A 104,039-nucleotide genomic window follows, 5' to 3' on the forward strand; every position below is an offset into this window, starting at 1 on the left:
TTTCCCTGGAGCAACAGAGAATGAGTGGTGACCTGATACATTTGTATAAGATGCTGAGAGGCATTGATTGTGTGGATAGTCAGAGGCTTTTTCCCAGGGCTGGAATGGCTAGCATGAGAGGGCACAGTTTTAAGGTGCTTGGAAGTAGGTACAGAGGAGATGTCAGGGGTAAGATTTTTTATGCAGAGAGTGGTGTGTGTGTGTGGAATGGGCTGCTGGTGGAGGCAGATATGAAAGGAGTCTTTTAAGAGGCTCCTGGACAGGTACATGGAGCTTAGAAAAATAGAGGGTTATGGGTAACCTTAGGTAATTTGCAAGGTAAGGACAGGTTTGGCACAGCTTTGTGGGCCAAAGGGCCTGTATTGTGCTGCAGGTTTTCTATGTTCTATCTATGTTCTGTTCAGGTCAATGGTCCAGAAGCTGATAATTGTATTACTAACTGGAGGACTTACTGAACAGCCATTGTGATCTAAATGCTTGTTAATTCCATGTGATATAATCTTCAATTTATTGCTGACAAGATCTTGATACATAAATTATGCCTGCATGGTGATAAATGAGCACTAGAGGCTAACTGATTATAATTATCAGTCGTAATTTAACATTTTTTTAAACCTTTAAAACCTTATTAAACCTTTTTAGTATTAATAGGCCATGGAGGTTCTAATCTTAAACATGAAAACCTCTGGACCACTTGCAGAGAACAGACTCTCCTAACTCAGATGAAGCTCACTTGACATAAAGAGTTCAAAATCTGTATCAGTATCAGTGTCGTTTTCCAATCCTGGCTCGTGCATTGTGGCCTCTTCGCCTGCCTCCTCCAGACTCCATGTCTCTGGTGGATTTGGAACAGGAAGTCTATTGTCATTTGGCACAGGTCTCACGGCTGAAGAGTGATTGGGGTATTCAATGGATTTCTTGTTTTTAGCAGAGAAACCAGACACACGGGTCAGACAGAAGTAGCAGTCTGTCAGATGATCCTTCAGCTCTCGCCACATCATCGGGACTGCGGATGGTGTTGACTTTCGAGCACCTCTGAGCCAACTCTAAGATTGACAGTGAATGTTGCGCCTCAAATATGAGGAGCCCAGGCTTTGTCTTGGTCGCCAACTTTACACCCAAATAGAGCTCATGGGCTTTCTTAATAAGAGAAGTCCATGCTCTGTCTTTAAGATTTAGGCGTATACTCACCACAAATATAACATAAAGTATCATGGCTGTTGCAACATTGCTGAGACATCTTGCTACCACAAATACTCCTGAAAATACAATTACTTTATTTTAATCAATACATATAATATGCTATAGGTATAGCACATGCACATAATGTGATTGCAAACCATTATACATGTAAACACAATGCACAGAATGGTGTGTGTGAGATGCTTTTATAAAATCTGTCTTGCCATGCAGCATCCGCTCTGCCTGAGCACACACAGGCATGTCTGGACAAGATAGAAAACTTTACATTGTGGGCAACATTTTAATTGACTTGAATCATGAATTGTTCTGAAAAGTTGGTGCATGATAAGGAAATATCCTGATGATTTTCATTACCAGCAGCCCAAAATCCAAAAGTATTAAGGAAACAAAATCTTTATTGTCCAGTGATATTGTTAAATAAATTTTGAAATCTTTTTGCAATACTTCATCAATTCACAATCATTGCTATTAAATTATATCTGGCATACAAGACCATAAGGCATAGGGGCAGAATCAGGCCAATCGGCCCATCAAGTCTGCTCTGTTATTTCATCATGGTATATCTATTATCCTAGATATGTTATCCCTTTCAATCCCATTGTCCTGCTTTTTCCTCATAGTCTTTGACAATTACTAATCAAGAAACTGTCAGCTTCTGCTTCAAGTAATACCCAATGACTTGGCCTCCTCAGTCATATGTGGCCATGAATTCCACAGATTCACCACCCTCTGTCTAAAGAAATTCCTCCTCATCTCTGTTCTACTCTATTCTGAGGCTGTGCCCTCTGATTCAACCACTGACCACTGACTCAATCTGCAAGTTAACCTTTAGGGAATCCTGCATGAGGTCTCCCAAGTCCCTTTGTACCTCGGATTTTTGAATTATCTCCCTATCTGCACTACTTATTACCTCTACCAAAGTTCATGACCATGGATTTCCTTACACTAATGTTGTTATAGCCAGGGGTGGTAATGGGGACAAGCCCCCACTAACTATTAAATGCTCCCAATAGCGTGCAACTCAAATAGCCTCTGACAACCAAGTCCAGCTCCTGACCTTTATGTGTGGCTTTGCTACTAAGCCCAGCAGAACTGCTTCTACTGACAGGAGGAGGATCAAAGGCAGGCTTCTGGTGCTTTAACACCAGTCACTCTGGGTAGATGGGGCTCTTCAGCCATGGTTGGCAGCTCTTCTAAGAGAAAGAAAATTCAGATCTCAGACCTCTGCTGCCTTGGCTTTGGGAGAAAAACCCCGTGAGAAAAATCCAGAGCTGGAGTCCCTAAGGCCACACTGCATTGAGTTCATCTGCAATGCTGCTGGTGTCTGTCGTTCCTTTAGGTTCCTCCGATGCATGGAGAGTTGGGGGGGGGGGGTGGTTCTTGCTTTGCAAATTGCACTGCCTGGCTTGTGTATCTAGACAGCTAGGAAGCTAGGACACACCATCCATGGTCAACCCTGATCAAAGGAGGCCTCATTCCACCAGCTTGATTCCACCTTCCTGACATTGTTTCTGTCTTTATCATCGTTTACTACATTGCTAAGCTTTGTGTCAACTGCAAATATTCTCATTATGCCCTGAACGTCCAACTGAAGAAATTAGACCTGAGGTTATCAGATACTGGGAGAGAAGTCAGTAAAATATACAAGTTAGTGTGTCGTATGTAAGAAATGTTACACTGGTTAGAAAATCACACATTCAACATTAAATTCTTCTTTGTTACTCTCTGTTAATTTTATATCAACATTCAGATTATTCTTTTAATCTTAAGGCTTTAGTTTTGTTATCAAAGGCTTTTTCAAATACTGCTTTTAACAAGTACATTACATTTAATACTGATCGCTATTATTTCATTAATCCTAGGAAGTAAAATAGTAAATCTACACATTCACACAGAAGCAATTGAATCCTTTTCCATGTATGACGATTAAAACTATACACACAGTGATAAGCAAAAAACATTGATTTTAAAAAAAACACAGTAAGTCAGAAGTTGGTTTTCTGAAACAACAAATAACTTTCAAGAACTGGTCAGCTCCAGTTCCCTAACAAATATAGTGATAAAGCAGAAAGAACCAATCAATAACAACCTGCGCAAACTCTTTCATGTACTTTAGGTAAAACGTATCAGCTACATAATTCACATATATTTAAACAAACCACAAGTCCAGATCTTCTGTGCATCCAAAGTGCTAAAATACAGGGGACCGCAGAATTGATCCAGGGTATTAAGTAGCTTGCAATAGTATAAAGGACTCTTCGAGAACAGCAGGCTTTCACCACTCCTGTGAAGTTCAATAGAGGCTTACAACAGTGACCACTGACCCCTGACCATCAAATCCTTACTGACCAACATAAGTATCCCTTGAATGTCACTCGTACTTTTAGACGATCATGTCCTCAACCACTAAACAGACTTTGCAAGTCCTGAGAGACCATTCTGACCTCTCTCCTTATCAATTTTCCTCTTTTGGAGTGGGAGGGTTACACATACTTCAGTAATGGGTAAATGTGCGTGCATGCATGCGTGCGTGCGTGTGTGTGTGTGTGTGTGTGTGCGCAAACGCATTTGTGCGTGTGTGTGTGTGCGCGCGTGCATGCATGCATGTGTGCGTATGCAATGTCATATTTTGTATTTTTTGATCATCTCTAGTGATGTCCATACCCCTGACCTAACTGATCCCCTGGCTTCCATCCCAGCTCCTAGAGCTTCATCTTCTTTGAAATCCCTAGATGTAGTACCTGCCCCCGCTTAGCTGAACTTCCTTAGTCTACTCAGCAATGGTAATAGCATACGACCATAAAATGTAGGAGCAGAATTAGGCCATTTGGGCCTTCAAATCTGTTCCACCATTCAGCATAGCTGATCTGATTTTTCTTTCATCCCCAGTCTCTTGCCTTCTCCCCGTATCCCTGCATGCCCTGACCAATCAAGAATCTATCAACCTCTGCCTTAAATATCCATAGACTTGGCGTCCACAGCTGCTTGTGGTGAAGAATTCACCACTCTCTGGATCAAGGAATGTCTCCTGATCTCTGCTCTAAAATATCGCTCTTCTATTTTGAGATTGTGTCCTCTGTTCTTAGACTCTCCCACCATAGGAAACATCCTCTCCACATCCACTCTATCAAGAGCTTTCACCATTCAATAGGTTTCAATGAAGTCACCCCCTATTCTTCTGAATTCTAGTGATTATAGACACAAACCCATTAGCCACTCTTCAGACGACAAGCCATTCAATCCTAGAATCATGTTTGTGAATCTCCTTTGAATTCTCTCCAGTTTCAGCGTGTCCTTTCTAAGATAAGGTGCCAAAACCTGCTCACAATACTCCAAGTGAGGCCTCACCAATGCTCTATAAAGTCTCAACATTACATCCTTGCATTTATATTCTAAACCTCTTGAAATGAATATTAACATCACATTTGCCTTTCTAACCACAGAGTCAACCTGCAAATTAACCTTTAGGGAATCCTGTATAAGATCTCCCAACTCCCTTTGTGCCTCAGTTTTTGTATTTTCTCTCCATTTAGAAAAGTCACTCTTTTCATTCCTTCAACCAAATTGCATAACCATACACTTCCTGACACTATATTCCATCTGCCAGTTCTTTATCCATTCCCCTAATCTGTCTAAGTACTTCTGTAGCCTCTCTACTTCCTCATTACTACCTGCCCCTCCACCTGTCTTCATATTGTCTGCAAACCTGGCCACAAACATATCAATTCCATCACACAAATCATTGACGTATAACATAAAAAGAATCGGTCCCAACACAGACCCCTGTGGAACTCCAATAGCCAGCCGGAAAAGGTTCTCTATATTCCCCCTCTTTGCCTCCTACCAATCAACCACTGCCTTATCCATGCTGAAGTCTTTCTTGTAATACCATGACCTCACAGGACATTAAACAGCCTCATATGTGACATCTTGGCAAAGACCTTCTAAAGATTCAAGTTTACAACATCAACCAATTTTCCTTTGTCTATCCTGTTTGTTGTTTCTTTAAAGAATTCCAACAGATTCGTGAGGCAAAATTTACCCTTGAGGAAACCATGCTGACTACAACCTATTTTATCATATGCCTCCTAGTACCTGAGATCTCATCCTGAATAATCGACTCCAACTTGTTCTCAAACACTGAGGTCAGACTAACTGGTCCTTAGTTTCTTTTCTTCTGCCTCCTTCCCTTCTTGGAGTGACATTTGCAATTTTCCAGTCTCTCAGAACCATTCCAGAATCTAGTGATTCTTGGAAGATCATTATTAATGCCTCCACAATCTCTTCAGCCTCTTCTTTCAGAACCCTGGGGTGTACACCATCTGGTACTTTCAGACCTTTCAGTTTCCCAAGAACCTTATCTCTAGTTATGGTAACTTTACACACTTCATGACCCTGACACCTGGAATTTCCACCATACTGCTAGTGCCTTCTGCAGTGAAGACTTACTCAGTTTGTCCGCCATTTCCTTGTCCCCCATTACTACCTCTCTAGCATTGTTTTCCAGCATTCTGATAGCCACTCTTGCCTCTCTTTTTCAGTTTATGTATCTGAAGAAACTTTTGGTATCCTCTTTAATATTATTGACTAGCTTACTTTTGTATTGCATCTTTACAGTCTTAATAACTCTTTTGGTTGCTTTCTGTAGGTTTTTAAAAGCTTCCCAATCCTGCAACTTTGACTCATTTTTGCTCTATTATAATCTCTCTCTTTGGCTTTAACTTATCTTATTAGCCGCAGTTCTGCCATCTTTCCTTTAGAATACTTCTTCCTCTTTGGGGTGTATATATCCTGTGCCTTCCATGTTGCTTCCAGAAATTCCAGTCACTGTTGTTCTGATGTCATCCCTGCCAGTGTTCTTTTCCAATCAATTCTAGCCAACTACTTTCTCACGCCTCTGAAATTCCCTTTATTCTGCTGTAATATTGATACATCTGACTTTAGCTTCCCCTTCTCAAATTCCTGGGTGAATTTGATCACTTGCCCCTCAGGATTCTTTTATCTTATCTCTAATCAATTCCAGTTCATTGAATAACACGCAATCCAGAATAGCTGATCCTCAAGTGGGTTCAACCATTAGCTGCTCTAAAAAGCTATCTCATAGGCATTCTAGAAATTCCCCCTCCTGTAATCCAGCACCAACCTAATTTTTCCAGTCTACTTGCATATTGAAATTCCCCATCACTATTGTAATAATGCCCTTTTAATATGCATTTTCTATCCCCCATTGTAATTTGTAGACCACATCCTTACTACTGTTTGGGGGTCTGTATGCTGCTCCCATCAGGGTCTTTTTACCCTTATAGTTCCTTAGCTCTATCCACAAAGATTCAACACCTTCTAACCCTATGTCAGCTCTTTCTAATGATTTGATTTCATGCACCCAAGTGATTTGATACATCCAAAGGAAATAGCTACATGAGTTCAGAAGCAAAAAAATCCTTGGCTCACCAAGGTACCAGCATTGGGACAACAAACAACTCAATGATTGACTGATATATTTAGAATGCTGAACAATTTCAAGAGTAAGACTTTTCACTTTTGTATGAGTGATCAAAGTTATATTAAATCACTCTCTTTTAGAAGTAATACTTGAAAATACAAGCGCTTCCCAGTATATCTTCCCTGAATCAGTAAAATTGGACAGTATGTTAGAATACAGTCTCTAAGGTTATAGTTTCTGAATTGCTTCCAGTTTCTTGTAGCAAGTATAGGAATAGAACAATATATCAGGTGAATGCTCAGCTGGAAGCTGATTTCAATATGATAAGGTATGACCTGTCGAAAACAAACTGGGAGCAGCTATTTGCAGGTACATCTACATGCCTAAGCAAGGACCTGGACCCACTGCAACTTGCCTACCTCCACATTAGGTCTACAGTAGGTGCATTCTCATTGTCTCTCCATTCGGCCTTGGACCACCTGGAGAACAGAAATTTCTTCATCAGTCTGTTTACATCAGCTCAATGTTCAACACCATCATCACCTCAGTACTGATCAACAAGTTTTTTTTTCTAGCAAGATAATGACCCCAAGCATAAAGCCAAAGCTACACAGGAATGGTTTAAAAACAACAAAGATAATGTCCTGGAATGGCCAAGTCAGAGTCCAGACCTCAATCCTATTGTGGATTTGTAGATGGCCTTGAAAAGGAGTGTTCACTCACCATTCCTATGTCCTTGGTGGTGGGGTTCCTTAGTGATGGATGCTGCCTTTTAGAGGCATTATCTTTTCAAGATGCCCTCAATACTGGAGAGGCTAGTGACTATGATGGAGCTAGCAAGCTTCTGCAGATTTTTCTGATCTTGTGCAGTGGCCAGTCCATACTAGATGGTGATGGAACTGGTTAGAATGCTCTCCGCCGTACATCTGTAGAAATTTGATAGAGTCTTTGGTTACAGACCAAATCAGCTCAAACTCCAAATGAAATATGGCTGCTGATGTGCCTTCTCTGGAATTGCACAAATATGTTCCTCAGAGATGTTGACACCTAGGAACTTGAAACTGTTTACCATTTCCACTGCTGATCCTTCAATGAGGACTAGTGTGTGTTCCCTCGACGCCTCCTTCTTGAAGTTCACAATCAATTCCTTGGTCTTACTGATGTTGAGTGCAAGGTTATTGTTATGACACCACTCAACAGGCTGATCTATCTCACTCCAATATGCCTCTTCATCACTATTGAGATTCTGCAAACAATACTTGTGTCACTGGCAAATTTTTTGATGGCATTTGAGCAGTGTCTAGCCACACAGTCATGGGTGTAGAGAGAGCAGGGTAGTAGGCTAAGCAGGCATCCTTGTGGTGTGCCAGTGTTGATCGTCAATGAGGGGGAAATGTTGTTTCCAATCCACACTGATTGTGGTCTCCCAATGAGGAAGATGACGATCCAGTTGCAGAGGGAGGTACAGAGTCCCAAGTTTTGAAACTTGTTGATCAGTATTGAGGTGATGATGGTGTTAAACGTTGAACATCTGCCTGTTATGATGATTCTGTTTTCCTTCTATATCTGCCTGCTCTTTACCACTTGCTGCAGTCTTATTCTTTGTCCCATTCCTTTACCAGATTAGCCTAAATGTCCCTCAAGAGGACCAGCAAACTGATACCTCCACCCTCACCCTGAGAATGTTGAACCCATTCTGAAATGTGAAACTTCTTCAGCCACAGCGAACCAGAAATTGAAAAACCTTTCTCCTGCTCTTAGGTTTCTAATCCTGTCTATAACTACCTTTCCTGAATCCAAATCAGAATCAAGTTTAATAGCAGAATCAGGTTTAATAACACTGGATTATATACGTGCGTGTGTGTGTGTGTGTATACAGTGTCGATAAAAAGTATTTACCTCAACATCACCCTCCCACAGAAGTTTTCATGTTTTCTTGCTTTACCTTTGGCTCCAAAGGTAGTCATAACTGAAGGGCGGTAGTGGGGATGAGCTCCCACTGCTAAACAAATGCTCTTCATGGCGAGCGTCTCAAACAGCCTCTGACAACCAACTTCCGGCCTTCACATGCGGCATAGTTCTCATGCTCGGTGGAGCTGTTCTCACTGACAGGGGAAGGGGCAAAGGTGGGCCACTGACGCCTTAAAACCAGTTGTTCCGGGCAGATGGGGCTTGTTAACCATGGATGGTAGCTCATCTAGGAGAGGAAGAACTCCAATTTCGAACCTCCGCTGCCTTGCGGCTATACCTGCTCACGGGAAAGGCTTTGGGAGTAAACCCTGAGGAAAAATCTGGAGTCGGAGTCCCGAAGGCGGCTGACTACTGTACCCCGCACTGGCACGGCAACTCCTGCGATGCTGCTGCCACCAAACTGTATCGACTTTCGTCGTTCCTTTGGACCCGTCATCAGCTTGGGGTGGGGGGTGGGGGGTCACACTGCATGGGCAACAGATGGATCGCCATATCAACTCTGCCCTGGCTTGCGCCCTGGAGAGGTCACTCCAGCTCCAGTGACTACCAGAGGCGCAGTACCCATGGTCGACCGTAACCGACGGAGGCCACATGCTTTACAACATTAAAACACAATGAATTTAATTTGGCTTTTTTGACACGGATCAACAGAAAAAGACTCTTTAGAATCAAGATGAAAACAGATCTCTACAAAGTGATCTAAATTAATTACAAATATAAAACACAAAATAATTGATAGCATGGATGGTGGAATTCTAGAAGAAATTACCATAGAAAAGGAGGAGCTGTTAGATGTCTTAGCAGGCTGAAGAGTGTATAAACGTCCAGGGCCTAATTTGAATATTTCAATCAGATAACTAAGTGTGTTGGCTAGGGTCTATGATCAATAGGCTTCAGTAACGCACATGCACTCTATTTTAGACAAACTACATCTCACGTATTACCCTTGTGGCCACCCATCAGCACTGAAAATGCTTCACACCAACAGCATCCATGCTTTACTTTTATTTCTCCCAGTTATATTTCTATGAAGTTTCTTGGACATTTTTCTATTCTTAAAAGTGCTATATTTTCTACTTTTAAAGGTGTTTAAATCCTTACTAAAGCAGGGGCAACTATTTGGTTGTTTATTTGTTCAGGAGTATAATGAAGTCACTGGTTTACCCAGGGAGTTGAACTTTCAGAGGAATTTACTTTGAGTTTATTTTAGTATAATGTCATTCAGGTGTGCAAAACAGATATTGTGCAATAAATTGAGCACTGGCACAGCACTCTACACCATGATACCAAAAAACATCTACTGAGCTTCATACAGTAACTTTCCAGTTTAAACAGTATAAATATCTATTCTTATAAACTTATTAAACCTTTACAGAGATAATTCACTCCATAAATTCTGCTGAGACATCCCATAGCTGTACTTTGGATGCAGTCTCGGGCAGGGAAGATTTTATTGCTGGTATTGAACGATGAACGGCAGTTCTGTGAAACAATCAAAGAGATCAGCAGAAACATAAGAGCATAAGACATAGGAGCAGAATTAGGCCACTCGGCCCATTGAGCTTGCTCCACCATTCCATCATGGCTGATTTATTATCCCCCTCTGCCCCATTCTCCTGCTTTTCCCCATATCCTTTGATGTCCTAACTAATCAAAAACCTTGGCTTTAAATATACCCAATGACTTGGCCTCCACGGCTGCATGTGGCAATGAATTCCACAGATCTACCATGCTCTGGCTGAAAAAAGTTTTTCCACATCCATTTCAAAGGGAAATCCTTTCATTCTGAGGCTGCGCTCTCTGGTCCTAGACACCCTCACTATATGTATGTATTGAGAGCAGTCTTCTTTGCTGCCTTATGTCAGGAGAGCAGCGTCAGTGCTGGTGATGTACAAATGTTTGTAAAAAGACTAAATAAATTCATCAAAAAGGCTGGATCCGTCCTTGGCTACAACCCGGACTCTTTTGAGTTGGTGATGGAGAGGAGGTCACTAAACAAACTGTTATCTATTATGGTCAATCAGGCACATCCTCTCCATGACCTACTGAACTCATTCAGTTCCGCTGTCACAAGGATCATTATAGAAAATCTTTCCTACCAAATGAAATAAGCATATTCAACAGTTCATCATGCACTGCTCTTTTGAGGTCTAACTACAGATTTTCAATGATGTTTAGCTCAGGGGACTGTGAGGACCATGGCAAAACCTTCAGCTTGCACCTCTTGAGGTAGTCCATTGTGGGTTTTGAGGTGGGTTCAGGATCATTATCCTGTTGTAGAAGCCATCCTCTTTTCATCTTCAGCTTTTTCACAGACGGTGTGATGTTTGCTTCCAGAATTTGCTGGTATTTAATTGAATTCATTCTTCCCTCTACCAGTGAAATGTTTCCTGTGCCACTGGCTGCAACACAAGCCCAAAGCATGATCGATCCACCCCTGTGCTTAACAGTTCGAGGGGTGTTCTTTTCATGAAATTCTGCACCCTTTTTTCTCCAAACATACCTTTGCTCATTGTTCTACTTTAACTTCATCAGTCCACAGGACTTGTTTCCAAAATGCATCAGGTTTGCTTAAATGTTCCTTTGCAAACTTCTGACGCTGAATTTTGTGGTGAGGACACAGGAAAGGTTTTCTTCTGATGACTCTTCCATGAAGGTCATATTTGTGCAGATGTCGCTGCACAGTAGAACAGTGCCCCACCATTCCAGAGTCTGCTAAATCTTCCTGAAGGTCTTTTGCAGTCAAACAGGGGTTTTGATTTTCTCTTCTAGCAATCCTATGAGCAGTTCTCTCAGAAAGTTTTCTTGGTCTTCCAGACCTCAACTTGACCTCCACTGTTCCTGTTAACTGCCATTTCTTAATTACATTATGAACTGAGGAAAGGGCTACCTGAAAACACTTTGCTATCTTCTTATAGCCTTCTCCTGCTTTGTGGGCATCATTTTGTTTTAATTTTCAGAGTGCTAGGCAGCTGCTTAGAGGAGCCCATGGCTACTGATTGTTGGGACAAGGTTTGAGGAGTCAGGGTATTTATAAAGCTTTGAAATTTGCATCACCTGGCCTTTCCTCATGATGACTGTGAACAAGCCATAGCCCTAACAAGCTAATTAAGGTCTGAGACCTTGGTAAAAGTTATCTGAGAGCTCAAATCTCTTGGGGTGCCCAAACTTCTGCATTGGGCTCCTTTCCTTTTTTTCCACTCTAAAATTGAACAAAACAAAAATAATACACTAATCTTGCTTAAAATGTTGAAAATAATGTTTTATCTTTAACTTTATGGCTTTTGGAGATCAGTTCATCTTCTACTCTCCTAACTATTCACAGTAACAGAAATGTTGACCAGGGGTGCCCAAATTTTTACATCTGTGATCATGGTATGCCACCAGAGCCAGTGCAGTAGAAAATCCAAAGTCCATTGAGCACCTGGATGGCTGGAGAGGGGTGAGGGGAGGGCCCACTGGAGAACCTCAGAACCGTACCACCAGAATGCATAGTACAAGCAGTTGTCAGGTGTGTTTGCCAGAACAGGCTCTTGCTGTACAGCCTGGCAGATCTGGTTCTCAAGATCCCAGACAACTGGAGCAAGGCTCTGAGAGAACAAAATTCATCCCATTTCAGCTGGGTTGAAGTGTCGTGACAGAGCCTCTGCTTTAGTGTTCCTGGAGATGGGTAGGTAGGAGATAGTGAAGTTGAATTGCTTGAAGAGGAGGGCATAGTGAACCTGATGTGGGTATGAGATTCTGGTGGCCAGTCCAGATCAGCAAGGGCTCTGTGTTTCCCGTCAGTCAATGTCATTTTTCCTCCAGGGCCTAATTAAGAGCAAGTAGCTTCCTGTCTCCTGCTCCATAATGACAATGTCCAGAGTTGAACTTACACAAAAAAGCGCAAGAGTGTGTCTTCCCATCTAGTCCTTGCTGGGGAGGATGGCCCCAGTGCCCACATCAGATGCATCCACCTCTACTACAAAAGGTTCAGAAGGTTTCGGATGGCCGAGAATGGGAGCATTGGTGAAGCATCTCCTCAGAACCTCAAAAGGATTGTCCATGGCAGATCCAGTTATCCATGAGCTAGAAGATTTGGTGAAAGAGTTCAGAGGTGTGGTGATTTGGCTGTAGTTCCTGGTGAAACAGAGATTGGAGAAGCCCCAAGAAGCACTGTAGCTGCTTGAGGGAGCACGATCGAGCCATTCAACAATAGAGCCCACTTTCTCAATGTCTATTGTTATGCCTTGGGATGATAGGACATAAACCAGGAAAAAGTGAGTTGGGTGCAGAACTGCCATCTCTCTAACTTGCAGTATAGTTGATTTTTGAGGAGATGCTGAAGAACTGAATGGATGTGATAGATGTGGTCTTGGGGGTCTTTGGAGAAGATGAGAATGTCATTGTGGTAGATGAAAACACACCTGTGTAGCATGTCTCAGGATAGAAAATGGCTGGCCTGTAGCAAACTCCAAAAGGCATCACCAAGTATTCATTGTGGCCAGTGAGTGTTTTGAATGCTGTCTTCCATTCATCCCCCGGCAGATGCAGAGCAAGTTGTATGCACTCCATAAATCCAATTTGGTGAAGATCTAGGCCCACAGTGTGTTTCGAATGTGCTATCCATCAAGGGGACAGGTTAACATTTCTTAATGGATATTTGTCGAGCCCACGGTAGTTTGTGAAGAGACAGAGACCCCCATCTTTCTTTTTGACAAAAAAGAATCCTGACCCAGTTGCGGATGGTTGAATGAAGCCATGCTGTATTGTTTCAGTGATGTAGTCATTCATTACTTGGGTCTCGGGTGGGGAGACAGAGAGCAGATGACCTCAGGCAGGTGTGGTGTCCAGGAGGAGATTGATCACACAGTCATGTGGTCTGCGAGGTGGCAGGGTCCTGGCTTCCCTTTTGCTGAAGGTGATGGCTAAGTCGTGGTATTCCTGTGGGAGATGGTGAGGTCAAGGTTTTCCTTCATCTTCACAGATCTTCGAGGACAAGTTAACTGAGGTTGCAGGCAGGTGGGTCTCCAACTCAGCAGTGAACTGGATGATCGGGCGAAGTGAGAGTCACGCGCAAAGAGCCGAGGGCAACTCAAGATGAAGGGAGTGCTGGATGAGTTGATCAGGAGGAATTAGATGGATTTGTGCTGCTGTCCGAAGCTTGTGTGCACAGGCCGTGTGTGCATGATCTGACCATCCCAGACCCCAAGGAGCATTTGTCAATAGCTATGATGCAGAAGGGGCAAGAGATAGGCTCAATGGGGAAGTCCAAGCTGCACACACAGAGTCCAGTCCAGAAAGCTGCCTGCCACACCGGAATTCACCAGAGCCTCCTGTTGTGAAGAGCTGTCAGGGTGTGGAGGAGAACAGAATGAGTGAGTCAGGCTATGATGCTGGAACAAGTTGGAGCTTACCAGAAAGAAGGCCCTTCATCTCTACCTGGTAGTGCTGTTTCCCAGACACAGTAGGCATTTGATGCGTGAGTGACCGGCTGCTCCACAATGAGGGCAAACATTGTTCCTCCACCCATGCTCACATTCTTGAGGGGTTTAATCAAGCTCTCCCTAAATGCATAGGTTCTGGAGGCGTTGCTGCTGAGGGTCCTGTAGCCTGTAATAGTTCTGTGAATGGAACAGGGGTTCTGCCTGGTGATCTGGAGGGCTGTTTGATAAGATGCTTGTCAATACAGAGAGCCAGGGTGATGAAGTTTGAGGTCAGTGGGTATCTCCTGGGTAGACAGGTCACCTGACAAGCACTCTGAGAACCTATGATGGTAATGGGCCAACAGTACTGCTGCATCCCAGCCGCACTCCACCACAAGAGTCCTAAATTCCATGGTGTCATCCAGAATGAAGCTTGGTGCAAACGATGTATCTGATCTGATCCTCCCTTCCACTTCCCAGATGGTCAAAAACCTGGTGCATCTCAGCGATGAATTCCTCATAATTATTGCAAATGGTGATTTTATTGTCCCATTTAGTGGCTGCCTAGGTCAGAGCTCACCCAGGCAAGAGAGAGAGAGAGAGAGAGATGACAAAGGCAATCTTGGCTCAGTCCATAGAATAGGGAGACGGCTGGAGCCTTAAGCTTAAGATGCACTGGGATAAGAACTTGCAGCATTGGGTTGCAAATCTGTCAAAGCGTTTGGGCACCAGAATCTGGAGCTCCGAGGGAGGAGGTTGACTGGAGCAGGTTGCTGTAACATGACAGAGAGTTGGTTGAGGGTGGGGAGCAGATGGTGAGTAGCTTCCTGCTGCTTCTGAAGCACTTACTTGTATTAGCAGATGACTTCCTTTAGGCGATCAAACTCTGCTGGGTCAATTGTGTGTTCACCATTCTGTCAGGAAATGTAGAGTAGGCTTGACCCAAAGGAAGAGTAGCAGTGATGATTCAGCGATGAATGGTAACTTTCATAACAGCATAGATTGCAAAATATCAAGCCACAAGGGGACACAAAACAAAAGAGAACAGATACAAAGTGCACAGGGAACAAAGTGACTGAAGGTTGAATGGGTGAATGAAGACACTGGATGAGAGATGGGTTTAAATAGGCTGCAGGAGATGCGTTGGGAACAAGTGACAGGTGACCCCTATTGGCTGGGTGGAAACTGGGAGGTGCCTGCCTGTGCAGACCTAACATCCTGTACATGAATGTTTCTGTTTTGCATTATCTGTATCAGTGGCAAAATCTTGTCTCCTTAGAGAACAGATTTGTGATTTTGAACTAAAGATTTTCATGCTCATCTTTTAAGTGCTGGCACAAAACCAATTCAAATCCTACTGGCAAAAGTTGTGTCCTCTGCACATCACAGTGGGATATTCCCCTAATGATTTCTCTTCCAATTGAGTGTCTATTCAAAAGTAATAAATCATGCATGTAGTGTTTCTAAAGGCAATTATAAACTGCTGGTGATCTGAAATAAAAACCCAAATAAAAGATAGAGATGCTCCTCTGGAATAGTTTGAAATGTCTGCTCTATTTCTGTCTCCTCAGATACTGCCTGACCTTTCTGAACTTAATATTCACACTGTTTTTTGGTTTGTACCTCTGATTCAGCACCACTTGGGATGTGTTTAAGATAACTCAACTTGGTTTGTTAGGTTAGAAATGCAGTCTCAGCCAAAGTCCACCAGGCGTGTGATAAAACAGCATTTTCACATGCACTCTATCAAATTTCCAACATTCAGTCCTCCTTGTGTCAAGGAAATTAAACTTCAGAAAGGAAGTATAATGTATGCTTCACGTTTACTTCATGCAGCCAGAAAAAAATTTCTTTTTCAACATTCTGTTGTGCCGTATAAGACCACAGAAGTAGAATTAGGCTATGATCTCATCCAGCATTCACTCATGGCTAATTTATTGTCCCTCTCTCAACCCCATTCTCCTGCCTTCTCCCCATAACCTTTGACGCTCTTCCTAATCATGAATCTATCATCCTCCATTTTAAATATACTCAATGATTTGGCCTCCACAGCTGTCAGAAGTATCGAATCCACAGATTCACCACCCTCTGCCTAATCCTCCTCATCCCTGTTCTAACACAATGCTCCTGTATTCTGAGACTGTGTCCTCTGATCCTAGACTCTCCTACTATTGGATATATGCCATAAACATTGTTGGAGACACAAAATAGAATATTGCACATAAAACATTGAACAGTACAGGTCCTTTGGACAAGAAAGTGTGCCGCCCTTTTAACCTACTCTAATCCTTCCCTCCTCCATAGCCCTCCATTTTTCTATCATTTGTGTGCCTATCTAGGAGTTTCTTAAATGCTCGAATATACCTTCCTCTACCACCACCCTTGCCAGAGTGTTCTACATGGAGTAAAATATGCCCCTCACATGTTTATAAAGTAAGTCGCATGATTTGTGTATGTGCTGGTTTAATTCAATATATTGAATGAAGATGCACCTTCCAATCTGTGATTGTTGTACAGTTTTCTTTATGATTGCCATTTGATTTTATTCTCCATTACAAAAGGCATATTGCTGTAAAATAGAAACAGCTCAATTATTTAACTCTCCATTCTATTTAGTCCTTGCTAGGAACCCCTGATGACTTGATATGTTAAATCACAGACCAGAAATATTCCAACTAATTGTAGCTGGCTTAAGAGATTCAAAGTAGAGTGTAATTGTCATGTTGCCGGATCAGTGAACTCAGAGAATATAGATCTAAATCATGTGACAGCCTTTAAAAAACATTACAAACCAGGAAAAAGGTCACCCCTCAGCCTCCTTCATTCTAGGGAAAACAGTCTGAACCCATCAGTCTTTCCTTACAATTCAAACCCTCTAATCCAGGAAACATTCTTGTGGATTTGTTCTGTACCTTCTCTATCTAAAGCACATCCTTCTATTAGCATAGATTGCAGAACTGCACACAGGTGCAGTGTGTCCAACAATTTGTACAACTGTAACAAGATGTCCCAAATCTCCTGCTCAATTCCATGATCAACCGTACACTTCCTTCACCATCCTGCCTCCATGTGTTGCCACTTTCAGGGAACTATGCACTTGCACCCTTAGATCTCTCTCTTCAGCAATACACTTTGGTTCTATCGTTCACTGTGTACGTTCTGGGATGTGCTGACTTCCCAAAAAATATGACTGAGTTAAATTTCAACTTCCATTCCTTTGCCCAATTACCCACTTGATCAATATGTACAACTTTCTGATTATATAAGATGCACAAAAATGGTGGGAGGAGAATCCCTCAGTGCAAGTTCTTTCTAAAACTGCAAATCATTCAGGTTCACTTTCAGACCTCAGCACCTGGCTTAGAAATTGCAGATTCTAACGTGCATTGATCTATGAATTAAACATTGTCTCTAATTTTCTTAGACAACTTAAGTAAACGCTTCACAGAAAAACAAATACATTTCCAAAATAACCTTTTTTCTCATAGTATTCTATACTATGTGTAAGCCTACAGAAATATTGGGGCTTTCTGAGCTGTTTACTGAAAACTTGTAGTGAAATTTTTTGGTATGATTTCACTTCCATTTGTGAAACTATAGTAAGGCTCATGGTCTTAAAGAAACATAGTCAGAATTCACTGATGTTGAAGCTACCCCTACAGTGACCTTTCACCAGATTATCAAGCACAGTAATTTCCTACTTCTGTAAACAGCACTGGATAATTTGCCTCACACAGAATATAGTTGATTTTGTGCTGGCCACAAATGCAATAAGCAATTCATAGCCCTAGAAATATTCCTTTCAGTAGCTGAATAATTAACTTGCTTCAGAGAAAATCTGAAAGCAAAATTTGTCCAAAACATCGACTGTTTACTATTCTCCACAGATGCTGCCTGTCTGCTGAGCTCCTCCAGCATTTTGTGTGTGGTGCTTTGGATTTCCAGCATCTGTAGATTTTTTCATGGTGCTTGGTACTGTATCTATCCTTTATGCACAAATTCTGTGCTGCATGAAACAGAAAGAATCAGGTAACTGATGTGTGCATAAAGTAATTCGGACTAATTTTAGTTTCATGTCCTAATGTTGCTCCACATTGACACAACTCTGGCATATGAGCTCCTTAGGGATTAGATCATCTCTGGTAGGATACATCAAACATTATTGCAAATTCAGTAATTACACTTGATGTCTTCCGATGACAACAGAGTCTAAAATTTGCCTGTTTAATCAATGCTGCTCAAGTGATCTACTCCTTTCCATTCAGAACACATTTATTCCAAAGTAACAAGCAGCGACAGTGGAGTAACAAAAGGGTCAACTGATAAAGTGCCATAAATGAAATTAACTTTGCAAATACTCCTGAATTGCCTTACTGTAGATAAGAGTACAATAATTCAACTCGGGATTTCTTGGAAGGTTTGTGAAAGGATAAAGGAAAGATAAAGCATAGCATGTGGAATATTCCACTTGATAATGTCATAGAGAGTCATAGAGCACTGCAGCATAGAAACAGCCCCTTTGGCCCATCTAGTCTGTGCCAAACTATTATTCACCAAGTCCCTTCAATTTACAACTCCCATCCATATACTTAACCAAGTTTCTCTTAAATTATGAAACTGAACCCACGTCCACCACTTCCGCTGGAAGCTCGTTCCACATTCTCACCAGAGTGAAGTCCCCCTGGAGGTTAGCTTTAAGTGTTTCACCCTTTACCCTGAACTTCAGAACTCTCGTTGTAGTCTCACGCAACCTAAGTGGAAAAAGCCCGTTTGCATTTACATTACGTGTACCCCCTACAATGCCCCTATCAAATCTCCCCTCTTTCTCCTACTCTTCAGCACAGTGATAACTCTTCACATTAAACTTAGCCATTCACACAATATCTTGGTTGCCTACTGCTACTTGATTTCCTTAGATACACAGGAGAGTATAAATGCTGGAATCTGGATCTATGGTCTCCGTAGGACTATGAGACCAGTAAGATACAGAAGCAGAATGTTGTTACTCAGTCCACTGAGTCTGATCTGCTATTCCACCATCCCTATCAACCCCATACCCTTCCTTAGAAACACAAGAGTGTAGGTGCTGGAATCTTGACACAGAGTCTCCATAAGACTATAAGGCACTGAGTTTTTCTTCTGAACTTCAGCTAGTACAGGCTCAGAACCATCAAATGCTCCTCGTATGTGAACTCTTTCATTTCAGGATTCATTCTCATGAACCTACTTGGCTTCCTAATATACACAAAAGAGTCTATATGCTGGAATCTGGATGCAGGGTCTCCATAAAACTATACCATAAGACACAAAAGAAGAATTTGGCCACTCAACCCACTAAGTCTGCTCCATCATGGCAGATTCATTATCCCACACAAAACCATTCCCCGCCATCTCCCCAAAAACTGACTAACCAAGAGCCTGACAAAATTTGTTTTAAGTATAGTCAATGACTTAGCCTCCACAGCTGTCTGTGGCAATAAATTCCACAGATTCGCCACCTTCTGGCTAAAGAAATCCCACTTCATCTTTATTCTGAGGCTGTGCCCTCTGATACTAGACCTACCCACCATAGAAAATATCCTCTCCACATCCACTCTGTCTAGCCCTTTCAATACTCGATAGGTTTCAATGAGATGCCCCCACCCACCCCAACATAGTTCTAAACTCAGAGCCATCAAACGCTCCTTATTTATGAACCCTTTCATTTCAGGAATCATTCTCATGAACTTCCACTGGAGTGTCTCCAATGTCAAAACATGCTTTCTTAGATAAGGAGCCTAAAACTGCTCACAGTTCTTCAAGTGCAGTCTGACCAATGCCTTATAAAGCATCATATCCTTGCTCTTATATTCTAGTGTTTTTGAAATTAATACTAAAATTGTATTTTCCTTCCTTACCACTGATTCAACTGGCAAGTTATCATTCAAGGAATACGGTACGAGGATTCCCAAGACCCTCTGCACCTCTGAGTTTTGAATTTTCTCCTCATTTATGAAATATTCTACTCCTTTAATCCTTCTACTGAAGCGCAAGACCATAAACTTCCATACATTATATTCCATCTGATAACTCTTTTCCCATTCACCCAATCTGTCCAAGTCCTTCTGTAGACTCCCTGCTTCCTCAACACTACCTGTTCATCCATCTATCTTTATATCATCTGTAAACTGACTACAAAACCATCAATTCGGTCATCCAAGTCGTTGACAAACAAAATGTAAAGAAGTGGTCTGAACACCAACCTCTGCAAAACACCACTCATCACCGCCAGCCAACCAGAAGAAGCCTGCTTTATTCCAACTCTTTGCCTCCTGCCAGTCAGCCAATCTTCTATCCATGCTGGAATCTTCACTGTAATATCATGGGCTCTTACCTTGTTAATCAGTCTCATTTGCAGTACCTTGTCAAAGGCCTTCTTAAAATCCCAGTAAACAACTTCCACTGACTCTCTTTTGTCTATCCTTCCTGTTATTTGCTCGAAGAAACACAACCGATTTGTCAAGAAAGATTTGCCCTTAAGGAAACAATGCTGGCTCTACTTTATAATGTCTACTTTATCATACACCTCCAAGTGCCGCGAAATGTCATCCTTAATAATGGACACCAACACCTTCCCAAACACTTAAGTCAGGCTAACTGGCCTATAAATTCCTTCCTCCTGCCTCCCTCCCTTCTTTCAGCCTCCAGAATCTAGTGGTTTTTAAAAAGATCATTGCTAATGCTTCCACAGTCTCATCAGCCACCTCTTTCACAACCTGGGATGCACCCCATCTGATCCATGTAACTTATTCACTTTCAGACCTTTCAGCTTCCCAAGCAGCTTTTCCCTCGTAATCACTTCTGCCTTGTCACTCTCAAATTTCAGGCATACTGCTACTGTCTTCCACAGTGAAGACTGACAAAAAACACTTACTAAATTTGGCTGTCACTTCTTTGTTCCCCATTATTACCTCTCCAGCATCATTTTCCAGTGGTCCACTAACCACACTCATTTCTATTTTACTCCTTATATATCTGAAAAACTATTATACCCTCTTTGATACATTCGGTTAGCATCTTCAAATTTCATCTTTTCTCTCCTTATGTTTTTTTTCCGTTGCTTTCTGTTGGTTTTTTAAAACTTCCGAATCTTCTATCTTCCCACTATTTTTGCTATCTTATATGCCCTCTCATTTGCTTTCATGCTGTCTTTGACTTCCATTGCAACACATCTTCCCTTTAGAATACTTCTTCATCTTAGGGATGTACTGTATCTATCTTTCCCCTTTCGAATTGTCCACAGAAACTTCAGCCATTGCTGCTCAGCCATCATCCCTGCTAATGTCCCCATCCAATCAACTCTGGCCAGCTCCTCTCTCATGCTTCTCTAATTCCCTTTACTCCTCTGTAATATTGATATATCTGAAGTTACCTTCTCCCTCTCAAAATGCCAGGTGAACTCTATTATATTATGATCACTGTCTCCTAAGGGTTCCTTTACCTTAAACTCTAATCAAATTTGCTTCATTACACAACACCCAATCCAAAATTGCCTTTCCCCAGTGGGTTTAAGCACAAGTTGCTCTAAAAAAAATCTTGTAAACATTCTACAAATTCTCACTCGGGATCCAGCACCAATCTAATTTTCCAAATCTACCTGCTTATTGAAATCCCCTTTGACTGTTGTAATCTTGCCTTTTATTACATGCCTTTTCTATTTCCCATTGAAATTTATATCCCACATCCCGGCTGCTGTTTGGGCCTGTTAGCCTCCTTTTACCCTTTCAGTTTCATAACTTTTCTCACAAGGATGCTACATTTTCTGATCCTATGCCACCTCTTTCTGAGAATTTGATCTCATTTTTTTAACCAACACAGCCACCCCACCCCCCTCTGCCTATCAGCCTTTCTCTACAAAGTGTATCTTTGCATGTTATGCCCCCCAGCTATGATCTTCTTTCTGCCATGTCCCAGTGATGCCCACAACATTCAGCCTGTAACTGAGCCACAGGATCGTCTATCTGATTCAGAACAAACTAAAACATCAGCTACCCCCTGACCGTCACAGATGCTACTTAACCCACTGAGGTGCTTCAGCAGTTTGCTTTTTATACTTGACTCCCTTGCCCATTTTTTTGTACTTTGTGTTCTGGAGCTCTGACAGAAAAGTTAAATAACACCAGCACGCCTGTGGGATTCAGTAATGTAGCAATGTAGTACTGGGCTCCTTGCCAAATCCAACAATCAAAGTGACACAGAAATTTTATCCAGCCTGGTTAGTGCTGACTAGGTGCTGACACCACTCTATTGTGCAGATAGCTTAATGCTATCTGCATTGCAATCAGTTCAGGTTAAACGCACCTCCTGATGCCTCAGCTGTATTAAAGACTATTGAACTTAGCTCTCTCCATTATCCACGATGGCTCGTACTCTCCAAGCTCCTCAAAAGTGTGAGATCTCTTAGCCTCCTGTGCATCTACTTTCCACAACAGCCTACAGACTTTGTTTTTCAAACATAAACTCAGGATCGATGAATCATATTTAAAATCGACTTAATTATTTTCCTAATTAATTACAACTTTACCAGTATCCTATATGTTCCAAATTTGCATGAGCTATTGCATTAAATTTCTTTATTCTGCTAACCTCCCCCATCCCTTTCATGTTCTTTTGCCTCCTTTATATCCTATCTGCGTCCTTCCCTCCATTTCCGGTATCTCCCCAGTTCTTTGTGCCTCAGTCTTTCTCATCCAGAGTTGTCCCTGCACTCGGAAGATGCCCATCCTTCAGTATCTGCTTCACCATCACCCTTTCCAAGCAGGAATGTTTATTGGCCAAGGTAACTGTGGATAGAAACTGCTGCAAGTTCTCAGACAGTCCCAGAACTCCCCATAATTTCCCCTTGAACACAGTGGAGTTCAGGATTCACTTATAACTTCCTCACTGTCCAAGAAAAATAAAGTGAACATTTCCTGGTTGCATTTAATAGTATTCTGTTCATACTTCCCCAGTGTGAGATCATGAGTTGTGTCCAATGTCAAAAGAGAGACAGACAGACAGGCAGACTGACAAAACTGTGGAATTTTCCTTCCTGGCACCATCTGGCCTTAAGGCTATTACACTGGGACACCTTCTTACTACCAGCTGAACACAATCCGACACCTAATCTTTCATTTCATCCTCCCAACAATCCCTGGCCGCCACACCCTATCATGAATCTCCTCATCACATTGACTCCATTTGGAAGAAATGAATTCTGGGTCTCACTTCCAATTTTATCACTAAAAACCTCAGCTTCCTAATTACTTCATCACAGGCCTATCTTCACAAGCTGTATAATCCCTAATCATTTCCTGTGTCTACTGGGCTTTGGACAAATAAGGTATTAAATAGATAGGTGAACAAATACATTAGTTTGGGATTTGTTGTCATAACTATGGTGAAAGCATCTGTGTTCATAGTTATTTCTCTGTGAAGTTAATATTTGAGATATTGTGCAAAAAGTGGTGGATGCACCCAATCCAACATAAGAAAAGCCCTCCCAACCATTGAGCACTTCTACAAGAAGCTCTGCCACAAGAAAGCAGCGTCCATCAAGGACCCTCACCATCTGGACCATGGTCTCTTTTTGCTGCTGCCATCAAGAAGCAGGAACAGGAGCCTCAAGTCCCAAATTATCAGGTTCAGGAACAATTCAATCATCGGGCTCTTGAACCAGCATGGATAACTTCATATACATCAATACCGAACTGATTCTATAACTTATGGATCACTTTCAAAGACTTTACAACTTATGTTCTTGTATTATTTATTTATTTACTTTTTTTTTTAAATGATTATTCTTCAAGGATATGCCAGCGAACAATGTGGCCAACGGTGACCAATGGTGATGTCTAGCAGACAGTTTATGAAATCATCTCTTTTATTTTTTTCTTCTTTCAAATATGATTTTATTACTAAGCTGAGTGTGATTGGAACCTGTGACATACATTTTGGTGGTGAGTTTTTGGGCTGATTGAGTGATCTGGCAAGGAAGTTCGGTGAGGTAGGGAGTGGAGTTTGCAGCCGCGAGATTTGGAGGCCAGGCACAAGCCCATGACTGACTTTGTTGCTTCTCTCTGATTGAGGTGTCAAACAAGGTTGAAGTGGACGAGGATGAAGCTGAGGATGAGTGAGTGTTCAGCACTGTCTGTCTCCTTCTCACTAACTGATGTTGGTGGAAATTGCAAGAGTGTTGGGACCCACATTGCAAGGATTGATCAGTGAGTCTGGGGTCTCATTTTGGGGGACTCTGAGGTTCATGTTGCATATACCTCTGCATACTGGTTACTCTGTTTTTTTCCAGCGGTTGTTCAGGGCAATCGAAGTGAACTGAGACACCTCGGTGAAGAATGGCTCTGCAGTTTGCAGTCGGCTAGCAGCACGGCACTGAAATGAACAAAACTGAATTCTACTGGTCTAGTTTGATGTACGATAATCTATGTGCAGTTCGCTTGCTTTCTGCCATCTGAATAATTCGTTCTTTTTTCATGTACTGGGTTTTTGATGTTTTCTTCAATGAGTTTCCATGGTGTCTCGTGCTGCCTGTGGAAGGACAAATCTCAGAGTTGCATTCTATATACATACTTCAATAATAAATGAATTTTGAATCTTTATATTATTGCATATCGATTGTTTCCCAGTCTTTGTATGTAGGTTTTCATTTATTCGCTTGTGAATGCCTACAAGACAATGAATCTCAGGGTTGTATATACTTTGATAATAAACTTATTTTGAACTTTGCCTATTAACAATTTTTAAAACATATCTGAGAACCAACAAAAGGCAGTGCATTGGAATATGCCTCCCAACAACTGACTAAAACATCTTCATGTTTATGGGCTGCAAATTAATTTATATTATTATGACAACACAATCCATGTTTTGTAGCTTTTGAAACTCACCTATTGCTCATGTTTGCTGCATTCAAGTACACCAGTTTATATTTAATTGCATTAAGATCTATCGCTTACTGCTTAGCTCTCTCATATGACTGAGTTACACATTTGAAATTGTCTTAGAATGCATTAAGTTAGGAAAACACAAGAACAGAGGGCGAACAGCTAGAGGTTGTTGTTCCTATTGGTACAAATGACACAGGCAAAATGAGGGATGAGATCCTGCAGAATGATTATAGGGAGTTAGGTAAAAAAAAAATTAAAATACAGGAGCTCAGGAGCAGTGATCTCATGAGTCCAGGAACCGAAAGATAGGCCAGATGAATGTGTGGCTGAAGGGCTGATGCAGGAGGCAGGGATTCAGGCTCTTGGAACATTGGGATCTCATCTAGTGTAGAGGTGACCAGTACAAGAGGAATGGGTTGCAATTGAACTGGGGGCAAGCAATATCACAGTGGGGAAAGCTGCTTTTGCCACCAGGCAGGGTTTAAAGTAGATTGGCAGGGAGCCGAGTCATTTGCAACCATTGAACACTAGAGAGGGTGAAGACAGTGAGAAGAATAGTGCAGCACCTAAGGTGTTTAAACCCAGCAACCAGATTCAGGATGTTTTCAGTAAAAGAGTAGAAAGCAACCCTGCTTTAAACTATCTATTCCAATGCCTGTAGTTTAACAGGTAAGGCAGATGAACTGAGCGTATGGATTGCCTCTAGGCACCAGGATATTGAATATATATTTCCCCTGCCTTACTCTTGTCCATTCATTTATTTCTCTTTGAATCATCTTTACATTCTCATCCCAACACCATAATGCTTTTGTATAATTGACATTTAGTTCCCTCCCCCAGTCCAACTGTTGATGCCAGGCATGAAAGCAAGGGCACAATCACTCATCCCCACAGAGTAAGGCCCATCAACCCGAGAAAGATGCATTTATTCGCACTCTTTGTTTTCTGCACAATAACTACTTCTCAATCCATGTCAATGCATTACTTCCAACTCCAATTATTCTAATTTTCTTTATCAATCTCCTATGTGTGACCTTGATGAATGCTCCTTTAAAATCCAAATGCATTTTATCTATTAGTTCCTCCTAATCTTCACTATTAGTCACATCCTCAGAGTATATATCTCAAAGAACTTCAGTAAACCGATCAAACATAATTTTCCTTCATGAATCCCTGCTCCTCTGTTCAGTTCTATTACTATTTTCTGAGTGATCTGTTATTACATTTGTTTTGTTATAGACTGTGGACTGTTCTCTACTACTGATGTTACATCTCCAGTAAAGAACATTTTTATATAAACTTAATTTATCTTCCTAATTTACAAGTAAATTAGTATTAAGTTAGTATTAAACTGCTCTTGGCAAATGGAAAATATACATTCCGAAGCTTTGTTTTGTGTTATGCAGATTGCTTGATTAAAAATATAGACCAGCTAGATAACTGTAAATGATAACAGCACCTGCTTTGAAATCTGAAGTTTTAATTTGTTTTCACAACAAAAATATCTTACAGGATATTTCCACTCCCAATATACAGTAGTTGTGTATCAAGACTTTAAAAGATTATAAGGGCATGACACACAAGAGCAGGCAGAAGCTTTACTGCCCTTTAAACCTGGACTACCACCCAATCATGATTTTATTATTAGCTTCAACTTTACATCCCTGCCTAAACTCCATTCACTTGATTCTAAGTTAATAATTTAAATTGTAAGCCAAAAGTCTCTTCCTATGCTATATTGTTCTATGTTCTATAAATATGTCTCAGATTTCAATATATTTTATGATTCTTAATCCATACATCTTAGTAGAATCCAGTGGATTCTTAATTATTAAGAGTAAAGAGAGTCCTCCTCATCTCAAAATGGCCACCCCTCTACCCTCAAGATCAGACTATTGCCCCCAGGAGAAATATGTTCCTAAAGTATACCTCTTAAATCTTATATACCTTAATAAGATCTCATTCTTGCATACATACCATTAATTTTGCCTTGTTTTACAATGCGTGCCAGGAAGCCGTATAAATCTCTCACTTCGCAAAGAGGAAAAATATAGTGGAGCATAGAAACAGGTCCTACATAGCTTTGTGCTAAACTAAATAAAATTATTGACACCCACTAATACACTTGCCTTCACATGATCTACACACCTCTATTTTCTGCATATTCATGTGCCTAGGAACAATTTAAAAGCCTCTTTCAAATTTGCCTCTACCAGTACCATTCCAGGCACCTATCAGTCTCTGTGTAAGAAACTTGCCCCACATATTTTCTTTAGGCATCTTTTCTCTCACACCAGAGTTGCATACCGTCTAGCATCAGACATTTTGACCCTAAGAAAAAGATACCAACTGTCTACTTATATCTCTCATAGTGTTATAAACTTACATCAGAACACAAGAGCAGGAATAAGCTCAGGGGGAAGTGCCAGGAAACAAATTACCTTGATACTAGGTACCTTGGTCAGCTGAGAAAGAATAGCCAAAAACGCTGTATTTCAAGATGGCAGTTACTATTACAATTTGCATTATGTGAAGTGGCTCTGGGTGTTTGAAACATCAATTCAATTCAAGTTTGTCATTCAACCATACATGAATACTCATGAATATTGAAACGAGATAGCGTTACTCCGGGGCCAAGGTACAAAACACAGTACCAACAGTCACAAGTAGCACTAAGGCTCCCGCCTGAACACCGTGCCACATCAACCCCGGTGGAGAGCACTGGCTCCAATTCCCCTCACCTGCTGGCTGTCAGTAGGCGACACTGTGACTCAAGGCCTAGTCCTCGCACATGCAAGATTTCAGTAAAACACAACTACGCAGCATATATACATTTAGTCCAGTCCCTGAGTCCACTGCTGAGCGAACACTGGCGTGGGGGGAGGCAGCAGCAACTCCAGCCTGGACGTCTCACCACACTGCCCCCGGTGGAGCATACCAGCTCCGACACATCTCTCTCGGCGGCTGTAAACAGGCGACACCATGGCTTGAGGCCTACTCCTCACTACGACCGAGGCCAGACAGCTCCCATAATCTACCCCTGCTCGCCGCTAATAAGTAAGTTAAATTATTCCAGCATTCCACATTAACAATGGCCAAAAGGATCTTACAACCGCAAGGAACGAGATGGTCACTTGCAATTAAACTGTACGATTTAGGCGGCAGCACCTTCATTTATGCGTAGCTCCTTCATTTCCCCCGCCAATAAACAACTATCTAATGGGGTAAAACTATAGTACTTTAAGTTCTTAATACATAGCTGGATCTTGCTATAAAAATACATTTGACTATGACAGCAGCACCTTTTGTTGTCCCCGTAGAAGCCGCTGCGACTGAACGCGCTGCCATCTTACTGGAATCAAGGCAGAATTTATAAATGAAAACCATCGAGTTCAATAAATACCTTATGTGCCTGACAACCCCACCAATCCCGACCTTTTCAACCCAGTCTCCCATCCCTTGCGCCCAATCGGGAGGACTTCTATTTATCTGAAATCACAAAAAGTGTCATTTAAGTCGATCCTGATTAAGGTAAAATGACCACAGAGAACTTAGAATAATCGTCAAGAAGATGTGGACATATTTGGTTAAAATTCTAATGAAGGGTTACCGTTTTAGTCCAACTCCCGAGTTTTTCTAATACTTCAGGCAACTTTTCTAAAATTGAATCACCTATGCGCTTCTAATTGGACTTCTAACTTATAACGTTTAGTTTGGACTTTTTTCCTGTGGCATTGCCGCCTGATGTATTTTATTTTCAATCAAACCTAACTTTACGCATCGTTGTGTAACACAGGAACAAGATTCTCAGGGATGATCCCGGTTCATGAATAATGAGAGGTGCTGTGTTCACTATCCCTAATGAAATTAAACAATTTAGTCTGTAATTATGCAGCAGAATGCGACTTTGACATTGCAAAATAAAAAAAAGTCATCGGCATTCTGTAGCGGAATTTGCTGCCAGCTTAAAAAAAATGAAGCAGTTTTAAACTGGGGTAGTCGGAGGCAGGGCAGGAACAGTTTGTTATAGGGTTATTATATTGCAGACAATATTTGACCAAGCCCCGGCCAAGGACTTCTAGTGTTTCGTGTACATATCTCGAAACTTCAGGCCAAGTGACAGCAACATGCGATGACGCAGCAGGGGCGAGGCTCTCGTCTATGCTGAACGTCAAGAGCTTCCACTGTCCATTAGCTGCTCTGGACCGGGCCCATCGGAACTGTCCGAGCCATTGGTCCGCCAGGTCGCGCCCACCGGGCACACGCCCATGAGCAGGAGCAGCGAGTCAGCGGAACTCATCGGAGGTGTTTCCCTCGGTCATTGCCTCCATGCTGGTGCACACTCCACTGAAGAGGGAGTGTTCGTGTTAACCTAACAACTGTTCCCAAGTGCACAAAATTTACTGTGATGGAATTTACCCAGAACATGCTGGAATTGTGTTTCTTTCTTTATTATCATGTATTGCATTGCACCGCAGCTGCTAAGTTAATAATTTCATGGCACATGCTGGTGATAATAAACCTGATTCTGATTCTGAAAATGCTCTGAAGGCCAAGGGCAAGTGAAGAGGAAAACAGTGTTAATGTTTCGGTTTTGATAACCTTTCCTCAACCTGAAACATGTATTCGTTCTTTTGCTTTACAGATGTTGCCTGACCTGGTGAAGCTTTCCAACATTTTCTGATCTTGGTGCGTTGCTTTCTGTTGTGCTCATGTGCCATTCAATGAAATGTTAGCTTCCTTGTGTCTGGGTCTTTGTATCTTTTTGTAGCTTAATTGTGTCGAGGACATTACGTAGTTTAGTTGGAGAAGTCTATGGACTTTGACAAATTTCCGCGGAGGTTATATAATTTATAACAAGCAGACTATAAACTTGTTCTGAGATAAGATATCACTTTTTTGACGAATAAACATTAAGATGCTCATGAAATCTTCAGATGCATCTTTATTTTTACTACAGAAAATGATGACCTCTACACCTCAGGAGAGAACTTTGAAATAGCATTTGTTGCCTGCCCCGCCTGTTTTTCCCGAGAGATGTTTATTCGGTCTAGGACCAATGTCCTGGGACATTGAGGTAATTTGGCTGCAGGGTGAAGGTTAACATAGCAAGCGGTAAGCCATGCTTCCTCTCGGCTTCTGGTGTAATCGTGACGAAACTCCAAGGCTAAAGTAAGCAGAAATGACAACGGCAATCGTGTTTTCTAAGCACTCGACCCCTGTAGGAGCGGCCAATTGTGGCTGTACTTTGGCCCAGCATCCGAGCTGCTGAAGGTTAAGCAGCTGCACAAAACCCGGGTCAGCAGCAGTACCTGCAGAGAGCAGTGGAAGGAACTCTTCCGAGATTTGCTACTTTCAGAACAGTCATCCACTCTCTGAAATACTTAAAGGTATGTCATATACTGTATTTAAAACATTATTATTATTTTATTTTGGAGTGCAAGAGTAACATTTCTTCAATGCAATTATTTTTAGTATTTTACTTTACTGTTGACCATGCAGAACATCTTAATAGACATAGCTCTATTAAAATACTGATATGGTTTAGTGAGCAGATGAAGTGGATGGATCCTGCAAGGCTGGCTTCTGCACAGATCGCAGACCATATTATATTTTGGGCATTGTAGAGAGTCCTGCTTTTTGGACACTTTCTGACCAACAACGTCAATGAGGCAGGATTTGGTAAGACTATTAGCAAGGACTGAACTGGGCTTTCTTTAGGTACCTTGCCAGTTTCTTCTTATTATTAGCCCTTCCCTCAGCGTGAAGGAGGACCTGTGCTTACCCCAGCTCCAAGGACTGGAAGCTTGTCTTTCCATTGATTCATTCAATGTTGGGTGGCAGTATACACCAGCAACCAGCGGGACTTGACAGAGCAAGATCTTGGTCCAGTGGCAAGGAGGTCCAGTACTATCTGCTCTGCTGCAAGTCAAGCTATCGCCTTAGAGCCCAAAATTCTTTCTTGCTTCAACCCACCTTCATCTGCTCTTTACTCTTCAGTATGCCCTCTCTCATTCTCCCTACCTCACCACCCCAACTTCCACTTTCAGCTTCACCCCTGTTCTAGCACCCACAGCTCCCTATTACTTCTGTGACTCCCTTCCTTCTTATCATTTCCCTCTCCATTTCCCTATCCTGCTACCATCCCTCTTCCCATTCCAGCCTCCCCCCATGCTCAATCTGCTGTTGCTCTCCTAGATGAACACCACTGCTCACCCACTCTGGGCTACATCAATCTGCTGAACACTCTTCTTTCTGACCTTAGTCCCAAACCCCTAGCTCAGATCTCTAACTGACGCTTCCCCCTAGATATTTAGCTACCTCACCAGGATTCTGGCATTTCCCTGGTGCTCTGAAGATGAGGCTGGTTTCACTACAGGGCAATCAAAACTGAAGCTCAGGGACAATAAAGCTCCAAACAGCAAAACTGATGAATTCCTGAACATGTTTTACATTTTAACAATTAAGTCAGAATTTATGTGAAAAGATTATCTATTTCAAGGAATTAAAACCTTGCTCTACTTTTCTTGGTGGTTGATTTACAACTGGGTAAATCACATAAATAGAAGGTAAATTTTAAAAGCAATTGTCTTTAAAAAGTGCTTTCAGCATTATGATGGAGGTTTACTTGTGTGCTGTCTATAAATGCTTTTTTATTAACAAAATTTTGACTTTAATGAAAGGAAATCTCTGCCGTAACTCTCACCATCATTGAAAGGTTAATAAAAGAACAAACATAATCATAATCACAATCATCCATCAAATCAGTCTAGGATGCCAAAAGCCTCTGTAAACAGCAAATATTCTGACCTGAGCTCTTGACAAATGCCCCCTGTACATAAAGGTTTATTCACATCATTTTAATGACCCACTAGAACAAATAAGATAGTAGACTTTGTAGTTGACAGCAACTTATTACTACAAAACTGCAATTTCTCTTGCTACTGATGGAATGCACTTTGAAAAATAATATTTTCATTAAATTAAAAATAATGTTTATTCTTTGGAGGTAGGAGAATGAAAGGTGACTTTATCAAGGTTTATAAAATCATGAGGGGCATACATAGGGGTAGATGGTAGCATTCATAACCCCGGAGTAAGGGAGTCCAAACCCAAGGGGGCATAGATTTAGGGCAGGAAGGGAAAGATTTAAAAGGGTGCCTTCTTTACATAGAGAGTGGTGAGTAAGTGGAATGAGCTGCAACAGGAAGTGGTTGAGGCAGGTAATAGAGTATAATTTAAGATGCACTTGGATAGGTGCATGGAAGGTGAGGCTTAGAGGGATATGGGACAAAATCATGAAATTGTGACCAGATGGGTGGGAACCGTGGTCAGCATGGATTTGTTGGGTTGAAGGGCCTGTATCCACTCTGTATTGCTCTCTGACTCTAATACAAATGCTTTGTAGAGAAGCACTGTCCAGTACTCTTAGGTCCTGTTGTCACTGGGTCATGAGGGGCTGTGTCCTAAGAATTCAAATACCTGAAAGTTTATTGTTCAAAGACGTGTGTGTTGGTGATTTGCTCATAGGATTTATTAACTTGATGACACAATGAATTGTATAGTTTTGACAATACTATGAGTGTAAAGAAAACCATGTACTATTTTTATTCTTGCAAATATTTTATGCATGTAATTTAATTTTGAAATATAAGAAATGTCACAATTGTTGGGATTTGGCATTTCCATTAGGAAACGTAACAATGCCTAAGGGCCTCCCAATGACGACTGTCTTAAGGAGCTGGCAGGGGAATCATATGCTCTGGTCTTCAGGAAGTGTATGGGATGGATCGGTGGGGTTATGGGGGTCAGTGGATTTAAGAGAGAATATGCTACAGGAAATTTCCATGGACTTATGGAAAATTAATTACAACGTGTTGATCAAATTCTGTTGATAAAGTGACTTGTATAATATGTAGAACAGAACAGTTTTTTTGTTGGGTTTTAACAATAATGAATGTAAAAAACAAAACACCAACACAATGCATCACCCACATCAGGAAGATTGTAACCTGAGTAGCCAACAGCATGACTTCATTATTTCCCTCCAGGTCGGACTTTGCAAAGTTTTGCAGTCAGGATGGTGGGGCTTAAACCGTCCATCGTTCCTCCAACTCCTGGGGTGCAGTTCCTGAGTGCTGGTACAGCAGCCTGCATCGCCGATCTCATCACCTTCCCCCTAGACACGGCTAAAGTTAGATTACAGGTAACGAGTAGAGGAAACGAAACAATGTTCATTTACGTTCCCTCTGAAATGCATTTGGAAACAAATTTTTCAACGAACTGTGTATGTCCGGATAAAGAAATGAAATTCTCGGTTTTAGGGGGAAAGTAAAATTAAAGATTTTGTCAAGAAAATAGAGCTTTAGAGTTGTACCAGTCTGAAACGTGTTCTTATTGTCCATGAGTAACTCACGTATCTGGTTTAGATTCAAGGAGAAGCTAGAAAGTGCCAAGGACCGAAAAGTATCAGATACCGCGGGGTTTTGGGGACAGTGCTTACCATGATCAAAACAGAAGGACCGAGGAGTTTATACAGTGGATTGGTCGCTGGGCTGCAACGACAGATGAGCTTCGCTTCAATAAGGATCGGACTGTATGATTCTGTCAAACAGGTTTACAGCAGAGGGAATGAACGTAAGCAATTGGCAGGGGGAACTATTAAATAAATATTTATATTGAACATATAACTGGATTTACTATGTAGAAACTATGACCATATAAGATATTATTGTTATATTAAATAAGCATTATGGTACAAAGTAGTTAACGCAATGGGTACAAATCACAAGGGTGAAGACAGCACTGAATGCTTGTTCAGAACTCTCAACGGATAGTTAACATAAATAGCATGGCGGGTCGAAAATAAATCAGCGCGTACCCGCACAAATATCAATGGCAGAAGCAAGATAAGAGTGAAGGGGTGAAAACAAATTTCCTTTTCTATTGTGTTTGAAACAATAATTAGTATAAATATCTCGTGGCATGAAGGCACGGGTCGGCACGTTAACGCAGCGGTAAGCGTAAGGCGTTAACAGCCGCAGCCTGGAGAAATGGATTCAATTCCCACTGCTGTCCGTAAGGAGCTTGAACGTTTCCCCACGCCTGCGTGGGCTGTAATAAGCAGTAATAAGGCTGTAATAATGCCGTGTTGCCGTCGGATGCGTGGTGACACTCGCGGGCTGCCCAGCACGATCGTCGAGATGCGCAACGACGCATTTCACTGCAGGATTCGATGTACGTGTGGCAAATTAGCTAATCTTTCTCTTTAATGAGTGCAAACAAAAATGTCAACGGCAATAGCTACTTAAACACTAGTGAATATATAACATAACTGGTAGAAGATAACTAGTATAGTTAGTACTAATAGTGCAGAATATTTAAACATTTCTAACATAAAATTAATAACGCATGTATAAATATCTCAGTAAAGCGACCGAGAGCACACATAATCACAGAATTACCATGACACTCGAGGAGGTCATTACATCAAATCTACAGCAGCTCTCTGCAGAATAATCTCATATTCTCTTACTCCTTCCTTGCAACCGTCCAAATTAGACCATAAGACATAGGAGCAAATTAGACCTTAAGCCCATCGAGTCTGCTCCACCCTTCGATCATAATTTATTAATTTTCTTGTAACATTTGACACCCTTGTTAATCAAGAACTCATTAACTTCCCAATGACTTGGCCTTTGCACAACTGACTGTGACAATGAAATTCATATTCACTACGCCCAGTTTAAAGGATTTCCTCTACATCTCTGTTCTAAAGGGACTTCCTACTATTCCGAGGCTGTGTCCTCTAGTTCTGGACTCTATCTAAAACATAGCCTCTAAATCTACTCTATCTAAGCTTTTCAATATTTGGCAGTTTTCAAGATGATTGCTTCCCATTCTTTTAAACTCTAGTAAGGACAGGCCTGTAACTATCAACTCTTCTTCATATGTTTACCCTTTCATTTGAGATCATTCTGTAAACCTCCTCTGGACCTTCTCCAATGCCAGCGAATCCTTCCTTATTATGGAGCCCAAAACCACTCACAATACTCCAAATGGTCAGACCAATACCTTATAAAGCTTCAGGATTACATTCTTGCTTTTATATTCTGACTTCAGATTCTGATTCGGAATCTGACTTCAGTCTGTTTTATCATGTGTTTCCAATTAGGGGTGCTTGGGAGAGGTCAGATTCGGTAAAGGTGAACTTGTATGTTAAGTCGATAGTAAGGAAGGTAAATACAACATCTTCCCAACCAATATTATAATATCAGGCTAATTCGCTTATAATTTCCTGTCTTTTGCTTTCCTCCTTTCTTAATGAGTGGAGTGGCATTTGCAATTTTTCATTACTCTGAAACCATTCCACAATCTAGTGTAAAACTTCACTACTAATGCCTCCACTGTCTCTTCAGCTACTTCTTTCAGAACCCTGGGGTGTTGTCCATCTGGTTCAGGTGACTTACCTACTTTTAGACCTCAGTAATCATGAATATATTCACTTTTGCCTTTCACTCAAATATCCAGCATGCTGCTGGTATCTTCCACAGTGAAGATTGACAAAAAATACTTATTCAGCTCGTCTGTTATTTCTTTGTCACCCATTACTACCTCAGCAGCATCAATTTCCAGTGGTTTGATGTCCACACTTGCCTCTCTATTTCTCATTTAAAGTAAAACAAACATGTCAGGTGGAAGAAAGTTAATTGAACATATATATACATAGACATAGCTGTGCTGGAAGATAGTTGACACAAATATCTTCCAGTGAAGCCTGCTAAACATTAAAGATCTTACTTATTTATTTGTACATAAATATATATAATATGTATTTGAACATAAATATCAGTAAAATTTAACCATAAATAGTGAATGTGCAGATATCTATAGGGTACAAAATACTTAATGATTGAAATAGGCAGTGCTCTATTTCATTTTGTATGTAACAGAAAATGTAAGCATGAAATATAAGCAATTATATCTGCTACAGAATAAACACAAAGATTTTTTTTTACTGTGAAACAGTTTGTTAAAAAGAAAATGTGTATGTACAACTTGGTCCTAGTGTGATGTGTGAAATACTGATTAATCCCCTCTTTCTCTACAGATACCAGTATAGGTACCTCCACACTGGCAGCTTGCACTACAGGAGGACTTGCTGTGGCATTGGCTCAACCAATGGATGTGGTTAAAGTTCGTTTTCAGGCACAAGGGAACATTCAGGGTGTTCAGAGACGTTACAATGGAACCCTTCAGGCATATAAATCAATAGTCAAAGAGGAGGGAGTTCAAGGACTTTGGAAAGGTGCACATGACAGCAAAATTCATCTATCTGCCTTATCATGGATTTGATGGTATTTCAGTTACAATACTCATATCTTGTTTGTCTTCCCTTAGGAACTTTCCCTAACATTGCTCGAAATGTTATTGTCAACTGTTCAGAGCTTGTAACCTATGACATCATTAAACAGTTAATTCTGAGGAACAAACTATTGACAGGTGGGCTTACAGCCTTGATCTTTTTGATTAACTGCCTATTTCAAAGTTAATGTTTTTACCCCCTTTCACCTGTGCTTGTGCATTTCTTAAACCAGTGTAAAGAAGTGCATACAGTGCGTCACATTGTACTTGCTTCATAAACAAACTGTTTAAGGTGAATGTGTGGATTACATTTGACTAATTTTAGAAAAAATGTAAATGCAATGTTTGTAGTGGGTAGCATGTCTTTTCTGCTACCTTTACAGAAATAAAGCCATTCCAGAAGAAATCTTTGTGGGGAGAACAATTCTATTTAAGTGCAATAACTCTTCTCTCAATATCAGTTAGATAAAAAAAAAGTATTTTATGTTTTGGATTGTATTTAAAGAAGGGAAAAATCTGTAAGCATAATTGGAGTTGTAGTGTATTTAATATTAAATAATTGAATAGTAAATGAATAATCAATCCCACATTGATTTAATGTTATAATGAATGAGGTTATCATAAGTATTAACAGGAACAATCATCCTTTCCAATTTTAATGCTTCCTGTGTTACTTAGTTATTTCAGAGAGTCTGTGTTTAAATGTCTATAGGTTGTAACTATTTCAAAGGTAAACTATTTGCATGATTTGGATCAATACAAATCTTTAATGATAAGACCGCAGAATATGAATGCAACAGACTCCCCCATTATAAAGTCTCTTACAGCATTAATACGTTGGTAGTTCTTTTTGTCGGTAAGCAAAATTATCTACCTATCAAATGATTCAAATCTTCACTTCAGGAACTCTTGCATAAAAAATTATGATTATAATTCCACTGAATTTTTTTGATAATACGATTTTGCAGAGCTAATTTTCTACATTTCAAAATCAAGAAACCTTAACATACTGTATCATAGACATTACTACAACAACCCTTCAGATTCTTTACACTGGAAAGTATAAGCTGGAACTAATTTAATGTCTTCATCTGATTCTGGAATTGAAAAGTATTTTTCTCAACTTATAGATAACTTTCCATGCCACTTCATCTCGGCCTTTGGTGCAGGATTTTGTACTACAGTGGTGGCTTCTCCTGTTGATGTAGTAAAGACAAGATACATGAACTCTGTTCCTGGACAATACAGAAGTGCGCTCCATTGTGCCCAGACTATGCTGTTTAAAGAAGGACCAACAGCCTTTTACAAAGGGTAAATACATTTGATTAAACTTAATTAGCATTTGGGCATACCTTCCTACTTTTGTTTTATTTTTTCTTTCTTTATTTTCCAGATGATATTTGTATAGGGATCCAGGAGCCTTATAGGCAATTTAAATGTAGGGTGTATACACCTGAACTTTAACTTTCTCATACCAGAATCCATCTATGTTTTCAGCAGTTGTAGGAACAGTAGCCAAATAAACTTTTCTTGCTACTCCAGAGTAAAGGTGCCAAGGGCAACTTATTAGGTATCTTCTGTGTATAATAAAGTGGCCACTGAGTGTGTGTTCATGGTCTTCTGCTGCTGTAGCCCACTCACTTCAAGATTCATTATGTTGTGTGTTCAGAAACGCTCTTCTGCATACCACTGTTATAATGTGTGGTTATTTGAGTTGCTGTTGCCTTCCTGTCATCTTAAATCAGTCTGGCTATTCTTCTCTGGAAAGCAGCCAGTGAGTGAGTGGGCCAGTGAAGGAGTGGAGATTTGAGGCTTTGACTCAAGAGATTCTGGCAGTTTTGGCAGTTGGACTGTGCAATCAAGTCAATCAAGATTTGAATAGCTCAGCAGAAAGCCATTGATTAGACAATCAAGATTTGAATAGCTCAGACTCAGCAGAAAGCAGCTGATTGGGCAATCAAGGTCAGGTGACCAAGCAGTTTGAAAAGCTCAAACAAATAAATAGAGGGTTACCTCAAGCGGAGCGGCCTGTGGAAAGCAGCCAGTGAGTGAGCGGGCCAGTGAAAGAGTGCAGATTTGAGGCTTTGACTCGAGAGGCTTCAATGAGAAGAGGTGGAGGATGAGCTTGTTCCCAGTTAGTCTTTACAATGCCTCCTGAGATGGTGATGTGCCTCTCCTGTGAGATGTGACATTCTTGAGGGCACTCCCCTCTCCTGCAGTCACATCTGCCAGAAGTACTTGCAGCTGGGCGATCTGGAAGACCATGTGAAGAATCTGGAGCAGCAGCTGGATGACCTTCGATTCATAAAGGAGGATGAGGCAGTCATAGATGAGAGCTACAGGGAGGTAGTCGCACCTAGGCTGCCGGAAGAAGGTCATTGGGTGACAGTCCGAGGGGGGAAGTAAAGGAGAGTAGACAGGTAGTGCAGAGCACCCCTGTAGCCATTCCCCTGAATAATAAGTTTACTGCCCTGGATGCTGTTGGTGAGGACGACCAACCAGGTGTGAACCACTGTGGCAGGGCCTCTGGCACTGAGTCTGACCCTGTGGTGCAGAAGGATGGGACGGAGAAGAGGAGAGCTGTTGTCATTGGAGACTCTATAGTCAGGGGAGCAGACAGGAGATTTTGTGGTCGTGAGAAGGAAACCCGCATGGTTTGTTGCATCCTGGGTTGCCAGGGTCCTGGATGTCTCTGACCAGGTGCATGACATCCTGGTATGAGAGGGAAAGCAACCAGAAGTCGTGATGCATGTTGGGACCAACGACATAGGCAGGAAGAGGGATGAGGTCCTGAAGTGTGAGTTTCGGGAACTAGGCAGAAGGCTGAAGAACAGGACCTCAAGGGTGGCATTCTCAGGATTGCTGCCAGTACTACGTGATAGTGATGGTAAGAATTGGAGGAGATGGCAGTTGAATACATGGCTGAGGAGTTGGTGCAGGGACAGGGTTTTAGATTTTTGCACCATTGGGATCGATTCTGGGGAAGGTGGGACCTGTTCAGGTTGGATGGGTTGCACCTGAACTCGAGGAGGAGCAATATCCTTGCTGGTAGGTTTGCTAGCATGATTCAAGAGGGTTTAAACTAATTTGCAAGGGGGATGGGACCTGGAGCGATAGAGCAGTGAAAGAAGTGCATGGAGTAAAGCCAGATCTAACATATAGAGAGGCTTTGAGGAAAGAGCAGCAGAATAAAGGGTATAAAGTTAGTAAGGTAGAAGGGCTGAAGTGTGTGTACTTCAATGCAAAAAGCATCAGGAACAAAGGTGATGAACTGAGAGCTTGGATACATACATGGAATTATGATGTAGTGGCCATTACGGAGACTTGGCTGACACCATGGCAGGAATGGATTCTCAATATTCCTGGATTTCAGTGCTTTAAAAGAGATTGGGGGGGGGGTGGAAGGAGAGAACGGGTAGCATTACTGGTCAGGGACACTATTACAGCTGCAGAAAGGGTGGGTAATGTAGCAGGATCCTCTTTTGAGTCAGGATGGGTGGAAGTCAGGAACAGGAAGGGAGCAGTTACTCTACTGGGGGTATTTTATAGGCCCTCTGGTAGCAGCAGGGATACTGAGGAGCAAATTGGGAGGCAGATTTTGGAAAGGTGCAAAAGTAACAGGGTTGTTATCATGGGTGACTTTAACTTCCCTAATATTGATTGGTACTTGATTAGTTCCAAGGGTTTAGATAGGGCAGAATTTGTTAAGTGTGTCCAGGATGGTTTTCTGTCACAGTATGTTGACAGGCCAACTGGGGGAATGCCATACTAGATCTAATATTAGGTAACGAACCGGGTCAGGTTACAGATCTGTCAGTGGGTGAGCATCTGGGGGACAGTGATCACCGCCCCTTGACCTTTAGCATTATCATGGAAAAGGATAAAATCAGATAGGACAGGAAAATTTTTAATTGGGGAAGGGCAAATTATGAGGCTATAGGCTAGAACTTGCGGGTGTGAATTAGGATGATGTTTTTGCAGGGAAATGTACTATGGACATGTGGTTGATGTTTAAGGATCTCTTGCAGGATGTTAGGGATAAATTTGTCCTGGTGAGGAAGATAAAGAATGGTAGGGTGAAGGAACCATGGGTGACAAGTGAAGTGGAAAATCTGGTCAGGTGGAAGAAGGCAGCATACATGAGGTTTAGGAAGCAAGGATCAGATGGGTCTATTGAGGAATATAGGGCAGCAAGAAAGGAGCTTAAGAAGGGGCTGAGGAGAGCAAGAAGGGGGCATGAGAAGGCCTTGGCGAGTAGGGTAAAGGAAAACCCCAAGGCATTCTTCAATTATGTGAAGAACAAAAGGATGAGAGGAGTGAAGGTAGGACTGATTAGAGATAAAAGTGTGAAGATGTGCCTGGAGGCTGTGGAAGTGAGCAAGATCCTCAATGAATACTTCTCTTCAGTATTCACCACTGAGAGGGAACTTGATGACAGTGAGGACAATATGAGTGAGGTTGATGTTCTGGAGCATGTTGATGTTAAGGGAGAGGAGGTGTTGGAGTTGTTAAAATACATTAGGATGGATAAGTCCCCGGGGGCTGACAGAATATTCCCCAGGCTGCTCCACGAGGCAAAAGAAGAGATTGCTGAACCTCTGGCTAGGATCTTTATGTCCTCCTTGTCCACGGGAATGGTACCGGAGGATTGGAGGGAGGCAAATGTTGTCCCCTTGTTCAAAAAAGGTAGTAGTGGTAGTCCAGGTAATTATAGACCAGTGAGCCTTACGTCTGTGGTGGGATAGCTGTTGGAAAAGATTCTTAGAGATAGGATCTATGGGCATTTAGAGAATCATGGTCTGATCAGGGACAGTCAGCATGGCTTTGTGAAGGGCAGATCGTGCCTAACAAGCCTGATAGAGTTCTTTGAGGAGGTGACCAAGCATATAGATGAGGGTAGTGCAGTGGATGTGATCTACATGGATTTTTGTAAGGCATTTGACAAGGTTCCACATGGTAGGCTTATTCAGAAAGTCAGAAAGCATGAGATCCAGGGAAGTATGGCCAGGTGGATTCAGAATTGGCTTGCCTACACAAGACAGAGGGTCGTGGTGGAGGGAGTACATTCAGATTGGAGGGTTGTGACTAGTGGTGTCCCACAAGGATCTGTTCTGGCACCTTTACTTTTCGTGATTTTTATTAATGTGGGGATAGAAGGGTGGGTTGGCAAGTTTGCAGACAACACAAAGGTTGGTGGTGGTGTAGATAGTGTAGAGGATTGTCGAAGATTGCAGAGAGACATTGATAGGATGTAGAAGTGGGCTGAGAAGTGGCAGATGGAGTTCAACCCGGAGAAGTGTGAGGTGGTACACTTGGAAGGACAAACTCCAAGGCAGAGTACAAAGTAAATGGCAGGATACTTGGTAGTGTGGAGGAGCAGAGGGATCTGGGGTTACATGTCCACAGATCCCTGAAAGTTGCCTCACAGGTAGGAAGGGTAGTTAAGAAAGCTTATAGGGTGTTAGCTTTCATATGTTGAGGGATAGAGTTTAAGAGAAACGATGTAATGATGCAGCTCTATAAAACTCTAGTTAGGCCACACTTGGAGTACTGTGTCCAGTTCTGGTCGCCTCACTATAGGAAAGATGTGGAAGCATTGGAAAGGGTACAAAGGAGATTTACCAGGATGCTGCCTGGTTTAGAGAGTATGCATTATGATCAGAGATTAAGGGAGCTAGGGCTTTACTCTTTGGAGAGAAGGAGGATGAGAGGAGACATGATAGAGGTGTACAAGATATTAAGAGGAATGGACAGAGTGGACAGCCAGCGCCTCTTCCCCAGGGCATGACTGCTCAGTACAAGAGGACATGGCTTTAAGGTAAGTGGAGGGAAGTTCAAGGGGGATATTAGAGGAAGGTTTTTCACTCAGAGAGTGGTTGGTGCGTGGAATGCACTGCCTGAGTCAGTGGTGGAGGCAGATACACTAGTGAAGTTTAAGAGACTGTTAGACAGGTATATGGAGGAATTTAAGGTGGGGGTATATATGGCAGGCAGGGTTTGAGGGTCGACACAACATTGTGGGCCGAAGGGCCTATAATGTGCTGTACTATTCTATGTTCTATGTTCTCCAAACTCTTTCATTAACACTAAACTCCTGCACAGCGGATCTTTTTGTTTTTCACACCATACTCTATAAACTTTGGAGACTTTATGCATGAAAATCTCAAGAAATCAGCAGTTTCTGAGATACTCATACCACTTTCTCTGGCACCAACAATCATTCCACCATCGAAGTCACTTAGGTCACAGTTCTTCCCCTTTCTGATGTTTGGTCTGAACAACAACTTAATCTCTTGACCATGTCTGCATGCTTTTATGCATTGAGCTGCTGTCACAGATTAGCTGATTAGGTATTTGCATTAATGAGCAGGTGTACCGAATAAAGTGGCCACTGAGTGTAATTATGCTGATCTGCATAACCATATAACTTAGTATAATCACAGGAATAGGTTAAAACATGGAAAACACTGCTTTAAAATGGCATAATCAAAAAACAGGCAGTCTGCTCATTAGATCTTCATTTGACTTTAACCAAGTTGGCGACCTTACAAAATCAGTTTTGTCAAGTAAACAAACCAGAACTTCAGCATTAGCACTGAAAGAAAATTTTTAGGGTAGTTTTGAGAAGCTTGCGTTAAAGGCAATTGCAAAAGCAGGAGGTACATAACAGTTTTATAAACCTTACTTGAGTCAAAAAATTGAAAATAGTTTGGAATGATCATTCATGAAAATATATCCCTTTTAGAATTCTGTGATTTCTAGATATACCTTATGATAAAAAAAATGAACTGGATAATAAATAGCTTCAGAAGCATTAAAAATGTATCTTTAAATTGAATAAAGTTTCATGAAATTATTGCTACATAAACCCCTTAAGACTCGGTTTGGAGCAAATATTACTGTAAGAAGTGGCATTCAGTCAAACACAACCACAGGATTTGTGCTAAACTGTCAATGTCACTTGAGAAAGTAGTTACATTTCTACAAGTGTGGTGTATCAAGTTCATCTTTATGGTTAAGATGGCACTACTGAAAACGTGTGACAGCTTCTTGGTGGTCAAAAAGCTCAAATTCAACTAAAAGCATGACTTGAAATACCTTTTCTGAGGTAAATTGTGTTATCACTGCAAACAGTGAAAGAGGCAAACGATGGTGAGGCAAGTTTGGGGGATGAATTGTGGCAGATGGAATTCCAATCCCCATGTAGCTGGCTCAAGACTGTGCCGTAAGGAGCAGTCGAGGTCTGGGCAGAAGAGATTCAATCTTGATGTTTGTATAGCTAGCCTGAGTGCAAGGTTGGATCACTCTGGGCACTGAGCTGATTTGAAGAGTTTGAGAAGCAGCTTCGGACTTGGCGTCGAAATCTGGGCCCAGAGCAAGTAACTGGTTAGTGTGGTCTGGGCCCGGGGCCCTTCACAGCAGCCGTGCCCAGGTTCTACTGTGAGGTACCTTAAGCTATTTAGACAATTTAAATGCTGGCCCAAGTCAGAGGGGAGAGCCGATTTTGCCTGCTCTCTTGAATCTTCACTCCTCTCTCCAGGATGCCAGAACCTTTTGCTGTTCTGTTGTTAGACCAATTTAAACACTGGCTCAGATAGACTCTAAAGACAGGGTGTTGGTTGAGAAAGAGCCTATTTTGCATATTCTCTGTGATGGCCAACTCTATGGCACTGAGGCTATGAGGACTGCCCTGGAAGCTATGTTCTGTACCCGCTATTATGATGAACTCATGAGAGGCTTTGGGCCTAGTGGGGTTTGGATCTGAGGACTAAATTTTGGTTTGGAACACTGTCATTCGCTTCAATTGTTTGCACAACTGTTAATTTTTTCTTTCTCTTGTGCATTGAGTGTTGGCCTTTTTATTATTATTCTATTTTTTCCTTTTAAAATTGGGTTATTTCGGTGGTGCAGCTAATTCAGTTGCTGCCTCACATCTCTAATGATCCAGTTCACTTCTTACTTCTAGGGCTGTCTATGTCAAGTTTGTACATTTTCCCTGTAACTGTATAGGTTTCCCTTGGATAATCCAATTTTCTTCCATATTCCAAAGATGAGTTAATTGGACTCTGTAAATTGTCCCTAATGTGTAGGTGATCAAATTTGGGGTTTGGGGGGAGATAATAAATAGGTACAGGGGAAACGAACAAGGGAATAAGATTGCTCTGTAAATTGGAATAAAGTCAAAAGGACAAATTGGCTTACTTATGTTATAAGTAAATATGGTAACATGGTACTCAGGTCACAGCACTGATTCCATTGTAAAGGCCATCAATGTCTAGTGGATAGATCCAAAAATATTCAGCACACTGAGTGAAAAGAAGTTTAAGGCAGATTAATCAAACAACTTCCCTTGTTTCTTGAGTAGCTCTTATTTTCTGTTGCCTACTTCTGTTTTTATCTTTATTCTGTTTTCCATGCCAAATCACTGTGCTGGCTGGTTGAATTAGTTGGCTTTCCTGTGGAACTTTGTCAATGATGGCTCAAAATTTAAACTTACCTAGTTGATTTGTTAGCATTTCAAAGATACAAGTGACATTTGGTTGGCAGGATTGACACATTTTCACATAATTTATTGGTTTGTAATTAATTTTCTAATTTAGATCTTACAAATTAGTGAACAATTGCATTTTAATTGATTGTTTTTCCTTATCTGTTGAACTCTTAAAACGGTAGTATTGTCTGCTTCTAATCCTGCAGATTCTTTTAAGTAGTCTACAGCTCTCCCACATGACCAAGATCTATTTCTTACCTTCAAACATGTACTATTTGGTGAGGAGGATTTGCTTGACTTGAAACTCTACTATTCCAGTTTGTCCTACAATAATTAGATACCATCTCAGTAAGACAAATTATCCATCCAATATTTTGTTATTAATATGTCAACTCATATTTTAGCTGAAGAAAATCTGCAGATGCTGGAAATCAAAGTAATATACACAAAATGCTGGAAGAACTCCGCAGGCCAGGCTGCATCAGGACCCTTCATCCTGAAGGGTCTCAGCTTGAAACGTCGACTATTTACTCTCTTCCACACATGCTGCCTGGCCTGATGAGTTCCTCCAACATTTTGTGTTTATTACTCATGTTTTAACTGTCCACTTTTATCCTTAAGCGACCTTATCTATTAAGAGTTCTTTGGGCCAGTTCCATTATTCAGCTTAATTCCACGCCCCAATGTCCTTGCCCGTGCAAAGGTAAAATTGCAATGATGCAAGTAGAAACAATAGCTATAACCATCAGGAAATAAAACATCTGAATAAATTGGGCTACTTTTCTGTAGAAAATATAAGACTAATAAGGTACCTTGGGCAATAGGTATATGATAGTTTTGGGTCAACTTAACAGGAGTTGGAGAATTTTGTAATTAGATATGACACTTGCTGTTACTTGGTGCACTTCTTGCAAAGTGCACACTGCATTTAAGGCAACATTAGATAAATTAGAAGGAGAAAGAAATAGAAAGATTTATTGATAGAAAATGAATTAACATGGGAAGAGTCTCAACTGGATAATAATAACAACAAAAATAATAAGTATTTATTGATCCCAAGTGGGAAATTCTTTCACTACAGCAGCAACATTTAAAAACATACTTGACAGTATACAGACTTAATAATATAGAATAATAAGCACAATAATAATGTACCAATGTGCAATAATATGCAATGATAATGTACAAAATAATAAAGCAGAGACTATTGTACTATGATGTGTGTTCTCTTGTCACAGAGATAAACTGTCTTATTGCATTTGGTAGGAAAGATTTTCTGTAATGATCCTTGGGACAGCACAGCTGAATGAGTCTGTTGGAAAGGGTACTCCACTGTTTATTCAGTAGATTATGCAGAGGGCGTGCCGGACTGTCCATAATGGATAAGTTTGTTCAGTGACCTCCTCTCCACCATTAACTGAAGAGTCCAGGTTGTAGCCAAGGACAGATCCAGCCTTTTTGATGAATTTATTTGGTCTTTTTACATTATCAATGTGGCTCCCCCAACACAAAGCAGCAAAGAAGTCTGCACTCTCTACAACAGACTGGCAAAAAATCTCTAATATCCTGCTGCACATATTGAAGGATCAGAGCTTCATTAGAAAATTGAATCTGCTCATCCCCTTCTTATAAACAGCCATGGTGTTGGTTTTCCAGTCAAGTCTGTTGTTGAGGTGAACACCCAAATATTTGCACTCCTCTCCCCGAACTCTACTCCCAGAATGTATACAGGACTCATGACAGTCTTCTTCCTCCTAAAATCAATTACCATCTCCACGGTTTTGGCCACATTCAAGAGCAGGTGATTCCTCCCGCACCACTCCAAAAACTTGCCCACCAGTCCTCTGTATACTCCGACTTCTGCCCTTCTCTGATAAACAAAAGGACTTGCCATTTAAGCCAAAGGCTTTTCTCTTTACAGTAATTCCCAATTATAAAACCTTTAAAATCTTCAATTGGTATAGCTCTTCTTTTGGGAGAGTTGCAGAAACAGGAATGTAAAAGTTCATTTTTAACACCTTTGCATAATATCACATCTAGGTTCCTCTGTCTCTTCTAATTTCTGTAACATTCTTTCGCAATTTATGACATATATTCTTTGTCATTGTCAGTGGCCTTAATTTTTTGATCTCTTTATAAATATCCCATTTATACCACATTTTTTTGGCTGTATAATTTTTTGTGTATTTTTATTTAAAAAGTGTGGTTCTTTCCTTCATGAATACGTTGCCGTTATGTTGTCTTTATCCTTATCCTGCTTGAAAATTAGGAGAACTGTTGGAGTCATTTATTTTCTAAACCTATGCTTATCTATCACTCCATACAGTGGATTCATTGTAATTTTTTCCCTGGCAGGTTTATGCCCTCTTTTCTACGTCTTGGCTCCTGGAATGTGGTAATGTTTGTAACCTATGAACAGCTTAAGAGGGCAATGATGTTAGCCAGAGGAAGCTAAGCTTGTTCATAACAATGACTTTTATGGACTGTTCTGAACTTCACCAAGCTCACAGAAGGACATGGGCATGGAGAACTGGTATTATAATAACATGAACATCTTTAGTGTTGGATGAAATGTACATCTATGAACAGCATCCCTTTCATTTTGAAAATTAAAAAAAAGATGTTGGAAATTGGAAATAAACACAAGTGGACAAGAGGTCTCCAACCTGAAATGCTATCTCTTCCCACAACTGCTGTCTTGACCTGCTGTTTCCAGTAATTCCTGTTTTTATTCCTTTGGTCTTATTCTATTATATCAATATTACTGGAAATACTTAAAAGCATATTAATGCTAACACAATTTTAAATTGACTAGACAAAATTAAATACTTCACTTTATATGCTGTATAAGTAGAAAAAAACCTATTCAATATGCTTTAATTTCTATAAAAAACTGTAAAATGCACTTTACTGCTGATGTTTCACAATTTGAAAAGAAGATTGAAATATTGAATACATAGTTTGAAAGTTAATTTCAATCCTATCATCAGGCCATTGCGGTTAGCTTGAGTTGAATTTTGGTTAGCCACCATTAAGTGTTATTTATTTGATAATGTTTATATAGATTTGTTTTAATAAAGGCACATTTTAAAAGAAGCTATATATTACCTTTCATGTTACATTTAGAGAGAAATAAATTAAAACCTATTTCTTTTGCATTATTGTATATGAACAGTTAATATATCTATCATGATAGGTGTTGTCACTGCCTATTTGTTATTGCACAAAAAATTAAAGGAAACTTGTAATAAAACAGACTGGCCATTCATGACATCCATTAATTGAGTCATTCTTGATCACATTTTACTCAAAATGATATCACAAGGATAGAACACTTAGATCTTTGATCTATTAAGGTGTACATGTCATCAGTATTAACTGATTGCAAATGAAATTGTAAAAGATTCATTAATGTATAAATCTATATTTTGTTCTACTATGACATCATTTTAAGCAATGCTAGCCATGGAAATCCTTAGTCTGAAGTACAGTATATACTGGGAATTTAATGTCTTTAGTTATGATTCAAATTCTAGATTTCATATGTTGATCTATCATGATCTTATTGGTATGCCAAAAATCTTTCTCAATCTGGTTGTTCTAATTGAGGCTGAGATAATCATGGAATAAATAATCATGCCATTGGCAAAACAACTGCCTGTCACCCACTCTGCGACTTCCCTCAACTCACTTCCACCCATGCTTACATTATCTCTAGCCACGGATCTTCCAAACTTCTACATTTGAAAATAGAATACTGCTTCCTGTAACCTAATTTAGTAACAAATCCTCTATCACTGTTTTTGCTGATATGCACCAGTTACTGACTCATTTATTTTAAAATTGTTTTCCTTGTTCCTAGGCCTTCCATGACCTCTCCATCCCTGTAACAACCTCCAGGCAATTTTCTGTTTATTAATACTGTTCCTTATGCATCCCATATTTTAATTTCTCTATATTTAGTAAGCTTATTTTCATTTGCCAAGGTAATAATACTATGGATTTGCTTTTGCCTTGAACCCTTCTAAGAAGCCATTTAAACCCTATGACTAAACTTAACATAACTTACTATTTCTTCATGTAACGCATTACTGCAAAACTAGATGATTTTCAATGTTAAACTGCTATAAAAATGCAGCTTAGTATTGAAAACTAGAATCATATGACATATTGCAATCTGGGTTGTTACTGAACATCTGTAAAATTGCCTAACAAATTATGAAAGAAATACTTTCAAGATTCTAAAATTATTTCATTTCTGACTAGTACAACCTAAAATACAAAGCATCATATTTTTAAAGTTTCAGGTAGCATATTGTTGAGGTACATTACCTTAATAAATCATGCTTATTTGGCTGTTATTTACAATATAGATGGCTACGTTTATACATGTGTCCATTTGACAAAAATTAATTTACACAGTAAGCATATAATTGAAACCCATGAGCAAACCAGGCCCAGGCATACAAAGTGAATGACTGAGCCATGGTGTTTGAATAAAAGGATCTTGACTTACAAGTACGTAGTTCCTTTAAAGTGGTGGTACAGGTAGATAAGAGTAGTGAAGGCCGCATATGGTTAACGACTGCCTTCATAGTCCAAGACATTGAGTATAGAAGTTGGGACATCACACTTGACGTACTATGTGTAGTTCTGGTTGCTATGTTACAAGAAGGATTGACCAACTTCTATAGATGTGTAGAATATATTGACTGTCTACATCACGGCCTGATTATGGAAACACCAATACTCCTGAAAGGGAAATCCTATTAAAAAGTAGTAGATACGGCCCAGTTCACCATGGGTAAAACCCTCCCCACCATTGAGCACATCTACACGGAGCATTGTCATAGGAAAGCAGTCATCATTAGGGGCCCCCACTACCCAGGTTAAGCTCTCTTCTCGCTGCTGCCAGAAGGAAGAAGGTACAGGAACTTCAGACTCACACCAGTAGGTTCAAGAACAGTTATTACTCTTCAACCATCAGTCTCTTGAACCAAAGGGAATAACTTCACTCGCCCCATCACTGAAATGTTCCCACAACCTATGAACTCATTTTCAAGGGCTCTTCATCTCATGTTTTCAATATTTATTGCTTATTTATTTATTATTATTTATTACCTTGCTTACTGTGCTGTGGAAAGAACGCATGGAAGAGGCCTATGAGCGGAAAAGAGCCAGTATGAAGATCTGAAGATCAACTGCAAAAGAAGTTGGCCCATGGAAGTTGGGTGTTGTGGCTTTGCAGGCCAGTTGCTCTGCAAAGTATACACTGCACTTGGAATCATGGGGGGGAGAAGAAGGAGAGATTTCTACCACCATAGATGCAGCAGAGAACGTATCAAGATGGCTCTGGATAATGAGGGCAGATCCATGGATTGCTGCTAGGGCACAGGCCAGGGTCTGATCAGCCCTGGTCAGGTCACCTGGGCGAGGGTCTGATGTTGAGAGACCTGAAACACCTGACAACTCCAGGTAACATCACTGATGATATGCCCTAGCTTAGCTTCATGCAGATGTTTCTATAAGAACTTTCTTTTTGTATTTGCCCAGTTTGTTGTCTTTTGCACACTGGTTGAATACCCAGTTGGGTCTGTCTTTTGTTAATTCTATTTTGGTTATAATTAGAATATAGATTTTTTGAGTATGCCTACAGGAAAATGAATCTCACGGTTGTATACGGTGACATAGATGTATTTCGATAATAAAAGGACTCGGAGTCCTTTCGACGGACTCGGGTCGCTTTCGGTGTGTGCTATGTCTGCGAGGCTGAGTCGGGCGGCGCCTTGGAAGTCCATAGCGGGGGTACTCCCTTCTGCTGCCGGCGTGGGATAGTGAGTCTGTCTGGACCCTGGGGACTTGTGGAAACTGTGGTGGTTTCTTTTGAACTTCCAGTCCTTTAACATTTTGGATTATTTTTACTGTGCCCATGGTCTGTTTTTTTATCAATTATGCTATTGTTTGCACTGTTGTAACTATATGTTGTAATTATGTGGTTTTGTGCAGGTCTTGTAGCTTTAGTTTTTGGTTTTGTTTTTGTCTGGTGTATTTGGAGCTCCTTTCCGGGGAACGCGCTAGACGGTAGCACGACATTAATACACAGCAGCCTCTCCGGACTCTGGATTGCGGATTGCCAAACGTTACGTGGATTTTCTGGTGTAGTCTGTTTAGTCATATGCTTTTGTGATATCATTCTGGGGGAACGTTGTCTCATTTTTTAACTGCATTGCATTTGTGGTTTCTAAATGACAATAAACTGAATCTGAATTTAATTTGAACTTTGAGGATGTGATTAAGATGGTGGGTGCAAAAAATCCTCGAGAATATTTTCTGGACTGGAGTTCTAAAAAGAGGGGTTGGAGAGGCTGATTTCCCCACAGCAAAGGAGGCAAAGGTGACCTTATAGAGCATTATATAATTAATGGGGAGAATAGACAGGGCTGACAATCTTTTCTCCCCCACCTCCCGAGGTAGCCAGGGTAGGAGGGTTTATTACCAGAGGGCATAGCTTAGTGTGAGAGGGGTAAGATTTAAATAGTATCTGAGGGCAACTTTTTCTCCTATATAAAATGTGGTGGGTAACTGGAATACGGTGCAGAGGAAGTGGTCAATATAGATGCAGCTGTAAAGATTAAACAACATTTGACAGCAAGTGACATCAATAGGAAGTGTTTAGAGTCGGGATTCCCAGCCTTTTTTTATGCCAGAGATCCCTACCATTATCCGAGAGATCCAAGGACCCCGGGTTGGGAACTCCTGGTTAGTGGGATATGGGCCAGATGTTATGTGATTCACATAGAAAAACACCTTGGTCTGCATAAGTTGTTTCCTGTTGTATAACTCTTTGCAAAAACTTGCCATCTCCTGTTGAAAACATACAAATAAAAGTTAAAGGCAATGAATTATGAGAAATAAAATTAACAATGCTGGGGGGAGAATGCCTAGAAAAGTTCACCAAAAATGCCAATACTCATCAGCCAAAGTTTTGTGGCCATCCATCTATATCCCATAAAATCAGCATTGACTCCTTCAACTGTAGAAATAGTGCAAATTTGAGTTATTAAACAAAACAATAGGATTCATAAAGCAATAAGGGTAGACATTCAAGGTTATAAAAAATGGCAATCACCATAAATTTGGCAAGCTGCAGCTATTAACTGTAAAAATTTAAAAAAGGAGGTCTAAGTCATTCAAAGCTGCTACGCAGGTTAACTCTGTGGTTAAGAAGGCATACGGTGCATTGGCCTTCATCAATCATGGGATTGAGTTTAACAGCTGAAAGGTAATGTTGCAGCTATATAGGACCCTGGTCAGAACACACTTGGATTACTGTGCTCAATTTTGGTCACCTCACAACTGGAAGGACGTGGAAACCATAGGAAGGGTGCAGAGGAGATTTACAAGGATATTGCCTGGATTGGGGAGCATGCCTTAAGAGAATAAGTTCAGTGAACTCAGCCTTTTCTCTTTGGAGCTACGGAGAATGAGAAATGACCTGATAGAGGTGTACAAGATAATGAGAAGCATTGATCGTGTGGATAATCAGAGGCTTTTCCCCTGGGCTGAAATGGCTAGCATGAGAGGGCATAGTTTTAAGGTGCTTGGAAGTAGGTACAGAGGAGATGTCAGGGGTAAGATTTTTTTTTATGCAGAGAGCGGTGAGTGTGTGAAATAGGCTACTGGCGGCGGTGGTGGAGGCGGAAATGATATGGTCTTTTAAGAGACTCCTGGATGGCTACATGGAGCTTAGAAAAACAGAGGGCTATGGGTAAAGCCTAGATAGTTCTAAGGTAGGGACATGTTCGGCACAGCTTTGTGGGCTGAAGGGCCTGGTTGTGCTGTATGTTTTCTATGTTTCTAAGTCCAGTGAAACAAGTTCCAGAAAGGCCATTACTTCATCAAAGGAACTGGTACAAAAACATTTTTCTTGCCCATGGCACTTAGTGACCTTGAAGTGGTAACATTACTTTTTAAATATGCAAAAATCAGATCTGATTAAGTCTGAAACTGTAATGTAAAAAAATACAAAGCAAATACCATGTACACTTTGCTGTTGCAGATACAATTTTAATTGAGCAAAAGTTCATAAAATAAGTTCTACTTTTACACTTATATGGGAAGCCATCTGGTACAAATCTATATAAACTTTAAACGGAGTATCTTTTAATGGTAGGAAGTATCTCATTCAATAAACTAATCAACATTCAAGTATAAATGTATTATCTAGATTAATCACACCAGTAATAAATACAAAACATCCGACTGACAGTGATACACTAATAAGCATTCCTCAATAAAAAGCAGGAAAGGTGTGTGAAAAAATATCACCTGCTGCTGCCATCCTGAGTGAGATGAGGCTCAAAATTAAAAAAGAGACATAATTTACATTTCTTGTGCCCTTTTGAAATCTCTAACAACAACCAGAAATTATTTTCTTTGGTGTTCTTCATTTGTCTTTGTGGAGAGTGGTGGTGAGTGCCATTATCATTTCTCACAATGTGACAAAAACGATAACAAGTTCTTATTTTTTGAGAGCCATCACAATTATACAAGCAAGATTGTCAACAACTTGAACTTGGTCACAACTCCGTGTAATTAACAGCTAAAATTACTCCAATGCAAAGGTTAATTTAGAAATTTATCTGCAATATACAGGATTTTTCAAAATAAACATCCGTCAGATTAAAACCAATTACTGTTGCTGGAAAACTTTGATTTACAGCATATACAAGTTCACAAGCTAGATGGAAATGCTCTCGTGGGGTTTAACATGCCACTTATTTTCCATCCAATTCTGTGTGTAATTTTAATCATGAAAAACACAGAATCATTTCTAAACCAATAACCTCAACTGAAAATTTAATACAAGAAATCTAAAAAACTTTGTTCTCATTGATATCAGTCTTATAATGAGCTGAAGTATGCCCAGGTTATTTTAATGCAGTAAAATAAAGTTAGAAATTAGTAACAACAATCTTAGACATACTTATGAAGCCTCTGCATTAATAGCAAAGGAAACTGTAATAATACTAAATGGGTTTACTGTTAGTAGGCTGTCCTCTAAAGTTAAAACTGAAAAATCACTCAAATTTAAATACATATCAGTACTTGTTTTAATATGCTTTCCAGTTCCATTACTGTATTTTGAATCATACCCTAAATAAATTACCAATATCAGTGCTATCAAACACAAGGCACCTTGAGACAATTTTAAAGTATGCTTTTTGATAAAGAACTTATTCTAAATTTCCATCACAAAATGTTGATACGTTTCTATTTAAAAGAAACAAATCCACTGCACATATCCACTGCATAAACTCACTTTGCTCAATTAATGCTAAGTGGTATTTTATGGGTTTCGTGCATTTTACTGTCCATTTGTTTTCAGGGTAAGGACTGTGTGGGGATCTATCAAAAGCTCTTTTACCCTTTTGTGAAATTGCTCTCTGTAGTAGTTGAATTCCATAATGCTAGATGGTTGTTCCTTGAACCAGAACTGATTAAATTCATACATCAGATAACCTAAAACAAAATAGAAATTGTTACTCATAGAGATGGACATAACTGATACTTCATTTTCACTCTGCCCATTTATTACCAAGTAACCAAACTAAAGTGCTTACTTCTGTGTCTAACTGAATGCCAAGAGCAAGTTTCCCAGCATGCAAAACCCCAGTAGTTTAAGTATCAGATGTGCATTGTGCAGAGAGAGTATAAAACATTACAACATAGGAAAACGCCCTTCAGTCCACAATATTGTGCCAAACCAATTAAATTAGTAATGAAATGGCAAACTAAACTAATCTCTTCTGCCTACACAATGCCTGTATCCTTCCATTTCCCCTCATATTCGTTGCCTATCTAAACATCCCTTAAAAGCCTCTAGTGATTCTTCCTATACCACCACTGCAGGCAGTACATTCCAGGCACTACCTATTCTCTGTGTAAAAAATATGGCCCTCACATCTCCTTTGAAATTACCCCCTCTCACTTAAATACATGCCCTTTGGTAGGAGACATTTCAACCCTTGGAGAAACATATTGTCTGTGTATCTATGCCTCTTATAATCTTATAAATCTCTATCAGATCTCCCCTTAGCCTCTGCCGCTCCAGACAAAATAACCTGTTTGTCCAGCATCTCATTATAGCCCATGCCCTCTAGTCTACGCAACATCCTAGTGAAGCTCTTCTGCACCCTCTCCAAAGCTTCAACATTCTTCCTATAATGGGGTGACCAGAACAGTACTTTCCACGGATGCTGCCTGACCTGCTGAGTTCCTCCAGCTTGTTTGTACGTGTTGAGTAATAGTTCAGATGCAGCTTAACTAGAGTTTTATAAAGCTGTAACACAACTTCCTGACTTTTGAACTCAATGCCTCAACTAATAAAGGCAAGCATAACATATGCCTTCTTGAACACACAATCAACCTGTGTAATCACTTCCAGGGAACTATAAGTCTACAATCCCTTATCTGAAATCCTTGGGGCCAGTTGCATTTTGGAATTCAGAATTTTTGGATTTCAGAATCCCTCCTTATGGGTTCCAGGACCCCCCGCGGATACCAAAAAACACATATGCTCAAGTCCCTTATTTAACCTGTCACAGTGCGGGTGGACTTTAGAACCCAGCGGAGCTCCAAACCTATGCACATCCTCCCGTATACTTTAAATCATCTTTAGATTACTTATAATACCTAATACAATGTAAATGTTATGTAAATAGTTGTAATACTGTATTGTTTAGGGAATAATGGCAAGAAAAATATCTTGTTTACAAAAAAACATTCAATAAAACATAAAAATATACAGCTTCAAACGAACTGAGTCAAACGCATGGTAAATGACTTATTGGAATAAATGTAGAACGTCATTGTCACTATAAAACTTCAGTAACTTGTCTTTCTGTTTCTTTAAATCATATACAGTGGTAGGTCCAATACCATATTCTTCAGTAAGACACTGCACAGACAAACCACCATCAAGCTTCTGCGTTACTGATAATGACAAATGCTTCCTTCTCTTTTTCTCATTGTTATCCATAGGGGTATCTGCAGCTCTTCTTAACATTTTCACAGTGAAATTAAACACAGTCAACAGTGAACGTAAAATATCAGCAAACACAAATGCACGTGTAACCAGTACGAGCGCTGAGCCACAACTGACGTCTGGTGGCCTCTGCTAGTGCTGCCACGTCACACCTAAGAGACGACAGCTGTTGGTGAAGAAAACTTCGGCTTTCGGAGCTTTCTGGATTTCAGAATTTCGGATAAGGGATTGTGGACCTGTATAAATTTGGACCCCCAAGTTCCCTTTGCTCATCCAACACTGTTAATGATCTTGCCCTTAACATTGTCCTGTCTCTTTATATCTGACCTATCAAGGTGCAACTTTTCATATTTGGAGGGGTTAAACTCTATCTGCCATTTCTTCATCCATATCTGCAACTGATCTATATCCCATAGTATTTTTTGCCAGTCTTCTAAGCTATCCACAACACCATCTGCAAACTTATTAGCCCATTCACCTACATTTTCATCCAGGTTATTTATATTCATTACAAACAGCAGAGATATTAGTGGAGATCCCTGCAGAACAACATCAATCATAGACCTTCAGCTAGAATAAGTTCCTTTGATCATTACCTTGTCTTCTATTGGCAAGCCAGCTCTGAATACAAATGGCCAATTTAACATGGATTTCTGGATAAGCATCCAATGAGGCACCTGGTCAAATGCCTTACTGAAATCCATGTAGACAATATCCACAGGTTTATGTTCATCAATCACCCATTCTACCTTGTCAAAAAATTCAATCAAGTTAGTAAGACACAACTTGCTCCACACAGTCACGCTGGCTCTCCCTAATTAGGTAATGGTTTTCCAAATGCTCATAAATTCTATCCCTAAAATTCCATCCAGTAACTTTTCTATCACTGACGTGAAACACACCAGTCTATAGCTTCCAGGATTATCCCTGGTTCCCTTCTTGAATAATAGAAGAACATTAGCTACTTGTCAATCTTCCAGGTCCTTGCCTATGGCGAGTTTGAACACGAAGATATTGGTCAAGACCCCAGCAATCTTTTGCCTCTCTAAGTAACCTGGGGTATATCCCATCAAACTCTGTAGACTTATCTACCTTAATGTTCTTTTTAACAGACGCAACACTACCTCCTCCTTTACCTCAAAATGTCCTAGCATATCAATACTCTCATACTGATCTCCATTACCCTCCACATCCTTCTCCTTGGCAAATACTGATGTAAAGTACTCACTAAGTATCTCAACCTCAGCATCCAAGCAAATTCTCCCTCCTTTACGTTTGAGTGGTCTACCATCTCCCTAGTTATCCTCTTGCTCTTGGTATATGTATATAATACCTTGGGATTATCTTTAATCTTACTTGCAAAGGACTTTCATGGCCCCTCCTGGTTTTTCTAATTCCCTTCGATTTATTTTTTCCCTTCCTTATAATCCTCAAGGGCTCTAGTTGATTCTAGCTTCCTAGCCATTCCATACTTTTCCATTTTTTTCTTGACTAAATTCATGACTGCTCTTGACATTCAAGGTCCTCACCATGCCATCTCTGTCCTTCCTTCTTACTGGAATGTAACTGTCCTGTACTCTGTACAGTTGGTCTTAAAACACCTCCACATGTTGGATGTGGACTTGCCCCCCAAAAAACTGCTGTTCCCAATTAACTCTCCTTCATTCCTGCCTAATACTTTCAAATTTGCCCAGTTCCAATTTAATACTCTACCACAATGTCCATACTTTACTGATCTATAAGCCACCTTAAAACTAGGGGGTTGTGCTCACTGTTCACCCACTGAAGGATTGGTGACCTGCCCAGGCTCATTACCCAATACCAGGTCCAGGACAGCCCCTCTTTTTTGACAATCTACATATTGAGCTAAGAAACCCTTCTAAATGCACCTAACAAATATTGCCCAGTCTAAACCTCTTGCATTCAGAAGGTCCCAGTTTGTATTAGGAAAGTTGAAGTCCTCCACAACAACCCTATTGTTTTCAAACATTTACTTAATTTGCCACTCTATCTGTTCCTCAATGTCCCAGTGGATATTGCGGGGGTGTCGGTGCACCCTTCCTGCTTTTGATATTCTATACATATAAACTCAATGGACAAGCCCTCAATTATGTCCCTTCTGGGTGCAGCTGTAATATTATCCCTGAATTGTAGTGCAACTCTCCCACCTCCCTCTCCAATTTTTCTAAAGCATTGAAACTCTGGGACATTAAGCACACATTACTGTCTTTTTCAACCATGTCTCTGTAATGACTGCAACATCATAGTTTTACATATTGATCCATGGTCTAAGTTTGTCACCTTTATGCATAATACTCCTCGCATTAAAATGCACACACTTCAAATTATCCATGCATTATGTATTACTTTGCTTTTTACTGGCCCTGACATCTACCTCCCTACTCATCCTTCCACTTTCTGACTTGGTGCTCTAGCTCCCATCCCCATGCTAAATTAATTTAAACCCACTAGTGAACCTCCTGGCCAGGATATTGGTTCCCTTTTAGTTCAGTATAACTTGACCTTCTTGTACAAGTCAACCCTGCCCAGAAAAGTTTCCAATTATCCAAGATCTTGAAACCCTGCCCCCTGCATCAGCTCCTCAGCCACTCATTCATCTGTACTATCAGCCTAATCCTGCCCTTACAAGCATGTAGTAAAGGAGTAATCCAAAGATTACTACCTTGGAGGTCAGCCTCTTTCCTATACTCACTGCACGGGATTTTTTCCCCTTTCTATGTCATTGGAGCCAATGTGTACCATGACCACTGGCTGCTCAACATTCCTTTTATATTCTGCAGCCACTCTGAGATAGATCCCAGCACCTGGGAGGCAACACTCCATCCTGGCATATCTTTTGCAGTCATAGAATCTCCTGTCCATCTCCCTAACTATTGAGTCTAAGATTAAGAATGAATTTTAATTAAAGGAGAAAAATTTGGAGTGTACAAGATTAAGAATTTTTTTTTAAATACTTAAATTTCAAATAATCAAATTTTAAAAGTTCATGGAATTTAGCATCAATTCAGTCAGATTAAGATAATCTACTTCTTATAAATCCTCTAGTATACTAGTATATTCCTAAATATTTTTATGTGCAAAATCAAAAAGCAGCCATGGATTTCAGTTATGAATGTACTAATCAACACTAAATTATAACAAGCTTTTAAAGTAAGAACACATCCAGATACAGATAAAGAAATTACAGCAGCTAAAAAGCAGTGGAGAAAACTTTCAATTACAGCACTTCAGTTAAATCAAAGGTTTAGCTGCAAATCTAATTCTGTAAATTTGTTTTCACTGTGACCTTCTTTAAACAATAGTTCCAAATGGTGGTGCAATAATATCAGCGCAGGACTCCAGAGCGAAGGTTCCGGAGTTTGAATCCAAGTTGGGTTGAGCGTCGAGCTAGCATATCAGCCTCGTAAAAACAAGAATAGCTTGCTATGGAAACACTGTCATGATGGTGCCCCAGTAACTCCACTGCCAAATTAAGGGCTATTCTTTTTCTTCTTCTTCTTTAAACAATACCAGTTGAAGTGATGGACTACAGAATAGTAACACTCCATCAACGTGTCCATGAAAATTAATTTATTTTAAGACCAGACAATGCCATATTATCCAAATATATTTTATGCAACTTTAGATTAGTTTAAGCAAAACTTCATCTTTAATACCAAATTTGAAAACTCATGATGATGTGTTGTCATAAGATGGTTTATTACTTTTTGACCACGAGTATTTTATTGAAAATTTCATTAACATGTTTGCAAGATTTTATGAAAATAACCCAGGCCAATGTTACATGAGAGCTGGTCTGACAAACAATAAAGAAAAGCAAACAACTCGTGCCAGATGTAAAATGGTCTTGTAACCTGCTATTAGAATGTGCAAATTACAAAGATGTCCTTTCGTGCACAGTGAAATATGTTAAACATTACCCAGTTGGAGAACACCTCCAATCTATGTTGGGAATATGCTACAGGGAATGCAGTATTATTTCTGTAAATTAATTTGTTTCATATACCTTTAATAAATCACAAGGCATATTTAATTTCAAGCAATTTATGCCAATATATTGCTTGCACCAAAGAATTTGTTACTTAATATTGGAGCAAAGAAAATACATTCTACAAGAGTAAGAAACAAACAGAAAACTGATTATGACATACTTACAATAAAATTCATGAAAATGATGCAACTGAGGAACCCCAGAAACCAAGTTGTAAAGATGAGGTTTTAACAATCCAGTTTTCAGCATACTATAAGCCATTTCAGTGAGATTTATTCCAACAATCGCATAGGAATATCTGAAATGAGTAACACATGATATGATTTGTTAAATAGATTGTAAATTCAGTCTCATTCTGAAGCCTCTAAAAGAAAGTTAATGTACAAGCAAAGTTTAATTTATTGTAAATACAAATGAAACATTTTGCACAAAGAGAAAAATCAGAGCACTTTCCATCCATTCAGTGTTTTTGTTTTTAAATCTTCACCTTACTTCAGACCTCCATACTCGTCCTTAATGGACCTGGTTATATACATTTGATGAAATTGTATTTTTTATATTTAACAAGCTGAATTTTGTACATTTTTGTTTTGTCTGTGCAATTAAGCAAATACAATATATGGAAGCATCAATGAAGGGCACTTTGAAGCAAAAGCACATCTGAATGATGATTTTACAACAAAAACCTTCATCCAAGAGTTGGCATGTTTCAAATGACTTGTTTTGCAAATGACATACAGTGCCTATTAAAATGATTCACCCCATTGTAAGTTTTCATGTTTTATTGCGTTACAACATTCAATCACAGGGGTTTTAATTTGGCCTTTTTTTGACACTGATCAACAGAAAAAGACTCTTTTGTGGCAAAGTGAAAACAGAGTTCCACAGAGTGACGTAAATTAATTACAAATATATTTTTAAAATTGATTGTATAAGTATTCACCCACTTTAATATGACACATCAAATCATCACTGATGCAGCCAATTGGTTTTAGAAGTCACTCAATTAGTTAAATGGAGATCATAAGTGTACAGTCAAGATGTTTTAATTCATAATAGTAAAAATACACCAGTATTTGGAAGGTCCAACTGCTGGTGAGTCAGTATCCTGGCACAAACTACAACATTAAGACAAAAGAACACTCCAAGCAACTCCACGATAAAGGTTATTGAAAAGCACAAGTAGGGAGATGGATACGAGAAAATTTCCAAGTCAATGAAAATCCCTTGGAGTACAGTCAAAGTAATCACCAAGAAATAGAAAGATTATGGCACAACTGTAAATCTGCCTAAAACAGGCCGTCCTCAAAAACTAAGTGACCATGCAAGAAGTGGACTAGTGAGGGAAGCCACCAAGAGACCTGTGACAACTCTGGATGAGGTACAAACTTCAGTGGCTGAGATGGGAGAGACTACGCATACAACAACTGTTGCCCGGGTGCTTCACCGGTCACAGCTTTATGGAAAAGTAGCAAACAGAAAGCCACTGTTAAAAAAAAACTCACATGAAATCTCAGCTAGAGTTTGCCAGAAGGCATGTGAGAGATTCTGAAGTCAGCTGGAAGAAGGTTCTATGGTCTGATGCAAACAAAATAGAGCATTTTGGCCATCAGACTAAACGATATGTTTAGCATAAGCCGAACACTACACATCATCAAAAACACACCAGCCCTACCGTGAAACATGGTGGTGGCTGCATCGTGCTGTGGGGATGCTTCACTTTAGCAGACCCTGGAAGGCTTGTGAAAGTAGAGAGTGAAACAAATGCAGCAAAATATAGGGAAATCCAGGAGGAAAACCTGATGCAGTCTGCAAGAGACCTGACTGTGGCTTTGGAGATTTGTTTTCAGGCAAGACAATGCCACAAGCATAAAGCCAAAGCTAAACAGGAATGGCTTAAAAAGAATAAAGTTATTATAGTGGCCAAATCCAATTGAGAATTTGTGGCTGGACTTGAAAAGGGTCGTACACTCATGATCTCCATGCAATCTGACAAAACTTGAGAAGTTTTGTAAAGAAGAGCAGGTAAAAATTGCAGTGTCCAGATGTGGAAAGTTGATATTCACACAGACTCAAAGCTGTAATTACTGCCAAAGGGTGTATCTACTAAATACTGATTTGAAGGGGGTGAATACTTATGCAATCAATTATTTTGTGTTTTCTATTTGTAATTAATTTAGACCACTTTGTAGAGATCTGCTTTCACTTTGACATTAAAGTCTTTCTTTGTTGACCAGTGTCAAAAAAAGCCAAATTAAATCCACTGTGATTTAACGTTACAAAACAATAAAACATGAAAGCTTCCAAGAGGGGTGAATACTGTTTACAGGTAATGTACAACAATTAAAGTGTACATTTGAAACTCATTTTAAACAGACCAAAAATAAGGTCTTCATAAAATTATATACAGTAAAACCATTAATTCAGTATGACCAGGACTTTAGTGATGCCAGACTAGCAGATTTTCTGAACTAATGCATGTTATTTTATTAGCAATTCAACACACTTTAAATTTCTTTTTAGCTATTATACAGAAGAATTTTCCAGTGAATGTAGTAAGGTGCAAGAGAGCACAGGAATTGGGGCCCTAGTAAGCAGAATGGAATGTAGGCATCTGTACCTGCTGAACCATCAGGATTTCCAAATGGATGTACAGCAGATTTTCAGAGTTTTACAGCATTTTTTTTAAAAATAGCTTTTTCTGATGCAAAGATAAAATCATAACCCTTGCTAACATTACAAGGTACTATAGTAAATCACAGCTCCTTGTTTGATTATATGTAGAATGAATCTTCTCCCCAATTTTTAAGTTTCAACATACAACAATGCCTTAATATTTTGGTAACCTTTCCTTGCTTAAAAAGATGATTTAACAAACCCTATTTTGGGATGATTTGATTGAGAGAGAGTCTGACGTGCCACTTCTGGATGATGTTCCCCAAAGAACCTAAACAGCAAAAAATATTAAATTCACATCCGCCATTTAATGTCAAAAATTGAATATTTCAAGTTTTTTTATTTTTCTGTGGAGCAGAACACCTATACATCAAACAGAAAATGATCCAAACAGGAAGTTGGGCAGATCTGCAAAGAGAAGCAAACCCAGTGGTGTACTCTACCATAAGATGTCATCACCCAGCTCCTGATCCGTACATTCTAAATCCCACAACCCCAAAACTCAGCACCCTCAGCATTATCTTCAATGCACAGGGACCAGCTCCTTCAAACAAACTTGAAAGGCTGGTTATTTAAAAATGAGTCCCAAGGGTCAAATTGTGGCTGACTTGAATTCTAACTTAAAGAGGCCAACAACAGAGGTCAAAGTTTAGCCAATTAAGGTGATATCCAAATTTCTAAATGGACATTGAACCAATGAACACTCATGCACTTTTAATTTAATTTTGCACTATTTTAATTTAACTATTTAATACACATATATACTTAACTGTAATTGAATTATTTATTTTTACCTATATTGCTATGTATTGTGTTGTACAGCTACTGCTAAGTTAACAAATTTCACAACATATGCTGGTGATATTAAACCTGATTCTGATTCTAGTACTCTAGAACAATTCCAAAATCTAGTGATTCTATTAGATCACTTCTAATGCCTCCACAATATCTTCAGCTACTTCTTTTGTGAACCCTGAGGTGTAATCCATGCGGTCCAGGTAATTTATCCACCTTCACTTATGGAGCATAAGTGGCTTTATGCTGCTCCTAAATCTTATGGTCTTCAGGCCTTTCATTTCACAAGCACCTTCTCCATAGTAACAGTGACTGTACTCACTTCTGTCCCGACACTCCTAAATTTCTGACATGCTGATGGAGTCTTCCAAAACGAAGACCAACGCAAATACCTATTCAGTTTTTCTGCCATTTCTTTGTCCCCTATTACTATGTCTGCCACATTTTTTCCAGTGATCTGGTATCCATGCTCTACTCTCTTACTCTTTACATAACTGAAAAAATTTTGTTACTTTTTTAAAATATTACTGGCTAGCTTACCTTCATATTTCATCTTTCCTCTTGTTTTTTTTTAAGTTGCCTTCTGTTGGCTTTAAAAGTTTTCCAATCCTCTAGCTTCCAACTAATTTTTGCTATATTGTATGATCTCTTATTTGCTTTTATGCCTTTCTCAGTCATGGTTGCCTCTTCTTCTGTAGGATGAACCAAGCCTGCTGACATCCTTGTTAGTGTCCCCTTCCAGCCAACTTGGGCCAGCTCCTCTCTCATGCCTCTAGTCACCTTTACTCAATTGTAATACAGATACATCCAATTTTAGCTTCTCCCTCTCAAACTGCAGGGTGAATTCTATCATATTATGATCACTGTCTCCTAAGGGTTCCTTTGCCCTGAGCTCCCTAATCAAATTTGCTTCATTACACAGCACCCAATCCAGAATTGCCTTTTCCCTAATGGATTTGACCACAAGCTGCTCTAAGAATCTATCATGTAGGCATTCTACAAACTCCTTCTTTTGGAATCCAGCACCAACCTGATTTTCCCACTATACATGCATATTGAAATCCCTTATGACAATTGTAACACTGGCCTTTTTACATGCCTTTCCTATCTCCTGTTGTAATTTGTACACCACATCTTAGCTATTGTTCAGTGTCCTGAATATAACTCACATCAGGCTCTTTTGACCCTTGTAGTTTCTTGCTTTAGCCACAAGGATTTTACATCTCCTTATCCTCTGGCATTTCTCTCTAAGAATTTGATTTCATTTTTTACCAAAGCCATCCCACCCCCATCCATTTGCCTATCCTTTCGATAGGGTGTGTACCCAGTCACGACGACCTCTTTCAACCGTGACTCTGATGTCGACAATGTCACACCTGCCAATTTCTAAATGTGCTACAAGATCATCTATCTTTTCTCATATACTACATGCATTCAAATATAACAGCTCCAGTCAGGTATTCACCACCTTTCTTTTAAATTGTGTCTGAAGTTAAAGTCTTATCTCTTTCAATGTTGCTCAAAGATAACTTTGAATCCTGATTCTCCTTAAAAGATTATAATTTATGTTAAAGGAAATGTGAAGGAGGTTAAGCAGATTATTTTCTTGATGATATGTTTGTTATGTGAAGAACAGAGAGGAGGCAGACTAGTTTTAAAGAAAAGCAAAAAAACTTATTGAAGGATACAAATTTTAAGAGCCTTGACAGGATGTATGTGGATTTGGTGTTTCCCTGGCTAGAGACTCGAAAACTTTGGAAGTTTATCCAAGATGGTCATGGAAGCTTATTCATTTATTAAATTTAAGACTGATCAACAGAATTTTATATGAAAGGAATCAAATGAAATGGGCCAGGGCAGAAAAGCAGCTGTGATGTTGTTGAATGGCAAGGAAGCAGGAGAGACCAACTAGCTTAATCAAAGACTTATGACATTCTCTCTTCTCTTCCCACTCACTTGACAGATCATACAAAAGCCTGAAAGCAAGTACCATCAAAGAATATTAAATCAATTTACCGTCTACTATGCAATATTTCACTTCAACCCCATAACCCTTTATTTTATGTAACAATTTTACCCATGACATTTTTTCTGAATTTTCAAAAGGTACTAAATTGCATCCACTGCTTTCCCCTGCTTCCTACTATTTCACTGACAAATGGGATTTATCTTGTACAACATAATGTTCTTCAGGAATTTCTAAGCATCATGTATTAGCTTGCATAAAAAATTAATTTGGTATTTTGCCTGAGGCTATTGAAGGTGACTGGCCTGTAGTTCTCAACCTCCTTTCTTCAAAAGTGGTTACACTTGCTCCTTTCCAACCCACTAGAAGAACCTTTCAGAACATCAGATCCAGGATATTAGTCAAGTTCTACTTCCATTATTTACTGAAGTATTTTAACTATTATTCATTACATAGTTTTTTATTTACATTAAAACATTTGATATGCCATATTATTTATGCTTTCTACTATTTGGCATATAAAATGTTCAATTAATTTCTGAATTCCTTTTTCCCTTTCGAAGCTTATTTTTGCTTCTCTACTCAAATTTTATTTTCTTAGCTATTATTAAAAAAATTTTCAAGCTTACTACTTTGGCAATGTTTACAATCCACCAGTTCATCCTTAACCTTTTTATTGAATCACAAATTTAATCAGCCCTGCAATGCAGAAATTACACTAATTGAAAATTTCTTTGTCTGTTGCCACGCCTCATTTCCCAAACTATTTAACTAACTCCTCCAGACTTCAAATGCACTGTAACCCAATCTCTTCTTTCAACAAAAGCAACCATTTTGTTGATTTGCTTTATCTTCTTAAGAAATTATTCAAGTAACTCAATCCAAATTCAATGCAAAATTCTTTGAAATATTGAAACCCTGACCTGCTTACAGTAGTTTTGTAGAAAACCACAAAATTAAAATAACAAGGATCAGAATGTAGACCTGCCTAGAAGGTCTGTAGTATGCTCCTATTTTACATCAATCCGCCTGCCTAGTTATTGCTAAGTGCTTAAGGTTTAAGTGATTCCCCGGTTTTTAAATAAAGTTAATGAAGATGATCTCAAACTGCACAGAGGCATAGTGAGATCATATTGATATCAAAAATACACATTTCTGTGTGCAAAAATTTATTTAGCTGGTCATTCTTGAACTTTCCCCATAACTTCTGTTGCCCAGAGGCAAAAAATCGAGGCGAGAAGACTGACTACACCACCCTGAGCTACCTGCCAGCCTAATCATCACATGGAAGTTCAAGCATGGGAGGATGAACCCTGGGCGCCCTCCCAAGACTATGGTCAACACGCTCCTAGAAGATAGCAGCGCGGCTAATGTAGGTGAACTAAATACACTGATGAGGGAGAGGGAGGAGTGAAGAGTCCATCATCGTGCTCAATGCCAGGCCCCTGGGCCTGAGTTGAAGTAGTAGTAGTAGTAGTCTGTTTCCCAGCCCTGACCTATGAGCTTATCTGTGTGACCTACCTTAGCACAGTAATTAAATTTCAAAAGTTAAGTACTTGTAAAATATTTGTAAAATACTTGTAAAATATTTTGGACATCCCAACTTTGTAAATAGTTCAATAATGTTTAACTGTTCTTTAAAGAGTATATCTGAACCCAGTTAAAAGTTGGAACACTTAAATAGAGTATTTGCAAACAACACAAAGATACAAGGACTTACACCAAATTATGTAGCCCAAGCATTCCCATGCCTCTGAAGTCAGTTTTAGGATCTTCGCCTTGAAAACCAATATCACCCCATTGCTTGGTGATTCTTGATTCCAGGGGTATATTAGGCATCAACAATTTCCACAGCTGAAAATCATGGAATAAATAGTAACATAATAATCCATCTGTCCAGCAAAACCACAGCAAACCATATCCTGATCACAAATTTTAACTATTAAATAAAAACAGAGGACGTTAAATGGAATATCTTTGCTTTAAGACTCATCAGTTACATGCAACTATTTGCTGTTGCTGTGTGCATACATCTAAATAGTATGTTTAACCCTAATAAGTTCAATCACATTCAACCTAGCACAATCAAAAATTCTGCTTCAGGTGCTTAATAAAATCAACACATGTACATTTTCTTTCCACTGAGAAAAAGTTTCCAAAACGTCCTTCAAAATAGATTTAATATAACTGATTCACGATTCCATCTGTTATTTTGTTCCATTATTATCTGAATGCAACTCATTTCTTCAAAACAAAACCAAAAATGAATTCTGAGTTACATTTGCTTCATCCTCTCAAATCAAAATACAAGGATATATTATGTGGAGATGATTGCCTAAGCAAATGTCTGTAATGAAGTAGGAGAAGCATACCTTTATTAGCATGTCTTCATGTTGCTTATTTGAAGAATCAAAAGGCTGCTTGCGAAGATTTTCAACGTCAAGATAGAGTTTTTTAATGCCAGTGATTTGAAGCAAGCAAATCTGTAAACTTAACTTGAAACTAAGAGGGAAAAATATAAATCAATAAAGAAACTGGTTCTAAAATAAAAAGCAGAAAGTGCTATGCTCAGGTCAGGCTGCACCCTGCAAAAAAAGAAACAGTCAACATTCCAGGTTGAAAGACATTTATGTCAGAAATGGAAGGAGACAAAAGCTCATTAAGTGGCGTTAAGGGTAGGGAGGTGAAAAATAAATATCTCTAACACTAGAGATCCTGCAGTTGCTGGAAATCCAGAGGAACATGCACAAAATGGTGCAGGAACTCAGCTGGTCAGGCAGCATCTATGGAAATGAATAAAGATGTTTTGTGCTGAGACTCATGATGTTAAATGGAATTATTCAGCTTTCATATGAAAAAATTACAATTATGTTAACAAAACAGTTAAAGAAAACCTTCAGCTTAGCCTTCTGTCAAAGATAAACAAAGTTATTGAGAGTGGATGCTGTGAAACTAACTATTCGCCAATACCTCAAAACATCTTATTGCAAGAATCCCAGATGAATAGTCATCTTCCTTTGGCCCAATTTAAGAGCAAACAGATGGGAATGATTTGATGAAAGCGAGATTTAATATGATTCAGCCCAGTATAGCTGATGAATGTTACATTGGGATTTCTATATTGCTGCCATTATTGAATAATCTAATAAATCAACATTCAGGTTCATAAAAAAAAACTTAAGATTAAAACACTGAATGTTGAAAATCAGCAATAAAAGTAAAATAAAATGCTGGGGGTGTTCAGTAAAGCAGGTAGCATCTTCAAAATTTCAAATCAATGACCATTTAGCAAAACATGGCGAAAGCTAAGATATAAGACTAAAATGTAGGCAGTGGTGCAGTAAGATCACTTTCTTTCCTCAGATTTGTCTAATCTACTTAATACTTCTATAAAGAATGCTCTCTTAGTCCATGTACAATAACATTCAAAAATAATACAGATAGAATGGTTAGCAGAGTCTTCAAATTTGAAGTGTACAAGGCAAAGCAAAAATTGAAATATTTAAATGAACAACAAATGCTTAATAATTAACAAGATTTAAAACAGATTCAAGACCAAAAAAGACTTACTGTGGATCTTTTTGAGTGGAAATGTTTTTGATTTTCATGATCTCACCAACTCTGTTCTCCACATTTTCCTCATTTATGGTCACGGAAGACTTTAATATCTAAAGGTGAAAAAATAATGGATACACATATTATGACTATCATAGTCTGATAAACATTTTAAAAGTAGTGCATCTTACAAAATATGCTACTTATTTTAATACCTACTCTTTCATTTGTTTTTTCAAATAGAAATTACAAGACCAAAAGAAAAATATCCTGGGAATACAAATGTAAAAATTAAGCTTTAATGTCTACTCAAAATACTTTATTTACTTAAAGTTAAGATAGATTAATAAATATTTTAGAAAATTCCAACCCTAAGATATAGATTGGTATATAAAGAGATTACATTTATACAAATATTGGAAGAAATCTTCCTTAAATTTACTTTCCTATAGTTGCTGAAGCCTCTCTCATTATTAGGGTCAATAACCTTCCTACCCATTTCTCAGTTTGTCTGTCTTCCTGTGCTCAGAATTACACATAGGTCTAAATGTACTTTGCACCAGGTTTCATCATATCTTTTAGAAGCTAATTGACTTCTTTTCAGAGTAGTTTTCCCCAAACCCTCCTCGTCATTCCACAGCTAACAGTTCTCCAAGTATCTCTGTAGCAAAATATTTTCCCTCATCGAAATACGGACAGTCCACAGGAACATCCAGTATTATTTAGCATCAGTTAGTCAAACGTTTGTCCTAGTATATAGTATATATTTTACCTTTTTATGCATATAAAACACTTAAGAAACGTATGTATTTCAATAATTAAACCACTGCGTTGCTTAGTAATAATTGTAGCTTTTATCCGGGCAGGGCCTTTCACATGCTCCATTATTCTCACTTTATCCTTTACCTGTATCTTTTAAAGTTGTTCCAATTGTTGACCGACTATAACCTAAGGCTTTTCCAATGACTGATGGCATTTCACCTCTTTCCGATCGCTTTATTATTTCCACTTTATTTTCAATCACGATCGTTTTCCGTCAATGGAACAGAAAACTGTGGATTTTATGTTCTATCGCTGAGCAGCAGTGAATCGTCTGACTGGCCTATCAGAGTTCTCTTTAGGAACTAGTTGACTTGATCAGCATTTCTGATCTGGCTATTGTTCACGATCGCACTTAATAAAAAAGATACAGCAGCAGCCGCGGGCGGCAGGTCACTCCGGGTCCTAAAGTCCACCACACTGAGACAGGTTAAATGGGACAAGTGAGGGTGGTGCTGACTGCAAAAGGGGGATCAGGGTGAATCTTGCTAAGAAATATTTAAGCCAAATACAAAGTTACACACTCAACACAGTGTTAACGGCAATGACTTAAAATGGCAGACGGCGTTCTCCTCACTCTCTTCGTAAGTACGAGTTGTCCATAAGTCGGGCATTTGTAACTTGGGGACTGCCTGTACTTTATTCATGTTTCAATTGATACAAAAGCTGTACACTTCAAAGTGAAGACAAATGTTACTAAGGTCACACTGTGTAATTAAACAAAAAAGAATAAGGGAGGGGTGTGAAGGGAAAAATGTGGTCAGAGACAGGGAAGACAGAAAGACCCAAGGCACAGGAAAATGCTCTTGTATAATTAGATATCCCTAAAAGAAATTTGAGCCTTGTATAATTACCATTCAAGATGGGAAGTCTAATGTAAAGACAAGTTCTATTTCCAGCACCTTATTTCTACATTGGTAATCAAAAGTAATTTGTTAACCATTTTAATAAATAAATTACACACACGATGAGCCTCACTTACTTCACTTCTGGAGGATTCCAATGAATATTCTAGTGAAAGAAACATCAAAATTTAATATTTCAGTGAAAAAGTTTGATGCAGTTCAAAAGATTAAGAATTTAAATCAAATATGTATTTGACCAAACAGAAAACGAAACATACGAAGGCAGATTCCAAACTTGCAGAAACTGGAAATCATTCTAGTTGCTGCAAAAGATTAATATTTAATAATTCCATGAACTTGATTTAAGCATCATTAGCTACAAATAAGGTCCTGATATTCATTTGAAAAGAAATTCAAGCTGATTTTGGATAAGTATAGACCAATTCCAATTAATAAGCATATGAATTTTATTAGTGCCAAAAGAACAATTAGATACAAATTGTTATGTGGCAATGGTCAAAAATGATGGGATGTTTAATTGCTTATAAGGGGGACTAGACTATAAATCAATTAAAGTAATCCTACCATTGTGCACAGTATTAATAACACACAACCTGCAATCAAATCAGCTCTGTGAAAAAATATTGGTGAAAAACATGAAGTATTTAAAAATAGGCCTCAAATATGAAGAATCAATATCAGTTAATATGGCACAAATGGAAAATAGGAAAGAGGGCAAATTAGGGGTTGGGTGTATTCTGTTTATCAAAAGGTTTATCAATTAAACAAAATAGTCTATTAACAAAAGACAACAGTAAAATCAGCCAATAATCTTTGAAAAATATATATATATATACACATTCGACAGCTACAAGAAATAATAATTTAAATTAACTATCTCATTCTCAAAATAAGCTGTCAGATTTTCTAGTTATTCTATAAACGAACTACAGCAGATAGCAATTAATTGGATTATTTATTCAAAAGAATGACTGTATTCGAGAAAGTAATATAGCATCAGTAACAAAATATCCTAATCAAAATATGTTCTTCATTGTTCTTCAAAATATGTCACCTCAAAAAGAGGTGTGACATTAATTTAACCAAAATACAAAATACAAGAATCTAAATTTAAGGAGCCCAAGAAAAATAGTTACCATATCATGGCAAGAAAGTGCCCTAATCACAATTTAAAAAGTTTCCACCAACACTTACCAATCTTCATTGTTCGCTCTGCTCCTTGAACACTATTCGCACAAATGCGTTGCAGTTCACATCTTCCAGTGATCTTTCGTAAAATCCACTTCACCCAAGACCTCAGAAAGGAGCTGTATAGGTAATGCCAAATTAAACCAAACATGCCCTGTGAGAAATAAAACAAACATAATTCACTCAGCAGTAGGGATTTAACTATCTCAAGAGTTAAAACTAATTTGGATGCATCTGACCACCTTCTATCACTTCCCTATGCAAATTAAAACTACTTCCCACAAATCATAAACTGAAAAATGCACCAAAGATGAGAAAGGGCTCAAAATCAAGTCCAGATGTGAAAAGAAAATGCTTCCAATTAATCCTTTTATAGAAAAATTGTTTTACTTGATTAATATAATGCCATTACATTATGCTTCCCATAAAGATAAACTAAAATTCTACTAAATTAGAGGTGCAAACACGAAGAAATCTGCAGATGCTGGAAATTCAAGCAACACACACAAAATGCTTACAAACAAGCTGGATGAACTCAACAGCATCCGTTGAAATGAGCTTGTTCCAGCTTGTTTGTACATGTTGATTTGACAACAGCATCTGCAGTGTACTTTGTATTCACACACAAAATGCTGGTGGAATGCAGCATACCAGGCAGCATCTATAGGAAGAAGCACAGTCGATGTTTCAGACTGAGACCCTTCGTCAGGTCCTGACAAAGATACTTCTAAATTAGAAGTATTAAATTAAAAAAATAATTTAGACTCTCATTATTAAATTTTGCAACATTATACTTTAAGCAAATATTTAATTGTAAAGACCAACTACCAGACTACAGAAGCAGCTCTGATAGTAAATTTTTTCTACTACCAATATATTCCATACTGTAATCAGCTCATGGATGAAAGACAATACAAAAGGAAAAAGGGTGTTATTTTCTTCAAAACTGCTTTGGGCACTGTTATTTGTGCTTTACCTTATCTAATCACTACAAATGGCTTCACCGGGGGTTACTTCTGCAAGTGAATTAAAGGTTGCTAAGAAATTAGAATGACTTCATGCTTATGAGATCAAAAGAAAAAGAAGCAATATAACACTCGGGTAGATTCACATTCTAATTAAGCAACACATAGCTTCTCATCCCAGTACCAAAGAAAACATCCTAGCTACCCTCAGTGCCAATATTGCTGTGATAGGATCCATGTAGTGGAATACAACAATGAAATAAAGGAAATGGGAACTTGGAATGATATTCCTGATGAATAAGGTAAGATTTAAAGTCACCTTATTAATTATAGAGTAATAGAGAAGTGCAGCACAGAAACATTTAAACTGTCCACCCCCAACGACCTGCACTAGGTCCATAGCTCTCCATATCCCTACTATCCATGTACCTAGCAAATTTCTCTTCAACATTGAAATCCATCTCGCATGGACCACTTGCACTGGCAGCTCATTCCACACTCTCACAGCCCTCTGAGTGAAGAGGTTTCCCCTCATGTTCCCTTTAATCTTCTCACCTCTCACCCTTAATCCTTAACCTCTGGTTGTAGTCCCACCCAATCTGAGTGGAAAAAGCTGCTTACATTTACCCTATTGATACCCTTCATAATTTTGTATACCTCTATCAAATCTTCTCTCAATCTTCTACATTCTAAACAACCTTGTAAATTTTCTCTGCACTCTTTCAACCTTGTTTACATCTTTCGTGTAGGTAGGTAACCAAAACTGCACACAATACTCCAAATTAGGCCTCACCAATATCTTATACAACTTCAACATAATATCCCATCTTCTGTATTCCATGCATTGATTTATGAAGGAGCGTACCAAAAGCTTTCTTTATGACCCCATTTACTTGTGATGCCACTTTCAACAAATTATGGACCTGTATTCCCAGATCCCTTTGTTCTACCACACTCCTCAGTGCTCTACCATTGACTGTGCAAGACCTACCCTGGTTGGTCCTACTGAAGTGCAAAATGTTGCACTTGTCTGCATTAAATTCCATCTGCATTTTTCAGCCCATTTTTCCAGCTGGTGCAGATCCCTCTGCAAGCCACGATAGCCTTCCTCACTGTCCACTACAACCCCCAATCTTGGTGTCCTCTGTAAATTTGCTGATCCAACTAACCACATTATCATCCAGAACATTCATATAGATGACAAACAACAAAGGATCCAGCACCGATTCCTGCGACACACCGCTAGTCACAGGGCTCCAGTCAGAGAGGCAGCCCATCACTACTACTCTCTGTCTTCTCCTGCAAAGCCAGAAAATGAAAAGGATGGCAAGCAGATATGTTTGTATTACAACAAGTCAGTCTTTTGTAAGCTTAGACTTCCAGCCTAGGCCAAGATTGGAGATTGTGAATTAAAAGGAGCATTTGATTGGGAGGCCTGACAGATGGGTTGGATGGGTCTGCTTTCCCTGGAGCTGTGAGGTGACATGATAGAGGTGGATAAAAGTATGAAAAGCATTAACAGCTGATTCTGTTTCCAAAGGTGGAGAGGGGGGGTCCAAAACCATTTAGGCTGAGGTGGGGAAGGTTTAAAGGAGATTAGAGGGGTAAATTTTTTCCACACAAAGAGTTGTTGGATTCTGGAATGAGCTACCAGAGGAGTAGGTGGAAGTAATAGAGTGATACGAAATTAATGTAAGTAAGTGGGACTAGTAGATGTGCATGATGGGTGTAATAGACACAGTGGACCAAAAGGCCTGTTGCTTTACTGTACTGTAATTGTACTATTCCATGACAAATCCTAAAAATAGCTCAACCACTTTTCACTGAAGTGAAATGAATGAAACAATACAAAACATACTCTCCAATAAGGAAGATAAACTATTGTTGTTGTCAATAGAAGTAGATGGCTGAGCATTTTGCTGGCAGTTATTCCAGCAAATCTATGCAAATATTAGAACTATTAGAAGAAATGTGTGTTGAAGACTGAAGTACAAAAGATATTGAGAATCAGAATTATTATTACTGGCATGTGTCATGAAATTTCTTGACAGCAAAAGCAGTACAATGCAAAACATGATGATACAGAAAGAAAAAAGTAATTAATATATCAATTACAGTAAGTATATACAGTGCCTATAAAAAATATTCCCCCCCCCCCGCCCCATAAGTTTTCATGTTTTATTCTTGTACAACATTGAATCACAGTGGATTTAATTTGGCTTCTTTGACATGTTAAAGTGAAAACGATTTTCTACAAATTGGTCAAAAAAAGGCAAATTAAATGAGAAGAGAGCATGCGCTGGGTGATGGTGATCCTTAATATTTGATGCTGCCTTTCTGAGGCACCACTTCTCGAAGATGTCTTAGATACCACGGAGGCTAGTACCCTAGATGGAAATGACTAATTTTATAACTTTCTGGAGCTTCTTTTAGTCCTGTGCAGTAGAACCCCCCCCCCCCCCCCACCACCACCAATACCAAACAGTGATGCAGCCTGGCAGCCTGTCAGAATGTTCTCCCAGGTACAACTATAGAAGTTTGAGTGTTTTAAGTGACAAACCAAATATCTTCAAACTCCTAATGAAATATAGCTACTGACTTGCCTTCTTTATAGCTGCATCAATATGCTGGGATCAGGTTAGATTCTCAGAGATCTTGACACCCAGGAACTTGAAATTGCTCACTCTCTCTACTTCTGATCCCTCTAAGAGGATTGGTTTGTGTTCCCTAGTCTTAACCTTCCTTAAGTTCATGATGAGCACTTTCATCCTACCAATATTGAATGCAAGGTTGTTGCTGCAACACCACTCAACTAGCTGGTAAATCTTGCTCCTGTATGCCCTCTCATCTCCATCTGAGATTTTGCCAACAAAAGATTTTGCCAAAGCTTTTATTTTCTCTGCAGTCCAGCTTATTTACTTGATATCTTGATATCCACATGGGGGAGGGAGGGAGTTGGATATTGGGGTTGGTGGCAAAGAGGAAAGACAGCAAGATTTTGGTGAAGAGAAATTAGAGAGTTAAAGAGTGGAGCAAAGCAATATTACTATAGACAAACTGAAAGGTATTTATTTAAGAGAATGCAATATTTGTTACAAGATAGATGAAGACTGTTCTACAAGGAACTGTGGAGGGGAAAAGAAGGAGTGGCAGACAGAGGAAAAGATGGATGGACAACATTAAAGAATGGACAGGGAAAGCATTTGCGGTGACCCAGACTCTGGCACACAACCATGACAGAGGGAAACAGACTGGTGCAAAGCTTGTCATGATGACGCCCCGATGACTCCACCAGGAGTTAAGGGTGCAAGGCAAGATGGATTAACCATATAAATGGCTACAAATGAATAGGTTATACAGAGATAAAATCATAAAGTGACTAAGATTAGGAGTTCAATATTGTAGGACAATGACTTTTAGAAGAAATTTTAAAAAGATAAAAGGAGGCTGGTAGCCTTGATATTGAAGACTGAGAAAAAGGCAGGAGAGAGGAAGGATCTTAGCTCAGAAAAATCATCAAATCATTTTGGGTGGAGCATCAAAGAGAGAAAATGCCAGAATGTGAGCTACAGGTTCTGGAATCTGAAACAAAACAGAAATGCTAGAAGAATGCTGATAGTCAAACAGCATCTGTAGAGAGAACCTAGTTAATTATTTAGGTCAGCAACTCTTGCTCAAACTTCATGAATTGTACAGAGGCCTCTACAAAACTTATGATAAAGACAGGGTGTAAGTTAGGAGTGCATGTAACAAGGATGGATGTGAAATGGAAAACTGAACTAATTTCAAATAGGATCTGAAATATGAACAAAGCAAACTACAAAAGCAATGACTAGGCAATTGATCGTGACACAATTGTGAACTGCATTCAAAAGATAAGATAACAACTGAACAATGGCTATCAATTTAAAAGTTATATATATATATATATTCCTTTAAGACAGCAAAAAATAGGAAATGTGCTGTAGCCGTGGTTTTCAAGATAAATAAAATATCTTGCTAAATCAAGCCTTAGGTGGAGAAAATTTCAGATTTCAGCAAAGGAAAGAAGTGGAATACAAGTTAAAGCTCATATTAAACAAGAAAGACTCCAAGAACTTCTAAAGATGTTTAAAAAGATTAGCCGCACTAATACATTTTCTCTGTAGGCTGATACAAGCAAATGAAGGGGATAAAGACATAGTAAGCCTCCTGAAAACAAGTGATGGACTATAATCGAGATTGAATATGAACCCCTAACAAGTCAGCTTTAATAAAAAATGTAGTACTGGAGAAATTAACGAGTCTAAAAGATCCTCAGAATCTGTTGACCTGTATACTTAGGGTTTGAAGAGCAGTGAATCAGAGGATGATTCGCATCTCCCAAAAACTTCACATATTCAAGAACAGTAACCACAAATTAGAAGGTTTGAAATGCAACTTTATAATTTCAGAAAGGAACAAAATAGAAAAAGAGGAACTGCAGATTAATTAATCTGGCATTGGTAGAATCCAATAGAAAAGTGGTAATAGGTCAAAAGGCACTACCAAAGGATGAGTACAAGACAAGAGTAAGTATCCTGCTGCAATTACACAGAGTCAAGCAAGACTCTGTAGTAAATATACTCATACTTGTGACAAAGTGCAGCAAAAGTCCCTGAAATAATGGGTTCATCTTCAGCAGAATTACTCTGATCAGGCCTATACTGTGAATTTTAGACCCAGTGTGGGGGAGGGGGTGGCGGGGAAACAAATGCAGGAGTTAATCACAAAGAAATATGCAAAATCCTTATAAAGCTTGTCAGGGTAGTGTGCTTAAGTTCCCTCAGGCTAAAATTCCTACAACCAGGGATAACAGAGTCTGCCATTCTGCCATTCAAACACCTTCACTCAGAGGATTATGAATCTTTGGAATTCAGAATCAGAATCAGGTTTATCATCACTGGCATATTTTGTGAAGTTTGTTGTTTTGTTTTAGCTGTACAGCAGAAAACAAAAAAAAACTTAAGTTACAATAAAATAAATAAATAGTGCAAAAGATGAACACTGAGGTAGTGCTCATGGTTTCATGAACTACAGAAATCAAATGGCAGAGAGAAGAAGTTGTTCGTAAAGCATTGAGTGTGTGTCTTTAGGCTCTTGTACCTCTTCCCTGATAGCAGTAATAAGAAGAGTGCGTATCCTGGGTGATGAGAGTCCGTAATGATGGATGCCGCCTTTTCAAGATGTTCTCGATTACAAGGAAGGAGGGTTGTGCCTGTGATTGAGTCAACAACCCTTTGCAGCTTCAGAGTCAAAATCAGAATCAGATTTAATATCACTGGCATATGTTGTGAAATGTGTTGCTTACAACAGTGGTATATTAAACTACATAAGAAAAAAAGTATAAATTACAATAAGAAATACATGTAAAAAATTAAATAAGTTGTGCAAAAAGAGCAAAACAAATAGTAAGATAGTGTTCATGGACTGATTGTCTGTTCAGAAATCTGATGGTGGTAGGGAAGAAACTGTTCATGAAACTTTGAGTGTGTATTTTCAGACTCCTGTACCTCCTCCTTGATGGTACCAATGAGAAGACAGCATGTCCTGGGTGATCAGAGTCCTTAATGATGGATGCCATCTTTTTCAGGCATCTCCTTTTGGAGGTGACCTTGATCCTGGGGAGACTAGTGTCCATTATGGAGCTGGCTAAGTTTACAAACTTCTGCCACTTTTTCCAATCCTTTGCAGAGCCCCCTTCATACCAGATGATAAGAATCGAATCAGATTTATTATCACCAGCATGTGACGTGAAATTTGTTAACTTATCAGCAGCAGTTCAATGCAATACATAATCTAGCAGAGAGAGAAAAAAAATAATAAGTAAATCAATTACATATATTGAATAGATTAAAAAACACGCAAAATACAGAAATACTGTATATTTTTTAAAAAAGTGAAGTAGTGTCCAAATATTCAAAGTCCGTTTATTAGGAATTGGATGGCAGAGGGGAAGGAGCTGTTCCTGAATCGCTGAGTGTGTGCCTTCAGGCTTCTATACCTCCTACCTGATGGTACAGTGAGAAAAGGCCATGTCCTGTGTGCTGGAGGCTCTTAATAATGGACTCCGTGTTTCTGAGACACTGCTCCCTAAAGATGTCCTGGGTACTTTGTAGGCTAGTACCCAAGATGGAGCTGACTAGATTTACAAACTTCTGCAGGTTCTGTTGGTCCTGTGCAGTAGCCCCTCCATACCAGACAGTGATGCAGCCTGTCAGAATACTCTCCACGGTACAACTATAAAAGTTATTGAGCGTATTTGTTGACATGCCAAATCTCTTCAAACTCCTAATAAAGTATAGCTACTGTCTGTGTTGCCTTCTTTATAACCACATCAATATGTTGGGGGCCAGGTTAGATCCTCAGAGATCTTGACACCCAGGAACTTCAAGCTACTCACTCTCTCAACTTCTGATCCCTTTATGAGGATTGGTCGGTGTTCCTTTGTCTTACCCTTCCTGAAGTCCACAATCAGCTCTTTCGTCTTACTGACATTAAGTGCCAAGTTGTTGCTGCAGCACCACTCCACTGGTTGGCATATCTCACTCCTGTACGCCCTCTCGTCACCACCTGAGATTCTACCAACAATGGTTGTATCGTCAGCAAATTTATAGATGGTATTTGAGCTATGCCTAGCCACACAGTCATGTGTATATAGACAGTAAAGCAGTGGGCTAAGCACACACCCCTGAGGAGCGCCAGTGTTGATCAGCAGCAAGGAGGATGTATTATCACCAACCAGTACAGATTGTAGTCTTCTGGTTAGGAAGTAGAGGATCCAGTTGCAGAGGGAGGTACAGAGATCCAGGTTCTACAACTTCTCAATCAGGATTGTGGGAAAGATGGTATTAAATGCCGAGCTATATTCAATGAATAGCATCCTGATGAAGGTGTTTGTGTTGTCCAGGTGATCTAAAGCCATGTGGAGAGCAATTGAGATTGCGTCTGCCGTTGACCTATTGTGGCAACAGGCAAATTGCAATGGGTCCAGATCCTTGCTGAAGCAGTTCAGTCTAGTCATGACCAACCTCTCAAAGCATTTGATCACTGTCGATGTGAATACTAGGGAGTGATAGTCATTAAGGCAGCCCACATTATTCTTCTTAGGCACTGGTATAATTGTTGCCTTTTTGAAGCAAATGGGAACTTCCGTCCATAACAGTCAGAGGTTGAAAATGTCCTTGAATAATCCCACTAGTTGGTTGGCACAGGTTTTCAGAGCTTTACCAGGTACTCCATCGGGACCTTCCGCCTTGCAAGGGTTCACTCTCTTTAGAGACAGCCGAACATTGGCCTCTGAGATGGAGATCACAAGGTCATCAAGTGCAGCAAGGATCTTCACAGCTGTAGTTGTGTTCTCCCTTTCAAAGCATGCAGAGAAGGCATTGAGTTCATCTGGTAGGGAAGCATCTCTGCCATTCATGCTGTTGGGTTTCGCTTTGTAGGAAGTATTGTCTTGCAAATCCTGCCAGATTTGCTGTGCATCTAAAGTCACCTCCAACCTCATTCGTAATTGTCTCTTCGCCCTTGAATTAGCCCTCCACAAATCATACCTGGTTTTCTGGTATAGGCCTGGGTTGCCAGACTTGCATGTCACAAATCTAGCCTTCAGCAGATGACATACCTCCTGATTCATTCACAGCTTTTGGTTTGGGAATGTACACACTCATCCACACAGATTTTAATGAAGTCGGTAACAACTGCAGCATACTCATCCAGGTTCGAAGATGAATCCCTGAATACAGTCCAGTCTGCCAATTCAAAGCAATCCTGTTGGCACTCATGTACTTCCCTCGTCCTTACCTTCTCAGTCCTCACCGCTGGTGCTGCAGTCTTCAGTCTCTGCCTATACTCAGGGAGTAGAAATACAGACAAGTGATCAGACTTCCTGAAGTGAGGGTGTGGAATAGCACAGTAGACATCCTTGATGGTGGTGTAATAATGGTCCAGTGTGTTGTTTCCTCTGGTATTACAAGTGATCTGCTGATGGTAGTTGCTTAGTGATTTTTTCAGACTGGCCTGGTTAAAATCTCCCAAAATTATGGTGAAGGTGTTAGGGTGCGGTTTCGTGCATGTTGATCCCATTACTCAGATCATCTAAAGCCTGCTTGACATTGGCCTGAGGTGGAATGTAAACTGCTACCAAAATGACACTAGAGAACTCCCATGGTAGGTAAAAAGGAAGGCTCTTTTACTGCTAGATATTCCAGGTCTGGTGAGCAGAATTGGGACAGCACTGATATATTTGTGCACCAAGAATTGATCATGAGGCATACTCCTCCACCTCTGCTTTTGAGAGACTCTATAGATCTATCCTGACGGTGTACAGTAAACCCGTCCATCTGGATCGTTGCATCCAGTATGGAAGGGGTTAACCAGGATTCCGTGAAACAAAGGACACGTGTGGTCCTAATGTCCCTCTGATTCAGCACCCTGGCTCTGAGATCATCGATTTTATTCAGCAGAGACTGCACATTCGCCAGCAAGATAGTCAGTATAGGGAGTTTAAGACCCCATTTCTTTAAAAGCACTTGTAATCCTGACCTATGCCCACGCTTCCTCTGAGGTGTCCTCCGTGGGCACTTCCAAACACAATTGGTGTTGTTTCCGTTGGTTTTAAGTTTGTTTTAAATGCATTAAGACATCTTTGTTGACTGTACTGACCTTGGAAGCAGTTGTGCTTTTTAGCTATATCAGGCTGAAAAGGGAGTATTTAATCGTATCCATTGAGAGTACACCTCGAGTCACACCTAAACACCCCGGAAGTAATGCAACCAGTTAGAATGCTGTTCATCGTACATCTGTAGATGCTTGTGAGTCTTTGGTGACAAAGGTTCAAAGGTCCAATTTATTGTCAGAGTAATGTATACAATATACATCCTGAAACGCTTTTTCTTTGCAAGCATCCATGAAAACAGAGAAGTGCCCCAAAGAATGAACGACAGATAAACCCCAATGATTCCACCCAGCTCCCCTCCCTCCCACATGTAAGCGGCAGCAAGCAACAAACCCCCCTCCACCCACCGGAAAAAAAAGCATCGGCACCCGCCACCGAACACTCAAGTGTGAGCAAAGCAATAGCAAAAACAGACTTGAAGTCTTCACATTTCACCCTGTAAACGACATATTCTGTGACTCCGTGAGAGGTACAGAGGCCCAGATTTTGGACCTTTTGATTAGAACTGAGGGTGTGATTCTATTGCACACTGATCTGTAACTAGCAGACCAGCATAGGTATTCCAACCTCTTTTGATCCTGTTTATTGGAGCCTCCATACCAGGCAACAATGCAACCAGTCAGAATGGTCTCTGTGGTACATCTGTTGAAATTTGCTAGAACCTCTGGTGACACACCAAATCTCAAACTCCTAATGAGGTAGAGTTGTAATCATAAACAGCAGTTTTTGACATAGATATTGCATCAGGTGGTCTAAGACTGAGCAGAGACTCTGTGAGATTGTGTCTGTTGTAGACCAGTTGTAGTGGGAGTAAACTGCAGTGGGTGCAGCTTGTGCTCAGGAAAGAGTTAATTCTAACCATGACCACCTCCTCAAAGCATTTCATTAAAGCAGATGTAAGTGTTACTGAGCAAAAATTGTTGAGGAGCTCACCCTGCTCTTCGTGGAGATCAGTATGATTATTGCCCTTTTCAAACAGATTGGAACTTCTTACTGCAGCAGTGAGAAGCTGAAGATGTCTTTGAACACACCAACCAGTTGGTCAGCTCAGGTTTTCGGTACCGTAAGATTTACCATTGGTGCTAGATGCTTTGTGAGGGTTCGTCTTGAAGGATGTTCTGGCATCAGCCTCTGAGACAGAGACCACAGGGTCGCCAAATGCTGTGGGGATTCTCTACCAAGATGGTTTTCGAAGGCTCAGTATTTTCATAGCAAGGACTGATAGACTTTTGATGGGAAATTCAGCATATGAGGCTACTGCTGTTAAGTGGCACAGAGGTAAAAGATCAAACATGATATTGCTGGATGGCAGAACAGTCACTAAATGCTGTACTTTTGTTTCCATGTTTTTGTGCTTATGTAACCAGATATTCTTCCCCTCAAGTCCCCTCAAACAATTATATCTGGATTCCTTTAAATATAACAGTAGGGATTTATTACAGTATTTCCATTCACACTAAACTCCAATCCTTATTCATTGATAACAACACTCTTTCTGCAAACTTGGACCAAACACTCACTATCCATGACCATTTCCTCACTAAATACACTTCCTGATGACATCACCCCAATAACTGCCTCCTGTAAATACAAGGGTATACAAAATTCTGCTGCCACATATTGTAGACACAAGAGATTCTGAAGACGCTGGAAATTTTGAGCACCACACAACAAGCTGCAGGAACTCAGCATTTCAGACAGCATAATATCATTATGCTAGTGTAGCACTTCCATTGCTTGTATCCAGTGCTCCTGATGCAGCCTTCTCTACATTGGTGAAACCCGACGTGAATTGGGAACTGCTATGTCAAGCACCTCTGCTCCGTCCACCAAGGGTGGAATTTCCCCAATGGCCAACAATTTTAATTCTTGTCTCCATTCCTATTCTACCATGTCAGTCTCCCTCGGTGGTTCCTTAGTCTATTCGTTTCACCTCACTAATCTCCCTCTTGCATACAGCCCCACAAACAACTAAAATGCTGCACTCGCCCATTTATCTTCTCCATTACCTCCATTCAGAGCCCCAAACAGTTCTTTCAGGTGAGGCAACATTTCACCTGCGAATCTGTTGGGGTCATCGACTCATTCACTGCTCCCAATGCAGCCTCCTCTACATTGGTAAAACCCAATGTAAATTGGGGGACCACTTTGTTTAGCATTCCCGCTCCATCTGCCAAGAGCAGAATTTCCCGGTTACCATCTATTTTAATTCCTATCCCCATTCCTGTTCTAACACGTTGGTCCATTGCCTCCTCTTTTGCCACACTGAGGCCACTCTTAGGGTGGAGAAGCAACATCTCATATTCCCTCTGGATAGCCTCTAACCTGATGGCGTGGACTTCAATTTCTCCTTCCAATGAAAAAAATTCTTCCCTCTTCTTCTATTCCCCATTTTAGCTCTTCTCCACCCCTACCTATCACTTTCCTTCTCCTCCTTCCCTTTCTCCCAGGTCCATTCTCATCTCCTATCAGGTCCCTTCCTCTCCTTTACCATTCCCAGTCACCTGACTTCCACTTATCATCATCCTCCTTCCCCTCCCCCACACCTTTTTATTCTGGCGTCTTCTCCCTTCCTTTCCAGTCCTGAAGAAGGATCTCGGCCCAAAACATCGACTGTTTATTAATTTCCTTGGATGCTGCCTGACCTGCTGAATTCCAGCAGCATTTTGTGTGTGTTGCTCTGAATTTCTGGCATCTGCAGAATCTCACGTTTATGTTGTTTATCCTCATCAGAGTAGTATTCATGATTTAGTACTGACCAACAGTATAGCTGGTTTGCCCCCTTCAGTCCTAGATTACCGTTACATTTCACTTACAATTTTAGGTAAAACATTTAGTTACAAACTTAGGGAAGAAAACTAAACAGCTGAACAATGTAATGCCTTGTAATACTGCAAAAGATAAGAGATTCAGCTGTCCACAATGGTGCAAAACTAATTAGACCTGCCTGCGCCCCCCCCCACGTTATATACCACTGAAATTGCAATTACACACTCTATAAAAACAACAGGAGACCATATTACCCTTGAAAACATTGACAAGGCCACATGTGGAGTTCAACTCACTTTAAGAAAGGATATAGTAGCATTGAAAGCAGTTCAAGAGAAATTTACAAAGCTATTCTTGAGATGAGGGAATGGTCCCAAAGCCAAAACAGATTGGGTCTGTACTGTTCGGAGTTTAGAAGAATAGGGATGATCTTATTGAACCATGGGAAGTCCTAAACTAGTGTAACAGGATAAATGTTAAATTGCTAAGAAAGAGTAGAAACATGATCAAGGACACAAATTCAAAATAATAGGACAATCATTTAAAAGTGAGATACAGAGAAGTTTTTTCTCAGAACATGTGGCAAAACTCTGGAATTCTCTGCCCCAGAGTGTGGTGGAGGCTAGTTCATTCAAAATACTTAAAGCAGAGGTACCTCGCTTTCTTCAAAGATCAAAGGATTGAGGGATCAAATATGAAAGGAATCATGGTGAGACAGGCTACAGGGTAGCATGTTTCTGCTATCTTTTGTGTTCCGTTTAAGATCAGAGTTCTTCTGTTAGGCATGTCCATATGGTCACTTATATTGATTAAAAGAACAATATCAGATGTAAAACTATCACATAACAAACAACTATCACTTGCAGGTGTCTTGCATGTTTTTACTAGCTTTTTGGAAATCAGAACTGAAAGGCCTGGTTCTAACTTTTAAACTGTATTTTCTTAGCCCAAGACTCCCCAATGAATGGAAAAGACGATGTTTACTTCCCCTCAATATTTTAAAAACTGATCAAATTCCAGGGAATATACTTGTTTATAATATTGCTGTGTTAAATGTGTGGATTCCATGAATACTACTCATGATGTAGTGCTCAGAACTGTTCATCAGAATTCAAAGATGATCCAATCAATAGAGTAACAGCATCAACTTCTCTGATTTCCAAAAGAGTGGATGATTTTCGAAACATAATCCTTGAATACGGTCTGTCCATTGATACACTTAACCATTGCTGTTAAAAGTTTTCAGGAGTCAGGATTAGAAATTAACTTCCAAGCTAATCTGTTCGCCCTTTAGTAAAAGTAACTTGCAATTAGATTTTAGAATTTAACAAACGCGGGAGTAATTCGAGCACCAAATACGTTGACGCTTAAAGTACAATTAGTTTAAACAGATGTCTTGTAAAAATAATAAAAAAAAACTCAGTACTACATTCCTGTAACTCCCGTCATTTGGGACATGCAGCAAACGCAGACAGCGTAGGATGAATCCACTTAATTTAAGTAATTTTCAGAAACGTTTCCCATGACGGGAGCTGTTCTGTATAAGCGGCCCTCGTATCAGGTGAGGGGGCGACAGCGATTAATTCAACAAGTTTGCAGCCTTCTCCAGGTATCCCGACAGTGTAACCCCCGGAGACAGAAAACTATTTCCCGTGCAGCAAATAACATGGCTAGATGCTCTTTAGTAACACAGAGGGGGAGACGGAGCTCCTTTTACTCACAGGCCGGGGGGTGGGGGCTCCAATTAACTTTCTCAGCCGCTCAAGCTTCTCCTCAATCAATCTCCGTCACCAGGCCAACAGCGGCCGGAAATGCGTCACCCAGCCGCCGCCGAACGCGCCCGCCCGCCCGCTCGAGCCCGCTGAAGTGTGCGCGCCGCAATGGCGGTAACAGGCTGTCTGGTTCTTTTAGTCCTCTGCGTGCTGATGAGTTCCAGTAAAATTGTGTCTTTAGTTGCAGGATTTTCATTGTTTAGGGAGTTGGGAAAGCGGTTCAAACGCACGAATTCAAATGTTATAATCTCAGGATTAGCGCACATAGCCAGGCCATGCTCTCTTCTCGCTACTGTTTTCAGGAAGAAGGTACAGTACAGGAGCGTCAGGACCCACACCACCATGTTCAGGAACAGTTATTACACGTTAACCATCAGGCTCATGAATCAGAGGGGATAACTTCACTCGCCCCATCACTGAACTGTCAGCTCACTTTCAAGAACTGTTCTCGATATTTATTGCTTATTTGTTATTATGATTCCTCTTTCTGCATTTGTAGAGTTGTCATTTGCACACAGGTTGTCTGCCCTGTCAGTACGGTCTTTGATTAATTCTATTATGGTTATTGGATTTATTATTGAGTGTGCCTGCAAGAAAAAGAATTTCAGAATTGTATATATGTACTTTGATAATAAATTTACTTTGAACATACATCCCGTGTTCATATGCTGAGGAGGGAGGTTGAAGCAGATGACTGGCTGTTGCTGGTGTGGGCGAAGGGCTGTGGAATTCTCAGGCATTGGAGCTGTTTATTAGCAAAGTAGAACCTGAACTACGAGGTGGGGTTGCCCCTGTTTAGGACCAGGATTAATATTTTTACAGGGGGTGTTTACTAATGTTTTTGGGAGAGTTTCAACCAGTTTGGCAGGAGAATGGGAATATTAAAGGAATTAAAATAAGACAGAGCCAAAGCATGAAGAGGGAGTTGGAAAAGGAGTAAATGAAATAAATACAAACCCCATTTCCAGAAAAGTTGGTATATTTTCCAAAATACAATAAAAACAAAAATCTGATATGTTAATTAATGTGAACCTTTATTTAACTGACAAAAGTACAAAGAAAAGATTTTCAATAGTTTTACTGACCATCTTAAATTGTATTTTGTAAATATACACAAATTTAGAATTTGCTGGCTGCAACACACTCAACAAAAGTTGGGACAGAGTTAAAATAAGATTGAAAAGTGCACAGAATATTCAAGTAACACCGGTTTGGAAGACTCCACATTAAGCAGGCTAATTGGTAGCAGGTGAGGTATCATGACAGGGTATAAAAGTAGCATCCATCAAAGGCTCAGTCTTTACAAGCAAGGATGGGTCATGGCTCACCCCTTTGTGCCAAAATTCGTGAGAGAATTGTTAGTTCAAAGGGAGCATTTCCCAACGCAAGATTGCAGAGAATTTAGGTCTTTCAACATCTACAGTACATAACATTGTGAAAAGATTCAGAGACATCTCAGTGCGTAAAGGGCAAGGTCAGAAACCACTGTTGAATGCGCGTGATCTTTGAGTCCTCAGGCGGCACTGCCTAAGAAACCGTCATGTTACTGTGACAATTACAGCCACCTGGGCTCAGGAGTACTTCGGAAAACCATTGTCACTTAACAGTCCATTGCTGCATCCAGAAATGCAACTTGAAACTGTATTACGCAAGGAGGAAGCCATACATCAACTCAATGCAGAAACGCTGGCGAGTTCTCTGGGCCCGAGCTCATCTCAGATGGACCGAAAGACTGTGGAACCGTGTGCTGTGGTCAGATGAGTCCACATTTCAGCTAGTTTTCGGAAAAAACGGGCGTCAAGTTCTCAGTGCCAAAGATGAAAACGACCATCCTGATTGTTATCAGCGAAAGGTGCAAAAAACCAGCATCTGTGATGCTATGGGGGTGCACCAGGGCCCACGGTATGGGTGAGTTGCATGTATGTGAAGGTACCATTGTCTCTGAGGCGTATATTAGGATTTTAGAAAGACATATGTTGCCATCAAGGCGACGTCTCTTCCCGGGACATCCATGCTTATTTCAGCAGGACGATGCCAGACCACATTCTGCATGGGCTACAACAGCGTGGCTTTGTAGACACAGAGTGCGTGTGCTTGACTGGCCTGCTGCCAGTCCAGATCTATCTCCTATTGAAAATGTATGGCGCATCATAAAGAGGAGAATCAGACAATGGAGACCACGGACTGTTGAGCAGCTGAAGTCTTATATCAAGCAAGAATGGGCAAAATTTCCAATTGCAAATCTACTACAATTAGTATCCTCAGTTCCAAAACGATTAAAAAGTGTTATTAAAAGGAAAGTTATTAAAATGATTGTTGGTCAGCTAAATAAAGGTTCATGTGAATTAACATATCGCAGATTTTTGTTTTTATTGCATTTTGGAAAATATCCCAACTTTTCTGGAAATGGGGTTTGTAGATGGCAAAAACGTAACTGGAGCAACAATGGGCTCTGTACAGAAAGATATTAAAATCAATAAAAATTAAGGACACTGTGCTTGAATGGTCACAGTAATGACAAGGTTCACGTCCTCCCCAAATTACAACAGGTTTCCATTCCCAGAAGCTATTCATAATACAAAGTGTGTGGAAAGGGGGCACAGAAACAGCTGTGATAGGAGAGCCAGCACATGTAGGAAGAGTGGCTGCCAGCTGTTCTCACTGACTCAGTGAGTGGGTGAGTCTGTTAAGTGTTTCCAAACCTGCATAGCATTGTTGTCATGGCTGATGGTTGGGGAGAGAAGGCACATGGAAATGCTCTGTTCCACCCAGCTGAAGATGCCTGCAGCAACTAATAAATCTATTCTGCTGGACCCCCAAATGCTTGATTCTATGTATAGGCTGGGCATTCTTAACCTGGGGAGGACCTGTAAATAAATTAATTGCACAATGAATTGCAAATGAATCAGAATTAGATTTGTTATTGTATGACATGAACTTTGTTGTTTTATGGCAGTAGCACAGTGAAACTACATTTGGTATGTCTTTGGTGCATACCAAATCTTTTCAAATCCTAATGAAGTATGCCTTCATGTGTTGGGCCCTGGATAGATCTCTGAAATTTTGATGCCTAGGAAACTTGAAGCTGCTCACACTTTCCACCACTGACTCCTCAATGAAGATTGGTGGGTGTTCCCCAATTTCCCCTTCTGGAAGTCCACAATCAATTATTTTGTCCTCCTGACATTGAATGAAAAGTTGTTTTTACAAAACCAATCAATCTACCTCCTTCCTTAACGCCGCCTCGTTGCCACCTGAGATTGAGCCAACAAAATTGTTGTCTTTAACAAATTTATAAATGGTGCTCGATTTGTGGATAGACATTCATGGGTGTAGAGAGAGTGGGCTAAGCATGTATCTTCAACATGCAGCTGTGCTGATTGTCAGCATGGAGATGTTACCAATCCACACTGATTGATCTGATAAGGTAGTCATAGATGTAGCTGCAGAGGGAGGTACTGATTCAGATGTATTTAGCGCATGTACATTGAAGTACTATGAAATGTGTGATTTCCATTGACAACCAACAAGGATTTGCTGGGGGCAGCTCCCAAGTGTTGCCACATACCCTGGTGCCAACATAAAATGCCCACCATGCTTAGCAGAACATCACAGAACACAACAAAACAGAACATACCAAGCAGCAACAGCAAAACAAGCCCCATTCCTGCCCCACTCGCAACCACCCTCCCGTGCACATACACAGTTCCCTAACTCCAGGACAGGCAGAGTTGGTGTTCAGCCTGAGGCAGAGTTATGGATTTGCATACACTGGACCCCAACTTACCCAGTGGACTCACGGAGTTTCACAGACTTGCGACTCCAGCCATTGGGTCTCAACTCTTGGATTTCTAATTGACTTTAAAGCTTTGATCTATACCTCCAATCAACCAGGTTATGATCCGGACCTCTGAATTTGAAACTTGGTGGTAGGTACTGAGGGGATGATGGTGTTGAACACCATTTTCCAACAGCTCTTGCCTTCCTATAGTTCATCTTTGACTCTTCTGGATCTCAAGAGAAAGACTGGTTATTGATGTCAATTACAAGCTCATAGACTAGCTAATTTCTACACCCTCATACCCTGTCTTGTATAGGCAGTTCGTTACATTGTATAAGTTCATCTGCCTCTGTAACACTGACTCCATTTCACATTTTGCTCTCTCTTTCATTCCATTTGTATCTGAACTGGCTATTTTTTTAATCTTTCATTGTTGTTTTTGTTGAGTACTTTTTTATAGTCTTGCCTGCTAGGCATGTCCTTCAGTCTTGCTATTAGTAACAAATTACAAAGAAGCTCAATCTATATTTAAATGTAACATTATGGTTTTAACCAATTAGAATAATAATTTTTTACACATACTCCTTCCCCATCTTCTCTGATACTTACAACTAACTAGTTTTCTTCTTTTCAAGACATGAAGCGATGTCCCGGATCGGAAACATCAATTTTCTGTTTCCACAGAAGCCATCTGACCTGCTATATGTATCCAGCATTTTCTGTTTTCATTTGGTCATGGACCTCCCATGGTCCTATTCATTTGTTCAACATAAAGGATATTATGCCAATCAGCATAATGGTTCCACATACCTTAACTGCGAAATCTCTCATGTTTTAATACCATACCAGTTAGTTCTACACTCCAAAGAACCAATCTTTCCCCCTCCCCTCCCCCTCCTGTGTATTTCACCGATTCATACCAGAACACCTCAATATTGAACAAAGCAATAATTGCCCTTTTAAATGTAGTAATCAATTTTCAGTCCAGTTAACTCAAGTGCCTCCATGTGGTAAAACATGGCAGCTGCTGTTAGAATAGAAGGTCTTTGTTTACACAGTTACACCTTATAATTTTAAAGCCTTGTAAGTATCAGTTCGTTTAATGGAAGGCCATTTCTCTTCCTTCACTTGTTAACAAAAAAATTGTCTAACTTTGTTTCTCTACTCCCTAATGCAGGGAAAATATGACACGCTTGCAGAAAGAGACAAGCAGGCTTATGATTGACAAGGGATGAGTGAGAATGAGGACTGAAGGAACTAAGTGTTAGACAAAACAAGGTCTACAGAAATTGAGGAGTTTGAAGATAAACGCCAAAGATATAATGATCTACATCCAAGAACTTCGCTTTACAGACAGGGGGTTTTGGAGTTGGAAGGTAGCAAATATGACACCACTTTAAGAAAAATGGCAACAGAACAGAGAAGCATCAACGCAAGGAAATCTGCAGATGCTGGAAATTCAAGCAACACGCACAAAATGCTGGTGGAACGCAGCAGGCCACACGGCATCTATAGGAAGAAGTACAGTTGAAGTTTCGGGCCGAGACCCTTCATCAGGACTAACTGAAAGAAGAGATAGTAAGAGATTTGAGAGGGGGAGTGGGAAATCCAAAAAGATAGAAGACAGGAGGGGAAGGGATGAAGCTAAGATCTGGAAAGTTGATCAGCAAAAGGAATACAGAGTTGGAGAGTTGGAGAAGGGAGAGGGTCATGGGACAGGAGGTCTAGGGAGAAGCATCAACCTCCAGTTACTACTAGAAGGAGAGAAATTACTGGAATCTATAATGAAGGCTGGAGCCAATGTGAATTTTTGGAGGGAAATTCATGTTTTATTTGTCCATTGGAGTTCTTTTGAGGATGGATTTGGGGGAATCAGTTGATGCATATTTGGACTTGCGGAATGCTTTCTGAAAGATCCCTGTGGTATAAAATGACATAATTTAACATTTTCTGATGATTATAAACTAGGTGAGACTGCTAGTGTAGAAGAGGTTTTATAAAAGCTTCAAGGGGAAAAGATCTTGTGCCAAACAAGAATGGGGATGGTGAAAATAATTGAACAGCAACTTTCTGATTTCCACAAGAATCTTGATATGCAGAAGAAATGGGAGTGGGAACAGGCCACTTGACCCTTTAAGCCTGCTCCACTACTCATGTTCACTTTCTACATGCACTGTTCTCATATCTCTTGACTCTCTTATTTATTTATAAATATGACCGCCATGGCTTTGAATTAACTCAGTGACAGTCTCTAGTGTAGAGGATTCCAAAGAGTTATCATTCTTTGTGTGAAAATTTCTCATCTTGTTCCTGGATGCTGCAGAAACCCCTTTTTACTGGACATCTCTAGAAAAGGTTCTTTAGCCCCTTGCTAATAGCCACCACACTCAGTGCTGAGAAAACCCATCTTTCTCCAGCTTTGTACGTCTAGAGTGTGTACAACTTTGGTCCTGCCAGATCCGTGAGATTTGGCTGTTTTGCCCACCCAAACTCCGGTTTGTGTGGATATTGTGCGATTTACTGCCCTGCAATAGCCTGCCGGCATGAAATAATGGATCGCTCACTGCACACAATTATAAAGAAGTATATTTGTGAGTGTTAACAACCAAAGAATTAGTAAAGGAAAAGAAACAAAAAGGGCCCATGATAATTAAACAGTCAAATGTGTACAGGTTGGAGCTCAAAATTTCACCATATTCACCAATCCTCAATAAACCCCTGAGCCTTGGCTTCATTGAATCGCGTTTCCCACTGGATTGAATCCTGCAATCGGTTCTTTCCAGCATCTTCTCTCTTCATCTCCTGCCGAACAAAGACCCACCACCGGTGTCAGTCACAAAGCCTTCTCTAGAAACTCCCTATTCCTTCTCCTGATTGGATGGCCCATATTCCTAAGCATCCTTTATCTCTAACAGTAATCCAAACACTGCTTCATTTCATGAAATACCCGACAATATTAGAAGTGAAACCTGTACCAAAACATTACACTACTGTTTATTCTGAGATGTGACCCCAATTCTAGTTTACGTATCTTCCTTGCATGCAGCCTTTAAAAATTTGAAACTCTCTCCTACCTTTCTAAACTCTAAAAAATATAGTCCCAGTCTACTCAGTTTCTCCTTGTAGAGCAAGCCCGCCAATCCTAGAACCAGTCTTGTGGATTGATTTAGCACTCTCTTAATCTCAAGTCCATCCTTTCATAGATAAGGAAACCAAAACTACACAGTATTCAAGATGCAGTCTCAGAAAGAAACAGTACAATTCCAGAAAGACTTCCTTCGTCTTGTAATCAAATCCCTTCAACAACATTCAATCGCTCTAATTAAAGCAGAAAAAAATGCCAGGAATATTCAAATATTCATGCAGCATCTGTAGAAAGAAAAATTAAGTTGACATTTTAGGTTTATGACCTTTCATAAGAACAATGTTTGCAACTTTGAGAGTATGTCTGGGATGCTGCTTAACTAGGTTTTAAAGCACCTTTGTAGAGATGAACTTGTACAAGTTCATCCCTACAAAGGTGCTTTAAAACTTAGTACCTCTCTGTCTGGTACTCACTGGTAACCCCAGCACACGTCAGATGCGTCCACTTCTAACACAGAAGGTCTGGAGGGGTTCGGATGGCAGAAATTGGGAGCAGTAGTGAAGTGCCTCTTGAGCTCCTCAAAGGCGCGGTCCATGGAAGCAGACCAGGTTATCCATGAGGTAGGTGACTTGGTGAGGGAGGCAAGTGGAGAGGTGATTTAGCTGTAGTTTTAGATAAAACTGCAGTAGATGTTGGAGAAGCCCAGGAAGCACTCTGACTGAGGGAGCATGGTTATGGCCATTCAATGATGGTGTGCGCTTTCTCTGGGTCCAGGGTTATATCTTTGGATGAAAGGACATAATCCAGGAAGGAAGTGACTGGGCTGTGAAACTGGCATTCCTCTAACTTGCAGTACAGTTGGTTTTCGAGGAGATACTGAAGGACTGATTGGGTGTGACATACGTGGTATTGGGGTTCCTTGGAGAAGTTGAGGATGTACTCAAGATAGACGAACACAGCTGTGTAGCATGTTTCAGAGGATTTCATTAATGAAGGCTTGACAAATGGCTGGGCTGTTGGAAAGGTTCTGGGAATGGAACCGGGTTCTGGCTGGTGATCTGTAAGGTCGTTTTGTAAGACGTTTAGCGATAAGGATTGGCCAGAGTGATGAGGCTTTCAAGATCAGTAGACATCTCCCAAGTAGACAGCTTGTCTTTCAAGTGCTCCAAGTGGCTGTGATAGCAATGGGTCAGAAGTGCTTTTGCAGTCCAGCTGCACTCTGCAGCATAGTCCAGCACTGAGTGTGAAGCTGAACACAGGTGACGTATCCGATCCGCTACCTTCTTTCCACTTGCTGGATGGTCAAAAACCACGTACATCTCAGTGGTGAGTTTATGCAAATAGTGGTTTTATTGTCCCAGTTAGCAGCAGCCCAGTAAGAGAGAGATGACAAAGGCAATCTCAACTCAGTCCTTAGAATACAGAGAAAGCTGGAGCTCTAAGGCCAAGTTGAGAAGTTGTAGCATTGGGTTGGGGATCTATCGAAGAATTCGGGCACTGGAATCCGGGGCTCAGAAGGAGGATGTTGACTGGTGCAGCGTTGATATAACAAGGCAGAGAGTTGGTTGAGAGTGGTGAGCTGGTGGTCAGTGGCTTCTGGATCATGTACTTGTTTTGATGGATGACTTCATTTATGTGAGCAAACTCTGCTAAGTCCATCACTGGTTCGCATATCCTGTCAGGAAATGTAGGGGAGGCATGACTGAAATTTAGAGCTGCAGAGATGATTTAGTGGTGCATGATGACTTTAAAAATAAACGGCAGAATAACAAGCCACAAGAGGCCACAAAACAAGTGAGAACAAATACTTAATGTGACAAGGCAACAAGTTGACTAAAGGCTAGGAGCAACTGGTTCAGGCTGAATGATTCGGTGGGTGACCGAGGACCGTGGGTGAGAGCTGGGTTGAAATAGGTTGCAGGTGATGAGTTGAAAATGAGTGGCAGATGGCTCTTATTAGCTGGGTGGAGACTGAGAGGTGCCTGCCTCCGCAGGGCTGACAAATTTTTCTCACAATATTTGAGTTATGAATTTATAGTTTAATGTTCCATACAATGGATTTGAGCACATAATTCGGACTGACCCTTTTTGCACTACTAAGGGTGTGGAGATGCTGCCTGAACTCCCAGATGGTTGCAAAGATTCATAGAATGATTTCATACAACAAAGGAGAGATTGTCACTAATGTGCTGCTCATTATTTATTTTCAGATTTTACCAATAAAATAATAGATCTGGTTGTGTGATTTATCAAATGTTATTTTAATGCTTACACTTTGAATGTAAGATGCTTTATGATCACCCAATCGTGAAAGGTGCCATGTAAATAGAACCCTTTAGAAACATTGGAAAGCGCAACATCAGAAAACGGCATTGCATTTATCGAGACCCAAAACAAGTATGTTCATATCAAAAGCTAGTTAGAAAAAACAAGAGGTCAGTATACAAAATATCTTTGTGATACAATTTAATAATGCAATTTATATACTCATCTATTATGTTATATTTTATAAAATTTCAATTCTACAGCTTCGATCACAGATATAACACTAATACATTTCAAAAGTACTTCATTGGTTGTAAAGCATGTTGGGAGATCCATAATCTGCCTGAGACACATTTTATAAATATGTCCAAACAACAACACACACAAAATGCTGGTAGAACACAGCAGGCCAGGCAGCATCGGTAGGGAGAAGCGCTGTCGACGTTTTGGGCTGAGACCCTTCATCAGGACTAACTGAAAGAAAAGATAGTTCTTTTTCAGTTAGTCCTGATGAAGGGTCTCTACCCAAAACGTCGACAGTGCTTCTTCCTATAGATGCTGCCTGGCCTGCTGTGTTCCACCAGCATTTTGTGTGTGTTGCTTGAATTTCCAGCATCTGCAGATTTCCTCGTGTCTTGCTGTGAAAGTTCATTTCTTAATTATGGTAAACGCTGCACTACAGGAAAATTACCACTAAGTGGCTCCATAATCCTTTTCTATATGAATTCAGTTAGGAGCAATTTTACTTGTAATTTAATATCCTTTAACAATGCAAAATGTTCCAAGTTGCATCATAGAAATGTTATCAATGTAAATTTGATAATGTTTTATTAGGACAGTTAGGCAAGGCCTTAAATGATTACTTATCTGTATTTACAGTGGAGAAGGAAATGTAAATTGGAATTGGGAAAGAAGACTGTTGGTACAGGTGTTGAAAATAAGAGCAAGGTTGCAGCTATATAAAACTTCACTCAGACCACATTTAGAGTATTATGCGCAGTTCTGGTTATCCCATTATAGGAAGGAGGCACAAAAGAAACTTACCAGGATGCTGCCTGAATTATAAGGACAAGATGGACAAAGTGGGTTGTTGTTAGAATATAAGAGGCAGTGGAGAGAACTGATGGAGGTTTTAATAACCATGAGAGTGATGGGTAGGGTAGACAGATACTGTTCCTCAGGGTAAAAATGTTAAATGTTAAAACACTAGAACATATGCTTTTAAGGTGGGTGGTCTATAAATGATATGAGTGACATATTTTAAAAAAAAGTGGTATGTGCCTGGAATAGATTACCAGGAATCAGACAGTTTGGTGGAATTTGAGGCTTTCAGATAGACATTAGGAGGGATATAGATATAGATGCTACACAGGAAGGAGGATATTTAGTAGAAATCAATATAATGATCAGCGCAGCATTGTGGGCTGAATGGCCTGTCTGGTGCTGTCCTGTTCTATGTAGGACAATGCTCCCTGAAACATTGACAGTACAAAAGAAGGTGCTAGAGGCACTGAGTTGCATAAAACTGGACAAATTAATGGAATCTAACCAAGTGTATCCTAAGTCATTGTGGGAAACGAGGGAAGAAATTGCAGTGGCCCTGGCAGAATTTGTTTTGTATCTTCCTTAGACTTAGGTGAGGTGCCAGAAAATTGGAGGGTGTTTAATATTGTAATTATGAAGGCTGCAGCGACAAGCCAGGGAACTCCAGGCCAGTGCATCTAACAAGAACGGTAGGGCGGTTACTGGAGAGGATTCTGAGAGACGGGATCAACCTACATTTGGAAAGGCAAGGTCTAATCAGAAATAGCTTGGTTTTCTGAATGGTAAAACATGTCTTATGATTTTGACTGAGTCTTTTGAAGAAATAACCGAGAGGATTAATGAGGGCAAGGTGGTAGACGTATTATACATGGGCTTTAGCAAGGCCTTTGACAAGGTTATGCATGATAAGCAGGTGTAGAAAGTTTGATTAAATGGGATCTGTGGTGAGCTAGTCAATTTAATAGAAATTGAATGGTGATAGGAAGTAAAGAGTGGTATCGGAGAGTTGTTTTTCAGACTGGTGGCCTGTTGTAAATAGTGTGCTGCATGGATCAACATGGGTTCCATGTTGTTTATAAATATATTCAACAACTTGAATGGGAATGTAGGAGGCATAATTAGAAAGTTTGTTGATGACACCAAAATTGGTGATATGGTGGGTAGTGAAGAAGTTTGTCTAAGGCTACCACAGGATCTTGATCAACTGGGAAAGAATGCAAGGCATAGTAGATGGAATTTAACTTAGACTAGTGCAAAGCAATATATTTTGGGAAGTTAAGCCAAGGCAGGATGTACACAGTGAATGGCCTGGCCATGGGGATGATTTAGAACAGAGACTCTTAAGATACAAATACATAGTTCCTTTAAGTGGTGATACAGGTAGCTGAGGAGGTGAAGAAAGTTCATGGCTTGCTTGCCTTCATCAGGCAGGGCACTGAGTGCAGTAGTTGGGATCTCGTGTTGCAACTGTAAAAGACATTAATGAGACTTCATCAGAAATATTGCACACATTTTTGATTGCCATACTCTAGGAGGGATGGGATTAAGTCTGTGAGGGTGCTAAAATGTTTTATGACGATATTGTTGGAATTCCAAGGCTTGAGTTATAAGGAGAAACTGAGGAGGAGGAGACTGTTTTCCATGGAGGGGAGAAGGCTGAGGATGGCCTTAAGGAAGTTTACAAAGTCATGGCTGCACAGGCAAGCACCTTCCATTCTTCACCCTGCTATCAGGAGTCACCTGCCACCCATTTCCAACTAATCACCTGCAGCCTATTTAAACCCAGCTCTCATTCACAGCTGGTGTTCGCTCTTGGAACCAGCCTTCGGTTACTTTGTTATCTTGTGTTAAGTCTCTGCTCTGACTTATTTTGTGTCCCCTCATGGCTAGTTATTTTGCAGTTCATTATTGAAGTTATTACTCACTGCTAAGTCATCTCTGCTGCTCTGTGTTTGGATAAATCCTCCTCTACATTTCTGACAGGATGAGTAAACCCTTGATTAACCCAGCAGAGTATGCTCGCCTAAAGGAACTCATTGTTCGATGTGAGCACACAATTCTGTAGCACCAAGAATCCGTTAACCGTCTGCTTGCCACTCTTCCAAATCTCTGTCTCAATAAAGCAAACCAGGCCAGTCAACCTCCTCCCTCTGAGCCCTGGATTCAGCTGCCCAAATGCTTTGATGATCCTCAACCCTATGCCACAACTTCCTGTCCCAGTATATCTTACACTTCATGCTCCAGCCATCTCTGTATTGTATGGACAGAGCCAAGATAGTCTTTGTTATCTCTCTCTTGACCTGGTGAGCTCTGATCTGGCCTGTTGCAAACTGGGACAATAAAACCACAATTTCCAATAAATATGAGGAACTCACCACTGAGGTGCGCTGGAAAGACAAAGTGACTACCTGGAAGATGCCCATTGACCTTGAAAGCCTCTTCACTCTGTCCCTCCATATTGACAAATATTTTATGGAGCACTGCTCCAGATCACCAGCCAGTACCTCAGTTCTGTTCACTGTGGAGCAAATGATTACCCACACATCAAATGACTACTGTGCCCAGGAAACTGGCACTGCTACATAGACAAATGGCTTTCTATCTGGTAAGCTCCCCTTAGCCCCTCTCTCTGTCCTCCTCCAGATGCCAATGGTTCCACGCACACAGGAGGCTCTGATGGATCCAAGCGCAACTTCCTGGACCTGACTCTGCACTTCGATCTGAGTCTATCTCTCACCCTTTCTGCATCACAGCCATTGACAAATGTCCCTTAGGGTCTGGGATGGTCAGAGTGTGCACAAGGCCTGTGCACATGAGTATAAGATAGTGCCACAAGTCCATCAATTTCATCATCAACTCACCCTACCTCCTCTCATCTTCATTCACCCCTGATGTCCACTCATGAACCCTGATTTCACTGCTCATCCAGTTCTCTACTGAGTTGGGGACCCAGTTGCCTGCAACCTCAGTTGACATCAACTGGTAAATATGTGAAGACAGAGGAAACGCTCAACCTCACCAAACTCCCACAGGAACATCATGACTACCATTGCCTTCAGTAAAAGGGAAGCTAGCACCCGACCACCTTGCAGACCACATGATCACGCGGTTGATCTCCTCCCAGGCATCACCACTCTCTGGGGTCATCTGTTCTCCCTCTCTCCTTCTGAGACCCAAGTCATAAATCACTGTATTGCCAAAGCACTACAGCAAGGCTTCATTTGACTAACTCAGCCGGTGCAAGATTTTTCTTAGTCAAAAAGATAAATGGGGTCTTTGTCCCTGTTGTTGACTCAACAAAACAACCGTTAACAACAGTTGCTCTCTCCCGTTGATGGATACTGCATTTGAAACACTCTACAGAGCATAGATCTTCAGCAAACTGCATTTATGGAGTGCTTATGACCTGATCCACCAGGGTAAGTGTTTAAGACTGTGTTTATGACACCCAATGGCCACTACAGATATTTGTTGATGCCATTTGGACTTTGCCAACAGTCCAACCATTTTCCAAGCCTTCATTAAGAAGATTCTCCAAGACATGCCACACAGGTATGTGCTCGTCTACCTCGAGGACATCCTCATCTTCTCCAAGGACCCCCAATGCCACATCTGTCACATTTGTTCAGACTATCAGTGTCTCCTTGAAAACCAACTGCACTGTAAGAGGAATGTCAGTTTCACAGCCCAGTCATTTCCTTCCTGGATTACATCCTGTCCTCTCTGGATTTTTTGTGGTAGAGTTGAATGCATTTAACACGGATGCTGGAGTCATCCCCTCCCAGTGAGGACCAGAGGGGGAAAGCCACTCTGGTGCCTTCTCATGCAAGTTCAACTCTACAAAGTGCCGTTATGGAGTAGGAGACAGGGAGCTGCTCACCATTAAATTGTCCTTGGAGGAATGGAGACATTGGCTGATGGGAAACATTGAGCCCTTCCTAACTTGTACTGACCATAGAATCTCATATCCATTCAACAGCCCCACCAACTCATCTACATCAGGGTTGCTGAGTGCTCTTCTTCGAGCAATGCAACTTCACTATCTCATACTGACCCAGCTTCATGAATGCAAAGGCAGATGTTATGTGATGACAATTCAGCCTACCTGAAATGGAGATTGATCCTTAGCCCATCATTCCATCCTCCCAGATCCTTACCCTGATTGATTCAGACCTTGAGAACGAGATCCATCAGGCCCTACAGCATGAGCCTGCTCCAGCTGACATACCCAACAACTTCACGCACATGCCAGGAGCTGCACACGTTGAGGCACTCCAGTGGGCCCACTTTTTGGGGCCTTCCGGCCATCCAGACACACGACAGACACTGGATTTTCTGAGATGCTGGTTCTGGTAGCCCACTGTCATCACAGATGTACGTCAGTATGTTGCTGCTTCCCCTCAATGTGCCCAGTTTAATTCCTCCCACCAGCAGCCCTCTGGTCTCCTGTGGCATCTACCAGTCCCTCGATGCCCATGGTTATACATCCTCATGGACTATCTCATGGTTTCCCACCTTTCCAATAGGGTCATAGTGATCAAGACAGTGGTGGACCAGTTCTGCAAGGTGGCCCATGTCATTGCTCTTCCCAAATGTTTGTCAACCGCTGAGACAGCAAACCGGGTTTTCCAACATTAGTTCTTCTCCAGCCTTCCCCCAGGACATTGTGTTGGACCAGGATACATCTGACAAGCCTTTTGCCCTCTTCTAAAACATTTCAATGAGTTTTTCCTCTGGCTATCATTCACAAACCAATGGACAGTCTGAAAGACCAAGTCCACAAGTAGACAAGTTTCTGTGATGCTTCACCACCTCTAACTGTTCCACATTGAAGAAGTGTCTGCTTTGTGCCAAGATGTTCCACAGTCTACACACTTTATCTGCCATGAGTACGTTCATGGCTACCAACTCCTGTTGTTTCCTGTGAAGGAGCCAGCAGCAGAAGTCCGGTTCACCAGGGGCCAAGTTCACCACTGCTGGAATGCTTGGAAGAGAGCATAGAGGACCATTCTAGCTGCCAACCATGCCTATTGCTGCAAGACCAACCATCAGCAGCCCCCAGATAGTCTACTGTGGCCTGGGGATCGTATCTGGTTGTCCACCCGAGATCTGCACTTATGCACCGATTCTTACATGTTTTTGCCCTGTTCATTGGTCCCTTCAAGGTTGCCCATTGCTTCAGTCCAGTCACTTACTATCTCCAGCTGTCACCATCCCTCAGGATCACACCTACCCCCCAGGTGTCCTGCCTCAAACCTGTTGTCCATGGATCACTCAGCCCACCTTAGCCTGCAGCTCTGGAACCTAGGATGGTGGAACTGTCCTCAGTTCACTGGTTGATGGATTCAGATTGTTTTAAACCAGGTGTACAATACCTGGTCAACTGGGAAGGGTGCAGTCCTGAGGAGAGTTATTGGGTGCCATCCAGTTTCATCTTGGATCCATCTCTCATCCAGTAGTTCCATTGGACCCTTCTGGTTCTTCTTGGGCCATTGGGTCCCATCATAGGAGGAAGGGTCCAGTCAGGCCTGCAGAGGCAGGCAGCTCCCAGTGATCACCCAGCTAACCAGACACTTGTTTCCAACTTATTAACTGCAGTCTACTTAAACACAGCACTTACCTACAGTCCTTGTTCACTCATCAAACCAGCCAACCACAATCTGTTGCTGCTAGGCTTAAGTTATCTTGTTGCTTGTGAGTTAGCATCTGTTCTCTCTTGTTTTGTGGCCCCTTGCGGCTTGTTATTTTGCAGTTGATTATTAAAGTTATTCTTCACCACCATATCATCTCCACCACTCTGCTTTTAGTTCAAGCCTCTTCTGCATTTCCTGACTATGAGGAGTAATGATAGATAGATTATCACAGTTGTTTTCACAGAGTAAGGGAACCTAAATAATAGGGCATAAGTTTAGGGTGAGAGGAGAAAGAGTTGAAAGGGACATGAAAGGCAATTTTTTTTTACATAGAATGTGATATGTAGAGGGACTAGAGGGATATGGACCAAATGTAGACAAATAGGAATAGATAAAGTAGATGCCTTGGTCACCATGGACAAATTGCGTTGGTGCAGTATAACTCTATGACTATGAGATGGCCAACAACTTAATTTAGTACCAAAGATGTAAGGAGCTGAAAGGATGAAGAGACGAAGACTAGGTCTCAAGCCGTGGTGTTGCCTGTTTGCAGCCCCCCCAGAGTCGTGTGCTCTTACAGGGTGTTGGAGGTGGTGCAGCATGACATCCATGCTGCAGTTGGTGCTGCCCCCTCCCCCGTGTTTGCTTGGCAGCAGATTGTGTTCGACTGCAGACTGCTGGAAGATTTATGGATTCAGGGATTTGGACTATATTTTACTGTATTTCCCTACGATCTTATATGTGACTTGTGTTGTGTATGATTGTTGTTACTGTGTTTGTTACTGTGTTCTTGGCCCCAGAGTAACACTGTTCTGTTCAGCTGTATACATGGGTATTCATGTACAGCTGAATGTCAATTAAACTTGAATTTGAACTGATATATGCCAACAGGTACGCAGGACCAGTGCTTACAGTTGTCTGGCACTTCAGTTCTCCACACCGCTACAAAAAGCAGGATTTCCCAGTGCCACTCATTTCAATTCTACTTCCCATTCCTATTCCAACATGTCAGTCCATGGCCTCCTCTACTGCCACAATAAGGCCACACTCAGGTTGGAGGAGCAACAACTTATATTCCATCTGAGTCATCTCCAACCTGATGGCATGAATATCGATTTCTGGAAATTCTGGTAACTGTCCTGCCCCTTCAGCATTCCCCATTCCTGATTCCCTCTCTTACTTTCTCTCCTTATCTGCACATCGCCTCCCACTGATGCTCTTCACCTTCCCATTTTTCCATGGCCTTCTGTCCTTTTTTATCAGATTCCCCTTCTCCAGCCCTGTATCTCTTTCACCAATCATCTTTGCAGCTCTTTACTTCACCCCTCCCTCTCTCCTGATTTCACCTATCACCCTGACAACTTGTACTTCTTCCTCCCATCCCCCTACCTTCCTAGTCTGATCTCTTTACCCTTCCTTTCCAGTCCTGATGAAGGGTCTTAGCTCAGAATGTTGACTGCTTACTCTTTTCTCTAGATGCTACCTGACCTGCTGAGTTCCTCCAGCAATTTGTGTATGTTGCTTTGGATTTCCAGCATCTACAGATTTTCTCATGTTTGTATTAATAATTAATAATTTAAGTTCTTGATTAGTAAGGCCATCAAAGGTTACAGGGAGAAGGCAGGAGAATGAGATTGAGAAAAATAATAAATAAGAGCAGAATTAGGCCATTTTAGCCCTTTGAGTTTATTTTATTATGGCTGACCCATTTCCCTCTCTGCTCCAATCTCCTCTGACTAATCAAGAGTCTATCAACCTCTGCCTTAAGTATACCCAATGACTTGGTCTCCACTGCCACCTGTAGCAACGAATACCACAGGTACACCACTCTCTGCCTGAAGAACTTCATTCTGTAGGGATGTCCCTCTACTTTGAAGCTGCGCCCTTTGGTCCTAGACTCCCACACCACAGGAAACATCTTCTTGACATTGACTGTATTAAGGCATTTCAACACTTGTTAAGTTTCAATGAGATTCCTGCCTCATTCTTCTGAATTCCAGTGAGTACAGGCCCAGAGCCATCAATTAGTCTTCCTATGGTAACACTTTAATTCCTGAAATCATTCTCCCGAACCTCATCTGAACCCTCTCCAATGTCAATACATCATTTCTTAGAAACGGGTACCAAAACTACTCACAATGTTCCAAGTGAGGCCTTACCAATGCCTTATAAAAAGCATCACATCCCATCCTTGCTTTTATATTCTAGTCCCCTCAAAATGAATGCTAACATTGCATTTGCCTTCCTCTCCACTGACTCAACCTCCTGAATAACCTTTAGAGAATCCTCAATGGGCCAAACTTT

At 40.3% G+C, this 104,039-nt stretch overlaps 2 protein-coding genes and 1 long non-coding RNA gene across 4 annotated transcripts; 1 reads left to right on the forward strand and 2 right to left on the reverse strand.

The window, feature by feature from the left end:
- Nucleotides 1-32,995: 32,995 nt before the first annotated feature.
- Nucleotides 32,996-34,530, reverse strand: LOC132391671 (uncharacterized). Of its 2 annotated transcripts, none has more exons than XR_009511303.1 (3): nucleotides 34,409-34,530; nucleotides 33,448-33,548; nucleotides 32,996-33,123 (listed from the first exon to the last, which is right to left on the reverse strand). It is a non-coding gene; the product is annotated as an uncharacterized LOC132391671 (long non-coding RNA). The 2 variants fall into 2 exon arrangements; XR_009511301.1 differs by having other exon boundaries at nucleotides 33,016-33,133.
- Nucleotides 33,019-48,143, forward strand: LOC132391670 (dicarboxylate carrier SLC25A8-like). The gene is made up of 6 exons (XM_059965159.1): nucleotides 33,019-33,150; nucleotides 33,374-33,581; nucleotides 36,055-36,252; nucleotides 36,345-36,446; nucleotides 37,439-37,619; nucleotides 47,155-48,143. Exons 1-6 carry the CDS (start codon nucleotides 33,025-33,027, stop codon nucleotides 47,252-47,254), a joined length of 915 nt encoding a protein of 304 aa, XP_059821142.1. The 5' UTR covers nucleotides 33,019-33,024; the 3' UTR covers nucleotides 47,255-48,143.
- Nucleotides 48,144-52,846: 4,703 nt separating this feature from the next.
- elmod2 (ELMO/CED-12 domain containing 2) lies at nucleotides 52,847-85,979 on the reverse strand. Its single transcript, XM_059965160.1, has 9 exons — nucleotides 85,877-85,979; nucleotides 71,730-71,877; nucleotides 70,652-70,680; nucleotides 68,866-68,963; nucleotides 67,668-67,797; nucleotides 67,016-67,149; nucleotides 62,737-62,805; nucleotides 60,023-60,156; nucleotides 52,847-54,321 (listed from the first exon to the last, which is right to left on the reverse strand). Exons 2-9 carry the CDS (start codon nucleotides 71,872-71,874, stop codon nucleotides 54,167-54,169), a joined length of 894 nt encoding a protein of 297 aa, XP_059821143.1. The 5' UTR covers nucleotides 71,875-71,877; nucleotides 85,877-85,979; the 3' UTR covers nucleotides 52,847-54,166.
- Between the last annotated feature and the right edge of the window lie 18,060 nt (nucleotides 85,980-104,039).

This window comes from Hypanus sabinus, chromosome 3 (genome assembly GCF_030144855.1).
Source record: "Hypanus sabinus isolate sHypSab1 chromosome 3, sHypSab1.hap1, whole genome shotgun sequence".
Lineage (NCBI taxonomy): Eukaryota > Metazoa > Chordata > Chondrichthyes > Myliobatiformes > Dasyatidae > Hypanus > Hypanus sabinus.

Excerpts from the sequence above, each read along its gene's own strand:
- LOC132391670 (XM_059965159.1), top strand. The coding sequence starts at position 33,025 with ATGGTGGGGCTTAAACCGTCCATCGTTCCTCCAACTCCTGGGGTGCAG. Across the intron at positions 33,582-36,054 it reads TTACAGCAGAGGGAATGAAC|ATACCAGTATAGGTACCTCC; the intron begins GTAAGCAATTGG and ends CTTTCTCTACAG. Across the intron at positions 36,447-37,438 it reads GAGGAACAAACTATTGACAG|ATAACTTTCCATGCCACTTC; the intron begins GTGGGCTTACAG and ends CTCAACTTATAG.
- elmod2 (XM_059965160.1), bottom strand. The coding sequence starts at position 71,874 with ATGTTTGGTTTAATTTGGCATTACCTATACAGCTCCTTTCTGAGGTCT. Across the intron at positions 68,964-70,651 it reads TGGAATCCTCCAGAAGTGAA|ATATTAAAGTCTTCCGTGAC; the intron begins GTAAGTGAGGCT and ends TTTCACCTTTAG. Across the intron at positions 60,157-62,736 it reads TCAAATCATCCCAAAATAGG|ATATTCCTATGCGATTGTTG; the intron begins GTTTGTTAAATC and ends TACTCATTTCAG.